The sequence below is a fragment of the Triturus cristatus genome, chromosome 5_1, assembly GCF_964204655.1.
Source record: "Triturus cristatus chromosome 5_1, aTriCri1.1, whole genome shotgun sequence".
Taxonomy (NCBI): Eukaryota; Metazoa; Chordata; class Amphibia; order Caudata; family Salamandridae; genus Triturus; species Triturus cristatus.
The window spans coordinates 590,534,134-590,678,312 of record NC_140587.1 but is presented as its reverse complement, the minus strand read 5'-3'; positions in this window follow the sequence as shown (position 1 = coordinate 590,678,312).

Genomic DNA, 144,179 nt, shown 5'->3' with positions numbered 1-144,179 from the left:
GAGGCCAATGGTTTTTTACATATGCGTGCACTAAGAATATAGGCCTGTATAAGGCTGGTTCTACTCTGTTTCCACTTTTAAAAATCAGAGCAATCACAGATTTTTGCCAGGATAAGAGATGTGACCTCATTCTGCCGTATTTAGATGTAGGGTAATTATGGGGGCCCAGAGGTGCACATAAGATTTATAAATTTCCCCAGGCCCAGGAGCTCCATCCGGGCCAGGAGCTTTCCCAGATGAGAGAGCCAATATAACTTCTTTCACCTCCTCCCAATTAAAATGAAGCTCTTTCCTCCTAACAGGGTATAAATGGGACAGAGAGGAACTTTCTATATGATAGATAGACTCACAATGGGCAACCTAGGCTTGAGCTGGGATTGTTTGAGCCATGTCTGACAAGCAAGGGACTGGTTCACCACCCTCCAAAAAGCATGCATATCCCTTAGCGAGCAAGTGGCGAATAACTGTTCCCATGCCTCCCTTTGCAGAGCCTTCTTTTGTGGCTAACAGGCAGCATAGTACAGGTTCCTGGCCTCCTTCACCACTTCTTTTATTCTGGGTTTCTGGTATAAAGCCGTCAACAAGACTTTATGAGCCTCAGAGCAATTCTTGTTCAACCATTGAAACCCAGTGCTATGGGAAGCCCGTCCCTTCCTAGTAATGGCTTCTTTTACTTCTGAACAAATGACATTGGGTGAATCCAGAATGTCTCAATCAGTGCTCACTGATTGTTAGCAGGATTCAAAATCAGTTTAGCAAGTTACCACCAGTCTTTTTAGAAAATCCCCTCCAATTAATTTTGTCCAACTTATCCTGCAGCCCTGCTCCTTGGTGGGAAGAGGATCCCTGTACAGGGCTGGAATCTTACACCACAAATCGCCCCAAGTAACGGATTACGGTCACTATGAGCCTTCCCAACTGTTTCAAAAGATAATAAATGAGGGAAATAAGCAAGCTGACACTAAAAGGAAGTCAATAGGTGTAGGCTATGTGGGCACAAGACTGACAGAGTTGAACTCTTCCCTAACCAATAAATTAAATTAATTAAATTAATTAAATTCAGAAAACAGATTATTTAAAAAATCCCACCGCATAGAGTATGTTTATTAACCTGATATTTCTTAGTGCTTTATTTTCAGACACCACAGCTCAGGAACAGAAAACAGCAAGCCTTGCTGACTGTTTCGGAGCAGTACCAAGCTAGGTGCCTAACAAAACAAGAAAGTGTTCAAGACTTTTCCAAAGACAGAGTGGCTTTAAATTTGATTAAGATGTAATGTAAAATTATTTAACATTTTTGGTTAATGCAAAACAGGTGAAGGAGTAGATGGCTGTATGATCAGTAGAATCTCAATGAGCTACTGTATGAAAAAGACTTGGTAAAGCAGGAAGATATGTGCCCATAGAGAGAGTTGGGCCAGGCATTATGGTCTTAATTTGGGCCCTCTTTAAATGCATGCAAATGCAGGCCCCTGTAAGCGTTCAAATCATGGTCAAATCAATGCAAACACGTAAAAGTCTTCACTGCAAAAATCTGGATAGTACTAGGTACAGACTGTTACAATAGTCAAGCCTCAGATAAGACTTGCCTTGCCTTGCCTTGGTCTGAAAGAGAATGAGCATCCCTCATCTGTGTGTAGGTACTGAAGGCACTGGGCTAGGTCTCCATCAAACACAACAAAGAATTGAAAGACCTCTACCACATCCAAACAGCCCTACATGGCCAGACTCAAGCTGTAATAAGGAAACTGCTGCTACTTTACCATCCAGCCAGACACTTTAGGTAGGCTTTGCCAAAGAGTTTCCTCTCCATCTATTGCAGAACGCGCTACACATGAGACTGCCTTTCTACCTTGAGGCTGGCATTGTCAAGTATGGCAAATATCTGAACAGCTACCTTTTCCGACGACCACATAACATGGATTTTCCCTAACATTCTTGACTACATGTGTAGCACACTACACATTTAAGGTAAGGGGTTGGAAGGGTGTTGTTTTTGTTTATATTCTATGTGGGAAGCTCCATGTCATTCATCATGACCACGAAGGTGGGGTTATTGGTTATCGTGTTTTGAGATGCAGCACTCAGCATTGTGATGTGTGAAGAAATGTGAGAGATAGGCACACAGTTAATGTTTTTTGGTAAACTGGCAGGTTTGATTAGCTCCAACCATTGTTATATGGTATTTTTTATGACCAAAATCCACTAAGTTGGTTATAGCACAAGGTGGTCCATTCTGGATGTTTATGCCATCCATCAAATACTTTATTTCAGCATACATGCCATAAACGTTTTCACATTCTCAGCACACATGCTCAATTGAATACTCAAATTTCACAGTTTTGACTTTAGATAAATAATTGAAAATAATTAAAAATAGGTATTCCGGGGGATTAAAGTGCATTACAAGATAAATGGTGCATGTGTACAAGAGTAGTACAGTCATATTGCCAAATATTCAAATAAAAGCCCCCTTGAAAACTTAAATTTTTATTCCAGTAACCAACCTCTCTGCTAAGTTAAAATATTCAGGTTGAGACAGTACTGCCTAATGCTCATTGAAAGGCTCCCAGTCATGTCCAAGTTATTTTACTTGTGGTGAGTGCAGGGTTATGACAGAGAAGCAATAAAACGGGGGTATGTGTGCAGGAATCAACTGTCACCCACCGTAGTCTCTCTTCTTTGGCCCTTTTCCTAATGCCCCACATATGGCTAAGGAACTTGGCGACTGAACAGGCAAACAGTGGACTTCTGTGTGATTTGAGAATTTGCATTGCCTCCCGGTACGTGTGTAAGCGAGACAGGCAAAGATAACATGAGCCACGGATTCCGTTGGTGCCTTGCAGCCAGGGGAGTTTCGTGATGTTGGAGCATTGCTGTGCCAACTGCCTAGAAAGTCATTCAAAGGGAGAGTGCCAACCCTGAACTGGTTATACAGCTTTCTATCCTTTGGTGTTTGTAGTAGGTCAAGGTGGGACTTCAGGGAACTGACCTGTTTGTGAAGCCTAAATTCTATTGTTAGCTTCCCCCAAGAAGACCTACAGCATTCTGCTTGTGTAACCCAGTCCCAATCCTGCCTCTTCACTAAGCTTTTTTGGAGCAAGGATGAATCAGGGTTTTCCCAGGCCCCCTGTAGACCTATCTCCGATGAAAGCCTTCTTATGTTGCAGAGCCAGACAATCTTGTTATAAAAGTCTAGGCGGATTACTTCCGCCATGGCATTGGCGTATGGAGACAGTTCTGGAGTCAACCTAATTCTGACCCAGAATAACAATGGGCGAAGCTTAGCTATATCAGTGATAGATCATCTTCCCATGTCTAACATTAAGGAGTAGAGTGGGATACTCTGGGGCAACATCACCAGACTTCTTAAGAATTTGTGCTCTGATCTAGTAAGCTCCTCTATTTTGTTGAAGACCCACAATTCAGACCCAAACAAAGCTGAACTACCTGCTTTTAAGTCATAAATTTGCAGGGCCGTGGCAACCGGTTTGCTTAAAGAGGAGCGGTTTTCGTTCCCTAAACCCCCAATTATCTGCTTATGTTTCAAGGTCTTCGTCTCCAGCACATTTTCTTGGATAATTTTACACCTAGATAGTCAAATGTACTTACTCTCTCCAGTGGTGCCCCTCCCGAGGTTAGCCTTCCCCTGTAGGATTTGTGAGGGCTTAGGGTCATAAATTTTGCTTTTGATGTGTTTATTTCTTAACCCCGCATATCACATACATTTTTTAATTGATTAAGGAGTAACTGTAGACCCCCCCCCCGCCTCCCCCCCGAGGTTTTTGAGACCAGCAAGGTGCTGTCTGTGAACAATAGGTTCTCAACCTTTTTCTCGCTAAGGTTGGTTCAACAGGAGGCTCTTGGGAGAGGAATCATACAACGTCACTCATTTACAGGGAGAAAAGCGTGGGCGCCAATACACATCCTTGGTGTACTCCCCTACTGACTGGAATTGGATCTGTAAGTTGCCCCTGCCAACCCCACCTCACCCAGGCAAAATTGGCTTTGTGAAGCCATATACCCAAATTGCGTAGTTTGATTGGAATCCCCATGTCTTTAAGGACTTGCCACAACTTCTTTCTGGGAACTTGATCAAAATCTGTCTTTAGATCCATGAAAGCTATATACAAGCTAAACCGACCAATGACCACAACTTTCCAGTATAGGAGAAGGAGGGGGAACACTGTCCCCGTCTTTTCTCTGAAGCCTGCTGTATGGTATTAAAATCGCTTTTTTATAAGCTCATGCCTGAATTTTTTGTATAAGAGCTCAGCAAAAGCCTTTTTGTATAGCTACTATTAAGCTAATGGGCCTAAATTTGCATGGTAGTTCTCTGTCCCCTTTTTTATATAAGGGGACCACTTCTGCCCCCCGCCAGCACCCTGGAACTGAATCCCCTCTTGCCATAGTGTTCGAGAGCAATACAAAGTAACAAGACCAACTGATATTATCATTTAGAAAGAGGTCGCTTGGTATACCATTGAGACCTGGGGCTTTTGCTTGAACTATTAGGCGATAGAGGCCTCAATATCGCTCAAGGAAAAAAGATCGCTAACAGAGGTTTAAGGTGTGCTTAGGGCACCCCAACAGAGGGAGATATATCAGCATCTGAATAGAGCATTTTGAAGAGTTCATACCAGACTGAGGCCAGGTTATAGGTGGTGGAGCCCCAGATGTGTCGCTCCATACAATTAGCAAATAGAACCTTTTTGAATCTCTGGCAGCACAAGCTTCTTTAATAGACTGCCAACGAGATTCGTCCCACTCTCTTTTTGCTTTTGTAGGGCTAGTTTGTAAATCTTCCTTGTAATTCTAATTTGTCCCCTGTCCTAAGATTGTATTGCCTTAGCTAATTGAGTTCTAGAGGTTCTGCACTCTTTGTTAAACCATGTTTCCGAATCCCTTTTTATATACCTGGGTTTTGTATGGTGCCCAGCTACGATGAAATAAGAGCCCAGTTGCTCGAAAGGGTGGGACTGGACATTGGTTACTTCGGCTAACTCTCCTGGTTTCTCGAGCAGTGACAGTCATTCTATCGAACTTACCAACAGATCCCAGTGCATACTGGAGAGCTTCATGTGTGATTATCTTACGCCACTTTAAGTGGTGGTTGTCATTAGATGGCTAAACTTCCTTCGTTAACTGTTGGACAGTGGTCTGTCTGATTAAACCTCCCCGAATTTGTGTCATGCTTAAGCAAAGCAGGTTGTGATCACTATCAATAGTTTCGCCCACGTCCGAATCGATAACACTCCGCCAGAGCCTCAGGTCTAGCATTGTAGTGTAGTTCCTATTTCCCTAATAGGCTCTGCGCATTGGAATAATATAACCTAGAGATTTGGCATAGGACTGAGGTCAGTATGCCCCTATTGAGTACATTAAACTTAATTACTTTGTGCCAGCTAACTCAGAGGCCACTAGAAACTTCTTGTAAACAAGCAGGGAGTAGGTTCTGGCAACCGCATAAACATGACAACTTTGTTTCCCTTTAGAATCGGAACACTCAGAATCGTGGATACAACAGATAACAGTTTCACTCAGCTAATCGTGCATGCTTAGTTTCTGCAGAGTTACACAGAAAGAATAGACAGGCGTTTCAATAAAAGGGTTTATTGAACAGTCTTGTTTCTCGTGTAAGAGATATGAGCTGTTACAATCGTAAGGCAGTATGCGAGATATATTATGTACAGCGTAAGCAGTAGAAAGAAATAATACTGCTCTAGCATTATCTTTTAGCTATGACACATATATTCATATACATAAATAGCAGAAGCTAAAAATGCGAGTACTCATAAGATGCTTCTCTAACTAGTTCTACCCCAGTGTACTTAATCTAAGTGTAGTACAAGGTAAGAAGTAGGTGATGGATTCTGTAGTATACTATTCTATAGTATGGTAGGCTATAGCATGGTATGCCAAGTCTGGTATGCCAAGAGTCCCTCTAGGTTCTAGTCAGCTCCATACCTTGACAATGAGAGAGGTGGGAATCTCTTTCCGGGTCTTGAACTCTAACACCACGCGAATGGAGTCAGAACACTGGTAGCTGGATTCTCTGCGAGCAGGGATGACACGTCTCTTGTCAGTGCATCAGGCCGGGACACGGGCTCCTCTAAAGTCGAGGTCTCCTCCTACTTGCTTGGGCACGGGAAGGTATATTTATACCTGGTAGGTGCCTTGGAATGTTAGCATTGACGTAAAGTCGGGCAGAGGAAGACGTCAGGAATGAACCCTTAAGGAATAGCGGTTCATGCATAATAAATGAGTTCTCGGAGAAATCAATAATCCTGTGCTAGGGGAACTCCCAAGAGCTAAGGGTCTGGTTTCTAAGAACTCATTGTGACGTTGGGGTGGACGGATGTAGGGGACCATGCCTGTATTAGGATAGCATGACTAATGCCTAAATAAGGACTGGGATCTTATGCCTATATAAGGGCAATGCGAATTGTGCCTATATAAGGACATGTTTCAGGAAAACCTATATACGGACTCCTAAAGCGGAATACAACACCCACTCCACTTTCGAATGAACAATAATACTAAATGCTAAACATTAAATGCTAAACATTAAACTGAGTACCACATGTTGCAAAAAAAAATTGTAAAAGCATTCTAAAATAAGTTTAAAAAAACTTTTGCTAAAACATGTAATGCAAAGATACTGTACACTTGAAATCACTGTTTCATTCTAAGCAATATGAATGAATAGAAATATATACATATGACGAAATGGTTGACAATTATTCAAAAAACTAAAGCCATATCATAACATGGTACTAAATGAAATAGTGGTAAATAAGGTGACAATGTGTCCCTGGAAATATTCAAAGAAGTCCGTTCTATATGAATAGTTCTACTGTAAGCAGATTCAATTGCCATGTATTTTCAAATTTAGAAAACAAAAGTAAATTTTAGGAAGAGTTCCAAGTTTTGTTCTGTTTTGAAAATATGCAGGCCAAATTCATAGCTTCCCTGTAACACTGTGAGCCAAATCAAAGTCAGTGTATGGGTCTGGTGAAAACATGAAATCATCTACTCCTGTAGACAAAAGATCATCTACCGATGTCAGTGACAGTTGGAACACCTCGTTTAGAAGGTTAACTGCACAGAGATGCGAACCATTGCCTTCAGCATTTGATGCCACAGCAATGTTCGCGTCCGTTGTTACCTGTGTGCCTGTTGATCCATCTCGTACCTCAGTAGCAGCAGGAAGCGTCTGTGAGATCTCAACGAATGCCGTCATCAGGATCGGTAGCCTCTGGGGACAACACAGAGCATGGGCCGTAGTCAGGTCCAGCAGAGTATCGATATCGGTTGGCATGACTGATGGGAGTGTTAGACTGCATCTTAGATTGTCTAGCATGCATTCTTCACCGCACAGCAGACAGCATAGAACAGGTAAGATGCTATCAGGCCAAATTGGTCTAAATGACAGAAACCATGTTGTATTAAGTTCCCATAGGCGAGGTATGCACAAAAGTTGCAATATGCCCTCACAGCACTTCCGTTCTAGGAGATCTTTCTCCAAGTTGCTGGGAGTGACGCCGGTGGATAGGCTTGCCATAGCGTAGCAGTAGGAATAGAAACAGGATTCCTGCAACGAGTGCTAGAATTAATGGCAGACCACCAAACACCGAATGCACGAAGTTTGGAATGATTCCGAGGACTGCCTGAAAAGGTGTTAACAGTTCTGAACATATGGTCTTAAATACATGTACAATCCCGCTAGTTTCAGGCATGTTTAAGATATATCCCATCATTTCTACGAAATGTATAGGGCAGTTTGTAAGTATTAGAGCCTGTATCTCAGCCAAAGTCCTTGCAATTTGTAGATCCTAGATTTCTTTGGCCGAGGTCAAAGGCACAGTCTGTTGCAAAAGCATGGCTTTCATTCTGCTTAAAGTATCAAAACGTATAAAAGAAACATTCAATGAAGGCTATAGAGGCGACTCCCTGACTGTGTCTATTTGGGGGAACAATACTTGCATACAACAAGTAACCCTGGAGCTAACCGTTACCAGATATGGGATCCCTGGCAACATGCCACAGCAACTTTGATCATTCAACATGAAGTAACTCCCATTGGAAAGTTGGCCAAACGTTGGATTAATCACAGCAGCTGGTGTACCCTGCAGGTGGCAGGACAAGTTTGCCACAGAACCATTACAAGCCCTGTGTAAAGAGTGAACCGCTCAGTGCATTTTCACAGTGTGTACCACTTAAAACACTTCACGACCCCCACTCCAATATCTGTATTCGTAAGGTAAATCCCAGGATATCTTAATGTATTCTTTACCCAACCTTTCATATTTGCCTGCTTGCATTTGTTTGAGGCAATAATGAAAATGAAAAGTAGTGACAGGCAGAGTTATTTTGCCATGGATAAGCCATTCTGAAGCTGGTTTTTCTGCTACCGTAAATGGTAATTTTTCCAGTTTTTCAATGCTCAGCACTGTATACTTTGCTCCCCTTTGTGCCAGTTCGATCTGTTTATCCGTGAGATTGTATTCTGAAAACAGAGATGACGTGTTGATAAAATGCCAAGGCCCATTGCCTGCATGCAAGGATTGCAGCGTCCAGCCTAATAACATAATAGAACCTAACTGAGATTGGCCTTGTTGTAACATGGCTAAATCTTGTTCCAGTATGTCAATAGCAGAGGATACAATGTTGTCCAGTGAATATATTCTGGATGACAAAGTTGTTAACCCATTGTCGACCACAGTGAGAGATTTCTCTAAGTTAATACGATCAAGTTCACGTATACTTTCTGTAGCCTCTGCCTGTGAAACCTTCCATATTTCATTATAAGCAGCATAAATGCCGGCATATATGAAACGTTTTTGATGCAGTTTTCTTGGTCCTAGCAAGAAATCCCTAAGGTCTGTATCTTCTTTAAGTAAAAATAAGTATTGTTTCACATCCTCGAGTGTAGATCTTTGTAACCAGTCGAGGCACAATTTTCCTACACTGTATGTTGTTACTACCCCTGGGTTCTGTCGTTGAACATACCGTGGGTCTGGCCTATGGATAGTAAAGCCCTGTAATCTATTCAGGAATCTTTCTTGACAGATGTTTGTGTCTGTGGGCCAGAGCAACCATTTTCCCAATCAGGATCTGATCTATTGTTTTGTAGTATTGTGTCTATTGTGACCGCTCCCTGTGTAGTGCTAGTACTAGCAGGAGTTGGTACAGAAGATGTGTTCATGTCTTTGATCTTGGCTAATCCAAGGCAAGACGTTTGTTGCACAGTGTCATTTAAAAAATATTATTTGCTGTGGGATGATACAGGCTCTAAACAAAGCTTCTGTCCCCTGCACTTGCCAATCTTTAGATCCCCATATAGATTTTGTGTCGATTGGGTCTTTCCAAAAGAAAAACCCTTGTCTAGACAGTTGGGCAATAAAGGCTGCAGAATAAATCTGTTTAAACATATTTTTCTGTCCTGTTTTGTTTACATTTCTATAGAAAAATGTTACTAGATCAGATGTATCGTACCCTGAAAAATATGGAAACTTATTTGCAAACGTTCTTGAACTACCCTTTGGTGGTGTAGGACAATGTTCCCATTGCCTAAACATAAACACATTTCTAGGTGTTGCAGATTTATGCAAGAAATGATGACCATAGTGGTTGTAACAATAAAGTTGTTCGTAGTCTGATGAACCCTCTAAGTTTTCATTGTTAGAGAACGCAGCAGACCTTTCTAGATCAAACATCATGTTATTAATAGCCTCAAAGTCCCAATCATCAGAATAGGTACTGGAGGTAATACAGTCACTTAATAAAATTTTAAATAAATGTGGAATCTTCAAAAGCTCTGTCGGGCCGAATATGTCGAAATCAGTTTTGTCCCAAACTATACCATCCTGTATAGGAACGGCTGTGATGTTCACTGCTTGTGTATACAAATGTGATTTGTATGCTATTGGTACTTTTTCACCCTCATTAAATGTTAAACAGGTGAATCCGCATTGACCCGAAATTATTCGGATCACTAAATTGTGTTTATTTATGCGTGTTTGTAAGTGATTTGTTGCTAACATGTTAGCTTGGAGTAAACGCAGGATGTCTGTGTGTTCCTGTGTCCAATGTTTTGTTGAAAACTCAGGTTTGATTAATTCATAGAGAGGTTTAACTCTTTCTGCGTAATTTAGAATGTAAGCTCTTCCAAAATTTAGGAAACCCAAGATTGATTGTAAATTCTTCAGCGTTTTTGGAGGCTGTAGCAGCGCACGCTTTTCTAAAAAGTTAGCTGCCAGACTTTTTCCTTCACTTGAAAGCTCATATCCTAGGAAAAGGACATTCTGGATTTTTTAAAGTTGAATTTGTAGCCCTCAGAAGTGATGCCCTGTATAATGGTATTCACCCTTTTCAAGTGCCTATCTAGGTCATCGTCTGTCAAATAGATGTCATCGACATATAACAATGCCTTGTCATCATAAATTTGTAGTAACTCAGTTACCCTGGCTGAGAATAACCCTGGGCTGTTTTTGAACCCTTGTGGGAGTCGACAAAATTGACCCCGGTCCCAATTATTGAGAAAGCTGTTAAGTACCTGCTTTCAGGTGCTATGTTTTGACAAAAGAAACCATTTGAAATGTCCAATGTGGTTTTATATTTTTTACGCACAATGTTATTCATTAATGCTGCACTATGCCCATTTTGCACTGCAAATGTTTTGGAACAAGTGTTCAAGTGTCTGTAATCCAAAACTAGACGATATGTATTGTCTGGTTTGGATACAGGAAACAAAGGATCATTCATTGAGGAGGTGCATGTTTCAATCACCCCTTGGCATTCAAGTTGATCTAAGATCTCCCTGACCTGTTTTTTAGCTTCTTGCTTTATTGGGTACTGCCTTTGTGCAGTAGGTTGATTTTTTAGCTGTATTTTGTGGTGTGGTGAGTCCTCATCCCATCCTACATGATTTTTGTATGTTGCTAGGGCCTGGTCAACTGCCCATTTCCTCTGCATAAGTATATTTTAGGTGAATTGGAATATGATTGGAGAAGGCTGGCATAATGATGTCCTCGCCATGTGGGCACTCCCTGACACATTTTGGTGGCCAGTCCTGTTCTCCCAAAAGAATGCTTTCACTTTTCTTGGTATGTCTCCCTCCATCCGGAGTGTTATTTCATATAACTTTTGTGGAGTACTAACCCTGGTGTCTACAGTCTCTACTGTGTGTACTTATTCAAGTCCACTATCTCCAGAAGTTCCTTCAGGTTCTGGCGAGCTATTGTTACTTCTGCTGCACTATCCAGCATTGTCTAAGCCCATTCTCCATTCTTGAGCTGTGTTCTCAGTATTTTTGGCATGTCTGATCTTCAGACCTGCTACCTTCTTTTTGGTGAATTGAGGTTTTGATTTATTTTTCTAAACGTGTTGACCGTCTTTGTACTTCACGCGTTCTTCTTTGTGATCTGACCGTCCTCTTCTTTCTGATGTCTGTGACAATATCTGAAAGGTACGAGAGTAACCTCATACCTGTCAGGTTTTCTTAAATTATCTCTATTCCTGAGGTTATACCTCCTTTCAGAGGGCTCCTTTTGAGGAGACCTACCTCGGGATTGAGAAAGGTTCTCTTTTGAATTCTGTTTATTAATTCCCCACTTCTTTTTAGAAGATGTTGGATTTTGCTTAATAGAGTCCTTCTCAGGATCTTCCGATAGTTTTGGCTTCAAAGGTTTTCCACCCGAACTGTCTCTACCTAATTCTGCATAAGATTTTTCTATTATTCTAGGTAGTTGATGTTGATGTTTTGTTACATCAAATTCCCTTAAGCATTGGCAGATCGCCACTGATGCTGCCTCTCCTTTAATATTAGATAATATTATTGATGAGACCTGGTCGAAGTTTTTCAGTAATTTCATACCTAAATTCAGAGCAGGCTCTGCCCCGTATTCGTTTTGAATTTGTTTGAGGACATCTGGTATTACTGCAATTGATGGAACACCATGTGTTTTAGTATAGATGGCAGCAAAACTGTGCCCCAAGTGGTGCAGTCTTCCAGATGTGGTGTGATCCCCATTGGTAAACAGATTGTTAGGATTCTGTGTTTCTCATAAGGGCTACTATTTGGAAATACTGCTTCGATTTGAGTAATTTTTTTAGCTATCCAAAATGGAATTTGTTCACATTTTGTGGGCATTTTACTCATGACTGCATTTAAAGTCTGTGGAGTAATTTTTAGTGTATACCCCTGATGATGGGTTTGATTTGGAATGGTCATTGGCGGTTGGACTGTGAAAGTCTGCATGACATATTGGACTAATTGTCTGTACATTTTTATTAACTCTTGTAGTTGAGTAAGTAATTCCTCGTCTGACATCTCTTCGATGTCAGGATGAGGTGTGGAGCCGACTAAAATCGGCCATGTTGCTCCTGGTCTACCTAGTGGACCGAGCCTGGTAATGTTTTTGTGATGTTTTAGGGCGCCTTTAAACCCGAGCCTATGCTCCTGGTATGTGAGTGGAATTTCAATATCCTCAAAAGGAATATATTCCTCAGGTGGTTCATCTTCTTTAAAGAAGTGAAATACTTTTGTTACTGGATTTGATTCTGGGAATACCATCCATACAAAGAATACTTCTGTCTGAAAGGATTCTTGTGCCTCTATCACGAAAACTGCTCTACCACCTCTTGGTGTTAGGCCGTGTTTTATACGTTTTAGAGTGATGGCTCTCCTTAAGTTTGGAGGGATGTTTATAACACCCTCATTGGTTTCATTTAGACCTGTAAAATTGAAAGCTGTTACGACTGGGTCAGCTGCAGCCACACCGTTCTTGGTATTAGTATCCCCGTTAAGGTACATTGTTTTTGAAAAATGTATAACAAGTTTCAAGGAAACAAAGATAAGGTACACAATATTTTGGAACACTGTATCCTTCAACGTTGAACAAACCAAACAGCTAATATATAGGATTTTTGTCCTATTCAGCTTTGGCGGATACTTAACCCTACCCACTCCAGATGTCTTATGGAGTATGTGAGTAGGGGTCTCTGAGAAAAGTACGAGCGTTAAATTAGTGCCTTACCAAACTTTGGGGCGCCATGTAGTGTAGTTCCTATTTCCCTTATAGGCTCTGCGCATTGGAATATTATACCCTATAGATTTGGCATAGGACTGAGGTCAGTATGCCCCTTTCGAGTACATTAAACTTAATTACTTTGTGCCAGCTAACTCAGAGGCCACTAGAAACTCCTTGTAAACAAGAAGGGAGTAGTTTCTGGCAACCGCATAAACATGACAACTTTGTTTCCCTTTAGAATCAAAACACTCTCAGAATCACGGAAACAACATGGGGAGAAGAGTTGGCCTAATGGCTAGGGCGCTCGATCTCAGACCTGGGGAACTGGGTTGAAGTCTCGGTAATGACGCTGAACATCCTGTGATTCTGGGCAAATCACTTAATCTCCCCGTGCCTAACAAAAAATGAATGTGTGTCCTCATGTAACGTAACTGGTGCTATGTAAAGCGCTCTGATACCCGATTGGATTCGGGTTAAGTTTGAGCTATATAAAACTCTGCAAAAAAAAACATATAATAGTTTCACTCAGCTAATCGTGCATGCTTAGTTTCTGCAGAGTTAAACAGAAAGAATAGACGGGCATTTCAATAAAAGGATTTATTGAACAGTCTTGTTTCTCGTATAGGAGATATGAGCTGTTACAATCGTAAAACAGTATGTGAGATATATCATGTACAGCGTAAGCAGTAGAAAGAAATAATACTGCGCTAGCATTATCTTTCAGCCATGACACATATATTCATATACATAAATAACATAAGCTAAAAATGTGAGTACTCATAAGATGCTTCTCTAACTAGTTATTCCCCAGTGTACCTAACCTAAGTGTAGTACAAGGTAAGAAGTAGGTGATGTATTCTGTAGTATACTATTCTATAGTATGGTAGGCTATAGTATGGTATGCCAAGTCTGGTATGCCAAGCGTCCCACTAGGTTCTAGTCAGCTCCATACCTTGAGAATGGGAGAGGTGGGAATCTCTTTCCGGGTCTCGAATTCTAACACCCCGTGAAGGGAGTCAGAACACTGGTAGCTGGATTCTCTGCGAGTAGGTATGACAGCGTCTCTTGTCAGTGAGCCAGGTCGGGGCTCCTCTAAAGTCGAGGTCTCCTCCTACTTGCTTGGGCATGGGAAGGTATATTTATACCTGGTAGGTGCCTTGGAATGTTAGCATTGATGTAAAGTCGGGTAGAGGAAGACGTCAGGAATGAACTCTTAAGGAATAGCGGTTCATGCATAATAAATGAGTTCTTGGAGAAATCAATAATCCTGCGCTACAGGAACTCCCAAGAGCATAAGGGTCTGGCTTCTAAGAACTCGTTGTGATTTTGGGGTGGACGAATGTAGGTGACCATGCCTGTATTTGGATAGCATGGCTAATGCCTAAATAAGGACTGGGATCTTATGCCTATATAAGGGCAATGCGAATTGTGACTTTATAAGGACATGTTTCAGGAAAACATATATACGGACTCCTAAAGCGGAATGCAACAGCATAATATTGTCAAAACGGCTCGGGCTACTTGCCCTGTTATAGGCTTTAGTGCAAGTTCTACATGATTTTGTTCTGCTATTTGCTGCCCTAGGCTGAATTCCATGCTCAGAGCTTTTACTTGGAGCATGGCCTGGGACCATTTCTTGACCGGAGGGAGATCTAATGGGGGAACAGACCCCTTGGCATCTTTCCCATTAGTCTCTGTCACATTGTTTCAATCTAGGGTTTCAAATGGGTCATTAACCCCTTCAGCGCGGCGGGAATTCCCCCGCGGTGCTGAAGGGTTCGAGCGCGGGCGGGGCCATGACGGAACGGTTCCGTCATGAGCACAGCGCAACCGATGCTCATGACGGAACCGTTCCGTCATGGGCATGGAAGGTGTTAAGATCACCTGCTATTATCAGCGCGATAGTGTCATTCTCTCATCCAACATCTCCTTGAGTTGTTGTATTGTAGCTGATAATCTACCCCCACTTGTTCATCTAGCATATATATTGTAGATATCCATGATTTGCCTGAGCAGCCCGTGAGACAGATCCCCAAAATGTCTTTGAGATATGAGGAAATTGATTTCAGAGAATGTTGACGCACTCATCGTAGTATGGAGTTTGGCCATGCGCTTCACATTCAGCTCGCAGGCCCTCTCTGGTCCAGTTCATTAAAAAAACGACCTACTGTTGACACCTGTTCTATTCAGCATTAGTCACTTCCACTCACCTATGTTTAAAAGGGAGTGGGCAGCTGAACTTCACATAATGAAATAATCTCTCTTATAGTTACTATCCTCGTTGCTCTCTGGATTGATTCCCACTGTGCATTGTTTTGCTTTGAGTACCCGTCTCTTTGAACAGTCAAATACTGTTTCATTCTTTGCAGTCAATACTGTTTGTTTCCTCTGACACCAATGATTTGATGTAAGATCATCTCAGGAGAGCAGAGCATCCTTTTGACCTTGTGTAATGTGTGCCCCTCAGTTCCTCCATGAAGCACCTTCACAGGGGTATGTAGCTTGCAGCGGGCTCCAACAACTCTGTTCCACCAAGAGGGGATGTGCAGGGCCACCTATAACTGTTGTCAGTAAAATCATAGCATTTTGGACTGGCCGCAAGATGACACGCAGTACTTTGACAAACTGCAAATAAACCAATAAATACATTATCATCAATGGTTTTATTAAAATTAAATATAAAAAAACGCAGTTCAAATATTTTCTGCCAATTTGGATCGCTGTTAATGAGCCTTGCAAACCATCTCAAATGGAACGTCTTAAAATGCGAATTTTTCCATCTGTTGGTGAATGGAGACAAACATGAACAGCAGGAGGAAAGATTGCCTCTCATCCTCTTGGTAATTAACACTTGGACGAAAACCACGAGACAACTCCGTCTCAGAAGAACATGCTATGATTGACCAGTTACACTCGGTGGGTTTTTTGGATACAATTCTTACGCAAGACATTTGGGCATCTTGTGATTCCAGATTGACATCAAAACACCCCTGAGCATCAGAAGAACGAAAAATGTTATCTTCGTAAATAAACATATTATGCACGTAATAAAGAACAGTAGCGCAAATGTGCGACCTAAATTTCATCTACGAATGGCACGCGTGTCACTTTCATTCACTGGAATGGACATGACATGCCTGGCCTAATATCACATCTCAAGTTAAAACCTTTTTCAAGTTCCTAAAACCGTACATTTTCTTTCTTGTAGGTCCACAACGTGGAACCTCGGAGAGAAAAACTGTATCTTGGAATAATGTGTAAAACTATACCATGGCCTGATGAGTTTCTCTAGCACTCGGTCCAATTTTCACAAGCGTAATGTAAAAGTTCTGTAATTTGAAATAGTAAACGTTATTAAATTAGTAGTGAACCACACCACATGGCGTGCAGTACTGCATTTTGAGCCAACATGCTGTTTTAATAAGATAAACTTTGTGTACCTATCACCCCTAACCAATGTAATGTTCTTTAAAATTGGGGGATTCCTTCTTGACTCTCGAACTTCTTGGGGTACAGTATTTTGTATATGCATTTGCTTAGATACACAGCTGAGTCAGCCATATAAAAATTAAATACATGGCAGGATAATACGAATTATCTAAATATTCAAAATACTATGTAAGCAATATATTGTTGTATCTGTGTGACCTGAGCCTAAAATGGCCGTTTTCAGAGGAACTTCCTTGGTCTCTACTTTTCAGACCATCTTTACACATCACTAGCTTGATTCATTCTAAAAGTCCTCTCATGATTTATTTATTTTATCATGGATAACCAATTATTTCTAGTTGCTTTATGTCCACTTATGTAGATTGCATTAGGTCAGGTGGCGCACACCAGAGTCCTAGCTCACAGAGGATGGGGAGGAATTTGCCTGCTCGGGTTTGCTCTTCAAGTCCTGCATCAAAGGGCATCTCCCTAGAGGATGGCTCGCTCAGCGAAGGAAGTGCGTATCATCTGGGCACTTTTGCACTTTATGATCAGTGTAACAGACTGTTCAAGACACGGAAGAATATTAGCAGCCCCATTCCAGGATAAGCTCCAAGATTGAATGTTGCATGTTTTCAGGTGGCTAGCTATATTTGTACATAATATGTCTGAGATGAGTGTAGCCAGTCAAGTCCTCCTGAGCTTTTAGTTGTCAGTTTTCTCTCTGAGTAGATAGATAAAGATACAGAATAAATAAAAAAATATATTTAATACAAAATGACTTCGGAACCCTTCTAACAAAGCGTTTTCTTCATAGGTTTACATTACAGACTTAAAAAAGAAAAGTATATCCAAAGGTTGTAAAGTGTTGCTATAAAATGCACCAAGCATCATTTCCCCTGGTACCATGACATACTTCCTGTTGAAGCCGATATGTGGCATTCCTAGCATTTGCAGCTGCAGAGCCTAGCAGGCTGAAAAAAAACTGTATTTGTTACTGCTTGAAGTCTATGAAATGCCATCCTTACATTAAGCAATTTCCAAGAAGGTGCTGAAACCTAACATGGTTACAAATGCTGCCCTAATTTACATTCCGTATTTGAACAGTAAGTACACATATTTTACGTTATAATTTTCAAAGCAAAACACAATACGAGAAATCAAATAATTACCATTGTAAAACAGGTGTGCAGACTGACCTACAGGTCACAACTTGGCTGGTAAGTGATTTAGCAAAGCACGCCCCTACGCATTCCCACAGAATACCCTCCTCATATGGATATGTCCAAAGGGCAGCAACTACGTAAAGGGTTGTATGTTGAAGGCAGCAGTTAATAACTGTGGCCATATTAAGCCGATCTATGTGGGTATATTGTTGCATCTAGCTGCTTAGGTAAGACATCTAGTCAGAACAGCAATTCTAGAGTAGGGTGGGGAAGGAAGAGATGGGAGGTGGGGAACATTGGCTATTTGAGCATGGGGCAGTAGAAGCATCTGGATGGACATTGCAGCTCCATTGGTCACAACAGGTGATAATTGCCGTAGGAGACTATGCTGGGCTAGTGCTATCCGGGTACAGTTGCGATGCTGCCAGTGGGGGATTCCCACTAACTGGGGAGCATCCTAGAAATAGCGGGAAGGCTGAGAGTCCCAGTGTAGGAAAGTGCCTCTTTTGACATGGTTAGCCCAAACTTTTTGCTTGATGCCTGATGTGATATCGAACTGTAAGTGCATTGGGTTCCTGCTAACCAGGTTCACAGTGCCAGATCTATTTCCCAAAACGGTACCACAATTGACACAATTTGAACCAAACCTGTAAGTCTCTAGTAAATGGTACCCCTGGTACCTAAGGCATGGGTAAAGAAGGGGGTTCACTGGGGCTGCAGCACAAATTGTGCCACCCCAAGGACCCCTCACCAAGACTATGCAAACTGCTATTGCATGCTACGTGTCTTGGTGCAGAGAAACCGAAGAGTCAACATGGCACCTCATACACTGCTTGAGGAATAGGTAAGTCACCCTTACTGAAGGCCATAAAGCCCTAAGGCAGGCTGCACTATATCCCATGTGTGGACATATCTGCATGAGCAGACATGAACCTGCAATATCAGAGCCATTCTTCGATATTGTAAGTGCACAAGGATGCCAAAGAGAGTACATTTTCTGGATAATTGTCATTACGAGGCTTCACTCTACCCTATGGTGTTTGGTACCAAACATCTTGTCTAAATAATTTCTCACTGATGCCAGAGTTGGATTTATTAATAAATGCACACAAGGGACCTTTTAGAGGGTCCCCTGAAAACCTACCAAACACTGATGGGGTCTCTGACTAGTCATAGCCAGCATGCCACCACCAGACATATTTTTGACATCATGGGGTGAGAGGTCGGGCTCTCAGAGGACTGAAACAAAGCCTGCTCTGGGTGGAGGTGCTTCACACCTTCTCCAGGCCGGAATGGCTTTCTAGAGCTGGAAGGTTCAGAGGGGGCCTTAATCTTTATGTATACATGCTCATTCAAGTGCAGCTCCACGCCTGGAGTTTAGAACCCTGTCTTCAGGAAGATGGTTCTATGTTATTCAGTTGGACTGTGGCTGACAAGCTGGCTGTGCATTGGTGGTGCCAGAAGACCAATAAAGGAGAAAAGCTAAACCCCTTGTTGGAGTTATCCTCTTAACACTGGCGATTGGGGACCAGCTGGCTGCACCACCAACTCCCCTGGAGATATCCTTGGATACTTATGCGTTAGATTTTACACGGAGGACCTCTTGAAACCCTGAGGATTTCATTAAACAATCTTCAAAGTGACTTTTATGGCACTGCCCTGCAAACGTGGCTGACTGAAGGGTAAGAGATTTTGGGCTTAACACTATTCCCTGCTTGCTAGAGCGCTTTCCATTACTGCTCGCAAGTCCTTGAGCCGTGGAGCTCCAGTGATGTGTGCTGCTCAGTGACTGCTATGTGTGGTCCACCTAGAGCCGGCGGGGTGAGTCCAATGACGTTTCCAACTTCTGGGGTGCTGGCTGGGCGTCAGCATCATCACGCACGATACGTAAGTCGTTACATCACACACAGGGTCGCCATCTTGTTTTTTTTGTTCTTCTCTTCAGTGTTTCCGATAGCATTGGTAACCGGGGCAACCAATGCATCGGCACCTGTGGTGACTGGCGCTACTATACTTTACCATTCCTCAGATTTCAAGCACATGTATAGCCAGGAAGTCACAATTGAACTTACCATATTACCAGTGAGATTTTTCTTTTTTTCATGTTTAAATGTTATGCTTAAGCTGAACTACGCTACACAGAGACTTACAACCTTTATAATGAACTATATTTTAATGTTTAAATTGCTACGCTTATACTGAACAATCGTTACACTGAGACTTACCTACTACTTTAATACGTAAACTTATCTTTGGAGTTTGTGCGTGTGACATCTCTTACAATGACAGCAACCACCATGTCACAACCCCCAACTTTCCTCTCTGAAAAGGGTGAACCAGCACTACCCTGAAAACAGTGGAAAAATATGATTGATTCATAGATTGTGGCAATTGGCGGAGAAAAATTCTCAGCACACAGGAAGCAAGCCATTCTTTCCATAATCTGGGCATTGAAGGGCGTAACATATACAAAAGCCCAGATGAATTACCTACTGGTGAGGGTGCTTGGGAACCAGCAGATGCATTTGAAATGTGCCTTCAAATGCTGGAACTTTACTTTGATTCTTGCATCAACTTAGTTTTGGAGAGACATAAATTCTTCATGAGAGCACAGGAACCCAACGATAGAGAAGGTAATTACATTGCTTCTTTAAAGGTGATGACTTGCACTTGTGAATTTGGTGAACTCGCGGACTCCTTAATTCATGATCAAATGGTAAGATGCGCTAATAGTAATAGAGTGCAAGAGAAACTCTTGGCTAAGAACCCGTCTCTTAAAGAAGCCATTGCCATTGTCGAGGGGCTTGAAAATGCATAGGGCTGCGCGAAGGAGATGGGGAGTCAAACTCTCACTCCCAATTCCGAGACAAATGTTGAGAAGAAACCAGCACAAAGCAGCATACATGAACTCGTTGACAGAGAGAAGCAGATGGAACTGGATAGTGTTTGTGGTGAAACCCAAACTCAAAACTCTTCCGGATAATGTTAAACCTAAGTGCTATAGATGTGAAAGCTTCACTCATATGGCTAACAGCCCAAATTGTAATACTAGACATTTGACTTGTCATAAGTGTGGTGTCAAAGGGCACTACACAAAAGTGTGTAGATCTTCAAAAGAAGTGCAGGTTGTTGAGAATGTTGATGTGATCACTGAAGGTTCACGCACTATAATACTAAACGTGAAAGATGGAGATGGTCATGTGGATGCGGGTATTGTGATCATGCCCACATGTACTGTAGAAATTGATGGTCAACAATTTGTGATGCTGGCAGATTCAGGTTTGCCATTCAGCATGATTGGGAACAAGTTGTGGGAGAGTAAATTTGCTGAGGAAGTGCTGCTTCCTCCGGATATCAATCCCGTCAGTTATGAGGGCTCATGTATTGATGTGCTTAGCTATGTGGTAAGAAAAATTGTGTTCAAAGGCAAGGAAACTACAGGCAAAGTGTATATAGCCAAAAGAGGTGATGTTGGTTGAGTATGGGAATGGGCAAACATTTTTTGACGAATTCCAAGCAGTTTTCAAAGATGAGTTGGGTTTCCTGAAAGGGTTCGAACATTGTTTGGTTTTGAAGGGTAATGCCAAGCCCAGTGTCCATAAAGTATGTAAGGTCCCTCACCTGATGCTTGAACCACACAAGGAGGAGTTGGATGGGTTACTTAAAGCTCTAATAATTGAGGAAATTGAAGCCTTGGAGTGGTTGGCGCCAGTTGTTTTAGCACCTAAAGATGGAGGCAAATCGATTAGGATGTGTGTGGAATTGAGAAGCCTCAACAGGTGTATCTGGGTGGATCGCCAACCACTCGCCAACATCTCTGAGTCCCTCACAATGCTGAAGGGAGCGGAGTATTTCTCTGTTCCCAATGTCTCTTCAGCCTATCACCAAGTTGTGCTTCATCATGATTCCAAGCAGTTAACATCATTCGTGACACCTTTAAGGGGCTTATTGTTTTGTCAGAATGCCATTTGGATCAGCCTCTGCGGCTGTCTACTTCTGAAGAATCATGAAACAGGTGCTTGGGAATATACCCAATTCTTGTTCTTTTATGATGACATTCTGGTGTTCGGTAAGAATGTAAGTGAGCATGACATGACATCGAGGAAGGTGTTGGGGAGATTAAATGAAAAGGGTTTGACAGCTACAAAATAAAAGTGCAAATTTGGAGTAACCTCTGTGACTTATTTGGGTCATGTTATATAAGGTGAAGGTATTCCACTCAAATTAGAGTTAGCAGAGAGCTTTGTAGCTGCCCCAGTTCCATTTGACAGAGAGCAAGTAAGGTCCTTTTTGGGAATCGCTGAATTCTATTCTAAATGTGTCAAGTTTCGCTAGCGTTGTAGAACCCATTAGAGCTTTACTTAAGAAGGGGGTTCACGTTGCATGGACGGATGAATGTCAATCAGCCTTTAACACCATTAAAATGGCTATCAGCAAAATGCCTACTCTAGGTCATTTTGACACCACGAGAAAAACTACCCTAACCATGGATGCAAATTTGAAAGGGTTAGGAGAAGTTTTCTCTCAAGTGGAGGAAGGAGAGGAACAGATAGTGGCAGTTGCATCCCAAGCTCTCAAAAAGTGTGAAAAACATTACTCATGCATTGAAAGAAGCATTAGCCATAGCATGGGAAGTGAAGCACTTCAATTATTACTTGTGGGGAATTCCCTTTCTAGTAAGAACAGACCACAAACCATTAGTCCAGGTATTTTCGTGTGGTCAAAGTGAAAAGCAACTCCGAGACTCAAAAGGTGGAGCGAAGGATTAGAAGAATTCAATTTCCAGGTCCAGTATCTAACAGGCCTAGTTAACAAGGCTGCAGACAGTTTATCACGCCTTCCATAGAAGAGTATTGAAGAACTTGAGGATGGGAGTATTTCTGAGTGTGTGAGTTGGGTGATCGAATCCTCCATTTCTAAAGAAGAGTGGTTGAAAAGCACGATGGAGGACGCATGGTTACCCATTGTAAAGGGTTATGTGGTGGGGGGTTGGCCTGCTCACAATTAACTCGAGCCTGAACTTAAATCTTTCTGGTCTGTAAAGGATGAGCTTAAAATCTGCCAAGACACTCTGATGAGAGGGGAAAGGGTTGTTCCTCCGATGAACATGAGGCAAGTGGTGATTAACCTTGGCCATGAGGGGCACCTGGGCAAAGGGCTAACTAAGGCCTGTGTCAGGGAAAGATACTGGTGGCCAGCCATGGATCACCAGGTAGAGCAAGTTGTGAAGGGATGTTGTTTGTGGGCTTCCAATGATAAGTCAAATAGTGTGAATAAGGCTCCTCTGTCTCCAGTGTCAGTACCTGACAAAGTCTTGGACAAAGTTGGGCCTAGATATCATTGGTCCTTTTGAGTTGCTACCATCAGCTGATCGTTATATGTTGGTGTTGGTTGATTTTATGTCTAAGTCGGTGTCTACTAGGTGTGTAAGTGTGGTTTCCAACAGGGTGGTGGTTGAGTTCTTGCAGGATGAATTTGCGAGCGAGGGTGTTCCTGAATATCTGGTCACTGATAATGGGGTGCAGTTTACCACGCAGGAAATGAGTGATTTCATCAAACAGTTTGGCATAATACACCATAGAAAACTGATTTATATTCACCGCAAGCGAATGGCCTTGCTGAGCGCATGAACAGGTTGGTGAAGGCCTGTGTGCAGACAGCAATTGAGTCAAGATTGCCTTTTAGAGGAATTCTGAGGGACATGTGGTGGGCGCATAGCACTACACCTAATTGCGTGACTCAAAAGTTGCCATTTGAATTTTTGAGGTGTAGAACTGCCACCTCCAAATTTAATCCACTGTGGCTGCCTGCTTGTGAGATGCCAAAGCTGAGTAACGGGGAGATTAGTGGGAGGGTGACTGACTACCAGAGGAAGTATAAATTGAGATATGATCTGAAAAATTCTGTGAATTAAAAGAAGTAGTGCGTTGGTGCCATTGTGTTGGTGAGGAAACCGAGATGGCAAAGGAAAGGTGTGACTGAATTTATGGGTCATTCACCATTACACATATTAGGAAAAATGTTGTGACGGTTCACAATGGATGCGAGTGGAGCATGTCCAGATTGGTGAGTCATTCTGGGGGTGCTCCGGGGGAGTCCAGTACCACCGGTGGAGGTGCTGGGAGCAATGTTGTTGGTGCTAGGAGACCCAAGGACCTTCCAAAGAGGCAAAGGAGGATTCCGTCTTGCTTTAGTGAATTTGGCAACGAGGTTGCTACACGGCTACACTCGAACCCGATGTGTGCAGCAACCTTCAAGCCGACACATTTATGCTGAGCTCCCTGGCCCAGCTTCAACTCGACCTCAGCCTTCGCCACTTCTACAAGGTGTCTCAAGCATCTGCCACTGCTGCTTTCCACATGTTGTTTCGATTCTCCATCGAGCACAGGCGTCCCATATCCTCTGCAGTCTCCAGTGGTTTTCGGCACTTCAGCCTGAGTTGCATTCATAGCGAAGTCTAAGGTCAGCTGTCCATATTTATTTGATGGTGCTTTTTTCAATTTCAACAGTGAGGATCCTGGGCAAGCATCCCAAGCAATACCTCGCGGCATCTTACGTGATGCATGTCCCTTCTGTCCTGTCTGACTTGTGCGCATGACGTCATTTGACGTTTGCCTGTCTTGTCTGCTGTGCCTGGGCCAATGCGTCCTACGTCTTTTCACCAGGGTTGCCAGCACGTTTTCTTGGCAACTGTTCCTCTTGTAACATCAACTGCTTAGTTAAGCGGATCGCGGTGATTCGCGTTACATTGGCAACTGTTTCTCTTGTGTCATCAGCTGCTTAATCAGGCGGATGATTTGCACACCATTGTATCTAGCTATTTATGTCATCGGATCATGCTGTTTCCTTACAGGTGATCTGTGAAGCAGATCGAGGTGATTCGCACACCATTATTTCTTGCCATCGCATCACACTGTTTTCATACAGTTGCTCACTTAAGTGGATTGCGATGATTCGTACACCATTAACTCTCGCTGTGGTTGTTATCGGATCACACTGCCTGCACATCATTGTTTTGTTTTCTTCACAGTGATCTGCACACTTTGTGGAAATCAAGTTGATCACAGTAAATTCGTCACGGTGATCCACACACCAGTTAGTGAACGTGTAGTTTCCTTACTTTTTGTTCTTGGAACAGTACACCACTTCAGTTTCTCCCATTGTTTTTTCTTGCCTCTGTTCTATTCCACGGATCAGTGATTTGCACACTGCTGTTCACATTTTCTGAAATTAATTGCCCCTGAAATCCTGCACTATTTTGGTGGCTCTGACCTACCATTTTAACTAGTGCTACCAGTGCTTATTGTTTTCTTGTTTCTTTGCTTTCTTCTGCACCATGTGCACCATGTGCTCCATGCAAGCTGTTACACCACCTCCTTCATTTTTGGACAATACCGGTGAGCCCCTTGTTAGATGGGAGATATGGTTTGATGCATTTGAAACTTATCTTGGGGCCAGCGGTGCATCAAGATACAATGCTGAACGCAAAAATGCTTATTGTTACATTCATTGTGATTTGAGGGGAGGTTCATATTCAAGCATCTACCTGAAGTAGCACACCAAGAAGGTGACATCATTGACGAATGTCAAGACATCATTGCGAAACAGAAGATCAAGTTTGACAAACAGCCAAGTGTCATGGTCCTTAGACATAAGATCTTTAAAAGAAAAAATGTGGAGAGTGAGGATGTTGATGCTTATACTTTGGTGTTAGGTAGGATGGCATTAGTGTGTCAATTCAAGATCTTCACCCATCAACTGATCAGAGATCAGTTTATCTGCCAGTATAAAGATAAGCAAATCAGGCAAAATGGTTATCGATGGGAAACCCATCGCTAGATGAAACTATTAAGGTGGCCAAAAGTATTGAAATGTCTCAAATTTCACTGAAGGAATTAGAGGATAAAGTTCTTGAGCCTGTTAATGCTGTGGTGGGTAGCGGGAAGTTGAGACCTAAAGACTGTTGCAGCGGGATGTCTACCAATGCCAAAAGCAAGATTCAAGCTGAGTACATTAATTTTAAAACAATGTGTTTCCTTTGTGGGAATTCGCCACATCCCAAGGTGATGAGGTATCCTGCAGCCAATGTGGCGTGCAATTATTGCAGGAAAATGGGACATTTTGCCAAAGTGGGCTTAAGGAAAAAGAACCAAAAGAAAATTGTGGCATGTTTGGTGGAGTCTGATGGTGATTCTGACTCAGAGATTCTGTTGATTGTGATGGATGTTCCGTGGGTTTATTATCTGAGGGATCCGAAACAATTGAGGGTGATCCTTCAAATTTTGTGGATCCCATTGTAGAGGTGTCTGTTGGGGGTAAAGTGCTTCATCCGTTGGTTGATTATGGTGCCAGAATTACAATGATTACCCAGAAACTATTCGAGGAAGCTTGGGAAAAAAGAACACTCTTGCCACCTGACCGTTCGCCAGTCTCGTATGAGATTGAACTCCTTGGATATATTGAGGATGTGCTCATATTCAAAGATAGGAGGATCAAAGGTAAAGTTTACATTGCCCTTGAAGGTTTCAACTTCTTAGGATGGTTCCATCAAAGGTTGTTCGGCATGGTTCTTAGGCCCGGTGCCAAGGAGCAGGTTTTAGTGGTCGATTGTGATGAGGTAGGACACAAGTGGAAGAAGAAATTTCCCTCGGGGTTTCAAACACAAAATTATTGTGAAAAATGCTGTCTCAATCGTGAAACATAAGATAAGGGATATTCCGTTCAGCGTGAGGGCAGATCTTGACAATGAGCTAAACTCTTTGTGTGATCAGGGGATTATTGAGCCCACTGAGTCAGTCGTCTTTGTGGTTTTCTCCCTTGGTGGTAGGGCACAAGAGGTATGGAAAGTTACGTGTGTGTGTTGATTTGAGATCCCTTAACAACGACTTGGCTTAAAGGCTTAAAAATCCCCTGGTCACACAACGACTTTAGCTAATTTTTCAGATCTTCCCTCACGCTGAATGGAACACCCCTTAGCTTATGTTTCACAGGTGAGACACCATCTTTCACAATAATTTTGTGTTTGAAACCCTGTATTTTCCCCAAACCTTTACCAAAAACTGAGGGAAATTTCTTCTTCCACTTGTGTCCTACCTCATCACAATCGACCACTAAAACCTGCTCCTTGGCACCGGGCCCAAGAACCATGCCGGACACCCTTGATGAAACCATCTTAAGATGCAACATAAACTTTACCTTTCATCCTCCTATCTCTGAATATGAGCACATCCTCAATATAACCAAGGAGTTCAATCATGCGACCTTCATACGAGACTGGCATATGGTCAGGTGGCACGAGTGTTTCATTTTCCAAAGTTTCCTCGAATAGTTTCTGGGTAATCATTGTAATTCTGGCACTAGAGTCAACCAACAGATGAAGTGCTTCACCCCCAACAGACCCCTCAACAATGGGATCCACACAATTTGAAGGATCACCCTCAATGGTTTCAGATCCCTCAGATACTAAACCCATCAGAACATCCGTCACAATCGACAGAATCTCTGAGTCAGAATCACCATCAGACTCCACCACACATGCCACAATTTTCTTTTGGTTCTTTTTCCTTAAGCCCACTTTGGCAACATGTTAAATTTTCCTGCAAAAATTGCACACTACATTGGCTGCGGGACACATCCCTCCCTTGGAATGTGGGGAATTCCCACAATGGAAACACATCAATTTAGAATTAATGTACTCAGCTTGACTCTTGCTTTTGACATTGGTAGACATCAAGTTTCAACTTTCCACTACCTACTACAGCATTAACAGGCTCAAGAACTTTATTGTCTAATTCCTTCAGTGAAATCTGAGAAATTTCAATACTTTTGGCCACCTTAATAGTTTCATCTAGCCATGGGTTTCCCATCAATAACAATTTTTGCCTGATTTGCTTATCTTTCCACTGGCAGACAAACTGATCTCTGATCAGTTGATCAGTGAATATCTTGAATTGACACACTGATGCCAGCCTACGTAGCACAGAAATACAAGCATCAACATCCGCACTCTCGTCTTGTTTTCTTTTAAAGAACTCATGTCTAAGGACCATGAAACTAAGTTGTATGTCAAACCTGGTCTTCAGTTTCATAATGGTGCCTTGACATTCTTCAATGATGTCTCCTTCTTGGTGTGTTACTTCAGGCAGATACTTGAATATGGGCCTCCCCTTAAAGCCCAATGAATATATCAATAAGCATTTTTTACATTCAGCATTGCATCTTGACGCACCAATGGCCCCAGATAAGTTTCAAATGCATCGAACCATATCTCCCATCTAACAAGGGGCTCCCTGGGATTGTCCGAAAATGAAGGAGGCGGGGTAACTGTTTACATGGTGCACATGGTAGAGAAGTTAGCAAAAAAAAAAGAAAACAGGAAGCACTGGCAGCACTAGTTAAAATGGTAGGTCTGAGCCACCAAAAAAGTACAGGATTTCAGGGGCATTAATTTAAGAAAATGTGAACAGGAGAGTGCGAATCACTGATCTGCGGAATGGAACAGAGGCAAGAAAAAACAGTGAGAGAAACTGTAGTGGTGTACTGTTCCATGAACAAAAAGTAAGGAAACTACACATTCACCAATTGATGTGCGGATCACCGTGAAGAATGTACTGTGATCCACTTGATTTCAACAAAGTGTGGGGGTCACTGTGAAGAAAACAAAACAATGGTGTGCAGGCAGAGTGATCTGATAACAACAACAGCAAGAGTTAATGGTGTGCGAATCACCACGATCCGCTTACCTGAGCAGCTGTAAGAAAACATTGTGATCCAATGGCAAGAAGTAATGGTGTGCGAATCACTGTGATTCGCTAAACAGAGCAGCTTCAAGGAAACAGCATGATCCAATGGCATAAATAGCTAGATACAATGGAGTGCAAATCACTGCGATCCGCCTGATTAAGAGCTGATGTCACAAGAGGAACAGTTGCCAAGGTAAAGAGAATCCCCGCGATCCACTTGACTAAGCAGCTGATGTCCGAAGAGGAAGAGTTGCCAAGGAAACGTGCTGGCAACACCGGTGAAAAGACGTAGGGCACATGGCCCAGGCATTTTGTCCATGGTTATTGAGCTTTATGTTTGGCACTGTGATTGATGCTAGGCACTGATCCTTTTAGTTTTCATTTCTTTTTTAGTTTTTTTTTTCTTTCTTTTGTAATTGAGATGTGTATGCATGCCTTTATCTTTATATACACATGCTCATTTAAGTGCACCTGCACGCTTGGAGTTTAGAACCCTGTCTTCAGGGAGATGGTTGTATGTTATTCAGTTGGACTGTGGCTGACAAGTTGGCTGTGCGTTGGTGGTGCCAGAAGACCAATAAAAGAGAAAAGCTAAACCCCTTGCTGGAGTCATCCTTGCAACACGGTGCAGCCTTTGAAGTGCAACCCAGGCTTCCTCAGGTATTGGGGACTACCAACGCCCATGTCCTGCTTCACATTTGGCGGGAGGACTAGCGCAAAAATTTGTTAGATGAGGTGGAGTGTCCACATTCAGCCAGCTAATGATAGCACGTTCCTGAATAGGAAAATGTCTTTCGTTTTGCACTCAATCTCAGAGATATGATCTCTTTTGTGAAATTAAACTCAGGTAAATCGGAATTTATTCAAGTGTAACTTGAGTTTATTAACCGTTGTTCAAAGTTAATGAAGTCAAAGAATTGTATTCATTCTTTATCAATGCATCATATATCCAACTGCCCAATGCATTTCGGGCTTTTTTTAAGCCCTTCTTCAGGGGCGGTACTAGTTGGTATGGTGATGTATAGGTTCTCCTGAACCCGGGAGAATCAAATTGGAAATGCTCCGGTCCAGCACCACCCCTAAGTTGTAGACACTACTTTTAAAAATCCTCCAACTTGAGATGGTGGGAAAATAACCAATCAGGGCTAAGGTAGTGCCCCTTCCCACAGGAAGTGGTCACTTAGAGGGTGTAGACACTCTAAAGGTAAGTAGCCCATTAGCCACTACCTGTCTCCTCCTTTAACACCCCTAAATGTAGTATTTAGGTGGCATCCCTGGACCTTGAACTTTAGATTCAATTGACATAGAGAAGAAATGGATCAAGAAGAGCTGCTGCTCGAGAAATGAAGCCCTGCTGCAGAGAAATTGGTGCTAAACCCTGCCTGCTGCCTGAAGGACTCGACAATCATGGTGTGCTGCCTCACCTTGCCACTGTGAGGACTCCAAGAACCCCAGTGCACCTCTAGTCTTAGACAAGTTGCCAAAGAACCTCCCTTGGAGCAGAGGCTCTGCTTCCCTGCGACAGCAAGCACCGAACCGCAGACTGCGTACTTGCTGTCTTACTGTTCATCGGTGACTCCAACACAGCACCTGGACCAAAAGTGGTATACCAGTTCCGAAGGGTCAGATCTGTCCCCCTAACAATTTTACGGACATCAGGACTTACCAGAGATGTGCCGCACTAATACCTGGGGTTCTAGACCTTCTGCTAGCTGTACTGAGACAAAGAGTCCTCCCCGAATTCCAACTGCCCAGGAAGCAAGCACCCATCGAGGTACATTGAGACCCTTGAGACCCGCATTGTGAGTGGTCCAGCTGTCCCGAAATTGCCTCTTGAAGTTGCCTGCTCCTGACAATGAGGACATCTTGACGCATGCTGCCCAGCTCTGCACCTGGCCTTACCGGCCCTGGTAAAGATGATCCAGCTGTGCTACTGTGTTCCTGAGGCCCTTGAGCCCTGCTCCCTTAAGTGGGACCCCTCGAACTTACCCTTTGTGCAGTGTGTTTTCAAGTGGCCCCCACTCCTGTAGCACACCAGCTACCAACCACCTCAGCATCCTGCCCCCCGGCAGAATATGGGACACCCCTGAGAATCCACTGGTGGAACATTAGACCTGGCTTTGCTAACCACCAAAAGAGGTAAACCATGAAAGTCGACTGTATGACTTTACATGCATTTTTTGTCTTTTTCCCTATTGATTTTAATGGTGCGTAACTGCACACAAATGTGATTGATTTTCTGAACTCTAAAAATTCATACCTTTAAAAGTACTTACTGTAGAATGACATTCTTGGTCTGAAAAATTATATAAAAATTGATAGTTTTTTTTGCAATTTGGCCTTAGATTTATTCTTGAGTGTGTGTCTCATTTATTGCCTCTGTGAGTACAGAAAATGCTTAGCCCTACCTTCTGATAAGCCTAACTGCTCGCTCACACTACCACAAATAGAGCAATAATATTATCTAATTTTACTTCTGTAAAGACTCTCTGCACAGTGTACTTTATTTTCATACACTATAGAGAGAGCCAGCTTCCTACATTGGTGGACCAGGGGAAGAGTCTATGACTTTGTGTTTGGTGATAGCATTCTGCCAATAAGTGACCACATGAATAAATCCAAACATTTCCTTCATCCAGATGTATTTTTCAAATGGCCTATATTTCTGAATTTAAAAATTAACTGGCTATAAAAACATACATTTGAGGATAGCCACTTCAGAGTGCCGCTGATATAGTAGGGTGCTCCGTATAAAGGAGCTGCCTAAATTTGGGAATTAGGCAGAGTTCCCTGCTTTCCTTTTTTGCATGTTTTATGTAGCACTCTAATCCTCAAAGGGTATTGTCTTGCCATTTACTAGATGCCCTCTTGTGTCTGTACAAAGCTGTGCCACACTGAAGATCTCTAACTAGAGAGAAACAAATGTGTCAGAGGTTGCTTTTATTCATTTACAGGTTTACTTTTTTGGCATTTTACCAATCCAAATGGGTAATACTGTGCCTGGAGAGATGAAAGGCTGTTGTCGTTTTTAGCTCAGCGTGGATGGCACTCTGCTAATCCTATACTTAAGACTTTGCTATAAAAATGGCAAAAGGTTTTGTCACTTTCAAGCATGTCCTGGATGGCACTGTGCTAAACCTATGCTTACAAACTCTGCTATGAAAACAAACATTTGAGGAAAGCAGATTCAGAGTGTTTCTGGTGTTGTAGGGTACTCCACATAAGGGAGCTACTCTTAGCTTTTAGGCTAAACTTGGGAACTCCCCAGAGTTCCCTGCTTCCCTTTGTGTGTATATATATATATATATCCACCTTTTAAACTTTAGCCAGTTGCCGCCGTGCTCCTGGTCAAAGGGTGTGTTGTCTTTGAGGATTCAGCAACGTCTGCACAGTTCTGCCCCCAGTGCTTCATTGACAAAAAAACAAGGAGGTCAAAGCTTTCCAGAAAGTTGCAGTAGCGAGGCACCTCGCTAACAGTGAGCAAGGCTGTGATTCAGTCGAAACACATTAGGGTAGCATGAGCTCGTTTTATTGGAGATGAGGTCCTGGAGGTATATATATATATATATATATATATATATATATATATATATATATATATATATATATATATATATATATATATATATATACACAGTTTTCATTGCCAGGTAACACTTGTACACCGAAAAGGATGATGAAAGCAGACCCAAATTTGGCGCAATTTTCAATTTATTTAGTGGACGCTCTGCACCACCACCATGACGCGTTTCGGGCAATACAATGCCCTTGATCACATGACACGCATGTGGAGTGCTCTGAAATATTTAATGTGAAAGTGCATGCACGTGATATCTTACAAAGCAAGGCATTAGCATTGTAGACATAGAAGAAATTTGCAATCAGTTCGCTTAAAAACAACATTGCAATCCCTTAAAATGCATATATAAATAGAGATAAATAAATGTTATCTTCCTATAAACAGAATTCAAAGCAATACACATTGTAAAAACATTTAAAACTAATATTGTATGTTTCAAATATTGTAAAACCAGATTGATATATGCCAAAGATTTTTTTAAAGTTAAATAAAGAGCCTTGCTAAAAAACGATCTCTACACACAGTTTGATTAGTGATATTCATGAACATGGTATAATAAAAATCAATTGTTCATTCCTAAAACTTTGCACTGGTATTAAACCGTCAGGTATGTTACAGACCATACATAAGTTTCACTCCATGTCTGAACGTACCAATGTGCAAATAGCAAAACGGAAGTGCAAATACATTGTCTTAAGTCAAGTCCTGCCCAAGTGGGCCTTAATTGCAAACATTTCCATGGTTGAATTTGCCTAAAGAGCATGTGCAAAAAATAGTGCTAATATTCACCTATAGTAATCACAGCCGTGACTTACTGAAGTGCAAACGTGCAAAATTGAAAGCTAAAAAAACAATTATCATAAAGGCAGCAGCTAAATGGATCTAAGATCTTACTTAAAATCTCATTTAAAAGCAAATGGAATCAATCACAGACATGTATAAAAATCCTCACTCGAATTTAAACCCAGGGGTATCTTGCTGTCCAATTCTAAAATCTACCTTGTCTTCTGAGCATGGCTTTAAGGTTGCCGCCTCGCTTCTGTGGAAGGATCGTATCTACGACAAAGTATTTCAAGTTATCTAACTTACTGTCATGATACTCTTTAAAATGTCGGGCAACTGGGTAAGTGGCATCAATATTTATGACTGCTTTTAGGTGCTGGAGCACTCGTTTATGCACCTGCAACTTAGTGCTCCCTACATATTGCAGGTTACACAAGCACTCAAGCACGTAAACAGCGTATTCTGTTTTGCAATTGAGACTTTTACTGATCGGTACAGGATTAGGTTTGAAAGGTGTTGTATAGCTTGTTCTATTAACCCCATATTTACACGCTTTACATGTATTACAACGTGTAAAGACATTTCTGGGACTCAACCAATTTTTGGCCATCACCACTTCCGGGCTACTTTTTACTAAGGAATTGCTCAAAGACTGAGCCTTCCTAAAGGGAATTTAGTGGTCTGGCTACTCAAAACGGAGTCACTTCTTACCAAAGCCCAGTTCTTATTAATGATTTTTCGCAGGGCTTTGTGCTGTAGGTTATATGTAAGGATCAGTCTCGTGGATAGCTCATTTTGTGTATTATCTGGTTTGTTACGTTTTGTAAGTGCTTGGAGTTGGTCAAGATGGGCAGTCTTTTTCATGGCAATATCAGGCATTTTTTCAGGATAGTCCCTGTCCAGTAACCTATCCTTACTCTGCAACTGTGCCATCTTGGACTCACTATCAGTACTACATACTCTACGAATGCGAAGCATCTCCCCATAGGGGATGTTATTAATCAGGTGGGCAGGGTGATGACTTGCGGCATGTAAAATCGTTTTACCAGCAGTTAGTTTCCTATGCAAAACACATGTTTTCTCTACTCATCTGTGCTGTAAAACTGAGATTCAGATTGTTACAATTAATGCATTCTACAAATTTCTGGGCACTCTCATTGGTCCCCCTCCAGATCATAAAAACGTCATCGATAAATCTATACCAACATAAAACCTGGTTTACCAAAATTTCTTCATATTCAATCCTCAGGTCCTGCTCCTCCCAGAGCCCCATATGCAGGCATGCATAACTGGGAGAAAAGCAGGGCCCCATGGCTACACCTCTGATCTGATTAAAAATATGGTTATTGAATAAAAAGAAATTATTTTCGAGACAGGTTAAAATCATGGTAGATAACATTTTGTTGTGCATGTGCATAACATCAGGTCTGGTATTCAGATAGTATTCTGCTGCTTTAATACCGTCACGATGATTGATACTCGTGTATAATGTTGAAACATCGAGAGATATCAATAAGCAGTCCTCTTCCCATTTAACTCCACTCAATTTTCTCAAAAAGTCTCCCATGTCCTGTATGTAAGAGGGGAGTCTTTTGACATGGCTTTGCATGTAGAAATCTACGTACCGTGACGTTTTCTCCAGTAAACCCCCACAGGCCGATATAATAGGCCTTCCAGGGGATTTTGATGTACATTTGTGAACTTTCTGGATAAAATAGATTGCTGAAATTTTTGGATGGTCATTCTTTAAAAATTTAAATTCATCATTCGAAAGTAAACCTGCTGATTTCCATGCCACCAGTTTATTATAGAATTCATTGCGTGCTGTAGTTACCAATTGCATATTACTTCGTTGGTAACAGTCCCTATTGTTCAATTGATTGAGTGCTTCCTCCATATACATTTCATGAGGCCATAATAGGATATTGCCCCCTTTATCAGACTGGCGAATGATGATCTTTTTTTGCGCTTGGAGTTTTTTCACCAGTCTGTAGTAATCATTGTTTTGTTTGTTGTATTTCCTTGCTGAGTGCGATGTTTTGTAATAGAGAGATTTTAACTCCCTTGTAACCTTCTCATTAAACAAATCCAAATTGTATCTCAGCATAATAGGGGGCGAAAGTCGATATAGGCTTAAATGGGGTACACACAGATGTTCTTATCTCTGGTTCGCCATAGAGGGGTATTTGTGTAATCACGCTACTTTCAGCATGTAATTCCTCTAGATCCCCGAGTAAAATTGCCTCCTGTGTTGACAATTCATTTGAGTCATCTGTGGCTGATGGTTGTGTGTCAGCTTGTTCTTCTTTCGAAGCCCCTCGCATTGCATGGTACTTGCGCAGCTTTAATTTGCGCACAAACTTGTATAAGTCAATCCTTGTGTTAGCATAGTCGAAGTTAGCCTGTGGACTAAAAGACAATCCCAGCGATAATGTTCTCATTTCTTCATCGCTCAATTTCATGTCCGTTAAGTTGACTATTGTATTTGATTTAGCATTATTAGCCCCCATCTGCTTTGCCATTTTTTGTTGGTTTTCTTCTTGTTGTTTGGCTTGGCGTTTAATGCGACATCGGCGCCTTGCTCTACGCTTCTGGTTCCTGTTTTTGGCATCTTTGCACTTTGCGCATTTGATCTGCGAGTCTGACGTCTGTCCTGGCGCTGTAATCGACTTTCTGTGCTATATATTATTCAAAACAGGATCGCTCCCACAGACTGAAGCACGCAGCAGGTTTTTAGCAATTCTATTATTCAGATGCGTCATGCTTTTCTGAACAAATCGAACTACTAAAAACTTGCTGCATCATTTGTAGAGCAAACGTGGCTGGTTGATGGGTACTATGCAGCCTGTATCCATTGTGGGAATAAACAATAATTGATAAACACTGGGCTGGTACTCATTATGGGGCTAACGGATATTATCGGGCAAGTAAAGGATGAGTATACATGTAGTGATGGCGGCGTCATGAATAATTTAAAAGGCTGACAGCGTGTAGTCTTTTCACACTGGCTATAATGTGTCCACCAATGAGAGTGAGGCAAGACCATTTTAAAGAAGTGTATTCAAACATCGATGTCAGTAGCATTTCATAAAGGCACTAAAGCACTAAAGCCGAAATGCGTCATGGTTGTCAGAAAAATTGGACTTCTAAAAACCTGCTACATGCTACATGCTCCAGTCTGTTCTTAAGGGGAGTGATCCTGTTTTGGCTATATATATGTGGCCACTTGCATGTTTGAGCACCTGTCCTAAAGCAGTTTGGTGGTATTAGCACCTCTGGGATTCTTCAAGTTATTGAAAACGGCCGACCCGCAGGAGCTGAGCTGGAATTAGTACCTGCTGACACGAGTCGGATCATAACTTCATGGAATGACTCTGGTTACTTAAATTGTGATGTCAGGTACATATCATTTGGAGGGCAAACGGATCTGGATGTTGGGTGTATAGAGGCTGGTTTTAAAGACAAGACATTTGTAGTAATTAACTACTCCGACGCTGATGATGCTGAATGTAATTTATTCAGATACAGCTACACAGCAGCCCGGGGCACGGTGAAAGGCTGGCTCCTCCACCAACAGCTCCGCAAACGATTCAAATGAACACTAACAATGGGTTACTAAGCAACCATAACATTCTATGACACGGTAAACTAGGGAAGAGAGATATAACATATCCTCTCTCCACCCAACAAACTAAACAAAAAACAATCAAAACAATAAAAAAACTAGAACAAAACTAACACTTGATATAGGAAAGAAAAATAAATGGTCACCTTTCAATCACAGTGACTATAAAAGACATATGTCCACATTCTCAATTACGATATCTGTAATGTACATTTCTCGATCTATTGCTTCTTCTTAGAGAACCCTCCACAATTTTTGGATCTTGAGCAACATGAGAGGTTGAAGGTGAACATGGTAAATCCACAACCTCCTTTACCTTTACAATTTTGTTAGCATTCCACCATTTTCCTGCATCGACTTGTACAGCATTCCTTCCCACCTTAATAACCTGTACAGGACAACCAAACTTAGATTCACCTTTGTTTACATGTAAAGGAGTTCTAATGCGGACAAAATCACCTACAACAACATGTACAGATTTGACCCCACGTTTGTTATAAAACCACATTTTTTGTTTACGTTGGGAGTTGGAAACATTTTCACGCACCAATGTCATAAGACTATCAACATCAGGAACAGAATTAAGTAATCTATTCATCCATGCAGGTTTGAAACTTGTATTGGCTCTTCTACCTCTCAGAAGTTGAAACGAAGAGACTTTGGTTGTGGAGTGTGGGGTAGTTCTACAGAACCACAACATGCTATCAATTGAGCTAAGAACATCAGCATTCCGAGATCTAGCCCACTTAATGCAATCACCCACCACCCTGTTCATGCGCTCGACAAGACCATTAGATTGAGGGTGATAAAGCGAACTTTTTACATGCTTGATATGACATGAGCGCAAAAAACATTCAAATTCTGAACTAATAAATTGTGTCCCATTGTCTGTAACGACTGTATCAGGAAACCCTTCTCTCATGAAAATCTCCTTTAGGAAAGAGATCACAGAACGAGATGGAGAGTCCTTCACAACTTTAAGTTCAGGCCATTTGGAGGAATAATCAATCATGACAAAAATAAAACGACACCCCCCTGGCAATATTTCCAGTGGTCCCATTATGTCCAAACCAACCTTAGACCATGGTTCTGAAGGACATTGTATGGGGAGAAGAGGAGGAGTTGTCACCTTCAAACCCTTATCAGCTGAACGACAAATCACACAGCAGTCAATAAGTTGATTGATATCACTATCCATAGCTGGCCACCAGAAAGACTGACGAACCCTTCGCTTAGTAAGCCTAGTACCCAGATGACCCTCATGTGCTTTAGAAATAATACTCCTTCTGAGGCTATGAGGGGCAATAAGCTTATCACCACGCAAAAGTACTCCATCCTCCACTGAAATTTCAGACTCTACTTTCCAAAAAGGTTGTAAAGGTTGTGGTAGCACACGTTCTTTTGGCCACCCAGATTTAACTAATTCACACACAAGTTGCAAAACTTGATCCTCACTGAGGGCTTTTACCCATTCATCAACTGAGTCAAAACCATGCTCATAAAGATCCACAGAGGCTACAAAACAATCCTCAGAGTCATCATCGCCAACCTCACAACCTTCCAACTTCCAATTGTCAAGTGGAAAACGCGACAAATAATCCGCTCTAAGGTTTCTACCTCCCGAGATGTGCTGTACATCAAACTGATACTGCATAAGGCGAGAAACCTTACGAAGTATCCGTGGAGAACATGATTTACCAGTACACGAACTTAATATACTAACTAGGGGTTTATGATCAGTTTTTAATGTAAAACGTTTTCCCCAAATGTATGGTCGGAACTTTTCAACAGCCCACAAACATGAAAGTAGTTCCTTCTCAATCACAGAGTATTGTAACTCCGCATCTCTCAAAACTCTGGATGCAAACTCAACAGTATTTTCCCCAAAAGGAGAATCTTGGGTTAAAACAGCTCCCAACCCAACTTGGCTTGCATCAACTATGATACATGAGGCGAGCGTAGGATCATAAGGTTTAAGTGCCCCACTCTTAACAAGTGACGATTTCACATATTGTAAAGCCAATTCACACTCATCAGTCCACGCAAAAATCATTCCCTTGCATAAAACTGAACTGATAGGACGAACCATTGTAGCATAGTTCGGGACAAACTTGGAATAGTATTCCAGCAAACCAAGAAGTGATTTTACTCCTGCCTTGTCAGAAGGTGTTGGAGCATGAGTGATTGTGTCAAGTAAACCTTGCCTAGGCCTGATACCATCGCTGGAAATCAAATGACCCAGCTATTCAATTTCATCACAAAGAAATTTGCATTTCTCTGATTTAACTACCACACCCTGATTCTTTAACACATCAAAAACTTTCTTGAGCAGTAAATTGTGTGAAGGAATATCTTTTGAGTGAATTAAAATATCATCCTGAAAGACCAGAACTCCACTAATCCCACCTAAAATGTTTTGCATCACCCTCTGAAACACTGATGCCGCAGAGACAAGCCCAAATGGCATCCTTTTAAACTGAAATGTGCCAAGAGGTGAAATAAATGCAGTAAGATGACGAGAGGAGGGGTCTAATTCAATCTGATGATAGGCACTTGCGAGATCTAGTTTTGAAAAATATCTAGACCCCTTGACACTTGATAAGAGATCAGAGATTTTAGGTAACAGGTGGGAATCGACCCAGATCTCCTTATTGAGAGACCTCAAGTCCACACAGATGCGAAGTTTACCACACCTTTTCCGGGCAACTACCAAGGGAGAAAGCCAAAGCCAAAGTGAGTGGCTCAATGATTCCCTGCTCGCATAACATTTTAAGTTCTTTGTCCAAATCATCCCTCACACTAAAAGGAACACCTCTCAATTTGTGTTTGACTGGAAGAGCACCTTCGTTTACTATGATTTTATGTCGAAAGCCCTTAATCGTACCCAAACTTTCCCCAAAGACAGAAGGGTATCGTTCCTTCCAACTGCCCAATTGTTGATCTTCCGTAATTACCAAGACCTGTTCACTAGTACCTGGTCTGAGTACCATTCCGAACAATCCTTGATGGTACCAACCAAGAATATTAAGGCCCTTAACAGCAACATAAATCTCACCACAAATTCTCCTGTCTTTGAAAACAAGTTTGTCTTAAAAAAAAAACAAAAGGTCAATTTTCCGTCCCTCGTACGAGACTGGGGAGCGATCAGGAGGTTGAAGTTGTTTTTCACCCCATGTATCATAAAACAATGCATAATTGTTTGCCATAGACATAGACAAAAGATTTTACCATGATGTAGATGTTTTCAACATGCTTATTCTTATCATAGTTGCTTATTGTAGTTGTAAAATACATTACTAGACTTGTTTCTCATGGCTCATGATTTATACAATATAATATAATATGATATGAGAATTGAGCTGTTGGCTCATATGTCACACAGTGCAATTGTGAATGTATAAATACATAAATAAACCGCACATATAAAATCAGTGCAATACAAGTGATAAAAACATGTTAAAACAAATTTGTTGAAAAATTTTTGTAAGCAATTGCTAGCAGCATGGTATTTTTCTGACTGTGCAAAAACGGCAAGTAAAGTGCAAAGTTGTGCAAAATAGTGCTATAGTATCACCTGTGCAGGTTCAAATTGTTTTCCAAATTTCCTCTATAAATCATGGTTTATAAGAATGGAATGTAGGTCAAGGGAAAAGATAAAAACGGGGGAAGAAGAGAGAGAGAGGTAACGGAAGGAAAATTGAAAACATATATATAAATATATATTGTTTACAGATAAAATTGTCTTTTAGTGGAGAGCCTTGGGAAAATAAATCTATATCTTAAATTTCTTGTTAGGGGATATAGGTTTACTCAGTTAGATATAGATTTCATAAAGCCACGTATAGAGGTCTTCCGTGGTGTTGAGCCCATGTGGGCTTTTGCTGTCCAATTCAAGTATATATTTGGTCTCCAATTTTCTAAGGAGAGCCTCACGATCACCGCCTCTTCTGAGAGCAGGAATACAATCAATTGCAAAATATTTGAGGAATTGTATGTTACTTTCATGACAATCCCTAAAGTGCCGGGCCACCGGATGTGAAGTGTCTATGTTGGTGATTGCACGTAGGTGTTGGAGAATTCTCTTGTGGACCTGCAGCTTTGTGGATCCCACATACTGCAGTCCACAAGAGCACTCCAACACGTAAATTGCAAATTCCGTTTTGCAAGTCATGCTTTTTGTGATCGTGTGTGGTTTCTCCTCAAAAGGAGTAATGAATGATGTCTTGTTTGTTGCATGTCTACAAGCCTTACAGGTAGAGCACTTAAAAAAGCCTCTACGTTTAGTTAGCCAGTTTGTTACTGATTTGATTTCTGGGCTACTGTTAACTAAAAAGTCACTGGTAGATGGTGCCCTTCTGAAAGTAATATATATATATATATATATATGTATATATATATATATATTCACTGAAAAAACCATAGGTTTCACACACGTTATAGTTAGGAATTAGCATTTAAAAAACCTTAGAAATTCAGTGAAAAAACCATAGGTTTCACACATGTTATAGTTAGCTGGACATTTTACTCGTAAAAAACCAATGAAATTGCCCCGTTATAGTTAGTTCAGCTAACTATAACTCGCGCGCCCGCAATGCACTGCTGATGACGTCACATATTACATCACTCATGACATGGTCAGTGACATCACTCATGACATCACTGATGACATCTCAAATGACATCACTGATGACATCACTGATGACATCATCCAGTGAATGTGTGTTTTTCTGAAAATTAAATATGTTTTATATATGTATATCTCAAGGTCGATGGAAGAATAAATGGGTATATAAGTGTCTAAATGGATGATTTGTTTTTGAAAAATTGATTGTGTAACTGACTGATTAAGTGTATCTCTCACTTTGTGTATAAGTGGCTGCATGGGTTGGTGAGTAGCTACATGGGTGTCTATATAGGTTATTAGTTGTTTTTTTGAGTATCAGTCTGAGTGTCTGTATGGTTCGGTGGGGGGTATTACGTAGTGCATAGGTGCATGAATGAGTGACTCACTGTTTGTATGTGTTGAAGACAGCATGTGTGCAGGACTGTATGGGTGGATGAGTGTGTGTATGGGTGTGTTAGTGAGTGAATGACTGTCCCAATAGTGTCTTCAGGAGTAACTACATATGTTTTAAACTAGTATATGTGACTATTGGTGTATATATGTGAGTATATGTGAGAGGGAGAGATTGAAAGAGTTCCTGTATGAATAAGTATGTGTTTCTATAAGTGATTGTCTAAAAGACTAAGTATGTGTAAGTTTCCGTAGAAGTAAGTGTGGTGGTGTGTGTATAACTGTATATGCAGGTGAATGTATGTTTGATTCTTTATTAGCATGAGTGACTATGTGTGTGAGTAACTCTATGGATGAGTGGCATTATGTAACAGGATGTATAGGTGTATGAGTACATATGATGAGTGAGTACATGTATGAGTGACTGTATAGGACTGTTGGTGAATGAGTGGATGTGTATGTGGATCTTAGAATTACTGAAGAGGTTGTTGTAACTGGTATTGGTATGTCCATTGTTTTGAAATTTTTAGTCTCTATTTTTGAATGTGTGTATCAAAGCTTATATTAAGGTGAGAGGAGGTCTGCCACTCTATCACAAGGATGATGTCATCAGTGATGTCATCAGTGATGTCATTTGAGATGTCATCAGTGATGTCATGAGTGATGTCACTGACCATGTCATGAGTGATGTAATATGTGACGTCATCAGCAGTGCATTGCGGGTGCGCGAGTTATAGTTAGCTGAACTAACTATAACGGGGCAATTTCATTGGTTTTTTACGAGTAAAATGTCCAGCTAACTATAACATGTGTGAAACCTATGGTTTTTTCACTGAATTTCTAAGGTTTTTTAAATGCTAATTCCTAACTATAACGTGTGTGAAACCTATGTTTTTTTCAGTGAATTTCTAAGGTTTTTTAAATGCTAATTCCTAACTATAACGTGTGTGAAACCCATGGTTTTTTCAGTGAATTTGCAAGGTTTTTTAAATGCTAATTCCTAACTATAACGTGTGTGAAACCCATGGTTTTTTCAGTGAATTTGCAAGGTTTTTTAAATGCTATTTTTTTTTTTTATTCTTCATTTTTTTCAAACATATTTTTAATTTAATTTTCTTACCTTTTATAAAGACTATGCTTAAATTTTTAAAATCCTTAAATATTTTTTTTATATATATTTTTTAAAATAAACGTAAAATTTATTTCCAGATTTTTTTTTTTTTTTTTTATAGTACGCGTACCGTAAGCTCACGGTAAGCGTACGGTTTACGCAACGTCCGTAATCTATCTACGCTGCTTGCGTATAGTTACGTACTTTGCGTAGCCGCGCGTACTGCGCGTGGGTCGCGTGCGCGCTTACGCCACACGCGCACGTTACGCGGAAGTGCCGGGGAGTGACTGTTATGCGCATGCGCGCAAGCGCGTGTCTTTTTTACGCGCATGCGTACTTTTTGCCGTAAGCGTACCGTAAGCGTACCGTAAGCGTACGGTAGGTCATGTGATCTTGAAACACAACTTTTGATTGGTTGAAAGTACTTTCAGTTCTAGAACTCTCCTACACCACACCCATTCCCCTCATTTCTGCTTGTGATCCCTTGGGAGAAGGAGCTGGTTTGTCTTTGGGATACGATGGCAGAACAGCAGAGCTCTTCTGAGAGTGAGGCTAGCACCAGCCGCACTGTCTTGAGGCAGAGAGCGAGGAAAGTAAAGCCTTCTTATGTTTGGGATTATTTTACTTTTCCAGAAGGCCAGCAAAAGGTGAATGCACCCTTAGTTACTTGCAAGCTGTGTAAGCGTGTACTTTCTAGAGGTAATCCTAACAGGAAGTATTCCTTTGGGAATCACACCATGAAGAGGCACCTCCAGGATGTACACAGAAGGACACATGGTCATCTTTTTGGAGGTAACTCTTCAGAAAGACGAGCCAGTACATCCACAGCAGCTCAGCCTGGACCATCATCTGCAGAGCTTACTCCTTCTTCTGCAGGTCAGGTGAGCCCTTCATCTGTGGGGGGAGAATCTCCTTTTGCTGGCCCTCTGGAAATGAACCTTCGATTTCGGAAGGTTGATATTCATTGCACATTTTGTAAAGGTCTAATTTGTCATAGGGAGACCAGTGTTTCCCTAGTGAACAACAAAATAGATCAGCACATTTGTAGCTTTGAATGATTTTCCCATGCTTCCTTTCCTCTGTCCCTGCATGAACACAACGGTTCTTTTAAGAGCCAACCTTATCTTTCATCTTTTTTTTACATGTTTTTAAAAACTTTTTTTTATTTTTTTTTTACCGTACGCGTACGGTAAGCGTACCTTTTTTTTTATTTTTAAAAAAAAACACTAAAAATCATTTATCACATTACAAGGTCCTTGAGAGACTACAATTATTATTATTGACTTACCATACTCACTCAAAAAAATATTTATTCATTTGTTTTTTTAAAAAATAGTTTTTAAAATGGTTGTAGTTTCCGAAAATTTTCTATATCGATCTGAAAATAAAGAAAAAAGTATTAATATTTGTAAACCATTTTATAATACAGTACACATATTTACATTTTTTACCAAAAAATATTTTTGCCTTATTTTTGCTGTTTTCAGAATATATTGCATTTCACTATAAATTGTGAAAGCAATTGCATTCATCATTTTACAGCGGGCAAAAAAAATTAACAATCACAAAGATTGTATTAAAAAAGCCCAGAATCTCTTCTCACTTAAACTTATCATTACAGAAATGCATATTATTCTAAAAAAATATCATCTAAAAACAATACTTTTTTCTTTAAAATACCGTCTGATATGTTTGTTTGAGAAGTATAATCACAATATTATATCTCAAATAACTCCAAAATACATCTGATTTTATTTCCTTTAGGCCAAATAGTATTTTTTTTTTTTCCTGGAATAAATTTCCAAGGGAAATCCATTAAAATTCTAAAGTTTAATCTGTCCAGATCTCACCGATTCTCTGAAACATTTTGGTTCACGAAAATTTTTTGAATAATTTATTTAGTCCACAATAGAATTGCTTACTTTTCCACATGGCCAAATAGTAATTTTTAAAATCATTTTTGAAAAAATTTCCAATGGCAGTTCAATAGCATTCCAAAATTTAAAATGTGCAGAAGTTACCGATTATCTCTAAATTATTGGTTTTTCAAAATTGCATTAAAAATTAAAAAAGTCCACATTACAATTGGTTATCTTTCCTTTAGGCCAAATGATAATTTTAAAAATATTTTTTCTACAAAATTGCAATGGTAATCCAGTAAAATGGTAAAATTATTTTGTCCAGATCTTGCCAAGTCTCTCTAAAATTTAGGTTTCAGGAAGATTAGATAGGAATTTGCTAAATCAAAAGGCAAACGTTGTTTGAAAATCAATTGGGAATCATTACACAGTGTCCAGCCTTTTTCACATTTTAGATAAACTGTGTAATGTCCAGAAGTAACAGTAGGTCCATCATGGAAAATTATTGCAACAGTTACAAAAGTTTTTCCTGAAATTGATAATTGCTGTCCTGTAAACTTCTTTATTAAAGTATCCAATTTTGATCCATCAGCTCTACATCGTTGCATCATTAAAATTACATACTGTCCGTATTCCCTTAAAATTAATGTTGATAACATGTCAGAATTACACTCACCACATTTCATGCTATGATTAGCATCTTTAACTAATTTTGCAAAAGTGACTGTTTTACTCTCTGGCAATGTCAAATAAATAAACCTTTCATTATCAACAATAGAGCCACATATATTATAACAATTATCACAACTATGTTCCCATTTATAAGAGAGACCAAAAAAAATGTCAATGGGAACTCCTTCTTCTTCCACTACCTGAAGAAAATACATCAAAAATTCGTGTGCATCTTGCTGTTCATTTTGAGAAAACTGTGTTCGTCCTGAACATACATCTAAAAGTTTTCTAATGTCAGTAGCACTTTCTATTTGAGTTTTATCTTTACTCAGCTTTTGAAAAAGGAGACTCAGCTCTGAACAGAATCTTTTTCCCTGATTTACTATTATCTGCTCTTGCAAACTTTCCAGATAAAATGCAACATTCAGCACTACATTTGCATAGCAGTTGACACCAGAGCTATTTTCAAAATGACATCCTACAACCTGTTCTTCATTTTCCTTTTTCTTTTTGCTTGCAATTACATCACTCCTCTTTTTTTTCCTCTTCTCTATATCTTCATTACAGATATTCTCATTTCTCCTTTTACGAGAAACTACACGTTTCTCCAACACAGGATACTGACCTAAATGAGGAGCATAGCTTGTTCTTAATCTATTATACTCCTTTACACAGTTTGTATCAGCACTAACTTTTGAGTCATCAAAGTCTATCATGAATAAACCTGAGAATGTTTTGACTCGTGACAAAGCTACATATGCCATACCTTCTTTGAACACAGTTGAACCAATGTTCACAAATGCACAATCTACAGTCAATCCTTGAGACTTGTGGATAGTTACAGCATATGCTAGTGAAAACGGAAACTGCTTCCTACGTACATATAAGTCTTTCACAAGCATAAAACGAACTGTACAACGACAAATATCTTTAACTTCTTCTATCTGATCAAATTTTATTTTTAAACATTCAATTCCTTCTTTTTTCTGATAATTAATAAAACCCACAACTCTTCCCATTGCTCCATTCACTAAGCCTTTCTCAACATCCAAATTTCTCCTTAAAAACACTCTACAGTTCATGCAAACATATAGATTTTTTTCTAATCCTGCTGTTTTGGAGATGTTCTTCTCTAGTGAGTCCAATTTATTTTTCAGTTTGCCTGTTACTGTGACAGTAATTCTTCCATCCTCAATTTTGTCCACTGCTTCCAATTTCCTGATGTCTTCCTTTTCCAATTTCAAAAGCTCCTCATTAAATATTGAGCATTCACGTAGAGTTGGCATTAAGCAGATGACACTTTTGTTTTCTGCAATATTCTTGTATATTTTCTCTGCAACTATTTCTTCCTTTGGAAATAAATTATGTAGCAGCCGACTCTGTAATGCTTTTTTCCCAACTTCTGTGAGTATTCCAATCCTGATATCTTTCAGAATACTTCCATATTCTTCATCGTTTGCTTGCCTCATATTAGTTGTAAGTTCCTTGTACTCAAAGAAGGACCAAATATTTGTATTTCCAATGCTTCCCAATGACTTCTTCGTGTCTTCATGTGTCACAGTATTAAACACTGGTTGTCCTTTAACTGGAGTAAGTTGCAAAAGATCCCCAAAAACTATGACGTGTTTTCCACCAAATAACACGTCATAGTCTGTCTTCAAAATTTGCTGCATTCTTAAATGCACAAAGGCAAGCATTAAGTTTGATACCATGCTCACCTCATCAATAATGAGAACTTGCATCTTCTTCAATACTCTTGAAACTTCCAAGGATGCTTCTCCAGTTAGCTTGTTGAATTGTATTTTGTTCTCATGCTCCACTGGTAACATTAGCAAACGATGTAAGGTGATTCCTTTTATGTTATATGCTGCTAACCCAGTTGGAGCAGTAACCACACAAGACAAAGTAGAATCCGTTTTTTGCTTTAGGTAGCTTCTGATGACTTTAATTAGGAAACTTTTTCCAGTGCCAGCTTGTCCGCTTACATACATCCTGATTGGATGAAATGATGTGCATGAGCACTCTTTTTTGATATGTAGAAATCCGTGATCAATTTTGTTTTTGATCTCTTCATAAATTTGTTGCTGCTCTTGATTCAGTTGTCTTTCCAAATTTTCTAAGTCTATAAATTCTTCTTGACCTTGATTCATAGCCGTTTCCACTTCATTCATGGCTATTGATGCTTCATTTTCAACGATTGGTTGTCCTAGGGGATCTTGACTGTATGTTCCTGAACTTTGGCTGTCCTGAGAACTGTCTCTAGCTATTTCTGCTGCAATTGTAGTTTCCTGTTCAATTTCTTCATTTAACATTTGCAGATAAGTTGAGAATGTACTGCATTGTATGCTGTCTTTACAAGCATTAAAAGAATCTTCATAGCTCTGGAATTCTCCCAGTAGTTCATCCTCTGTACGCCATGGTTTAAACAACTGTAAAAGAGCCAAGTAGTAAAATTCTTTCTTGTCGGTAGTGTCGCAACTCAGCTTCCGGTGATTTATCAAACTTCCTTTGGTTTGCTTCACCAAACATCCTTCTTCACCAACAACTTTATATTTTCCACTGTTGATGTCTTCTGCAGCTTTCCGTGAATAAATGTAGTTCTGTAACACTTCATAGAGACACATGTTCTCCAGATGATGACTTCTCTTGGGATAATATGTGTCCAACATGTTTGTTTTCAATATATCTGTACTTTCTGGGTCATTCTCAGCCAAATATTCAATTTCTCCAACAGATTTCAGTACCCGATTTCTCATTGCTGCAAGGCCTAAACTTGCCCAAATTATTCTTCTTGACTTCGAGTAGAGACTTGCAGAAGATAACCTATCTGAACATTCGTAGGATCCAATTTCTCGATGCGATAACATCTTCAAACTGAAACTGTACAGCTTCTTACTGACAGTCTTCTCGTGAGAAATCTCTTCCCACATTTCCTTCAATTCTGTTTTTTCTGATTTCGTAATGTAAGACGTTACATATCGAGCAACAGCAATGGAATTGTCAGCAACATACTGTATATCCATGTTAGCGTTCCACATGGATAAAATGACTGGGTTGTAGTCATTTATATTTTTAGATTCTTCTTTTCTTTTAAGGTTGTAGGTATTCTTAGGTGATTTTCTTGTGATAGTATGTCTCACAGCTGACATAAAACTGTTGACTCTTCCATTTGAAAGAACAGGTCTAGGAAATCCAAATCGACATTTAGTGTAGTATTTTTCTTTGCTCTTGTATTTCCGTCGACAGTATTTTCCACACCGATGACTTTGGAAACGTAGAACTTGCTCCTTTAACTTGTTCTCTTCTGTGCTTTTTGGTATAGCACATGTTGCATATTCTTCAATGTAAGATAACACTGCTTCATCAGTATCTGTTCCAAACTTTGGGGCATCCTTGATCCACAGCAGCATATGAATATGAGGAGCACCTCTTGCCTGGTACTCTTTTCTCCAAAAGAAATCCACTACTTCTCCAAGGGGTGGATTTTTTTTATTGCAGATGAAGGACATCATAGCCTCAAATCTATGATTGAAATATCTGCAAACATTAACCGGATCCAATGAGCACAGTTCTCCTGCTGTCTTGTATTCGATGTTTTTAATGTTTGAATTGGCCTCTCGTAGAAAATCCAGTAAATCATCCCAAGCGTACTCGGCACAGCTTAGGGTAAGGAACCATGTTGGTGTTCCTAAATTGCGTAACATGCATTTTAGTTCACCATGGCGTCGGTACCAATATTCATTTGTCCCACGCTGACAAGCCATCAGATTGATCAGTTGTGTTTCCAAATGATCATCTCGGTGCTGCACTTTCTCCATAAAATCCTTAGCAGACACATTTTGTAAATGTACTCCACTTTTTAAAATGTGATTTACTGCATAAGACAGTGCAGACAAGTCGCTTTCAAATAAAAGATGGAACAAATAAGGAATACTTTGTCGAAATCTGGGATCTTCAGCATATAGTCTTGTAGTTCGATACTCTGAAGCTGGAATCTGTTCTGGACGTTCATCGTATCGTCCTCCTTTTCCTTTAGGAAACAGCTGGGGAAAACATCGAGCTTCCAAGCTCTCCTCCCATACACTCACGGGATTTCCTTTTGCTTTCTTCATCTGAAAGAGATCAATATTGTCTCCCATAACTTCTTTCGAATGGAGAGGATGTATGCTAAAATGTTCATAAATTTCTTCTTCCTTTGACTTGTCCACTTTTTCAATTTGTCCAGTTGGTGTTTCTGTGTCTCCTTGTAAATCTTCTTCTTCTTCTTCTTCTTCTATATAAATTGATTCATACCATTTGTTATTTTTTTTCAAATACAAATTTGCTCTTTGTACTTTCCGCACATCTACCAGCTCCTGCCAAATCTTCTTATTCTTTGTAGGTACACCATTAACCAGAATAATTAATGGTTCAGTTTCCAAAGTATCCGCATCAATAGTTTCCATATTTTTTTTCAAATCCAAGGGCAAATACACCACTCTACCTTTTAAACCTCTCAGTAAATCTGAAGGAGGTAATTTACCAGTTTTGGGCTCCATACGTACTATGGTCTGGAACGGATGAACACATTGAATGAGTATAGACTCATATGTATTTAATTCAGAAAGTTCAGCAGGAATAGCATCCAATTCTAAATTATTATGTACAGCTCTGGTCGGCATTCTATTTTCCTCTAACTTGTTATAACAGTATTTACAAATACGCTGATCTTCACCCAATTCAAAACAATTTTCTAGAAATATATATGTGGCAAAATCCTTCCACTTATAATTATCTTCATTTTCACTCTTTCTGTAGAGATCAACATTCCTAGTTTGTTTTCTATAATGAGTTCTGCGGCAACAAATACAAGTAAAATTTGGTCTTTCATTAGAGACTATTGCAAATTTTGTTATATGATCATTAAATGTGTTACTTACAGAGGGTTCTACATTGTCTTCCACTTCTGCCTCATTTACTGTGTCCTTCTCTGCACTGTTTTGTTCAGGACCAAAGTAACAAAACTGAATTTCATCAACAACCTTCTCTACATCTGATACCGTTCCTCGGAACAGAGCCCTATTCAATTCATTTAACTTTATTGCTGGACTTTTGGCAAAATACAACCGTCTCACAAACTTTCTCATTTCAGTATGATGAACAGCCAGCATCCTAAAATGATGGAAAACACTATTGCACACTTTTCTAGATAGACAAGCAAGAGAATGACCCTGCAAACCAGTATTCTCTCTCACTCTGCATGGATCCAGACTTTGAAGCACCTTAATCTTTTGTTTTACACTTTTTTTACTATATTCTCTTAGAAACTCTCGAAATCTGTCAATAGATTCCTGACGCACAGTGCAAATACTACTACAATTCCAAGTGTACACTGGGGCTTTAGGACGTCTCCCCATTGCCTCATCTGCCATCACTTGTACCTCATCTCTTGGAACCATTATCTCCTTCTCCATTATGCAACCATTTTTTACTTCGTATGAACGACCTCTGGTGTCAACTGCATGCAGCAAACTATTACTTTGAAAATAGCTCTCTTCATTAAAAAAAGGTTCACTACTTGAACTATGCATCCACTTTCCTAAAAACACTTTACAAAAGTTTGTTCTGTTCACTACTCTTTTGCTTTTGCTTTGTGATTTCAGTACATTAACCATTTTATCTAATGTACGCATCCTATTCAAAATTAATATGAATAGTTTCCTTTTTAATTCTAATGCTTTTGCTGCAATGGCTTCAATTTCTTTTTTTCTCTTGTAACATTTAGCCTTTTGCTTATATTTCTTTATATCCTTTATCAAATTGGACATAACTCTTCTCTGAAACATTTTTCTACGTATCTCTTTAAATGCTGTTTTTCTGTTTATGTTAAACTTTTCAATTGCAGAAGGTATATTTGCATTAACTAAATTCTCAATTTTTTGCTGTTCTCTATGTTTTGTTACATTTTTCCGAGAACAGACATTTTGTACATTTTTCTTTGTTTTAAATATTTTGTTTAGGAATTGTTTTTTTTGCTTACCAGAAGATTTTTTCTTTTTCCCAACATCAGCATCTTCTACTAACTTTGGTCCTCCAGTTGTCTTCAAATATAGTTTTTTTTTTAGCGTTTTTTGAACTCGAGATTTTGTAGGCATCTTAAATTTTGTTCACTGTTCTTCAGCAATACCTGAAAAAAACTAAAAAAAAAATCTGTTATTGTATTTAAATATATTACTACATTTCTTTTCACAATAGTCACAAAACGAAATTTCTTTGCCAATTTGAATGCACACAAACTGCTCTTTTTTTTGGGCAAGTGAAAATCTCTTTTACAAACTGTCACATTATGAAACCACTTTTCAGATTTTTTAAAAAGCCCATGTCCACAGTGCTACACTCCACCAAGGGCAACCAGCCTTAGTGATGCTGAATGTATTTGCATTACAGACTTAAACCTGAAAACCCCACTGGCTTGTAAATACTGTGCATGACTATACACGGCAAGGACATGGGTGTGTGCTAAGCCTCTGCTTCTTCCCCCAATAATTCGCACCCCCTTTCCATCTAATGCAACTGTGAAATCACCAGAGCAAGACGCAATAAATCTCTGCCTATAATTCTTCTATGCACACAGAGTCATGTTTTCACATTAGTGCCAAAACGAAATTTCTTTGCCAATTTCAAAGCACACTTACTGCTCTTTCTTTTTCGGGCCAAGTGAAAATCTCTTTTTACAATTTGAAATCACTTTTACAGACTGACACATTATGAAACCACTATTTTTGATTTATTTAATTGCACGTGTCCAAGCTGTTTTTTTTTCAGACCACCACCATGTGCATTCTCTGTGACTGCCTACACTCCACCAAGGGCAACCAGCCTTAGTGATGCTGAATGTATTTGCATTACAGACTTAAACCTGAAAACCCCACTGGCTTGTAAATACTGTGCATGACTATACACGGCAAGGACATGGGTGTGTGCTAAGCCTCTGCTTCTTCCCCCAAAAATTCGCTCCCCCTTTCCATCTAATGCAACTGTGAAATCACCAGAGCAAGACGCAATAAATCTCTGCCTATAATTCTTCTATGCACACAGAGTCATGTTTTCACATTAGTCCCAAAACGAAATTTCTTTGCCAATTTGAAAGCACACTTACTGCTCTTTTTTTTTCGGGCCAAGTGAAAATCTCTTTTTACAATTTGAAATCACTTTTAAAGACTGACACATTATGAAACCACTATTTTTGATTTATTTAATTGCACGTGTCCAAGCTGTTTTTTTTTCAGACCACCACCATGTGCATTCTCTGTGACTGCCTACACTCCAGCAAGGGCAACCAGCCTTAGTGATGCTGAATGTATTTGCATTACAGACTTAAACCTGAAAACCCCACTGGCTTGTAAATACTGTGCATGACTATACACGGCAAGGACATGGGTGTGTGCTAAGCCTCTGCTTCTTCCCCCAATAATTCGCTCCCCCTTTCCATCTAATGCAACTGTGAAATCACCAGAGCAAGACGCAATAAATCTCTGCCTATAATTCTTCTATGCACACAGAGTCATGTTTTCACATTAGTGCCAAAACGAAATTTCTTTGCCAATTTCAAAGCACACTTACTGCTCTTTTTTTTTCGGGCCAAGTGAAAATCTCTTTTTACAATTTGAAATCACTTTTACAGACTGACACATTATGAAACCACTATTTTTGATTTATTTAATTGGACGTGTCCAAGCTGTTTTTTTTTCAGACCAACACCATGTGCATTCTCTGTGACTGCCTACACTCCACCAAGGGCAACCAGCCTTAGTGATGCTGAATGTATTTGCATTACAGACTTAAACCTGAAAACCCCACTGGCTTGTAAATACTGTGCATGACTATACACGGCAAGGACATGGGTGTGTGCTAAGCCTCTGCTTCTTCCCCCAATAATTCGCTCCCCCTTTCCATCTAATGCAACTGTGAAATCACCAGAGCAAGACGCAATAAATCTCTGCCTATAATTCTTCTATGCACACAGAGTCATGTTTTCACATTAGTGCCAAAACGAAATTTCTTTGCCAATTTGAAAGCACACTTACTGCTCTTTTTTTTTCGGGCCAAGTGAAAATCTCTTTTTACAATTTGAAATCACTTTTACAGACTGACACATTATGAAACCACTATTTTTGATTTATTTAATTGCACGTGTCCAAGCTGTTTTTTTTTCAGACCACCACCATGTGCATTCTCTGTGACTGCCTACACTCCACCAAGGGCAACCAGCCTTAGTGATGCTGAATGTATTTGCATTACAGACTTAAACCTGAAAACCCCACTGGCTTGTAAATACTGTGCATGACTATACACGGCAAGGACATGGGTGTGTGCTAAGCCTCTGCTTCTTCCCCCAATAATTCACTCCCCCTTTCCATCTAATGCAACTGTGAAATCACCAGAGCAAGACGCAATAAATCTCTGCCTATAATTCTTCTATGCACACAGAGTCATGTTTTCACATTAGTGCCAAAACGAAATTTCTTTGCCAATTTCAAAGCACACTTACTGCTCTTTCTTTTTCGGGCCAAGTGAAAATCTCTTTTTACAATTTGAAATCACTTTTACAGACTGACACATTATGAAACCACTATTTTTGATTTATTTAATTGCACGTGTCCAAGCTGTTTTTTTTTCAGACCACCACAATGTGCATTCTCTGTGACTGCCTACACTCCAGCAAGGGCAACCAGCCTTAGTGATGCTGAATGTATTTGCATTACAGACTTAAACCTGAAAACCCCACTGGCTTGTAAATACTGTGCATGACTATACACGGCAAGGACATGGGTGTGTGCTAAGCCTCTGCTTCTTCCCCCAATAATTCGCTCCCCCTTTCCATCTAATGCAACTGTGAAATCACCAGAGCAAGACGCAATAAATCTCTGCCTATAATTCTTCTATGCACACAGAGTCATGTTGAGTCATGTTTTCACATTAGTGCCAAAACGAAATTTCTTTGCCAATTTGAAAGCACACTTACTGCTCTTTTTTTTTCGGGCCAAGTGAAAATCTCTTTTTACAATTTGAAATCACTTTTACAGACTGACACATTATGAAACCACTATTTTTGATTTATTTAATTGGACGTGTCCAAGCTGTTTTTTTTTCAGACCAACACCATGTGCATTCTCTGTGACTGCCTACACTCCAGCAAGGGCAACCAGCCTTAGTGATGCTGAATGTATTTGCATTACAGACTTAAACCTGAAAACCCCACTGGCTTGTAAATACTGTGCATGACTATACACGGCAAGGACATGGGTGTGTGCTAAGCCTCTGCTTCCTCCCCCAATAATTCGCTCCCCCTTTCCATCTAATGCAACTGTGAAATCACCAGAGCAAGACGCAATAAATCTCTGCCTATAATTCTTCTATGCACACAGAGTCATGTTTTCACATTAGTCCCACAACGAAATTTCTTTGCCAATTTGAAAGCACACTTACTGCTCTTTTTTTTTTCGGGCCAAGTGAAAATCTCTTTTTACAATTTGAAATCACTTTTACAGACTGACACATTATGAAACCACTATTTTTGATTTATTTAATTGCACGTGTCCAAGCTGTTTTTTTTTCAGACCACCACCATGTGCATTCTCTGTGACTGCCTACACTCCAGCAAGGGCAACCAGCCTTAGTGATGCTGAATGTATTTGCATTACAGACTTAAACCTGAAAACCCCACTGGCTTGTAAATACTGTGCATGACTATACACGGCAAGGACATGGGTGTGTGCTAAGCCTCTGCTTCTTCCCCCAATAATTCGCTCCCCCTTTCCATCTAATGCAACTGTGAAATCACCAGAGCAAGACGCAATAAATCTCTGCCTATAATTCTTCTATGCACACAGAGTCATGTTTTCACATTAGTGCCAAAACGAAATTTCTTTGCCAATTTCAAAGCACACTTACTGCTCTTTTTTTTTCGGGCCAAGTGAAAATCTCTTTTTACAATTTGAAATCACTTTTACAGACTGACACATTATGAAACCACTATTTTTGATTTATTTAATTGGACGTGTCCAAGCTGTTTTTTTTTCAGACCAACACCATGTGCATTCTCTGTGACTGCCTACACTCCAGCAAGGGCAACCAGCCTTAGTGATGCTGAATGTATTTGCATTACAGACTTAAACCTGAAAACCCCACTGGCTTGTAAATACTGTGCATGACTATACACGGCAAGGACATGGGTGTGTGCTAAGCCTCTGCTTCTTCCCCCAATAATTCGCTCCCCCTTTCCATCTAATGCAACTGTGAAATCACCAGAGCAAGACGCAATAAATCTCTGCCTATAATTCTTCTATGCACACAGAGTCATGTTTTCACATTAGTCCCACAACGAAATTTCTTTGCCAATTTGAAAGCACACTTACTGCTCTTTTTTTTTTCGGGCCAAGTGAAAATCTCTTTTTACAATTTGAAATCACTTTTACAGACTGACACATTATGAAACCACTATTTTTGATTTATTTAATTGCACGTGTCCAAGCTGTTTTTTTTTCAGACCACCACCATGTGCATTCTCTGTGACTGCCTACACTCCACCAAGGGCAACCAGCCTTAGTGATGCTGAATGTATTTGCATTACAGACTTAAACCTGAAAACCCCACTGGCTTGTAAATACTGTGCATGACTATACACGGCAAGGACATGGGTGTGTGCTAAGCCTCTGCTTCTTCCCCCAATAATTCGCTCCCCCTTTCCATCTAATGCAACTGTGAAATCACCAGAGCAAGACGCAATAAATCTATGCCTATAATTCTTCTATGCACACAGAGTCATGTTTTCACATTAGTGCCAAAACGAAATTTCTTTGCCAATTTCAAAGCACACTTACTGCTCTTTTTTTTTCGGGCCAAGTGAAAATCTCTTTTTACAATTTGAAATCACTTTTACAGACTGACACATTATGAAACCACTATTTTTGATTTATTTAATTGCACGTGTCCAAGCTGTTTTTTTTTCAGACCACCACCATGTGCATTCTCTGTGACTGCCTACACTCCAGCAAGGGCAACCAGCCTTAGTGATGCTGAATGTATTTGCATTACAGACTTAAACCTGAAAACCCCACTGGCTTGTAAATACTGTGCATGACTATACACGGCAAGGACATGGGTGTGTGCTAAGCCTCTGCTTCTTCCCCCAATAATTCGCTCCCCCTTTCCATCTAATGCAACTGTGAAATCACCAGAGCAAGACGCAATAAATCTCTGCCTATAATTCTTCTATGCACACAGAGTCATGTTTTCACATTAGTGCCAAAACGAAATTTCTTTGCCAATTTCAAAGCACACTTACTGCTCTTTCTTTTTCGGGCCAAGTGAAAATCTCTTTTTACAATTTGAAATCACTTTTACAGACTGACACATTATGAAACCACTATTTTTGATTTATTTAATTGGACGTGTCCAAGCTGTTTTTTTTTCAGACCAACACCATGTGCATTCTCTGTGACTGCCTACACTCCAGCAAGGGCAACCAGCCTTAGTGATGCTGAATGTATTTGCATTACAGACTTAAACCTGAAAACCCCACTGGCTTGTAAATACTGTGCATGACTATACACGGCAAGGACATGGGTGTGTGCTAAGCCTCTGCTTCTTCCCCCAATAATTCGCTCCCCCTTTCCATCTAATGCAACTGTGAAATCACCAGAGCAAGACGCAATAAATCTCTGCCTATAATTCTTCTATGCACACAGAGTCATGTTTTCACATTAGTCCCACAACGAAATTTCTTTGCCAATTTGAAAGCACACTTACTGCTCTTTTTTTTTTCGGGCCAAGTGAAAATCTCTTTTTACAATTTGAAATCACTTTTACAGACTGACACATTATGAAACCACTATTTTTGATTTATTTAATTGCACGTGTCCAAGCTGTTTTTTTTTCAGACCACCACCATGTGCATTCTCTGTGACTGCCTACACTCCACCAAGGGCAACCAGCCTTAGTGATGCTGAATGTATTTGCATTACAGACTTAAACCTGAAAACCCCACTGGCTTGTAAATACTGTGCATGACTATACACGGCAAGGACATGGGTGTGTGCTAAGCCTCTGCTTCTTCCCCCAATAATTCGCTCCCCCTTTCCATCTAATGCAACTGTGAAATCACCAGAGCAAGACGCAATAAATCTATGCCTATAATTCTTCTATGCACACAGAGTCATGTTTTCACATTAGTGCCAAAACGAAATTTCTTTGCCAATTTCAAAGCACACTTACTGCTCTTTTTTTTTCGGGCCAAGTGAAAATCTCTTTTTACAATTTGAAATCACTTTTACAGACTGACACATTATGAAACCACTATTTTTGATTTATTTAATTGCACGTGTCCAAGCTGTTTTTTTTTCAGACCACCACCATGTGCATTCTCTGTGACTGCCTACACTCCAGCAAGGGCAACCAGCCTTAGTGATGCTGAATGTATTTGCATTACAGACTTAAACCTGAAAACCCCACTGGCTTGTAAATACTGTGCATGACTATACACGGCAAGGACATGGGTGTGTGCTAAGCCTCTGCTTCTTCCCCCAATAATTCGCTCCCCCTTTCCATCTAATGCAACTGTGAAATCACCAGAGCAAGACGCAATAAATCTCTGCCTATAATTCTTCTATGCACACAGAGTCATGTTTTCACATTAGTCCCAAAACGAAATTTCTTTGCCAATTTGAAAGCACACTTACTGCTCTTTTTTTTTTTCGGGGCAAGTGTAAATCACTTTTACACACTGACACATTATGAAACCACCATGTGTAACTACAACAAAAACAATTCCCATTTCTATTATTCATTTCTTAAGTTACCACACACATCCCCTCTCAAACTGTAAACTCACCTTTAAAATTAGTTAGTTGTGAAAGAAATGTGACACTCAAACAGCAGATTATCAGAGCCAGGATCTCTGTTGTGTTCACCTCTCTCCTCTCAGCAGAACCAGATAATGGCAAACTTTCCCTCTATTTTTCCACACATATACATGTAAGTTTCAAATCTCAGTGCTTCCCCCTTTTTTTCACATGTATTCACACATTTCTATTGGTTGAAAACGAACCCTTTTCCAAAAGTACCCTTCCCCCAACTTGACTTCTGCCTAGTACCCTTCCCCCAACTTGACTTCTGCCTGCTACCATAGCAACAGCTCATGGAACACTGCTGTGTGCAGTTAGGTCAGAAGTTCGACACACAATGTTTCAATTCCACAGAGCAAGAGTGCTTGACTTTTCAAACCTAACAGCAAATCCATAGTACTGTTCTTTGGTTACACATTTTTTTGTACCAATACAAAACATGCTTCTATTAATTTTCACATACAGCCTAGTTTTTATTCTGGAATGGTATGAAACAGCCAATCAGTTCTTTTTGTTTTAAAAAAATATGTATGCCTCCATTTCCAAACTGTCTTTCTTTTCATATTGCCATTCTACTGAAAGACACCTCCTGAGTGCATCCAGTTCTCCTTTGAAGATGTTCACAGTGTGGATTGTAGGGCACAGCTATGTCTTCTGGAGTGAAAAGTTTGCAGAGAAAACAGATATGGTGAGAGACCTTGCTTTGCCAAATGTAGACATTAAATGGATTGGTCAGAGAGGGTTAAAGTGGCACCAATTGATGCCATTGGTGAAATCCTTCATTCAAATCCAACACCCTGACCTCATAATAGTGCACTGTGGTGGCAATGACCTAGGCACTTTGACTGGGGTAGGTCTGGAAATGCTTATGAAGGACACCTTTGCACAACTGTTTACACTTTTCCCTAAAACTGCCTTTGTGTTTTCCAACATATGCCAAAGGCAAAAATGGAACTGGTCCAATCATTTCTGTCCACAGATTGACAAAGCAAGAAAGCACGTCAACAAATCTGTTTCTGCTTTCCTCCGTGACTATGGTATGGGTGCCATTTACCACAACAACTTGCGTTATGACATGCAAGACATTTATAGAGGAGATGGTGTGCACTTCAATGATGAAGGGAACAGAGTCTTCCTCTTGAACCTTAGACTCTGCATCGGTACTTACTTGTAGGTACCACTAAAAAAATGACTTCATAAACACAACAGCTCTTTTTAGAGCTCCCTAATTTCTAAACTCTTAAATCTGCTTTTCATTTATTTATTTTTATTTTTTTTACCGTACGCTTACCGTAAGCTTACCGTACGCGTACCCCGTGATTTTTTTTAAAATCAATAAATGTTTTTTTTGTACTTTTCTGTCCTTCTTTGACCCCCTTACAATTGTTAGGGGGTCTGTAACTCTCCTCATTGCCCCCTTTCCTTGTTTTCACTCTTTTTTTTCAGAGTGAAATACACAAAATGGCGGCCGCCGCTTCCTGGTTTCGGCCGATTCGAATGTTTACTAAGATCTAACAGCCAATCAGAATCGCGCTCGCGCACGCCGCCGTACGCTTACCGTAAGCGTACGGTAAGCGTACCGTAAGCGGGCTCAGATATATATATTGATTTAAAGGCTATTTTCTCAGAATCTACTGAACAGATTTACACCAAACCTACAAAAGGCACTTCCTTGACCTAGGGACTACCTCTCTGCCAAATTTTGAGTAATTCTGTTCAGCCGTTCGGGCTGTAGCTCGTTCTAAAGGTCCTATGGAAAAATGCATGGGAAAAACGCGTTTTGGGACCCCCCTTTTATCTCAGCCCCCGCTTGACGGATCCCCCCAAGACTTTCAGGGTAGGAGCGGAGCGTAGCGCCCCACCTATTTTGAGAAATTCGCGAGGATTCGTTGACCGGCGCCAAAGTTATTCAAAATAGAATGTTGAGGTTTTCCTATGGAAACGTGGTCCTAACTATAACTACCTACTGGCGACCGCCAGTAGGTAATATATGTATATATATATATATATATATATATATATATATATAATAACCAACAAACACCACTGCGCTTGAGAGGTCACTCTACGGTGCTCTGTTACCTTCCGGTTTTGTTAGCCTTCTTGCAGCCTGCAATCTTTGATTCCCACGTTACACCATGCCCGACGCGTTTCAAGGCAACACACGCCTCTTAATCATGGGCTTACATCGGCAAAGACCAGCTCACCTGTTTCACCATTCCTTTTTATTTTGAATGTGAGCCGCCCTCAGTGGGCGTGGCTATTACAGTTCTGCCAATAGCATTATGGTTAATATAGTCCAACAGGTAAGTTTATAATCCTTAAGTAGGTGCCAAGCCCCTGTATATATTTGCAGCTTTAATTATACTCCTATAGTAGGACAGAATGCTCGGAATACAGGCTTTCATTCGCACAGAACATCGTGCCGATCCGGGAAGTGATCGCCACTCCCCCCAGCCTTCTTAGAGTTGAAGAATGGTGCTCCTCTCCCATGGCTCTGGCCACCGTGCATTCAATTAACCAACAAACACCACTGCGCTTGAGAGGTCACTTGACGGTGCTCTGTTACCTTCCGGTTTTGTTAGCCGTCTTGCAGCCTGCTATCTTTGATTCCCACGTTACACCATGCCCGACGAGTTTCAAGGCAACACACGCCTCTTAATCATGGGCTTACAAAGGCAAAGACGAGCTCACCTGTTTCACCATTCCTTTATATTTTGAATGTGAGCCGCCCTCAGTGGGCGTGGCTATTACAGTTCTGCCCATAGCATTATGGTTAATATAGTCCAAAAGGTAAGTTTATAATCCTTAAGTAGGTGCCAAGCCACTGTATATATTTGCAGCTTTAATTATACTCCTATAGTAGGACGGAATGCTCAGAATGCAGGCTTTCATTCGCACAGAACATCGTGCCGATCGGGGAAGTGATCGTCACTCCCCCCAGCCTTCTTAGAGTTGAAGAATGGTGCTCCTCTCCCACGGCCCTGGCCACCGTGCATTCAATTAACCAACAAACACCACTGCGCTTGAGAGGTCACTCGACGGTGCTCTGTTACCTTCCGGTTTTGTTAGCCTTCTTGCAGCCTGCTATCTTTGATTCCCACGTTACACCATGCCAGACGCGTTTCAAGGCAACACAAGCCTCTTAATCATGGGCTTACAAAGGCAAAGACGAGCTCACCTGTTTCACCATTCCTTTTTATTTTGAATGTGAGCCGCCCTCAGTGGGCGTGGCTATTACAGTTCTGCCCATAGCATTATGGTTAATATAGTCCAACAGGTAAGTTTAAATCCTTAAGTAGGTGCCAAGCCCCTGTATATATTTGCAGCTTTAATTATACTCCTATAGTAGGACAGAATGCTCAGAATGCAGGCTTTCATTCGCACAGAACATCGTGCCGATCCGGGAAGTGATCGCCACTCCCCCCAGCCTTCTTAGAGTTGAAGAATGGTGCTCCTCTCCCATGGCTCTGGCCACCGTGCATTCAATTAACCAACAAACACCACTGCGCTTGAGAGGTCACTTGACGGTGCTCTGTTACCTTCCGGTTTTGTTAGCCGTCTTGCAGCCTGCTATCTTTGATTCCCACGTTACACCATGCCCGACGAGTGTCAAGGCAACACACGCCTCTTAATCATGGGCTTACAAAGGCAAAGACGAGCTCACCTGTTTCACCATTCCTTTATATTTTGAATGTGAGCCGCCCTCAGTGGGCGTGGCTATTACAGTTCTGCCCATAGCATTATGGTTAATATAGTCCAAAAGGTAAGTTTATAATCCTTAAGTAGGTGCCAAGCCACTGTATATATTTGCAGCTTTAATTATACTCCTATAGTAGGACGGAATGCTCAGAATGCAGGCTTTCATTCGCACAGAACATCGTGCCGATCGGGGAAGTGATCGTCACTCCCCCCAGCCTTCTTAGGGTTGAAGAATGGTGCTCCTCTCCCACGGCCCTGGCCACCGTGCATTCAATTAACCAACAAACACCACTGCGCTTGAGAGGTCACTCGACGGTGCTCTGTTACCTTCCGGTTTTGTTAGCCTTCTTGCAGCCTGCTATCTTTGATTCCCACGTTACACCATGCCCGACGCGTTTCAAGGCAACACAAGCCTCTTAATCATGGGCTTACAAAGGCAAAGACGAGCTCACCTGTTTCACCATTCCTTTTTATTTTGAATGTGAGCCGCCCTCAGTGGGCGTGGCTATTATAGTTCTGTCCATAGCATTATGGTTAATATAGTCCAACAGGTAAGTTTATAATCCTTAAGTAGGTGCCAAGCCCCTGTATATATTTGCAGCTTTAATTATACTCCTATAGTAGGACGGAATGCTCGGAATGCAGGCTTTCATTCGTACAGAACATCGTGCCGATCTGGGAAGTGATCGTCACTCCCCCCAGCCTTCTTAGAGTTGAAGAATGGTGCTCCTCTCCCACGGCTCTGGCCACCGTACATTCAATTAACCAACAAACACCACTGCGCTTGAGAGGTCACTCGACGGTGCTCTGTTACCTTCCAGTTTTGTTAGCCTTCTTGCAGCCTGCTATCATTGATTCCCACGTTACACCATGCCGACGCGTTTCAAGGCAACACACGACAATTGAATGCACGGTGGCCAGAGCCGTGGGAGAGGAGCACCATTCTTAGTAATTAAAAGTGTCTCACTTAATACATGGATTAGTAACTAAACTATGTGAATGTATGCATCACTGTCTCTGTTGCTGTATAACATGCTGCATCAGTTTGTCGCTAACTACATGAGTGTTGTTGGACCCGGCCTCGTAGAAAGGCCCTCCGTGCCCCCGCACCACCGAAACCTGGAGCCTGCCGCCCAAGCACGCGGCCCAGCCGACCTTTCCCACCAGGACACCTGCACCAACCCCGGACATCCCCGTCCATGGCCTCCCTCCTTTCGGCCACCCCGGGCCCGCGTGCCCACTCCCTGCAACAAGATGGCCGCCCGGCCCCAGCGCGACCCGGGCCTCGAGGCGCCACTCCGGCTGGAGGACATCACGCTTCCAGGGGATGAGAGAGGGAGGAGCAGTTTCTATCGCACCTCTGAACTCCCCTGGGACGATGGGTTTCGATCGGCCCTCCGGCCTCCCTGCGGGCTGGCTCCGTGCCTGCTGGGTGTCTGGGACTCCTCCCGACCCGGCCCTGAAAGGATCAAAAGACAATAGCAGGAAACCCCGACAAGCGGCCCCCAGGTGACAAGACCCCTGCCTGCGCAGACTCCGGACATCAAAGCGGGGTCGACCTATAACAAGGGGTGCTCTGAGACTGTCCGGCAGATTCGACGCTGGAACAACGAGAGCCTGCTGACGTGGTCGCGGCTCCTGGAACTGAAACCTACCTGAGCCCTGCTGAGTGACTCGCGGCTCCCTGAAGATCGTAAGACCTCCGAACTTGTACCTGAGCCCTGCTGAGTGACTCGCGGCTCCCTGAAGATCGTAAGACCTCCGAACTTGTACCTGAGCCCTGCTGAGTGACTCGCGGCTCCCTGAAGATCGTAAGACCTCCGAACTTGTACCTGAGCCCTGCTGAGTGACTCGCGGCTCCCTGAAGATCGTAAGACCTCCGAACTTGTACCTGAGCCCTGCTGAGTGACTCGCGGCTCCCCCAGACTCTCACGGTCCCGCCGGACCCCGACTCCGACCACGTATCCCCCAGCTCGAGGATTGTGAGCTGTGCGCCGGATACGTCCCTGCTTTGAACCGTTACCAGAGACTGTCCCGCTACCCCCTACCTTTCCGAGACTCTTGAGCCCGTGCTCACCTTGTACATATTTGCAGTGATACCTATTTGATAAAGCTTGTTTCTGAGAATACCCAGTGTGGTCTCTCTGTGTCGTGTGGTGCCAGAAGTACGATCCTAGTTACGAGATTCCTCCCCCTGGGGAATCTCTCGCCAGTGCCCGGCTACAATACTACACGGGTGGGACTCAGGGAAGTCAGGACCCCCTTTCCGGGCTCCTCTGAGGTCGCCGTCTAACATTGGTGGCAAGCGACGGGATTCGGGCCCATCACCTAGAGATCGTACAGTGAACAACGGACGCACGACCAACAGAGATGGCAGAAGGAAGCGCCATGAGCTCCGCAGAAACCAACGCCAACAGAGTGTTCCAGGTGGAGCATCTGGAAGAATACACACACAAAGAGCTAAAACAATTTTGCAAAGAACTTAAAATAGCTACCACTGGCCTCAACACTAAGGAAGACTTGCAGAAAGCACTGAAAAATTGGGTGGAGACCGGGGCATCCCGCCCGGAAGGCACGGGGGAGCGCCCCGACGAAGCCGAACCCCCTCCAAGTGAAAGCAGCGACAATCAGGTGCAAGGCAGTGTACCAGACGGGGGCCTATCCCCGGGAGAACTCGCGGACAGAGAGAGACGCCGCAGTCATGAACTCGAGTTAGCTAAACTCAAAATCGAGGGCGAATTGAAGTTAGCGGAGAAAAAGCTAGCGGTAGAGCAAATGCGCGTACAAGGCGAACTGGAAGAAAAGAAGCTCCAACGGGAGCACGAAGGAAGAAAGCTCCAACTAGAGCACGAACGCAGCTTAAAAGAACTTGAGCTCAAGGCCCGAAATGAGGACGGGAGGCCCTCGGGGAACCGAGAGACGGCCCCCCCAGCGGAACAGAAGGTCCACATCCCCAAGGATGTGGTCAAAGAATACTATAAAAACGATGACATTCAGCAATGGTTTCGGGCCTACAAGGTCGCCATGACCTCCCATCGGATTCCACAGAAGGACTGGGGGGCGGGGTTGTGGGGGCGGTTCCTGAGCGAAGGAAGGGACACCCTGCTCGACCTACCCCTCTCCCTGCAGACCTCCTACAGCCACATGAAAGAGGCTCTCCTCACAAGATACGGCCTCACCCCAGAAATGTACCGCCAACGGTTCCGGGACTGCCGGAAGATCCCGGGCACCACCTGGGTGGAGTATGTAAACTTTTTTAGTCGGGCCTTCGATGGGTGGGTCAAGGGCAGCAAGGTCACCACCCTTGCCGAACTCACTGACCTCATGTTATGGGAACATCTGGCTGCGAACTGCTTCGTAGAGCTTCGTCAACATCTGCTGGATAGCAAGCTCACAGATCCCCGGAAGCTGGCTGTGGAGGCCGACCGCTGGACCAACACCCGGGTCTCCCGGGGCATGGTAGGAGAGTACCCCCGAACCAGTCAGGGACCACCCCGCCAGAGAGGGGGAGGGAACCAGGGAGGGCCGAGAGAGTCCCAGCCTAGCCCCCCGAAGACACCACCTCCACCTTTCCCGGCGCCCCCCCCACCAGTAACAGGGCCCCCTGGGAGACGAGGACACCGGGTGACCGTTACATGTTTTCGTTGCCAGAAACCCGGGCACTACGCCAATGACCCAGAGTGCCCCATGGCCACCCAAGTCACCCCTGCGAGACAGATAGCCAACGTAGCCCTGGGGGAGGAGGTTGAGGAAGCCGAGGAGTGGGAACCCGCCGCTATGGCCCTAGTATCCCTGGGAGATAGGGAAATGATCCCTGGTAGCCTCCTACCGTCCAACACACAGAAATATGGGCAGCTCGTCAAGATCAATGGCCATCAGGTAGAGGCCCTGCGGGACACCGGGGCCAGTATCACCGGTGTCCTCAGGCACCTAGTTCCCGAGGAGCAGATCCTCCCCAATGTCTTTTGCCCCGTAATCTCTGCAGACAATAGGGAAAGTATGTGTCAGGTAGCCCTGGTGCCATTTGAGTGGGGAGGGGTGGTAGGTAAACTCAAGGTGGCCGTAAGAACCTCCCAGCCGGTCGACTGCCTCTTAGGGAACGACCTGGAGAGTTCTCCCTGGAAGCACGTAGAGCGCAAGGCCCACCTAGGAATGATGGGACTCCCCGAGTGGGTGTGTGCCACCACCCGATCTATGACCGCCCGACTCACTCCCCGGAGAGAAGTCGAGAGCACCCCGGTCGAAGAAGCCCGTACCGTCCCCGCCGAGGGTCCTCCCGTTCCCCCATCAGAAGGGTCCGTCGCCAGCGACGAACCCGCACCATCCGACCCCGCCCCGGTCCCCGAGTTGGGGGATCTACCCGAGTTGGCCCATTGGCGCCACGAGGGCGGGCCCACCCGGGAAGAATTTTGCCGGGAGCAAGCCACCTGTCCTTCCCTGGTCGGGCTGCGGCGCCAGGCCGAGGGCCAAGCCGCAGGTGACCAGACCGGAACGCACCGAATCTATTGGGAAAATAACATCCTGTATAGTGAGCAGAAATCAGTGGAGCTGGGATCCGGACGGGTACTGGTGGTACCCCTCCGCTTCCGGGATTTCCTCCTGGGCTTAGCCCACGATGTCCCCCTCGCCGGTCACCTGGGTCAGGACAAGACCTACAGCCGTCTCGTGACCCATTTTTATTGGCCTAAGATGAAAGCAGCGGTAGAGGCACACTGCAAGTCCTGCCCCACGTGCCAAGCCAGTGGGAAGAGTGGGGGGAAGCGCAAGGCTCCCCTCCAACCCTTCCCGATCGTCAGTACCCCCTTCGAGCGAGTCGGAATCGACATCGTGGGGCCACTGGACCCCCCCACCTCCCAAGGTCACCGTTTCATCTTGGTCCTAGTAGACCACGCCACCCGCTATCCAGAGGCTATTCCCCTGCGCACCATTACGGCCCCCGTGGTGGGCCGGGCCCTGATGGGGATCTTTTCCAGGGTGGGTTTCCCCCGCGAGGTCGTGAACGATCGCGGCACTAATTTTATATCAAGGTATATGACGTCCCTGTGGCAACAATGTGGGGTGTCCTATAAGTTCACCACCCCGTACCATCCCCAAGGGAACGGCCTAGTAGAGAGGTTTAATAGGACTTTGAAAGGGATGATCGCTGGCCTAGAAGAGCCCCTCCGGCGTAAGTGGGACGTCCTGCTCCCCTGCCTCTTGTTCGCTTACCGGGAGGTCCCCCAGAAGTCCCTAGGGTTCAGCCCGTTCGAATTACTCTATGGGCACCCTGTCCGAGGTCCCCTCAGTTTGGTTAAGGAAGGGTGGGAGGCAGCACCCCAGACCACCCCCCGAGATGTGTTCCAATATGTCCTGGCCCTCCGGAACCAGACCAGGAGGTTCCGAGAACTGGCCGAAGCCAACCTGGAGGCGAGTCAAGAAGAAATGAAGCGCTGGTACGACCAGAATGCTACTCTGGTCGAGTTCCAGCCGGGCCAGCAGGTGTGGGTCATGGCCCCCGTGAAGCCTGGCGCTCTCCAGGACCGATGGACTGGGCCCTACAAAGTGGTTGAGAGGAAGAGCCAAGTCACCTACTTGGTGGACGTCCAGTTGCCTCGGGATCCCCTCCGTGTCCTGCACGTGAACCGCCTCAAGCCTCACTTCGTGCGGACAGAACTGAGCCTCCTGCTGGCCACCGATGACGGGGCCGAAGATGAGTCGGATCCCCTCCCGGACCTCCTGTGTGTCAAGGAGCGGATGGCTCCGTGGAGGGAGTGAACCTCTCCCCAGCCCTCACTGCCCAGCAACAAGCGGACTGCCGCCAACTCCTCAGACAATTTTCTGACCTCTTCTCCCTGACCCCCCGGGTCACCAACTGGTGTGTTCACGATGTGGACACCGGGGACAGCCCGCCGGTGAGACACCGAGCCTACCGGGTTCCTGACCGGGTCCGGTCCTGTATTCAAGCCGAAGTCTCGAAGATGTTGACCCTGGGGGTGATCGAGCCCTCTGACAGTCCCTGGGCCAGCCCCGTAGTCCTGGTTCCGAAGGCAGCAGCCCCCGGTGTCGCCCCCGAGCTCCGGTTCTGCGTGGATTACCGGGGGCTCAATGACGTTACCCGAGCCGATGCCCACCCCATTCCACGAGCCGACGAGCTCATTGACCGACTAGGGGCCGCCCGGTTCCTCAGCACTTTCGACCTCACCTGCGGCTACTGGCAGATTGCGCTCACCGAAGGGGCCAAGGAGAGGTCTGCTTTCTCCACCCCCGATGGGCACTACCGCTTCCGCGTGATGCCCTTCGGGATGAAAAATGCCCCGGCCACTTTCCAGAGACTGGTAAATAGGGTCCTGGCCGGGCTAGAACAGTTCAGCGCGGCCTATCTGGACGACATCGCTGTCTTCAGTTCAGAGTGGAGTGAGCACCTCCAGCACCTCCGGAGAGTGCTAACCGCCCTGCGCCAGGCAGGCCTCACCATAAAAGCCAGCAAGTGCCAGATCGGGCAAGGATCCGTAGTCTACCTGGGGCACCAAGTCGGGAGTGGCCAGGTCGCTCCTCTACAGCCGAAGATCGACGCCATCCTGGCCTGGGACCCACCCATCACCCAAACGGAAGTCCGAGCCTTTCTGGGACTCACGGGATACTACCGCCGATTCATTCAGGGGTATGGCAGCCTGGTCGGCCCTCTCACGGAACTCACGTCTAAAAAACAGCCAAAGAAGGTGCAATGGACGGCTGCCTGCCAGGAAGCTTTCGATGCTCTAAAAAAGGCCATGTGCACGGCCCCCGTCCTCCAGGCTCCCGACTACACCAAGGAGTTCATAGTCCAGACCGATGCCTCCGAGCATGGCATTGGGGCCGTCCTGTCCCAAGTGAATGATCAAGGCCTAGACCAGCCCGTCGCCTTCCTCAGTCGGCGGCTGCTACCCCGAGAACAGAAGTGGAGCACCATAGAGCGCGAAGCCTTTGCCGTGGTCTGGGCACTCAAAAAACTACGACCCTACCTGTTCGGCACTCATTTCAGGGTCCAAACTGACCATCGGCCCTTGCGATGGCTCATGCAGATGCGAGGAGAAAACCCCAAGCTACTGCGGTGGTCAATCTCCCTCCAGGGAATGGACTTCACCGTAGAACACCGCCCTGGTACGGACCACGCCAACGCTGACGGCCTCTCCCGGTTCTTCCGCCTCAGCGAAGAGAACCCCCCAAGTTGATGGGCAGTTCTCTCCGGCTTTCAGCTGGGGGGGACGCGTGTTGGACCCGGCCTCGTAGAAAGGCCCTCCGTGCCCCCGCACCACCGAAACCTGGAGCCTGCCGCCCAAGCACGCGGCCCAGCCGACCTTTCCCACCAGGACACCTGCACCAACCCCGGACATCCCCGTCCATGGCCTCCCTCCTTTCGGCCACCCCGGGCCCGCGTGCCCACTCCCTGCAACAAGATGGCCACCCGGCCCCAGCGCGACCCGGGCCTCGAGGCGCCACTCCGGCTGGAGGACATCACGCTTCCAGGGGATGAGAGAGGGAGGAGCAGTTTCTATCGCACCTCTGAACTCCCCTGGGACGATGGGTTTCGATCGGCCCTCCGGCCTCCCTGCGGGCTGGCTCCGTGCCTGCTGGGTGTCTGGGACTCCTCCCGACCCGGCCCTGAAAGGATCAAAAGACAATAGCAGGAAACCCCGACAAGCGGCCCCCAGGTGACAAGACCCCTGCCTGCGCAGACTCCGGACATCAAAGCGGGGTCGACCTATAACAAGGGGTGCTCTGAGACTGTCCGGCAGATTCGACGCTGGAACAACGAGAGCCTGCTGACGTGGTCGCGGCTCCTGGAACTGAAACCTACCTGAGCCCTGCTGAGTGACTCGCGGCTCCCTGAAGATCGTAAGACCTCCGAACTTGTACCTGAGCCCTGCTGAGTGACTCGCGGCTCCCTGAAGATCGTAAGACCTCCGAACTTGTACCTGAGCCCTGCTGAGTGACTCGCGGCTCCCTGAAGATCGTAAGACCTCCGAACTTGTACCTGAGCCCTGCTGAGTGACTCGCGGCTCCCTGAAGATCGTAAGACCTCCGAACTTGTACCTGAGCCCTGCTGAGTGACTCGCGGCTCCCCCAGACTCTCACGGTCCCGCCGGACCCCGACTCCGACCACGTATCCCCCAGCTCGAGGATTGTGAGCTGTGCGCCGGATACGTCCCTGCTTTGAACCGTTACCAGAGACTGTCCCGCTACCCCCTACCTTTCCGAGACTCTTGAGCCCGTGCTCACCTTGTACATATTTGCAGTGATACCTATTTGATAAAGCTTGTTTCTGAGAATACCCAGTGTGGTCTCTCTGTGTCGTGTGGTGCCAGAAGTACGATCCTAGTTACGAGATTCCTCCCCCTGGGGAATCTCTCGCCAGTGCCCGGCTACAATACTACACGGGTGGGACTCAGGGAAGTCAGGACCCCCTTTCCGGGCTCCTCTGAGGTCGCCGTCTAACAAGTGTGTATATTAGTTATTGATTAGTTGGGTGAGTATTTGTATGGGACACTGAGTTTGTGTGTGGTTGGATGGGGTGTGTGTAACTCTATGCATAGATGTGTGAATGGTTGATTGACTAGGTGTATAGGTTTAAGAGTGCATGTGGAAACAGTTGTTTGGGTGACTGAGTGTATTTATTTGTGTGTTGGTGAGCGAATATATGTATGAACAAAGTAAAAAAATAATAGGCATTGTATGTGAGAGTTGGTAAATATAAATAAGTATATATAAGAATCAGTAATTGTGAGAGTAACTATATGAATGAGTGTATACCTGTAATGGTGATTTTTTAACATATTAACTATGAGTTACTATGTGTTTGAATAAATGAGGTGGTGTGTGTATAATTGTGTAAGTGAGTAAATGTAAGTGTGATTAATTTTTTTCATGAGTGAGTAGGATGACTGCATAACCGACTAAGATGACTGCTGATGTGTCAATGTCTATATATGTGTATAAGTGCATTTGATAGTGTTCTATTAATTAATGACTGCATGTATAAGTGATTCTGTTGTTTTAATGGGTAGTTGTATGTGTAGACTTAGGAATCAGTGAGTGGGTATATAGTAACTGGTGTTGGTGTGTCAATGGTTTCAAATATGGTACTCTGTATTTTACAGTGAGGGATGAAAGGTTATACTAGTGTATGATGAGGTGTATTAGATTGTCACATGGATGATGTCATCAGTGATGTCATCAGTGATGTCATTTGAGATGTCATCAGTGATGTCATCAGTGATGTCACTGACCATGTCATGAATGATGTAATATGTGACATCATAAGCAGTGCATTGTGGGCGCGCGAGTTATAGTTAGCAGAACTAACTATAACGGAAGAATTTCTATGGTTTTGTACGAGTGAAATGTTCAGCTAACTATAACACCCCTGAAACTTATGGTTTTTTCAGTGAATTTCTAAGGTTTTTTAAATGCTAATTTCTAACTATAATGTTTCTGAAACCTATGGTTTTTTCAGTGGATTTCAAGGCTTTTTTAAATGCTAATTTTTAACTATAATGTCTCTGAAACCTATGGTTTTTTCAGTGAATTTCAAAGGTTTTTTAAATTATAATTTTTAAGTGTAATAGTAGTTATACCTATTTTTGTACTGATTTTCTACAGTTTTTTAACTGTTTATTTATAAATATTTTATTCATTAAATAATATTAGATATTTTTCTGAAAATTGCAACAAATTTTTTTTTTACAAAATTAAAACTAAAATATTTTTTTGTTTTATTTTTTTATTTTAATATATTTATATTATTTTCTTTAAAAAAAAAATTACGGAGTCGCGCACCCAAAGCATACACATCATGGTGGTGCGCGGATTCTAGCTGCCATTTTAGAAACGTTGGGAAGGATCCACGTACGGTGTGCGACGGCTGCGTGTTTTTCAGTTACTTCATATACATTTAATATTACGTGATGTGCGCGATTGGTATGCGACCAGTCCTCGACTCCTCCTCCCATGCATTCGCGACACATGCGCATTACGGTACGTGATGCTTGCGCAGTGGCAGGTCCCACGTGGCATCATATACATGCTGGGGTGTGCTGGGTGCGCGACTCCCGCATATTTGTTTTATGTTCTATAATGATATGTATGTGTGTTTAATATACATATTAGGGCAAGAGACTATCTAAGATATTCCTTAAAATAATATATTTGTACTTATAATAAACTTATATTATTTTTAAATATATTTTCGCGACGTCGCGCCGGGTACGTGCTTCATGAGCGCAGAGTGCGCAGATCCCATGTGACCTCAAAAAAAAAGATTTCATTGGTTCATAACATTTCCCACTGTAACTATTGAAGGACCCCACCCATTTTAATCATTCTTGTTGGAGTATCTTTAGAGAGACATCTCTTTTCCTACAAGAACCCTTTTAGCTTGTTTTTTTTTTTGGTGTTTTTCAAAAAATATCAAACAAAATGGCATCTGGACAGCAGCAGCAGCAGCAGCAGGAGGAAGTATCTTCTGAAGAAGAATTCTTGCAGGAGGCACCACGTCCACAGAGGCCGGAATCTGTCGTGTGGAAATTCTTCACTTTTCCACCTGGAGAGAAGAAAGTAAATGCGAGAAAGGTAACGTGCAAAATTTGTGACCGAGTCCTGTCAAGAGGCAGTGAACAAAAAAATCTCTTGTGGCACTGCTTCTATGTACAAGCATCTCCGGACCACACATCCTCTCAATCTTGCTCGGGAGGAAATGAGGCAAGCTGCTTTGAACCCCTCACCTGCTGTGGCAAGTACATCTGGAGCGTCCTCAGGAACACCTGCAATGGACATTAGGCCAGAATTCGCCTTTTTCGAGCAACACTGCGTGAAGTGTAAGAAACTTATATGCTTCGGTGAGCAGTCAGTGGATGCAGTTTGTGCTGCACAATGCAACCATTGTTAATAATTTTTTTGTTTTTTTGTTTTTGGAATGATAAGTAATTCCAAATGTTTCCTGTTTTATTCGTTCTTTTTGTTTGTTCATTTTTTGAAAAAACACCAAAAAAATACAAAATTGTTAAAAATATTAAAGAAAAATATGACACAAAAAAGAAAAAGAAAGTTCTTATCAGAACTACCTTATCTGGTTAAAGAAATAACTATAATTGCAAGGTAATGTGTGAAAGTTTGGTTGAATATATGTATACAGCATGATTGACTGAAAGAATGCATTAGTAGTGTATGGTGAATTTATAGGGGAAGATTTATGAGGAAGTAGTGCAGCCTGACACTGCAAGCTCTTTAGCTGCACTGCACTGTGGTACTTCCGAAGCCCAGGGATGTGACATATGTACATGAATATGTTGCAACTCTGTGCTTCCCTCTGCACTGCTGCACAAACTGCAGCCATGCGGTGATACAGGCACCCTTGCACCATGGTTCAAAGATGTCTGTGTCGTGTGGAGATTGTTTTTGTGCAGGAAGGGACACCTACATGCACAAAAACTAGCAGTAAAGGCATTTTTCTCTTTCAATGTATGCTGTGGAATGCAGCATGCATTAAAAGAGGAAAAAACGAGGAGAAATGAAAACAATTCTCCTCGTTGCTCCTTGCTACACCAACTCTAGGATGGCACAGCATTCACACACATCTCCAGATTTACGATTTCTCATCAATCTGGAGATGTGTCTCGTTCTATGGGTGTTGCGTGGGAACTCCCACAGCAACACCTATGGGACGCCCCTTCAATGCAAAGTTCTGTGTATGAAGGGGTCGTATTTACAAGGAGAGGAAAAACCACGCAGGGTGGCTTTTCCTCTCCTTGTAAATATGGAGTGCCTGGCTCCATCACTACGTTACAAAAAGTGACGTACTGGTGGCGCAGGGTGCTTGTAAATCTGCCCCATAAGTGCTTAGGTATTGGCAGACTGATACAATGAGAACATAGTGCTGGATGGGTGATTGAAGAATTGCATGAGACTGACAGGAGGTATCCTACGCTGCATGGGTACTACTTCAGTATTTAATGGAGTGGACCAATAGTATGTATCTGCTTAGAGATTTGTAGGGATTATGCACAGAATATTTTATGTGCACTTGTGTCGGTGCCTAGGTCATTTTATAAGAATACTACAAGTAACTGGAATGATGACAGTGCTGCAAACAGAGTGAACACTTAATTTATAAGTGCTTACGTATTGGTGGAGTGATAGGATAAGTAGATAAGTAAATAAAGAAGTGCATGGGACAGACTGGACGATTTCTACACTGCATGAGTACTAACTGGGTATTTAGAAGAGTGTATCAATAGTATGTAGCTAGTTAGAGGTCTGCTTGGATAGTGCAAAAAATATTATAGATGTACTTGTGTTAGTAGCTAGGCCATTCCATAAGTTCATGACTAGTAACTAGAATAATTACAGTATTACAAACAGAGTGTATAGTGAATTTATAAGTGCTTAGGTATTGGTGGAGAAATAGGATAAGGAGATAGTGCTGGATGGGGGATTGGAGAAATGCATGGGACAGACAGGAGGATTCCTACACTGCATAGGTACTAACTGGGTATTTAGAAGAGCGTATCAATAGTTTGTAGCTGGTTAGAGGTGTGCATGCATAGTGTACAAAATATTGTACCTGCACTTGTGTTTTTGACTACGCCATTCCTTAAGTATACGACTAATAACTGAAGTAATTTCAGTGTTGCAAAGAAAGTGCGTGCTGAATTTATAAGTGCTTAGGCAATGGTGGAGTGATAGGATACATAGATAGTGCTGGATGGGTGAATGGAGAAGTGCATGGGACAGACAGATGGATTCCTAGACTGCATAGGTAATAACTGGGTATTGAGAAGAGTGTATCAATAGTATGTAGCGGGATTGAGGTCTGCATGCACAGTGTATAAAATATTGTACCTGCACTTGTGTTAGTGGCTAGGCCATTCCTTAAGTATATGACTAATAACTGGAGTAATTTCAGTGCTGCAAAGAGAGTGCATGCTAAATTTATTAGTGCTTAGGTATAGGCAGAGTGATAGGATATGTAGATAGTGCTGGATGGCTGAATGGAGAAGTGCATGGGACAGAAAGAAGGATTCCTAGACTGCAAAGGTACTAACTGAGTATTTAAAAGACTGTATCAAAGCTATGTAGCTGATTAGAGGTCTGCATGCATAGTGCACAGAATATTGTAGCTGTACTAGTATTCGTGTGTCTATGGTTTCGAGAATGGTAGTCTGTATTTTAGGGTGTGAGGAGGTGCATCAGATGATCACGTAGATGATGTCATCAGTGATGTCATTTGAGATTCCTCAGTGATGTCATGAGTGATGTAATATGTGATGTCATCAGCAGCGCATTACTTTTATCCAAAAAGCTGGCGGCCATATTGGCCTGGTCACGATGTGAAAATTCAGGAATTGATACAATAAAGAAAAGAAAACAAGTGTTAATATGCACACAATGCCATTTCAGCATATCTTGCCCCGTGACCGCCATAACTGTATGTTCGTCAACGTGACTTATTCATAATAAAGATACTTAGAATTTCAAACATCAACATAAACAATGGACTACACATTACTTTAAAGTGAAAGGCTATCAGCCATATTAATCTGGGCACGTTGCGTATTATAATGGTTCTTACACGAAAGAAAAGGAAAAAAAAGGGGTGTTAATAAACACACACTATCCCTAAATAAAGTTCTAGCGATTATAGTTCCATTCTATTCACAGCTCATTTGAGATGTCATGAGTGATGTCATGAGTGATGTAACTGACCATGTCATGAATGATGAAATGTCTGAGGTCATTAGCAGTACATTGCGGGGGCGTAAGTTATAGTTGGCTCAGGTAACTATAACTGCTGAATTTCACTGGTTGTGTATGAGTGAAATCTGAGTCTAACAGTACCGTCCCTGTAATCTTTGTTTTTTTCAGCAAATTTCTAGTTTTTTTTTTAATGTAAAGTTAGATGCATACCACAATGGATGGTGGGGGGTTGGACGCAGGGCCTGGCATTGTGCTGCCCCCACCCAATCTATCTGCTTCTGCCTTCCCTCCTCCTAGCCATCCATTATCCAAGTCCATGTCCCTGCTCCCTTATTACAGCCATGTGTGGCTGTTGTTCTGCCACTGGCCTTCCCGCCTTCTCTGAACAGTTAGCTTGCTGCCCCATCCACCTCCTCCCTATCCTTTGTTGTCTGAATCCATGGACTAGCCTCCTCCCTCCTGCCATGCATGGTCTGATGTGCTGCCACTGCCCTCCATTTAGCATGATGTACCAGTCCACTTCTCCTGCCCTCCATTGCCCAATTCTATGCCCCATCATTGACCTCCTGCTTAGCCTCTGTGCTTAGCTTGCTGCCCCTATTCTACTTCCCCCTGCCCTCCGATGTCTTTGTGCATGCCCCTGCTCCATCCTTTTTGCCCACCATGTTCCATGGACCTGCCATTCCTATCTACTCTGAGTGTTCTGTTGAGCTGCCACTCCCCTCCCACCTGCCTAGCATTGTCAGATGACTGTAACCTGTCCCTGCCACCTCCACCCTGTCTGTCCACATTCCATGCCCCTATCCCCTTCCTCCTGTCCTCCATGGCCAATTTTACTGCCACACCCTTCTGCCCTCCCTTGTCTGTTGTGCTGCAACTGCTCCTCCTGCCTGCCCCGCGTGGTCTGTTGTCAGGCCCCTTCCCCTGAACTCTCTTGTCTGTGCCCAGGTCCTGACCCTCCCTTCTATCCTCCATGGTGCTTTGTGCATGCCCCTGCACCCTCCTTCTTGCCCATCATAGCCATTGTGCTGCCACTAACCCTCCCGCTTGCCATGCATGGTCTTCTGTGCTGCCACGGCCCCTCCCACCTTCCCTGTGTGGTCAGCTAGCTACCCCTGACCCCCTCCCACCTTTCCTCCATGGTCTGTGTGTATGCCATCATAGTCTCACTGTTGCTCTCCATGGTATGTCTTGCTTCTAGTGCCCATCCTGCCTGACCTCCATGGTCAATTTCATTTCAATAAGCTCTATTCGCTTGCTACATAAGACAATCATAAAAGCACATAGAAACACACAACAATACTTAATTTGTAACATTAAAAATATCATACCAATATAAAAAACACCTCCTTTCATAGCCTAAAATAATATAAATATAATTTCAGTAAATACATTATAGGATTAAAAACGTGATTAACCCCTTCCCCGCTCATGACGGAACCGCTCCGTCATGAGCCACGGTTGCCGTGTGCTCATGACGGAGCGGTTCCGTCATGCCACGACCGTTGGCAGCTGCTCCGCTCACCCGGCGCTGTTTCCCCGCCTGTGTGGGGGGACAACGCAACTGGGCAGAGTCATGACGGAACCGCTCCGTCATGAGCACAGCTCAACCGTGGCTCATGACGGAGTGGCTCCGTCATGAGCACAGCGCCACCGCGCTGCCCCCCCCGCACCCCCCAGCGCTGCGGCGGAATTCCCGCCGCAGCGAAGGGGTTAAACTCACGTGTGCTGTATCCAAAGAAGGGATTAAGTAAACAAACAGTTCCTGTGTCTCAACACTTGCTTCAAATAAATTACTATTCTAAAAGTAATGTGCGCATTATCAAGCTGTTGTAATGCAAGTAAAGCAGGTCGACATTGGCGAAGCCCAAACATTTTTAAAACTGGTACCAAATACAATTTCCTCAAGTGGATATAAAATTTACAAAATAACATTACGTGGATCATAGATTGATTAGAGTTATTATCACAAGGGGAAGGAGGGAGATGTTGAGACCAATCATTCTTTTTAGGCAAGGTAACTAGTCTATAAAATATTCCCAGCCTGAATCTAGTTAATACAAATCTATCATAAACTCCAGGTACATAGATTAAATAGGGCTGAATGTTAAAAGTAGTTAAAACCATCTGGTTGTGAAGTACAGTAGGTTTTAAAATTTCAGACAAAACTCTGTTAGAATCCAACAGCAAAAGACCCTCTTTTCTCAAATTGTTCCTTGTTATTTGTCGAATAGATAGAGGGTTCTTAAATACTCTAAGTGGCCAAGATCTTTTAGAGTGTTACGGACATATTTTATCCATGGGATTTTCAATACCCCTTCCAATTTTAACACATCTAATAGAATATCCCTGTTTAACTAGGCCTCTTCTTTAGTCCATAGCCTATGCCAAAGAAGAAGAGGCTCTAGCTTTATTAAATCAGAAATGAAAGAGAGCCCCAACTCCGCATGGCATATATATGATGAAGTGCTATTCGGAACTGATAAAATATATCTTAAAAAAGAATTTTCTATGCGTTGGATTGCGAGCGAATCGCTAAACCCCCAGACTCCTGCCCCATATAAAACAGATGAGACACACTTTGCCTTGTAGATCTTGATAAGCTCCTCGGTTGGTCTCTTTCCCAGCTTTCTAGCAAAGGTAGTTAGGGCTGCTGTTGTGCGTAGGAGTACCAGCTTTTTTGCTTAGACTGCTTGTCCCCAGGTATCGTTGTGTGCAAAAAGAATTCCCAAGTATGGGAACTCTTTAGTTGCCCCAATCTTCTGCCCTGCAACAAACATGTCTTTGGGTTTCTTAATGCTAGGGCCACAACGCATAATGAATGTCTTAGAGGAGTTTTTCTGATGCCAAGATTTTTCATAAAAAGAGAGAAGCTCTCTAACACTCTCTGAAGGCCAACCTGTGTGTGGGACATCGACATTGGTCATCTTGCTGCTCCTGCCCTGCCCCCTTGCCCCCAGCCCTCTGTTTCCATGTGCAGACCCCCTATCCCCTCCCTCCTGGCTTGTCTGTTCTATTGTAATGCCCCTGATCCGTCCCTCCTGCCCTTTATGGTCTGTTATGCTGCAGCTTTCTCTTCTGTCTGTCCATTATGGTCAGCTAGCTACCATTGCCTCTTTCCCCTTTGTTCTCTGTTGTCCAAGTGCATGGTCCTGTCCCCTCCCTATTGCTTTCTAGGGATTGTTGTGCTGCACTCCCATCCCACATGCCCTGTGTGGTGTATTGTGCTGCTGCAAACCCTGATGCCTGCCCTGTAGAGTCGGTTTGGTGCACCTCTCCATGTCCCTCCTGTCCTCTGTTATCCGAGTCCATGTCCCTACCCCAAATCCTCCTGCCTTCCATGATCCAATGTACCATACTTGCTAACATTTTGAACTTGGTAAGAGGGAGATTTTGAAAACAAAATGGGGTATTGATTTTCCCCTTTGATTTACATTGAAAAAGAGGAGATTGTAGACAGGAGACAGATCAAATAAAGCCCATTTGGGCTTAAAACATTGGACGTTTCCTGGCTGAATCGGGTCTGTTGGACTGTATGGTTGTACTTCCACTGTCTCTTTCTTCTGCCCACAATGCTCTGTTATATTGCCACAGCCTCTCTTGCCAGTCCTGTATTGTTGGTTTATTGCCCCTGCCCCCCTTTCCACTGCCCTCCATAGTCTGTTGTGCTGCCACTGCCCTTCCTGCCTGCCCAGTGTGGTCAAAATGTTGCCTCTGCACCCTCCTACCTGCCTTCAATTTTCCTCAACAGTATCCTAATGAACAACTAGATTGCTAACATTCTATATTTATTACAAAAGTGTGGAACGCCTGACGTCATCTTGATATAATCAAAACTGTAATAGCTAGAGCATTTCCTTTAGAAATTACATATATGAGAGGGTCTTATTTGCTTCACAATTATGGTTAGTGCTCTAAAAAACTAAAATGAGGACATGTTTTCTGAGTTTTCAAATAGCAACAAAGCACTTTTAAATTATTTGTTATCTTTATGTTTTTTTATCCTGTTGACCACTTGATTAAATGTTGCACCTAGGGGAGAGGATGTGGTGTTACTTCCAGAGCTGCAGACTTTGCAACTGGGGAACCAGTTGGAGTTTCTGCTTCAGCTCGAAATTCTGTGATTCTGGTCAAATCACTTAATCTCCCCATGTCTACAACCAAAACAAATTTATTCTTGTGTGATGTAACCAATGCTCATGTAAAGCACTCCAATACCTGACAAGTCTGCACCATATAAAACTGCAAAAACACAAAAAATATAAAGTGTTTTGCACACTTCTGTCATTGGGCTACATGTGGGCTACATCTGGGTGATATTTGTGCTACATTTGGGCTCTTTTGTCTCTGGTGGCCATCTTGGGAGATTTATTTGTTATGAAGTTTCCTAATTTCCTCATTTACTGCAGTCTCCTCAGTAGGAAATACTTTCAGTTTTTTACTTTGATTCCATCAAGTAGGTTTTCAGATGTGTCACACATTTGCCATAATTTCTGAATGTTAGCACTCTAGTTGCTTATTAGATCACTGTAGTAAACCTACTGCTCACCAGGAAAGTCTGCTGCTGGTATTCAAAGTGCATGTTTCAGTCTGCATGTCAGAATTTTTTAATGAAATAGAAGAGGATTTGAGAAGTCAAAATGTGGCCTAATTTTTCTTTCTGCAGCACTAATCATAATTTCTATGGCAAAATGAACCCCTCATTTTGTTCCTTTGCAAATTAAATGTTTTAAGTGTTACCACTTTATTCCAATCAAGATGGCTTCAGGTGTGCCATACCTTTGTCATAAGTAAGACTGTTAGCGCTCTAGTTGTTCTTAGAACACTCTGAGACATTCTGTCATAGGGCTATACTTGGGCTACATCTGGGTGATATTTGTGCTACATTTCTGCTCTTTTGTCTCTGGTGGCCATCTTGGGAGACTTATTTGTTATGAAGTTTCCTAATTTCCTCATTTACTACAGTCTCTTCAGTAGGAAATACTTTCAGTTTTTTACTTTGATTCCATCAAGAAGACATTCAGATGTGTCACACATTTGCCATAAATTCAGAATGTTAGCACTCTAGTTGCTCATTAGATCACTGTAGTAAAGCTACTGCTCATCAGGGAAGTCTGCTGCTGGTATTGAAAGTGCATGTTTCAGTCTGCATGTCAGAATTTTTTAATGAAATAGAAGAGGATTTGAGAAGTCACTCAAAATGTGCCCTAATTTTTCTTTCTGCAGCACTAATCATACTTTTTACGGCAAAATGAACCCCCTCATTTTGTTCCTTTTTGAATTAAATGTTTTAAGAGTTACCACTTTATTCCAATCAAGATGGCTTCAGGTGTGCAATACGTTTGTCATAAGTAGGACTGTTAGCGCTCTAGTTGTTCTTTAGAACACTCTGGGAAGCTGCAGTAGAACAGAAAGGAATCAACTGACAGTCTCTGCCCTTGTTGGATGTACATGTTTTACTGAGAATGTCAGACTTCATTCTCACATGACTGAGAAAGATAATGTGAATTTACAGAAAATATGCTCTCGGTTTAGCTTATAGATCACCTTCCAAACCTCTGTGGGAAAAGCATGAGAAAATAGTTTTCTCTCAAACATGATTCATGATATCCCAGAAGAAGGCTTTTTCACATGGTAAAATCACCTTAGAACACACCACAATTCCTAAAGTGAGTATGGTAGCATCAACAAATGATTTATAATGTAACTAAAGTCTTAAAACCTTCTATTAACTGCAATGCTTTTTAATGAGGTGCTATCATGTATATTGGTCCCAAGATGGCTGCCAACACTTCTTGGATGAAGTGCTGACAGCCAATCAGATCTCACGATGAGATGAGTGGTTTGGCTCCGCAAAGATATATATATTTCTTTTTCCATTAATATTTTGAAAACTACTGAACGGATTTACTTCATTTAACTAAAAGGCATGGCTCTGAACCAAGGGCTACCTTTTTGCCAAATTTGGTGTAATTCCGTTCAGCAGTTTGGGCTGTAGCTGCGACTAAAAGGTTCCTATGGAAAATTGCATGGGGAAAACACGTTTTGAGACCCCCCTTTTTTCTCAGTCCCCACTTGACGAATCTCCCTGAGACTTTCAGGATAGGAGCAGACCGGAGCTGGCCAAAAGTTATGAAAATTTCGCGAAGATTCGTCAACCGGCGCCAAAGTTATTGGGAATAGAATGTTGCGGATTTCCTATGGAAAATAGGTCCTAACTATAACAGCCTACTGGCGACCGCCAGTATGGAATATATATATACAGCCTGTGGTGCGCCCAAAGGGACCCTTCCTGAAAATGAGGTCGTGGAAAACACTGGCGTGTTGAAACTTCGTGTGGAAACTAGTTGTGTCCGAGGTATCGGATATCCACGACACCCTACTCACCTGAGGTTACCGATCGCTGCTGCGGAATGCAGTCTAACACTGTGTGGAGAGGCGCATTCATTCAGTTGTGTCTCCAGCCTTGGTGCCGCTTCGTGAGAAAGGTGGGAAGTAGGGGACCCAAGGACGATAATTCCCCCAGCAAATCCGTTCAAGATTCCTACCGCAGCTCGTAACATTCCAGCCAGGTGTTTGATGGGATCAGTAGTCCGTGGCAAGGGAGTACTGGGCGTCAACACAGTAACGAACTGCAGCTGGGCCCTTGCTATTTAGGTGGGAGGAGCTCAATGGATCATCACTAAGGACTCTGTGTAATGGACTGAGGCATTTGAAAAAGGCTGTAAGCCGAAACCGGTCATGCCGACTTCTTTGAATAAAGCGTCCTGACGAGCCCCGCTGTGTCCCTGTCTTCTGTCCAGGTGGGAGAAGTTATCTTCATATTTCGCGCACAGCCTGTGGTGCGCCCAAAGGGACCCTTCCTGAAAATGAGGTTGTGGAAAACACTGGCGTGTTGAAACTTCGTGTGGAAACTAGTTGTGTCCGAGGTATCGGATATCCACGACACCCTACTCACCTGAGGTTACCGATCGCTGCTGCGGAATGCAGTCTAACACTGTGTGGAGAGGCGCATTCATTCAGTTGTGTCTCCAGCCTTGGTGCCGCTTCGTGAGAAAGGTGGGAAGTAGGGGACCCAAGGACGATAATTCCCCCAGCAAATCCGTTCAAGATTCCTACCGCAGCTCGTAACATTCCAGCCAGGTGTTTGATGGGATCAGTAGTCCGTGGCAAGGGAGTACTGGGCGTCAACACAGTAACGAACTGCAGCTGGGCCCTTGCTATTTAGGTGGGAGGAGCTCAATGGATCATCACTAAGGACTCTGTGTAATGGACTGAGGCATTTGAAAAAGGCTGTAAGCCGAAACCGGTCATGCCGACTTCTTTGAATAAAGCGTCCTGACGAGCCCCGCTGTGTCCCTGTCTTCTGTCCAGGTGGGAGAAGTTATCTTCATATTTCGCGCACAGCCTGTGGTGCGCCCAAAGGGACCCTTCCTGAAAATGAGGTCGTGGAAAACACTGGCGTGTTGAAACTTCGTGTGGAAACTAGTTGTGTCCGAGGTATCGGATATCCACGACACCCTACTCACCTGAGGTTACCGATCGCTGCTGCGGAATGCAGTCTAACACTGTGTGGAGAGGCGCATTCATTCAGTTGTGTCTCCAGCCTTGGTGCCGCTTCGTGAGAAAGGTGGGAAATAGGGGACCCAAGGACGATAATTCCCCCAGCAAATCCGTTCAAGATTCCTACCGCAGCTCGTAACATTCCAGCCAGGTGTTTGATGGGATCAGTAGTCCGTGGCAAGGGAGTACTGGGCGTCAACACAGTAACGAACTGCAGCTGGGCCCTTGCTATTTAGGTGGGAGGAGCTCAATGGATCATCACTAAGGACTCTGTGTAATGGACTGAGGCATTTGAAAAAGGCTGTAAGCCGAAACCGGTCATGCCGACTTCTTTGAATAAAGCGTCCTGACGAGCCCCGCTGTGTCCCTGTCTTCTGTCCAGGTGGGAGAAGTTATCTTCATATTTCGCGCACAGCCTGTGGTGCGCCCAAAGGGACCCTTCCTGAAAATGAGGTCGTGGAAAACACTGGCGTGTTGAAACTTCGTGTGGAAACTAGTTGTGTCCGAGGTATCGGATATCCACGACACCCTACTCACCTGAGGTTACCGATCGCTGCTGCGGAATGCAGTCTAACACTGTGTGGAGAGGCGCATTCATTCAGTTGTGTCTCCAGCCTTGGTGCCGCTTCGTGAGAAAGGTGGGAAGTAGGGGACCCAAGGACGATAATTCCCCCAGCAAATCCGTTCAAGATTCCTACCGCAGCTCGTAACATTCCAGCCAGGTGTTTGATGGGATCAGTAGTCCGTGGCAAGGGAGTACTGGGCGTCAACACAGTAACGAACTGCAGCTGGGCCCTTGCTATTTAGGTGGGAGGAGCTCAATGGATCATCACTAAGGACTCTGTGTAATGGACTGAGGCATTTGAAAAAGGCTGTAAGCCGAAACCGGTCATGCCGACTTCTTTGAATAAAGCGTCCTGACGAGCCCCGCTGTGTCCCTGTCTTCTGTCCAGGTGGGAGAAGTTATCTTCATATTTCGCGCACAGCCTGTGGTGCGCCCAAAGGGACCCTTCCTGAAAATGAGGTCGTGGAAAACACTGGCGTGTTGAAACTTCGTGTGGAAACTAGTTGTGTCCGAGGTATCGGATATCCACGACACCCTACTCACCTGAGGTTACCGATCGCTGCTGCGGAATGCAGTCTAACACTGTGTGGAGAGGCGCATTCATTCAGTTGTGTCTCCAGCCTTGGTGCCGCTTCGTGAGAAAGGTGGGAAGTAGGGGACCCAAGGACGATAATTCCCCCAGCAAATCCGTTCAAGATTCCTACCGCAGCTCGTAACATTCCAGCCAGGTGTTTGATGGGATCAGTAGTCCGTGGCAAGGGAGTACTGGGCGTCAACACAGTAACGAACTGCAGCTGGGCCCTTGCTATTTAGGTGGGAGGAGCTCAATGGATCATCACTAAGGACTCTGTGTAATGGACTGAGGCATTTGAAAAAGGCTGTAAGCCGAAACCGGTCATGCCGACTTCTTTGAATAAAGCGTCCTGACGAGCCCCGCTGTGTCCCTGTCTTCTGTCCAGGTGGGAGAAGTTATCTTCATATATATATATATATATATATATATATATATATATATATATATATATATATATATATATATATATATATATACATATATGTGTGAATACATATATATGATATATATATTCATATATATGTGTGTGTGTCTGTGTGTGTGCGTGTGCGTAAAGGGTAAACAAACGTTATAGTCAGGTGACAATGTCAGTCAAAATATACGGTTTTAAACAAACAAAACCACTGCAATGCACCAGTTATGGGTATCTCAAGTAACTGTAACTCAAGTTTTGAATTAACTATAACTTGTGCACTCGTTCAAACTGCATTTTGGAACCTCCCATTTTTCTCAGCTGCCGCTTAATGGACCACCGCAAAACTTTCTAGGGAGAACTTTGTTTTTGGAAAGTTTTGTAAAAATTAATCAAACAGCACCAGAGTTATAAGCAAACAAAAAAAAATCCATCTCCTACTGGGAACTCTGAGTAGTTGCAACGTTTATGAGGAGAGCAACTCCTGTACAGAGTACCCTACAACACCAGTGACAATCTGAATCTGCTCACATCAAGTGTGTGTTTTTCTAGCAAATATTTTAAACACAGGATTAGCACTGTGCCATCCACATCGAGCTGGGAAGGGACAAAGGCTTTTGCCATTTCTACAGCAAAGTCTTGGTAGGATGCACATTACTGTGAAAATTCACTTTCAAAAACAGCAAATAAAAGTTTGGTTTTCTCAAGGACACCAGGGGCCTGATTTACAGCTTGGTGGACTGAATACTCTGTCACAAATGGCATTATATCCTACTGTACTTGTCTTAAGGTGGATGGGAACCCCGCAACATTTGTGATTGAGTAACCCGTCTGCCAAACTCTAAATCAGCCCCTTATACACATAACTCCTGTAATGGTGTCGACCCAATTTGATACGAAAAGATAGCTGGGACATTTTACAGAAACATTCCAACTACGCATAAAGACAGGGCAAATCCATTGATAATTTATCTACTTAATATGAAAAAAAAGTTTGCAAAAGGAACTAGTGCAGCTTTATTGTGCTCAATACCAACAAACTAAGGCCCTCATTTACGAGATTTTGGTGTAGGGCAGAGAAGCAAGCTACCTTGTTGCACTGCCCTACACCGAAGTGAATGGGCAGGAATGCACTGTATTTATGCAATACAGTGCATTCCTGTCCTTTCGCCAATGCGCTGGTGCCATTTTGGCTGCCCAGCGCCAACGCAGGCACCCTTGTACCATGGTGCAAAGGTACCTCTGTTGCATGCAGGATTATTTTTTTTCAGGAAAAGGCACCTCCCTGATCAGAAACAATCTTAAGAGATGTTTTCCTCTTTCTATGTGTGCTGCAAAATGCCGCACACATAGACAGAGCGAAAAATGAGGAGAAATAATGATATTTCTACTAGTTTTGCCTCACCTCGGGAGGCGTAAGGATTTGGAGCTTCCCCATGTTTACATGATTTTGTAAATCTGGGGCAGCAGAAAAATCCATGGGTGTTGCTTGGGAAAACCCACCACAATGCCCATGGAACGCCTCCTAATGACAGAGTAAGGTGATGCAGTGATTTGAGCTGCGTTGCCTTACTCAAGATTTATGAAGCGACTCAAAGCTATGCAGGATGACTTTGTGTGTCTTCATAAATCTGATTGAGAGCCTTCCGTGGTGCAAAAGACCCAGTGATCTAACAAATAAGTCCCTAAATCTTCATAATGGAGTGAAATGAGTTTGGTCTTTTTTGCACTAATCCCAAGTTTCTGTACTAGACTCCCATGCACACAATGGCCCCAGTTGTGGTCAAGACAATAGATTGTGTTATGTGAGGTAACTTTTTTTAAGTTTAAGAAGAATTTTATTTGATTCAAAAGAAAATGTTATACAGTATGATGTAAAACATTTAACATAGGAGAAATAAGTATGCAAACCGGTAAGGTAATATAGGAGAAAAAGGAAAAAAGAGAAAAGAGGAAGGGCGGTCAATTGTCAATATATCATAGCTGCTAAATAAACGTGAACAAAATTGCATAATAAAACATAAGGGGGTATAAGAAATCTGGGCAGAAACGGCAAATAGAAAAAATGATAAGAGAAATATATACAGTTACATAGGATATTACTCATGGAGGTTTGGAGACTTCTTCAATTTGAGGGTCATGAGGTGGCACCTAGCATGCAGATGCATCCAGAAAATGAGTAACAGGCAACCATAGGAGGTCTCTTTTTATTTTTTATTGCAAGGAAGATAGGGTGAACATATGCTCTGTCTAACCTATGGTTATAGTAAACCCCATACCACCAAGCACGATAGGAAAGAGTGGAAGTATCTTTCCATGCCCTGGTAATTTGTTGAAAGGCAACTGCAAGAAGTAGGTCAATGATATGAAAGTTGTGAGGATGTGAATGCCAAAGCTACCTAGAAATATGTTAACAAGAGAGAAAGGGATATGGGTACGGAATATGAGATTAATCTGCATCCAGACTTGCTTCCAAAAACTGTGGACATGAGGACATAGGAAAAGCATATGTTTTAAGTCTGCTGGAGTTACATCGCAGGACCAGCAGGAGGGGGAAAGAGTAGCATTCATTTTGTGTAATGAAATGGGAGTAAAGAAAAGTCTGTTGTAAATGTAAAACAAAGTTTGAGTGGTATTAGCGGCTCTGGAAGATTTTCCGAGTTTAGTCCAAATCTTAATCCACGTTGGGACAGGAAAGGAGGATTGACGATCAGTTTCCCAGAGTATTTTCACTTCGGTTTTATCTCAGATAGGTGAAAAAGGTACTAAAGATTGGTATAGTTGTGATGCTGAAGGGGAAAGGGACAAGATGGATAAAACATGTGGGTGTGAAGCAGAAGGATTATTTAGAAGTATTATAGTGTGGTAAATTGCCTAGAGTAAAGAAAGTAAGGAGGTGTATTTAGATGAATATGATGAAGGAAAAGAGAAATGTGTTTGGGCAGAGGCAAAGGACATTCAGGAGTCCTCGTGACGAAGTTGATGAACCCAATGAAGTACTTTAAGATACCAATCTTTCCAAAATAGAACGTTGTTATTTAGTTTAATATCCTTATTGTATAAGATTGAAGATTGTAAGAATTTGTCTGAAGAAGAGAGATGGTTAGTGAGTAAAGGTTTAAGAATTTTGCAAGAGTTATTAAGAATAGAAAGAGAAAAAGAAGTAGGGCGATGAGAAAAAGACATGAGTTTTTGAAAGGAGAAAGGGTGAAAAAAAGATTTTTCAACGTCAGTCCATAATGGTAGAGACAGGGTATCATCATTTTCTACTAGAGTAACAAAGTCTGTTTAAGAGAGAAAGCAGAATGATAGATCTGGAAATCTGGAGAGTTAACACCTCCTAAACATTTGGGGCATTTCAGTTTATGTACAGAGATGCAAGGCACTTTGTTATACCATACAAATTTAGATAATATGGAAGATATAGTTTTAAAATGGGAATTAGCAATATTAATGGGGATATTGGAAATATAAAAAAGAATAATAGGGACTAACATCAGTTTAATCGTGTCAAGACAGCCCCACCAAGATAAAAACAAAGGACTCCATTTAGACGTAGTGGATCATAAAAGGGAGTGAAGTTCTTTTAAATTAATTAAAATTGAATCTTTAATAGAGGATTTAAACCACAGGCCCAGATATTTAATTTTATCAGCGTTCCATTTGAAACCAGATAAAGTGTAGTCTGCAGAAAAAGATAGTGCATTCAATGGGAGGATTTCACATTTATCAGTGTGTAATTTTTAATCGGATACAGATGCTAAAGATTCCACTTCCGATAAAAAGGCCAGAAGAGAGGATTGTGGATGAGATAAAAAGAGTAAAATATTGTCTGCATAAACAGACACTTTTAATTGGTTAGAACCATATTTAAAGCCAGTGATTTGGGAGTTTGAGCAAATTCTTATCAAGAAAGGTTCAAGGGTAAGTATAAAGAGAAGTGGGGAAAGAAAGCAATCTTGTCGTACTCCGCGGTGTAGTTGGAAGGTTGGTGAAAGAAGACCATTTGAGAGCACAGAGGAGACTGGAGAGGAGTAGAGTAAAGAAACATAATTTATAAAAATAAGACCAAAGCCAAACCAGGATAAAGTAGAGAAAATAAAGCGCCAACCTACTCTGTCAAAAGCTTTCTCAGCATCTAACGAGATGGCGGCTAATGAATCTTTATAGGATCTAGCTTTAGTAAGGACATTGAAAAAGAGTCTAGTATTATCAGAAAGGTGTATGCCTTTAATAAAGCCACACTGTTGACGGGCAATTAAAAAGGGTAGAAATTTCTCTAAACGAAGTGCTGAGATTTTAGCAAAAATCTTATAGTCTAAGTTCATTAAAGAGATAGGCCGAAATTTTTTACAGAGAGTATGATCTTTGCCGTCTCTAGGTATTAAGAATATTAAGGCTTCTTGAAAAGATCCACCAGATTTTTTAGAAGAAATAAAGAACTGAAATAATTGATACAATTTGGGAATAAGGAGACGAGAAAAATGGGAATAAAATTTGATGGTGAAACCATTAGATCCTGGAGCCTTACCCCGTTTAATAGTACGAATAGCATTACTGATATCTGAGGTGTTAATGTCATCATTTAACACCGAAAAGTCCAGGTCTGGAGAGGAAAGAGGGGTAATAGAGGAAAGATACGAAGAGATTTCATCTGAAGAGACAGAGGACTCAGGAGTATAAAGAGATTGAAAGAAATGAGTAAACGCCAATAAAATATCTTCATTTTTATAAAGCAAGCAGTTATTAGAGTCAAGGATGGAACTAATTTTAGTACGGTCTTTCTTAATTTTTAAATAATTGGCTAGAAGATGCCCAGCCTTATTTTGACCCCCATAATACTTGGCGGATGATTTAAGTAGAAATGAGTTGGCACTGTCTGTAGAAAGTTTGCTGAACTCAAATTTGGCTTAAACAAGTTCATCTAAACAAGATATAGAACCAGTATCAAAAAAGGAAAGTTCCAAGCGCTTAATGCGTGCCATAAGGTGTTGTAGTTTAGAAAGGGAAGATACAAAAGAAATAATAAAATCTCTGGAAGGCGCTTTAAAAGAGTCCCAAATGATTTGTGGTGATATAGACGGGGTCTAGTTTTCATTGAAGAAAGTAGTGGCAAACGATACGAATTTTGGGGTAAAATTAGGATCTAGAAGAAGAGAGTTGTTAAATCGCCATCGCCTGATGCCTTGTATAGGAAAAGAGATGTCTAAGCTTAATCATCATCTGCATGATCAGAAATTAGGATAGAGCCAATGCCAGAATGTATAATATGTTGGGTGAGTGATTGTGAGGTGAAAAGGTAATCAATATGAGATTGAGAAGAGGATGGTGTGGAAAAGAAAGTGTATTCTAAAAGAGAGGGGTTACATAAGCGCCATGCATCTACCCAAGATTGTTGTTGAATAGTGGAGGTAAACTGGGAGTACATAGTAGAAGGGAGAAATTTAGTAGTAGATTTACGATCAACGATCGGGTCGATAACCATATTACAATCGCCACCGACCAATAAAAAATCATCTTGAAAGGACATTAGTTTGGATAAAACAGTGGTCCAAAAAGTGGTGTCTGGAGCAGTAGGAGCATAGAGATTGAAAAGGGTAATGGGAATATTGTTAAGTAATAGTGAGACAGAGACCCATCTACCTGGAGTATCTGATTCTTGAGTGACAATCTGTAAGTCAAGACGTTTATGGCATAAAATCACAACACCATTACGATGACCTGTGCCTGGGGAAGCAAAAACATTTCCTACCCATAGTCTTTTAAGTTTGGGAATTTCCTTATCTACAACATGAGTTCCCTGTAATAAAGCGATATCACATTTTAAATGAGATAAATGGGATAAAACCCTCTGAAGTTTGATCGGGGAACTAAACCTTTAACGTTCCATGAAACAACCTTTAACGCCATTTATAAGAAGCAAAATGATATAAACATTGCATAACAGTAATTATAACAATTTACAAGTGCAGAACAGAGACAAATATGAATGAATAATACAGTAAATATGTAGCCATACCAATAAAAATAAGTAACAGGAGAGTAAATAATCGCATTTCTGAAGAGGGAGATAAAAATGAAAGAAAAGAGAAAGGTAGAAGAGAGAAAAAGAGGAAAAGAGAAAAGAGGAGAAGGGAAGAGAGAGGGGAAAACAAAGGAGGGAGAGAAGGAAAAAGGAGAGTGCATCGATGAAAAACAAGAAGATTTAGAAAGAGGAAAAAGAGAATGAAGAAAGTACAATGAAGAAAGAAAAATAAGTACATTAAAGAAATTAAGCAAGATAGAAGATTCAAAAACATACTGACTCACTACAAATAACATAAAAGAATGAGGGTGGTGAAGCCACATAAGGAAGATGGCACAACTAACCGGGTGACTCAGGAAGGAGGACATCATCCAGAACAGACCAGGGATGACATAAAATATATACGTAAAATAACTGCACCTGGAGGACAAAGAAAGAAAAAATATGACACGTAAGAGTTACAAAAAAGGTATGTTAAAAAACATGAGATGAGATGAGAGATAAAACAACAACAAAACATTGTGGAATGAAAAAGTACAAAACGATATTATAAAGACAAAAGTTAAACAGGAGCAGGTCGAGATAGGATCATCTCATCTTCGTGGCATTGATCCAGGTATGTTAGAAAACCTGAAACAGGATGAGAAACAGAACAGCAAAGTATTCTATATTGGAATAACACAAAAAGCTATGATGAGGCCCAGATTTAAACAGGTGCTAAGCGAGATATGTCCATCTCTTCTTCAAGGCATTGATCCTGAGATTTCTGAAGCAAAACAGGGTCCTCGTAAGTTGGAGTTTTATTTTGATATGTAACTTTGAAAAGGCAAGGGTGGAACAGGCCAAATCTAGCATTAAGAGCCTGAAGAGTTGGTCACATGGCAAGAAATTTCTTTCTACGATCTGCTGTTGCTTTGGCATAATCCTGAGCAAAAAAGAGGGTGGAGCTTTGCCAAGTAACACGGTCTTTAGTTTTAGCAGATTACTGGACCCGCAGTAAGTCTGTATATTCTAAAAAATAGACAATGACTCCTCTGGGTTTAGATGAAGAGGACAATGAAGTTGGATTCTGACCCAAACGATGGGCCCGTTGGATATTCAAACAGGAGACGCAGGAATATGGAGGACCTGTGGAAGAAATTATTTAAAGAAAGAGATACGATCGGAACCTTCCAAGCCTTCCCTCAGGCCATAAGTGCGTAAATTGTTGCGTCGATTACGATTTTTCAAATTTTCCTCTTGTTTTTGGAGAGATAGAATATCAATCTGCATGGAAGGGACTTGGTGCACCACCTCTTGGACGAAGACTGCTTGCTGCTTCACCAGCATGATCCTATTTTCCATAGTAGCCCATTTGTCATCTAAGGATTGAAGGCGTTTATTTGCTTCTTCCATATAAGGATGAAGAGAGCATATTTCCTCAAGTAGTAGATCCATAGTATCTGGTGGAGGAAACGCAGCAGGTGAAGGAGGATTCGTTCTCCCCATACAACTGCAAATAATAATGCAACACTAGCCGTCTGTAACAGGTAATGTCACTTCAGAAAAACAGCAATGCCCATAGGAGCTAAAGTAAAAATATTGAGAAACAAGTACCTTGATAGGCAGGTAGAAGAAAATTTGTCAAGGATGTGTAGCACTAAGCAGCATTATCCTGTTAAATGTGGTAATAGTGCTGAAAAATCGACCATAAAATAAAGATTGTTGCCAAAATCTATAATGTAGGTAAAGAAAAGTCAGTCATAGGAGAAAAGCCAGGAAATGCCATAATTTGAGCGAAAGCGTAATCAAACTTGCTCATTTGAAGAGATTCCTCGGTGCCAGGCGTTGAAAGCGTCGAGCGTTAAGAAACAAAATGACGGGCGTGAGTTCCGTGAGGAAAACGTGCCGGCCGCATTTGAGATGAAAGGAGAGCTCACTGAAGGCGTTCAAGGAGGCAAATCTGTGCCTGAACTGCTCGCATGGCAGGTAGTGCCCTCCAGGAGCAGCAACGAGAGGAAGGTCAGCCGGAGAGCCTGCACCTCTGCCAAGCCGCTACAGAGCCTCCTCAAGCAGCGGCCATACTCGGTTAGCGTCAAGCCACGCCCCATGTGAGGTAACTTTAATTGAGTGATAAGCACTGCATACTCTGCATCCATTTTGGCAGGTAAAACCTGCCTAAATTTAGCAGGGGTGAAAATGCCCAAGAAATTCCAGGACATGCAAATTTTGCTGAAATTAGGCAACAAAATATGCAAGTTAATCCACATTTCCACGGCAGTAATTGTAACTGGGTGGTATTTATTACACCCAGTAAATTGCGATGCCTGCAGGGTTGGAATATATGGAGTGCAATAAATATCAAACCCTTTTCTTACCCGACCATAAAAAGGACCAGTGCAAAAACCTCTTTGCTCTTTGGGATGCTCAGTATGGAAAAAGTCTAAATGAACCAATTTTTTTGTATCGTTTGTAAACAGTTTTTATTATATACATTATATGCATTATGTCGTTGAAACAATTTCCTCGTATTTCTTGGTGATGTCAGATAAAATTGCTCCTTGTTAGAATTACATGACACTTTCCAACATCCGTATATCTTTAGGATTTTGTGGGCCCTGTGACAAACGTATTTTGGGGCCCCCCTGTTCGGAACAGCTTTGAATGTATGATCCAGTTTCACCTCTTTCATGCCCTCTTTGGCCAGGAACACTCATTCAAATTCTAAATGTGTTCCCCTCTAATATTCAGAGATAGTGATGCGTGTTTTCAATATTGTAACACTGCGACAGGTCCCTACTATCACCGCAAATACTCTCTGTGTCACCATCTCATTTCTCAATGTGTGGTCCTGTTTTGATCTAAAAATAACTTTTTTAAGGATGTTGCATGAAACGTAAACGACATTTCTCTGCATAACGTCACCCACATTAAACATAAATGACAGGAAAAAGGTATATAAAAAAATCTGTTTAAGAATTATTCAAAGTCATCAGGCAAGACTGTCTGCAGCACAGGGGCCCCCTGAAAGGCTGGGGCCCTGGGCCACAACCCACTTTGCCCATGCCTGTTTGATGTTTAGCCACAGAAGCACCTTCAGTTCTCGCGAGGCTGGCTCAGCCATTGTCAATACATTGGCCGCTTTATGACTGCCCAACGAGTGCGCCTCATTCCTTCACACCTCCCCCTGCAAGTCTGAAAGGATGAATCGACCTTGTCGGAGTTTGAACTTGAAATCCTAAAACCCGCACTGAAATTGCCCCTGAAACTGCGCAAACCGAGGAAATATGACGAAGAAAGCGAGAGAGACATAAAAGACGATTTAATTTGAAGATAAAGCAGCGACGGGCGGATGTGCGTATTGCCTGCTTTAAATACCGAAGATAAAAATGCATTTTGCTGTTTAGTTTGATCTAGACTGCGAAGCATCTAATTAAAACTGATGCGCTTGTTTAGTTTTCAATTCATCACAGGTGGGCTCATATTAATGTGAAAATGAATGTAAATCACCGGCATTTGGAAATCTCGCCAAGTGTCATTCTCATTATTAGACCCTGCCTGGTGACGGCGTTCGAAAGGCTGCTTCGGGAGCAGCGTTCTCCTATAAAGTATTATAAAAGCGTGGCGCTTGTCAACTCTCAACGGAAAGACCAACGAGGCAGCATTAGAGATGTCTCTCTTACTAGTAACTGATCGGGCCTAGGCTGACCACCGGGCATAAAGGCAAAATCTGCACAGGACTGTAAAATATTCAAGGCAAGGGGTCAAAATTCAGGACAGAAATTCAGTAGAAAGGGTCAAAGTTCAGGACAAAAGGTCAATTTTACGGACACATCCAAGGAGAGGTCACAGCCCAGGATTTCATCAGTGCATTTATCTCCTATCAGGGCCGGCTTTAGCGCTGGTGGAGCCCTGTGTGACAATTTTTGGCATCCCCCTCCTTCCTTGGCATCCTCTTCGGATTCCCTCACTACCACAGGGCAAACGTGCCCCTCATCTCTCCACACCCCTCTCTCACATACATTTCATTTCTTTGAAAGCACCCAAACGAAACCTTTTTAGCAACATTAGATGTAGATGATGAAAGACTGAAGGAAAACACAGAAAGTCCTAACCAATGTTATGCAGTTTGCATGCAGCTCTTTGGTATCATAACAGTCACTGTTTTAGCTGTCAGCATAAAATACAGATATGTGATCTGCCCCTACGCGTTTTTTGCAGCAGGCATATGAACCCTCTGTACTACCTTATGGTGAGTCAAAGCAGCCACTGGACAAAACTCCAATCTCTCTCTCTCTATCAGAAACATTAATCACAAGAGTTACCTTGTCAGGTTTATTGCTGCCTGAAAGCTGGACACACAAAGAACCCTGCAGCAGGTTGTAGTGATAGCATAACGTTGCTCCACATAGTCCTATGTTACTGTTCATGCTTTATCTATGTTCCCCTTTACATTATGTGCCTCACAACAGCGTCTCTTGTTCTGTTTGCATTTGTAAATGTTAACTATTGATTTAAGCAAATGCACCGCATTCCTTCTCAATTGCATTCAACCGCTGCTGAGCCAGTTGGGGTTTGGATTCCCTGGAGGCTGGATCTGCGGGACGTGGGCTTCTGCATTTATGATAAGAAACTTCCACTTCTTGTGAATCGGATGCCTCCTGGTGCTTCCTTTACACCTCTACACAGGTGTTTTCAAATCGTAAGTTATTGCTAAACACAAGCCCCCCTAAGGTCAGTGCCCCCTCCCCTGGTCAGCGTCCGGTGCTGTCGTCTCTACTATTCTCTACATAGCACTATTAATTCACTATGGTCTTTATGTGATTGTCTCTAGGTATGCTGCATTCATATGGCACATTATGTTCTTGTTCAGTTGGAAATAGCATCCACCCTTCCTAAATGTACTCAATCTTTCTTGGAGAGAAAGAAACAGCAACATTTTGGTCATGTTTCTAAACATTTTAAAAACTATGGCAGTTTAGTAAATATTTAGGTAATTCACCGTCTACTAGTTTAGACAAGTTGAACAGAAACATCTGGTTCATCTAAACCTTCTAAAATGATTTAATGAGGCAGAGCAGATGGTGTGGGTGACAGTCTCACACCTAATGTTAGGATGTGAGATACCCAGAACTTGTCTGTAGTCTCAAAGCACTAGTGTGCGTCCTGGAGGACCCTACATTTATCTCAAAACTGGAAACCCGATCTACCATCAAAAAGAATTAAAGAGCAGGATGAAATCGAGATCAGAAGGGAGATCCACAGCAACTAATTCAAAGGAATGTTGCTAAAAAATGGACAAATAAGGAAGAAAAGTACAAGGTGGCACAATTCCTAAAATCAGACAAGATGGGTCCACCATGAGGATCGGAAAGTATTGCCTACCTGGGGTGTTGTCTCAGCAGAAAGAAGGGAAACAGTAGAGGCACTGTCAAGTGGTTAAACAAGCAGCACCCATCCACCCAGCCAAACTATGTTGGTTCAATAGTCCGCTGGCCATGCTTGTGAAGGGTGAGCAGGGGCCAGATCCTTTAGAAGGTTGTGCCCCGGGCAATTGCCCACTCTGTCCATGTCTTAAAATGGTTCTGCAGTTGAGTCAAGGCTGAACCAGTGATCTGGCTCATTCCTAAGTGCCAAAGTACATGTAGAATCTTCAAAATATTTGGGATGTACATTACACAAGCAAAATGTAAGAACATGATATAGATTTTAAAATGTAAGAAGTATTTAACATATGTTAGTGTTTTCCCCTTTTTATACAATTAGTCCCCAGATTGAACTGGGAATCAGTTACCTTTTCAATACCTGGGGATTAATATCTACTATTGCCTCACTGATTTGCTGAATTGGAATCTGGGCAAAGCGGCTCGGTCCCTCCGAGACCAGTTTGCTTTTTCATCTTGTCTCCCTCTTTTAGTAATGCGCTGCCTGGCACTAGTGAAGATGGTGGTGCTACCCCCGTTATTGTATTATTTCACAAACCTTACCCTGCTCATCCCTCATTCCTTCTTCAGACACATCCCACGTCTGACTTGGGGGTCAGGGTGGCGATGGTTAGCTCTTTTCACTCTAAGGCTACCTGTGACTGGATTAGCTCTTCCTGACTTAGAACACTATTATTTAGCTGCACAGCTCCAATGAATGCCTCAATGGCTGTTTGACCATATCCCCCAGCATGAGACTGGGTTTACCCGTAAAGTCTTTCAAGAAGGCTTACTGCACTACTAATTGTTTCCTACTGACTAATCTACCCAATACCACCTTGTGTTATTCCGCACGGCCTTCTCTTGCCTTAATAGAACCAGTAAACTCAATAACACAAAGAAACCCTACACTCCTACACTACCATTGCTAGGCCTCCCACTCACTCAACTCTATCAGTGACAAGCTTCAGACCTCTCGAAATTGGAGATTGATTTTGTTGACTACGAGCTATTGGATTTTCAAACCCTTATGGCATACTACTGTCTTCATCTGCGTCAATTTCTTACTTACAAACACAAATAATAATTAAATGCCGTATTTCATGTCTGCCATATAGCACCAACCCCACATAAGGTGTGCCAGATGCTCTACACCATAGGTACTGGCAGCAAACTGATGAGATGGATGTTCAGAGCTTTCTTGCAACATGGGGTCCACCTCTGGTCTAAGATCTGCTCTCTCCCGGGCAGCTCCGCTGTGCCTTGCCCCGCCACTGACCCCTGCCTCCTCCTGCCTGGCGTTCAAGACAACTGAGACCTGTCAGCTCGCTCCTGTCGGTCAGTGCCCCTTATTGTATCCTGCGCTGTTGCTGACTCCCTTTTCCATAAATGTACTATCCTCATTGTAAGGTGGTTAATTTCCTGTTAATTCCCTGTGCCAATATTTTTTTTTGTAAATCCCTGTATTGTCAGCCGTCCTAACGTGCCCGCCGCCGCTGCTTCCCTTGCAGCCCCTCCCCTGCTGACACCCATTCCCACCTCCCAGCTGCTCGTCTCTCCCCCTCTCCTACTTAATGGCGGCCGCTGCACAGTCGTGCCACTGGCATTCAAAAGGCCCAACAAAGGCAAGCCCGTCTGTGCCCGTCAGTGACCCGACCCCGACCAGTGCCAGGGACCCTGTATCTCGACCCACCCACCGCTACAGCACATCCGCTCTCCACGCAATCAACCCCGGAAGACTCAGAGACTGCCAACAGGCCACACCAAACACGACCCACAGCCAGTTCTCCTGCCTTCACTGCCGCCAGACCTTCACCACCAACCCAGCCTTCAACACCGCTGAAGCCAATACCTGCGACACCCTAAGATGCATCCTCCTCAACGTGTGCTCCGTGCACAAACACACCGTGGAGATCTGGAACCTACTTGACTCTCTCTCGCCCGGCATCACCTTCTTCACAGAGACCTGGACCAACGCCTCCTCCGTCCCCGACATCAACACCGCCATCCCGGACGGATATGAGATCCAGAGGAAAGACTGCCCCAACCACCTGGGAGGGGGCCTCGCCATAGCCTACAAGAACACCCTCCACCTCACCACCTCCAGTAAAACCTCCCCCCCTGTCGAGCACCTGCACTTCCAGATCCAGACCAGCCCCAACACTACACTCCGCGGAACCCTCGTCTATAGACCCCCTGGCCCCCTTTGCCGCCACCATCACCGACCTCATAGCACCCCACGCCATCGCCTCAATGAACTACATACTCATGGGAGACCTGAACTTCCACCTCGACAACCCCTGCAACCCCAATTCCACCACCCTTTGAGACAACCTCGCCAACATTGGACGATAACAACTCGTCACCACACCGACCCACAGGGCAGGACACACCCTCGACCCCATCTTCGCAGCAGGAAACAGCATTCACTTCAGTCACACAACGCACCGACCATGAACCAACCACCACTGTGTACACTTCACCGTCGACAAACCCAAGGCACCCAAACCAGCCCCACACCCACTATGAAGGAACTGGAGCAAGGTCACCGACGAGCAATTCAACTCCACCCTCACCCGAGACAATAACACCCCGGCATCCAACGCCAACGTCACAGCCAGAGAACTCCACACCTGGATCTCCAACTGCGCAGACGAGCTTGCCCCGCTATGCAACCCCGACAAACAGCACCCCAGGAAAGCCGCCAGATTCACCACCAATCTCCCAGAAGTCAGACGCACCTGCAGACGCCTGGAGAAGAACTGGAGAAACACTAAGACACCCGAAGACCACACCGCCTACAAAGACGCCATGACGGACTACCACAACCGAATCAGACCCACCAAGAGGACTTTCATCCACAACAAAATCCTTCAAGGTTTCAGTGTTTTCAGTGATGGGCTTTCATTAGCGGCAGGGGACGTTCTCACTATTTACACCTTTGACAAAGGCTAACGCCGAAACGCGTCGTCCTTCACATAGTGCACAATAAACTATTGTGCTTTCTACTGGTGTGTTGTCTCTTCTGTTCTCGCCAATTGGGGCGTCTACTTGGACATTTTGTGAAAATTTGAAGCGGCTGCTGCTGCCGCTGGCAGGCACCAACGCAGAAGGCAGGGAACCGCTAACTTCAGCATCAGGTGAAAGTTATATATATATATATATATATATATATATATATATATATATATATATATGCAATGTGAATAGAGTAATTTACGCACTCTCAGAGGTCTCCTTGCTTAAACCAAAAGCTTTATGCCTTAACCGCTATGCGTTTCGACACACAATGTGTCTTGATCACACGATTAAACAGCTTCACAAGGATATGCATATATTAACATCAAACATGGAAGAGGGACTCGTTTCTTATATAGCTCGCATTACACAGTCACTGTGGTGGCCATTTTGTAACATGTAGGAAAGTATTTACAATTTATACTTTGCGCTTCTCAATACATTACAGTCGATAAACAATGTTAATAAATGGTATGCTATGAGTATTAGGTCGTACCGTGATATCATAGAAGGCTTGTCCCACCATTGCCTGAGAACTCAGTGCAGGTCGGCGAGGTATTAAGCAGAACACGGACTAGTGCCGCAATCCCCATGTACCGAAAAGTATTTACAATTTATACTTTGCATTTCTCAATACCTTTCAGTTGGTAAAAAATATTTATAAACAGTACTAAATAACATTCAAAATAACAATTAGACCTCTGAGAGTGCGTAAATTACTCTTTTCACATTGGATATTGCCAACCGGTTTGGGTTTACCGGCACCACGCACCACCTGACTATGGGACTGATCCCGGAAGGACCCAACTTGGATTGTGTCAAATTACGGAGGGATCATATGCCGGCCACAGATCACTGCAGGAGGATCGATAAATAAACTGGATTTCGTTGAGGACGCTAGCCACGAAGCACAGAGGTAAGTTTGGCCCCTGGCGGCGCTGCTTGGGAGGGGGGCGTGCGTGCAATTGTGCTCGGGCAGGCACCCTCGCATCGGCAATACCGGGAGGTCAGGTACTTACGTCTCTGTGTTAGGGCTAAATGGTGGAACGAACACTTGAGTATTGAACTCTTAAGTGGCAGCTGCCATATACATATGTAAGTCTGCTCGTCTGCACAAACCTCACTGGAACTGAAATATAGAAAGTGGCATCAGGAACCGCCTACACACAGGTGGGGAGTTCGTAAGCTACCATAAGTGCTTCGAGGGAAGCGGTTCTTCAAACACCGCATAAGTTTCCTCAAAACCGAGACATGCATGCACAAAGTTCATAAATACAGAACTACCTGAACGCAGTTAATACTATGGAAGATGAAAGTGAAAGGCATAGGGTGGCACAAACCCTTTTTGCTCGAACTCCAGGAAATGGGGTATCAGCGGGACCATCGCTCAGGAAAGCTAATGAGAACTCACTAAATACCAAACTTAGAAGGTATGAGAAACTTAAAAAACAAGAATCATCCAAATGGTGGGAGGCTATCTCCCTCCAAGATTATGTTGACAAATGTATGGTTCCACGAGGACTGAGAATTTACTTTACTCCATAGCATGAATCCCCCAACCCCCGCATGCTGGAAGAATGGGCGGCAAACTCAGCGTCAAGCTCTAATAACATGTTGTGCATACTTATCAAATATGCGTGGGAGGATTGAGAGAAAATATTAAAAGAATTGGATGAAATTGAAAAAGAATTCAAAAAATGCACTGAACAAGATAACATTCAAAAATTCAAGGAAGAACTTAAAGAAAGATTAAGGAAACATGAGGAGGACATTTAGCTCCAAAAACAGAGGAAGCTACATAGGGATTGTATTGACTACGAGAAAGGTCGTATTTTAACTTACAGTCATAAATATGACCATCTGTACAAGCAACATACGGGACAGGATGACACACCAGAAGGATCTGCAACTACAGAAGAGCTGCCACAAACTACACCTGCCAGTGACTCTGATACCGATATCTCAGTGCACACAGCTAGCACTTCCTTTTAGATGAATTTCGTGTGCTAAGAACAAGACGACAAATGGAGAAAACAACACCAGCATCGACAACACCCCGCAGAGGATGAGGTCAAAGTCGAGGAAGAGGAAGAGGCAGGGGCACTCCAAACAAAACAAAAACGACTCAGATATAAACAAAGGAGAAAAAAGCAGAGAGCTAATGGGAACCAGAAAAGGTGGCTTCAAGAAAACACAGTATCCATGGATAGTACAACGGTAAACAAAACCATTGTTAACCTCTCATCACGATCATTATCCCAACTCGAAAAAACAACACTGTGTTTAGGTTTAACATTTTGTCCTACAGAATTATTTAACTATGCTAACACACGGGTGGATATCTTTCAATTTATAAGGAAGCTGAAGCTCAAGAAGTGGCACACTTTGAAGAACAACAGATCCACTGATATTAATGCTTTATCTGCTGAGGGCATAACCCAACCTGACTTGATTGTAGGGAATGCCAATGTTTTACAAACTGTGTATGCACTAGAAGGTGCAATAACAGATAATGGTGTGGAGATGCCGCTAGACGACCATAATGAGATTACCACTGACAGAGCAGCATGCACCAGATTCAAACCTAAATCTATCATTTTTCCCGTCCTTCCACATGACTCATTTGATACATTCCATGAAGTAGTCACTAAGGAACTGACCAAACAGAAACATAACAAAGCCATAAGAAACAATATGAATTTTAATTTGTCAGTACAATAGCGAGAACTCATCCTATCCCTGCCCCAGGATAAAAATGTTATAATAAGACCATCTGACAAAGGTGGAAACATTGTGTTGTGGGGTAGACAAATGGATATTGATGAAGCTCATAAACAACTGAATGATGCCAATTTTTATTGCAGATGCAATACCGCAGTTTATAATATGAGTATCACCACAACTTGGGACAAACTTTCAGAGTGGCAGGGGTTAGGATTAATTACATGGCATGAATACTGTTTTTGAAAAAAAGACTATCCAAAACTTCCCATAATGTACCTCCTCCCTAAAATACACAAAGATCCCTTAATGTCTCCAGGGAGGCCAATAGTATCATCAGTAGCGATTGTGAATGATAACATATCAAAATATGTAGATAATTTTCTTAGGGAATATGTTGTCCATCTACCATCTCATATAAGAGACACAAAGGACTTCTTGAATAAAATAGAGGGCATTACATGGGAAAAGGAATACACTTTGATTTCCCTGGATGTGAACTCACTGTATACCATCATTGATCACGTGCAGGGTATAGACGCTTGCATGCACTTCCTCAAGGAGAGAGACATATGTTACCTAGAACATGTTAGCTGACATGATGAGGATGTGTCTCACTAATAACATCTTTATGTTTGATGGCGACCTCTACAGGCAGGTGCGAGGCACGGTGATGGGTACGTGCTTCGCACCGAGCTTTGCGAACCTCTTCCTGGGTAAATGGGAGGAGGAAATTCGTAAGGAAGAAACTCTCCAAACAAATTTTGAGCAAGTGAAAATATGGATGAGGTACTTCGACGATCTTTTTATTGTATGGAAAGGGAGCGAAAGAGAACCTATTAATTTCATTAAGAAACTCAATACCTACATATACAATATTGAGCTTACATACAACATTAACAAAGAAAGCATAGAAATCATAGACACTCGAATAACAGTGCAGGGAGGTGCGATAGTTATGAGGCTACATCGTAAAGAGACTGCGGGAAACAGTCTTCTCCATGCCCTCAGTGCTCATCCTGAAGTTCAGAAATTGAGCATCCATTATTGAGAACTACTGAGGGCACGAAGGAATTGCAGCACTGAGGACACATGCATTCAAGAACAAGAAATAATGCTAAAAAGATTCAGAGAGCGAGGGTATCCGGAGTGGGTACTCAAGAAAGCTATGAATAAAATAAAGGAAACTAGTAGGTCAAAATCCTTAGAATGTACTAAAAAAGAAGGCACTGATGAAGCGATCACTAGGGTGATTACCACATTCAATCACCAATCCAAACAAGTCCATAAAATCCTAACTGACAACTGTAAGATTCTCAAAACAGACAATCTCATAGGTCCCAGCATAAGCGACAGACCAATGGTGGCCTATAGGAGAAGCAGAAGTCTTAAAGACATTTTAGTAAAAAGTAATATCACAGAAACCCGCAACAGTAACATACATAACCTCAAAGGTTTCTACCCTTGCGGGCATTGTAAAGCATGCAAATCCAGTCACATGATTAAGGAATTTGACGTACCAGGATCCAAGAAAAATAGGGTTATTACACAGTTCCTAACATGCAATACTAATTATGTCATCTATGTCCTTGAGTGTCAATGTGGACTCAGATACGTAGGAAGTACAACCTTCATGGTTAAGAAACGTATCCAAGAACATCTAAGGGCTATTAACAATGTTAACTTACACTACCCTATCACCCAACACTTTCAAGAGAAACATCAATCAAAAAACTCCCTTCTACGATTTTTTGCCATTGAGCAAGTTAATCTAGGTAATAGGGGAGGTAAAAGGGAGCTAGCACTTAGGAAAAAAGAGTCCAAGTGGATAATTGAACTAGAAACTAGATTCCCTGGGGGCCACAACCTTGACGAGGAGCTGGCAACTCATTTACATGACCAAAATGTTTTTAACTTCTATGAATTTAACTGTGATATTATACTTCTCATAGAGAACTGACAGTAGTAATGTATATTTGATTACTTGTCTAAGTTGTATACTGTTTTTAATTATTTCTCTTGTCTTGTTTTTCTCACAGGAGGAAAGGAAGGGACCCATCACCTTTCAGTCACGTCACGGGTTCCAATCCCTTTTCTTCACCAGGGCCGGTTTCTGCACTAATCACACGATAAGAGACATTTTAACAGCACTTTACCACATTAGGTTCTACATTATGTAGTTTTGTTTTGTTGTCACTTTTTTAGAACATTTGCAAGAAGAGAGTACTTGTCTGATCTATTGCCACTTGGCTCATGTTAATTCCCACATTTTGCAGTCTCATGACTGTCACAGAAGAACGCAAGGTGGCCAATACGTCTCTAACCAAGTTCTGATTTATAGGCACATAGGCACTAGTCCGCCTTCACTTGCTATCTTGCAAATAGAATTGAAATGCAAACCTTGAGTTATTATTCAATAGTACAGGTCTTCAGAGCACAGATGTTTTGCATGAACTCGGTAGCTTTGATTTCAGAGCATGATAATTGTGGCACCAGTCAGCGTATATCTAATTACAGCAAATCCATGCAATATGTTATTTAGTATGTTATTTAGTACTGTTTATAAATATCTTTTACCAACTGAAAGGTATTGAGAAATGCAAAGTATAAATTGTAAATACTTTTCGGTACATGGCGACTGTGGCATTAGTCCGCGTTTTGCTTAATGCCTCGCCGACCTGCACTGAGTTCTCAGGCAATGGTGGGACAAGCCTTCTATGGTACCATGGTACGACCCAATAGTCATAGCATACCATTTATTAACATTGTTTATCAAATGTAATGTATTGAGAAGCGCAAAGTATAAATTGTAAATACTTTCCTACATGTTACAAAATGCCCACCACAGTGACTGTGTAATGCGAACTATAGAAGAAACGAGTCCCTCTTCCATGTTTGATGTTAATATATGCACGTCCTTGTGAAGCTGTCTTATCGTGTGGTCAAGACACATTGTGTGTCGAAACGCGTAGCGGTTAAGGAATAAAGCTTTTGGTTTAAGCAAGCAGACCTCTGAGAGTACGTAAATTACTCTTTTCACATTGGATATTGACAACCGGTTTGGGTTTACCGGCACCACGCACCACCTGACTAAGGGACTGATCCCGGAAGGACACAACTTGGATTGTGATACATATTATCTACTGGCGGTCGCCAGTAGATAGTTATAGTTACAACCTAGTTTCCATAGGAAATCTCAAAATTCTATTTTGAATAACTTTGGCGCTGGTTGACGAATCCTCGCGAAATTTTCAAAACTAATGAGGCGCTCCGTTCAGCTCCTACCCTGAAAGTCTCGGGGTGATTCGTGTAGCGGGGGCTGAGAAAAAAGGGGGGTCCCAAAACTCGTTTTCCCCATGCATTTTTCCATAGGACCTTTAGACACAGCTACAGCCCGAACGGCTGAACAGAATTACTTGAAATTTGGCAGAGAGGTAGCCATAAGGTCAAGGAAGTGCCTTTTGCAGGTCTGGTGTAAATCTGTTCAGTATTTCCTGAGAAAATAGCATTTAAAAGCATATATATATGTGGGCGGAGCATAACCACACATCTCATCCTGAGATCTGATTGGCTGTCAGCACTTCATCCAAGAAGTGTTGGCAGCCATCTTGGGACCAATATACATGATAGCACCTCATTAAAAAGCATTGCAGTTAATAGAAGGTTTTAAGACTTTAGTTACATTATAAATCATTTGTTGATGGTACCATACTCATTTTAGGAATTGCGGTATGTTCTAAGGTGATTTCACCATGTGAAAAAGCCTTCTGCTGGGATATCATGATTGAGAGAAAAATATTTTCTCATGCTTTTACCACAGAGGTTTGGAAGGTGATCTATAAGCTAAACTGAGAACTTATTTTCTGTAAATTCACATTATCTTTCTCAGTCATGTGAGAATGAAGTCTGACATTCTCAGTAAAACATGTACATCCAACAAGAGCAGAGACTGTCAGTTGATTCCTTTGTGTTCTACTGCAGCTTCCCAGAGTGTTCCAAAGAACTACTAGAGCGCTAACAGTCCTACTTATGATAAACGTATGGCACACCTGAAGCCATCTTGCTTGGATTAAAGTGGTAACTCTTAAAACATTTAATTTAAAAAGGAACAAAATGAGGGGGTTCATTTTTCCATAAAAAGTATGATTAGTGCTGCAGAAAGGAAAATTAGGGCACATTTTGAGTGACTTCTCAAATCCTCTTCTATTTCATTAAAAAATTCTGAGATGCAGACTGAAACATGCACTTTCAATACCAGCAGCAGTTTTCCCTGGTGAGCAGTAGCTTTACTACAGTGATCTAATGAGCAAAAAGAGTGCTAACATTCTGAATTTATGGCAAATGTGTGACACATCTGAATGCCTTCTTGATGGAATCAAAGTAAAAAACGGAAAGTATTTCCTACTGAGGAGACTGCAGTAAATGAGGAAATTAGGAAACTTCATAACAAATAAGTCTCCCAAGATGGCCACCAGAGACAAAAGAGCCCAAATGTAGCCCAAATATCACCCAGATGTAGCCCAAGTATAGCCCAATGACAGAATGTCCCAGAATGTTCTTAAAAACAACTAGAGCGCTTACTGTCTTCATTATGACAAAAGTATGGCACACCTGAAGCCATCTTGATTGGAATAAACTGGTAACACTTAAAATATTTAATTTAAAAAGGAACACAATGAGGGGGTTCATTTTGCCATAGAAATTATGATTAATGCTGAAGAAAGAAAATGAGGGCACATTTTGAGTGACTTCTCAAATCCTCTTCTATTTCATTAAAAAATTCTGACATGCAGACTGAAACATGCACTTTTAATACCAGGAGCAGACTTCCATGGTGAACAGTAGTTTTACTACAGTGATCTAATGAGCAACTAGAGTGCTAACATTCAGAATTTATGGCAAATGTGTGACATATCTGAATACCTTCATGATGGAATCAAAGTAAAAAACTGAAAGCATTTCCTACTGAGGAGACTGCAGTACATGAGGAAATTAGGAAACTTCATAACAAATAAATCTCCCAAGATGGCCACCGGAGACAAAAGAGCCCAAATGTAGCCCAAAATCACCCAGATGTAGCCCAAATATAGCCCAATGACAGAAGTGTGCAAAACACTTATTATTTTGTGTTTTTGCAGTGTTATATAGTGCAGACTTGTCAAGTATTGGAGTGCTTTACATGAGCATTGGTTACATCACACAAGAACAAATTCATTTTGGTTGTAGACATGGGGAGACTAAGTGATTTGACCAGAATCACAGAATGTCGAGCTGAAGCAGAAACTTCAACCTGGTTCCCCAGTTGCAAAGTCTGCAGTTCTGGAAGTAACACCACATCCTCTCCCCTAAGTGCAACATTTAATCAAGTGGTCAACTGGATAAAAAAACATAAAGATAACAAATAATTTAAAAGTGCTTTGTCGCTATTTGAAAACTCAGAAAATATGTCCTTATTTTAGTCTTTTAGAGCACTAACCATAATGTTGATGCCAATAAGACCCTCTCATATATGTAATTTCTAAAGGAAATGCTCTAGGTATTACAGTTTTGATTACATCAAGATGATGTCAGGTGTTCCACACTTTTGTAATAAATATAGAATGTTAGCAATCTAGTTGTTCATTAGGATACTGTTGAGAGGCAGAGGCCAGGGGCACGGACTCTGAAAATTGAAGGCAGGTAGGAGGGTGCAAAGGCAACAATTTAACCACACTGAGCAGGCAGGAAGGGCCGTGGCAGCACAACAGACTATGGAGGGCAGTGGAAAGGGGGGCAGGGGCAACAAACCAACAATACAGGACTTGCAAGAGAGGCTGTGGCAATGTAATAGACCATTGTGGGCAGAAGGAAGAGGCAATGGTAGTACAACCATACATGCCAACAGACCCCAGGAAACGACCAATGTTTTTAAGCTCAAATGGGCTTTATTTGATCTGTCTCCTGTCTACAATATCCTCTTTTTCAATGTAACTCAAAGGGGAAAATCAATACCCCAGTTTTTTTTCAAAATCTCCCTCTTACCAAGTTCAAAATGTTCGCAAGTATGGTACATTGGATCATGGAAGGAAATGGGATAGGGACATGGACTTGGATAACAGAGGACAGGAGGGACATGGAGAGGTGCACCAAACTGACCCTGCAGGGCAGGCATCAGGGTTTGCAGCAGCACAATACACCACACAGGGCATGCAGGACGGGAGTGCAGCACAACAATCCATAGAAAGCAAGAGGGAGGGGACAGGACCATGCACATGGACAACAGAGAACAGAGGGGCAAGAGGCAATGGTAGCTAGCTGACCATAATGGACAGACAGGAGAGAAAGCTGCAGCATAACAGACCATAAAGGGTAGGAGGGACGGATCAGGGGCATTACAATGGAACAGACAAGCCAGGAGGGAGGGAGTAGGGGTCTGCACATGTAAACAGAGGGCTGGGGGCAAGGGGGCAGGGCAGGAGCAGCAAGATAGCAATGGAGGTCAGGCAGGATGGGCACTAGAAGCAAGACACACCATGAAGAGCAACAGTGAGACTGTGATGGCATACACACAGACCATGGAGGGAAGGTGGGAGGGGGTCAGGGGCAGCTAACTAACCACACAGGGAAGGTGGGAGGGGCCATGGCAGCACAGAAGACCATGCATGGCAAGTGGGAGGGTTAGTGGCAGCACAATGGCTATGATGGGCAAGAAGGAGGGTGCAGGGGCATGCATAAAGGACGATGGAGGATAGAAGGGAGGGTCAGGACCTGTGCACAGACAAGAAAGTTCAGGGGAAGGGGCCTCACAACAGACCACATGGCGGGGCAGGCAGGAGGAGCAGTTGCAGCACAACAGGCCAGGGAGGGCAGAAGGGTGCGGCAGTACAATGGACCATGTAGGACAGGAGGAAGAGGATAGGGGCATTGCATGTGGACAGGCAGGGTGGAGGTGTCAGGGACAGGTTACAGTCATCTGACAATGCTAGGCAGGTGGGAGGGGAGTGGCAGCTCAACAGAACACTCAGAGTAGATAGGAGTGGCAGGTCCATGGGACATGGTGGGCAAAAAGGATGGAGCAGGGGCATCCACAAAGACATCGGAGGGCAGGGGGAAGGAGAATAGGGGCAGCAAGCTAAGCACAGAGTTTAAGCAGGAGGTCAATGATGGGGCATAGAATTGGGCAATGGAGGGCAGGAGGAGTGGACTGGTACATCACACTAAATTGAGGGCAGTGGCAGCACATCAGACCATGCATGGCAGGAGGGAGGAGGCTAGTCCATGGATTCACACAACAGAGGATAGGGAGTAGGGGGATGGGGCAGCAAGCTAACTGTTCAGAGAAGGCGGGTATTAGGAACTTTATTGTTTTTAAAACATTGTGTCTGTGCGAACCACTTAAAATATGAACAAGTATGCAGCATAATCTCACTTTTATTCAGGAAGAAGAGGATGTTTGTGACTGTGACTCCGGGCTCACTTGGCAGAAACACCCCCTGACCCTCCACCCCCTATCGCAAAATGTAATGCCCGTGAAAAGGGTAGGTGAACACAGTGTTATATAGAACATAGTCCTGAGAGCACGATTGAAAATGAAAACTAGATATAGTGTATGGTATAAACTATGCACCAAAAAGTGTGATATAAGATGAACCGGGCGTGAAATATAATATGCAATACATTGTGCGCAATGACAGATTCATTGGAGAGTGCGAGATAGCAGAGGCACTAGCGCGTGCTATGCGATATGCGCCTTGGAGTGTAATATGCACAGGGCAGTGTTGTGTAACCTAACTAGTCTCTAAAGTTGTAATATAAAATATTTGCTGGGGAGTGTAACATTGCATATGCACTGTGACAAGGATATGGATCCCAGATTGTAATATGTATGGCATAGCACTGTGCGTTATAACATAGGCATCGAGGAAGGCACGTTAGATGGGGCAATATAACCTGTGCGAAGACAAGTGTGGCATGACATATTCACGGGGTGGTGTTACAGTGCACATGGGCTAGAGAGTGTCATAGCAATTGCACTAGCTAGTGGAATACAACACAGAGGTGTGTGGCACTCGGCAGGCAATGGTGGGTGTAACACAGCATTGGGCTCTGTCAGGAGCGCGCTGTGACTCTCAAGTGATGTTCGTCCCCTTTCCGGAGAGTAAAATAAAAAGTATTACACATCCGGCAGTGGATGTGTGTTTTATTAACCGTGAGGGGGGTTTATTGCATAGTTTTGGTCGAATTTTTGTCGAATCCCCTTTGAATGGCTTGGTGTGCATGTGTATTAAATGTGCCCGTCAATAGCTACCCATGTTTGTATAAATAAACGACAAGGGTGTCTACCGGGATTAGGCACGGTAGGGCATCAGACATGTCAGAGCTTCACTAGTGGTGTAAATACATTCCACGTGGATTCATTGCATGCATAGTCGCCTTTTAATGAATATCACGCAAATCGTCATGGTGATAGGTACGTACGGTTTGTCCAGCATGTCCTAGGTGTGTCTATAAATATATATTTTTTAAAAATAATAAAAAACAGTGGCCGGCCCTGGGGATTGGGGTAAAAAAAATATAAATAGGAGACAGGCCCTGGGGGATGGGGTCATCAGGGCCAATAAATTAGAATAAGAAGGGGAACCACACAGCCCCCCTTCTTAAAAAATTCAAATAAATAAAAGACTGGCATCGTGCCGGAGGCCATGCCCCCTCCGTGCAGCACTCTGCAAACGCGCCCCCAACAGGCATCTCCAGTATGCGCCAGGGAGCTGCGCTGCAGACAGGTGTTCTGAGGCCAAGCCCCTTTTTACACCTCTCTGCAACGCAGCTCTGTGGCGCTTACTGGAGGTACCTAGTGGTCTAGTTTGACCCTAGGGACCCTTAGGATTCAAGGGGACTTAATCTCTCAACTTAGAACAGCCACAGGGCGCGTTTACACAGTGGTGAAGGGAGGGGACGGGGCCTGAGGTGACGTGTGCAAACACGCACTATGGCACGTTTTAAATTGGGGATATAATTTCCCTTCAATACTGAGGGCCCCTGGGGGCTAACTAGCCCACCAAGTGCTTCCAGTAAGCGCCACTGAGCTGCATTGCAGAGAGGTGGTCCAGGCCGTGCCACTTTTTACACCTCTCTGCAACGCAGCTCTGTGGCACTTACTGGAGGTACCTAGTGGGCTAGTTGGACCCTAGGGACCCTCAGGATTCAAATGAACTTAATCTCCCAACTAAAAACGGACACAGGGCGTGTTTACACAGTGGTGAAGGGAGGGGACGGGGCCTGAGTTAACGTGTGCAAAAACGCCCTGTGGCCTGTTTTAAGAGGTAGTTTTAATCCCATGCCCTATTATATACTAGGGGCTTACAGAGGAGGTCATGCTAATCACAGGGGGACCCCAACGCATAATGTTCCCTAGTGTATGTAGGTGTTTTCACTGTATTCTAAGTGTCTTTTAACATAGCACTGGCTCTAGGACTGGTTAGTCAGACTCAGTTACCACCAGTATCCGTCTGAAAAAGTTGAGGGTACAGGATGATTTTGCAACAAGGCTTCTTTCTGCTCTTCTTTTTGTTCTTTCTGCACGTTATCCTTCTTCCTGCACTTATCTTCGTATTTGAGGACTTCTGTTGCTTCTTTCTGCACTTCTTTTGTTTCTTTCTGTGCATTTTTTCTTCTTTCTTCACATGTCCTATCTCTGTAGGCATAGTTAGAAATTAGCATTTAAAAAACCTTTGAAATTAACAGAAAAAACCATAGGTTTCAGGCACGTTATAGTTAGGAATTAGCATTTAAAAAACCTCAGAAATTCACTGAAAAAACCATAGGTTTCAGGGGTGTTATAGTTAGCTGGACTTTTCACTTGTACAAAACCATTGAAATTCCCCCGTTATAGTTAGTTCAGCTAACTATAACTCGCGCGCCCGCAATGCACTGCTGATGACGTCACATATTACATCACTCATGACATGGTCAGTGACATCACTCATGACATCACTGATGACATCTCAAATGACATCACTGATGACATCATCCTTGTGATAGAGTGGCAGACCTCCTCTCACCCTAATATAACCTTTGATACACACATTCAAAAATAGAGACTAAAATTTTCAAAACAATGGACATACCAATACCAGTTACAACAACCTCTTCAGTAATTCTAAGATCCACATACACATCCACTCATTCACCAACAGTCCTATACAGTCACTCATACATGTACTCACTCATCATATGTACTCATACACCTATACATCCTGTTACAGAATGCCACTCATCCATAGAGTTACTCACACACATAGTCACTCATGCTAATAAAGAATCAAACATACATTTACTTACATATACAGTTATACACACACCACCACACTTACTTCTACGGAAACTTACACATACTTAGTCTTTTAAACAATCACTTATAGAAACACATACTTATTCATACAGGAACTCTTTCAATCTCTCACTCTCACATATACTCACATATATACACCAATAGTCACATATACTAGTTTAAAACATATGTAGTTACTCATAAAGACACTATTGAGACAGTCATTCACTCACTAACACACCCATACACACACTCATCCACCCATACAGTCCTGCACACATTCTGTGTTCAACACATACAAACAGTGAGTCACTCATTCATGCACCTATGCACTACGTAATACCCCCCCACCGAACCATGCAGACACTCAGACTGATACTCAAAAAACCAACTAATAACCTATATAGACACCCATGTAGCTACTCACCAACCGATGCAGCCACTTATACACAAAGTGAGAGACTGATACAGATATTTACATATTTAAACATTACTCACTAAGCCATGTATTCACTATGATACACTTAATCAGTCAGTTACACAATCAATTTTTCAAAAACAAATCATCCATTTAGACACTTATATACCCATTTATTCTTCCATCGACCTTGAGATATACATATATAAAACATATTTAATTTTCAGAAAAACACACATTCACTGGATGATGTCATCAGTGATGTCATCAGTGATGTCATGAGGGATGTCACTGACCATGTCATGAGTGATGTAATATGTGACGTCATCAGCAGTGCATTGCGGGCGCGCGAGTTATAGTTAGCTGAACTAACTATAACGGGGGAATTTCAATGGTTTTGTACAAGTGAAAGGTCCAGCTAACTATAACACCCCTGAAACCTATGTTTTTTTCAGTGAATATATATATATATATCTATATATATATCTATGTATATATATAGATATATATATATAAATTCACTGAAAATGCCATAGGTTTCAGGCCTGATATAGTTAGGAATTAGCATTTAAAAAACCGTAGAAATTCACTGAAAAAACAATAGGTTTTAGGGGTGTTATAGTTAGCTGGACATTTCACTCGAACAAAACCATTGAAATTCCTCCAATATAGTTAGTTGTACTAACTACATCTCGCGCGCCCGCAATCCACTGCTGATGATGTCACATATTACATCATTCATGACATGGTCAGTGACATCACTGATTACATCTCAAATGACATCACTGATGACATCACTGATGACATCATCCAGTAAATGTGGTTTGGTTTGTTATTTAAATATGTATTATATACATATAGCAATTTGCATTGAAGAATGAGTGGATATATAAATATAAATATCTGGATGGAGGATTTAGTAGCAGTGTGATTGACTGTTTACTTGACTAATTTATAGTGTCTCACTAAATATATTGGATAGCGACTAAACTGTGTGAATATCTGTATCACTTTGTCAGTTGTTGTGTAAACTGCTGCACCAGTTGGTTACTAGCTACGTGAAAATCTATATTAGTTATAGATTAGTTAACTGAGTATTTGTATGTTAGAGTGAATGTATGTGTGGTTCGGTGGGGGGGTGTGACAGCCCAAAGATGTGTAAATAGTTGATTCAGTAGGTATATGAAGTTAAAACTACATGTTATAACAGTTGTTTTGGTGAGTGAATATCTTTATGGGTGTGGTGATGAGCCAATATATGTCTCAATGGTACATGTCCAACAAACTAGAAAAATAAAAGCCAGTGTATGTGTCAGTTGTTGTATAGAAATAAGTATACAGAAGACTCAGTGATTGTTTGAGTGACTGTATGGATAACTGTATACTTGTAATAGTGTTTTTATAACACACCAAGTATGAGTAATTATCTATATGAATAGATGAAGTGTTGTTTTTAAAAGTGTATAGCTAAGTAAAAGTAAGTATGATCCATTGTTTGCATAAGTGAGTAGGGTGACTTCATAAGTGATTAGGATGTGTGCTGGTGTGTAATGTCGATATAGGTGTATAAGTATATTTGATAGTGTTCTATTGATCATTGACAGCATGTATGAGTGAATCTATAGGTAAGTGATGAGATGTGTGTATAGATCTAGGAATGTCTGAGTGGGTGTTTAAAAACGTGTATTGGTGTGTCAATGGTTTTAAATCTGTCACTCTGTATTTTACAGTGAGTGATGAAAGGTTATACTAGTGTATGATGAGGTGTATCTGATTGTCACGTGGATGATGTCATCAGTGATGTCATCAGTGATGTCATTTGAGATATCATCAGTGATGTCACTGACCATGTCATGAATGCTGTAATACGTGACATCACCAATGTTATCCTATGGCAGAAAATTCACTTAGCAGGTAAGTAGTGTAATCGTTACTTTTTCTTACTCAGTGGTGGATCCTGGATCCAGCACTGGTGAATCTCCTGTAAACAGTTGAAAGAATGTGTTTAAGTCATACAGACGATTTTTTAGGAATATTCTTAGTTTGTGAAAATGGACACTTAGAAACTTTTCTGCTAAAAATCACACAATGGATTCCTATGGAAGGAAATACAAGTTACTGGTAAGTACGCTTTGAATTACTTTTCAGGGTCAGTGCTGGGCTAAAAGATGCAGCCCTGGGTTCTCTCCTGATAACAGGTGAGTAAATTGGAATTCGTAGTTCGGCTGATTTTAGAGGAATATTAGTACGTTTCAAAAATGGACACTTAGAAACTTTTCTGCTGAAAACCACGGATGTATGACGTTACAACGCACACTTTTACAACGCATGCACTTACAACGCATTTTTTACAACGCATAATCCATTACAACGCATGACATTACAACGCAGGACACTACAACGCATTTTTAAAAAATACCTTTACAACGCATTACCATTACAACGCATACTACCTTTACAACGCATACCATTACAACGCATAATATTAAATTACATTTAAGGTAAGTATTAGATAGTATAGGGGTAAAAATTACTATTCTAACTCCAGGGGGTGCAACAGTAGGGTAAGTGTTGGATAGTGTAGGGGTAAAAATTACTATTCTAACTCCAGGGGGTGCAACAGTAGGGTAAGTGTTGGATAGTATAGGGGTAAAAATTACTATTCTAACTCCAGGGGGTGCAACAGTAGGGTAAGTGTTGGATAGTGTAGGGGTAAAAATTACTATTCTAACTCCAGGGGGTGCATCAGTAGGGTAAGTGTTGGATAGTATAGGGGTAAAAATTACTATTCTAACTCCAGGGGGTGCATCAGTAGGGTAAGTGTTGGATAGTATAGGGGTAAAAATTACTATTCTAACTCCAGGGGGTGCATCAGTAGGGTAAGTGTTGGATAGTATAGGGGTAAAAATTACTATTCTAACTCCAGGGGGTGCATCAGTAGGGTAAGTGTTGGATAGTATAGGGGTAAAAATTACTATTCTAACTCCAGGGGGTGCATCAGTAGGGTAAGTGTTGGATAGTATAGGGGTAAAAATTACTATTCTAACTCCAGGGGGTGCATCAGTAGGGTAAGTGATGGATAGTATAGGGGTAAAAATTACTATTCTAACTCCAGGGGGTGCATCAGTAGGGTAAGTGTTGGATAGTATAGGGGTAAAAATTACTATTCTAACTCCAGGGGGTGCATCAGTAGGGTAAGTGTTGGATAGTATAGGGGTAAAAATTACTATTCTGACTCCAGGGGGTGCAACAGTAGGGTAAATGTTGGATAGTGTAGGGGTAAAAATTACTATTCTAACTCCAGGGGGTGCATCAGTAGGGTAAGTGTTGGATAGTATAGTGTAATATTATGCGTTGTAATGGTATGCGTTGTAATGGTAGTATGCGTTGTAATGGAATGCGTTATAAAGGTAGTTTTTAAAAATGCGTTGTAGTGTCATGCGTTGTAATGTCATGCGTTGTAATGGATTATGCGTTGTAAAAAATGCGTTGTAATGGTAGTGCGTTGTAAAAGTTGCGTTGTAAAGGTTGTTCCCCGAAAACCACACAATGGATCCCTATGGAAGGAAATACAAGTTACTGGTAAGTACGCTTAGAATTACTTTTCAGGGTCAGTGCTGGGCTAAAAGATGCAGCACTGGGTTCTCTCCTGATAACAGGTGAGTAAATCGGAATTCATAGTTCGGCTGATTTTAGAGGAATATTTATAGAATGGTGAAGGAAGGGGGTGGGGCCTGAGGTGACGTGTGCAAACACGCCCTGTGGCGCGTTTTAAGTTGGGGAATTAATTCCTCTTCAATCCTGCGGTCCCCTGGGGGCCAACTAGCCCACCAGGTTACCTCCAGTATGTGCCATGGAGCTGCGTTGCAGTATGTGCCAGGGAGCTGCGTTTTTACAACACTCTGCAACGCAGCTCCGTGGCACTTAGTGGAGGTACCTGGTGGGTTAGTTGGCCCCTAGGGGACCTCTGGATTGAAGAGGAATGAATTCCCCAACCTAAAACGCGCCACAGGGCGTGTTTGCACACATATCACCTCAGGCCCCGCCCCCTACCTTCACCACTGTGCAATCGTGCCCCGTGGCACGTTTTAAATTGGGGGATTAAGTCCCCTTGAATCCTGAGGTCCCCTGGCGAGCAACTAGGCCACCAGGTACCTCCAGTAAGCGCCACGGAGCTGCGTTGCAGAGAGGTGTAAAAAGGGGTGTGGCCTCATTATACCTCTCTGCAACGCAGCCCCCTGGCGCATACTGGAGGTTCCTGGTGGGCTAGTTGGCCCCCAGGGACCCCCGGTATTCAAGGGGAATTAGTCTCCTCTCTGCAAACACGCCAGGGGGTGCATTTGCAGAGTGGTGTAAGGAGGGGGCGTGGCCTCTGGCCCAATCCCGTTTTTTTCTCGTTTTTTTTTAGAAGGGGGGCTATGTAGCCCCCCTTCTTTTTCTAATTTATTGGCCATGGGGACCCCAACCCCCAGGGCCTGCCCCCAATTTGTTTTTTTTTGTTTTTTTAAAATCGGGAAGGAGGCCGAGTGGCCCCCCTCCCGAGGCCATAATTTGACCCAGGGACCCCATCCCCCGGGGAATGGCCAACTTTTAAAATCTTTTTATGGAGGGGGCTGCATAGCCTCCCTCCGCTGGCCACTTATGGCCCCGGGGACCCCATCCCCCGGGGCCTGGCTCTCGTTGGGGACCATGGGTGGTCCCAATCCCCCCACGGTCCCAGCCAGCTCCCCGCCTCCTGCGGGAGCCGGCATTGCTTTTCCACATGGGGAGCAGCTAACATGCAGCTCCCCGTGTGCAAAAGCAATCTGCTTTGCTTCATTGAAGCAAAGCAGTTTGCAATGGCAGGGTGGGAGCCGTGAGGCTCCCGCCCTGCCATTGCAAACAGCAGTGTCCCGGGGGTGGGCACCCAGGACACCGCAGGAGCCGGCCCTAGGGGGTGGGGGTCCCCAGGGCCTGTACAAGGCTCCAGGAGGTGGACGTGTGCCCCCCCCTCCCACATGTTAAAGTTGCCCCAGGGGGTGGCGGTCCCCAAAGCTGGGGGGTCTGAGAGACCCCCCACCCATTTTAAACAAGCCCCAGGGGTGACGGTCCCCGGGACTGGGGGGGCCTGAGAGCCCCCCTGCCTATCTTAAAGTTGCCCCGGGGGTGGTGGTCCCCGGGGCTGGGGGGCCTGAGAGCCCCCCCACCCATTTTTAAGAAGCCCCGGAGGGTGGCGGTCCCCGGGGATGCGGGGGGCCAGGGGCCCTGCCTATTTTATGTGAGTGCCCCGGGGGTGGTGGTCCCCGGGGCAGTGTGGGGGGGATTGGGACCCCCCACACTTAATTTTTAAATATGCCCCCGGGATTTGGCCCCCCAGGGGGCAAATTACCATGTGTAGCGCGGGAGCCCATGCTGATTTTTCTTGGGATCTTCAGGATGCGCGCATCCAGCGCGCATCCTCCCGTTTAAAAAATATATATTTTTTTTTTTGGGCCTTGGGGGTCCTTGTGGGACCCCCTGAGCAGGCCCAGGGGTCAGGGTGGTTCTACCCTGCCCCCTTTTCGCGTTTTGCGCCTTCTTTTTGTTTTTCTTGTGCCTCGGTTCTACCGAGGCACACGATGGCTGCCAACACTTCCTGATTCAGAGTGTTGGCAGCCAATTAAAATTCAGCTCGTGATCGGAAGGGTGCGCGGATCCTCCGAGGCCATAGATTTATATGTACTTTTAACTCTAATTTTCTCAGGAACTACTGAACAGATTTACACCATTTAAGCAAAAGGCACGAGTCTGAACTGAGGATTACCTCTTTGCCAAATTTGGTGTAATTCCATTCAGCAGTTCGGGCTGTAGCTGCGGCTAAAGGTCCTATGGGAAAATGCATGGGGAAAACACGTTTTGGGACCCCCTTTTTTTCTCGGCCCCCGCTTGTCGAATCACCGTGAAACTTTCAGGATAGGAGTTGACCGGAGCTGGCCAAAAATTTGGAACATTTCGCAAAGATTTGTCAATCGGCACCAAAGTTATTCCAAATAGAATGTTGCGGATTTCCTATGGAAAATAGGTCCTAACTATATATATATATATATATATATATATATATATATATATATATATGTATATATATATATATATATATATATATATATATATATATATATTCACTTAAAAAACCATAGGTTTCAGGTATGTTATAGTTAGGAATTAGCATTTAAAAAACCTTTGAAATTCACTGAATAAACCATAGGTTTCAGGCACGTTATAGTTAGGAATTAGCATTTAAAAAACCCTAGAAATTCACAGAAAAAACCATACGTTTCAGGGGCGTTATAGTTAGCTGGACATTTCCCTCGTACAAAACCATAGAAATTCCCCCGTTATAGTTAGTTCAGCTAACTATAACTCGCGCCCCCGCAATGCTCTGCTGATAACGTCACATATTCCATCACTCATGACATGGTCAGTGACATCACTGATGACATCACTGATGACATCTCAAATGACATCACTGATGACATCACTGATGACATCATCCAGTGTCTGGGGTTTCTTTAAACTTTAAATATGTTTATTATATATAGGGAAAGGCATATTGAAGAATGAGTGAGTGTATAAGTGTGTGAATGGATGATTTTGTAGGTGCGTGACTGACTCCATAAGTGAGTCATTAAACGTATCTTACTGAATGCATGGGTTAATGACTAAACTGTATGAATGTCTGTATGCATCTGTCTGTTGGTGTGTAAGCAGACGCATGGTTTTGTGAATAGGTACATGAATGTCTATATAAATTATTGATTGGTTGTCTGAGTGTCTGAGTATCTGTGTGGGTGCCTGAGTGTTTGTGTGGGTGGGATGTGTGTGACTCTGCATAGATGTGTCAGTGGGTGATTCACTTGGTGCATGGTTTAAACACTAGGTCTATAATGGACTGTATGGGTGGGTGAATATGTGTATGGTTGTGTTAGTGTGTGAATATATATTTCATTAGTACATGTGTAATTTACTACATATGTGAACGGCAGTATATATGTATGTTGGAGTACAGAAATGACTATAACTGAGAGTGTGTGATAGTGTGAGTGGCTGTATGGATGAGTGTGTGCTTGTATCATTGATTGTATAAGACCATAAGAATGTGCTAGTATTTGTATGAGAAATTGAGCTTGTGTGTGTATAACTGTATCGGTGAGTAAATGGCAGTGTGATTAATTATTTGCATGAATGAGTATGTGTGTGAGTAACTCTATGGATGAGTAGCGGTGTGGGAGTGTCTATATAGGTATATGAGTGCATATGATAGTCCTGTACTGAGTGATCATAAGTATGAATGACTGTACGGGTGAGTGAGTGGATGGGTGTTTAGACCTAAGACTCTGTTATGTGGTATGTACTTATTGGTATTGGAGTGTCTATGGTTTTGAGAGTGGCAGTATGTAATTTAGAGTGGGTGTATCAAAGGTTATATTAGGGTGTGACAAGATGCATCAAATGATCACATGAATGACGTCATCAGTGATGTCATCAGTGATGTCATTTGAGATGTCATGAGTGATGTCATCAGTGATGTCACTGACCATGTCATGAGTGATGTAATATGTGAAGTCATCAGCAGTGCATTGCGGGGCGCGAGTTATAGTTAGCTGAACTAACTATAACGGGGGAATTTCAACAGTTTTGTACGAGGGAAATGTCCAGCTAACTATAACGTCCCTGAAACCTATGGTTTTTTCAGTGAATTTCTAAGGTTTTTTAAATGCTAATTCCCAACTATAACGTGCCTTTAATTATGTTTTTTATATTGTTTTTCACCATTTTTTAAAGTTTTTTTTCACTTAATTCTTTTAAAAATTAAAAAATATTATTTGTTTTTAATGAATTTTGTTAAAAAACATATTTGTAAATTTTGTAAACTACTTTTTATATATTTTTAAATATTTTTTAAACTATATTTTTAATACTTTGTTATTATATTTTCTTACAAGTTTTTTTTGGATTCGCGCACCCTATGCACACCTTTCTCGATCCCTGCGTGGAACATAGTTGCCATTTTACGATTGTAGTGTAGGATCCGTGTACGGTATGCGTTGGGTACGTATAAGCTTGATGTTTATCTCCCAAAAATGTCAGGTTTTTTTCCTTGGAGTCGCGCAGCCAATGCGTTAGGAACCGCGCACCCTACGCGATAGAAATCGTGCACTCGACGCATTAGGATGAACAACTTCTAAAAATAGCCCCTATCACTCATTTTTATTATCCCCGTGGACCCCATCCCCCAGGGCTTCTAAAAAACATTGGGGACCGTGGGGGAGCCCCAACGCCCCCACGGTCCCAGCCGGCTCCCCGCGTCCTTTGGGAGCCGGCATTGCTTTTCCACATGGGGAGCTGCTGACATGCAGCTCCCCGTGTGGAAAAGCAATATGGTTCGGATTTTGAAAGAGAGAGCAGGTTTCCCTGCTCTCGCTTTCAAAATCCAAACGAAGTTTGCTATGGGAGGGCGGGAGACTCCCGCCCTCTCATAGCAAACAACAGTGTCCTGGGGGTGGGCACCCCAGGACACTGTAGGAGCTGGCCCTGGGAGTGGCAGTCCCCAGGGCCCTTGAAGGCTCCAGGAGGGGGGCCACGCAGCCCCCCCTCCATCAATAAATAAAGCCCCGGGGGTGATGGTCCCCGGGACTTGGGGGAGCCGTTCAGCCTCCCCACCCTATTTTTTTTCTAGCCCCGGGGGGTCTGAACTGAGGACTACCTTTTTGACAAATTTGGTGTAATTCCGTTCAGCAGTTCAGGCTGTAGCTGCGTCTAAAGGTCCTATGGGAAAATGCATGGGGAAAATGTGTTTTGGGACCTCCCTTTTTTCTCGCCCCCCGCTTGACGAATCACCCCGAAACTTTCAGGATTGGAGCGGACAAAGTTTGGAAAAATTTGCGGAGATTCGTCAACTGGTGCCAGACTTATTGGGAATAGAATGTTGCGGATTTCCTATGGAAAATAGGTCCTAACTATAACTACCTACTGGCAACCGTTATGATTGCCTGTGGTGGAAATGTGGTGGGAGCTCTTTGCACCCACCACCCCTGTGGAACGATTCCCCCAGGCATCCTAATGTGGCGGGGGAAATGGGAGTCAGATGGTGGAGGGACCGCAACCACGGGCCGGCGGTACAGCCCCTCCACCATCGTAATGGGCCCCTTTGTTCTGGTCAGGCTCTAGCACTTAGACAAAACACACAAATGCAGCTGTTGTTTGTGAACACATACTCTTTGTCATGTAGGTATGCACAGACATTCAATAACACACTTTGAGAAAACCTTTCATAGACGAGATTGCGACTACACCTGAGATGAAGAACTTTCACCTGTGTATGGGGTCCACTGCAACCCCCAGAGATCTTCTGATTTATAATCACCTTGCTTCCGTAAATGGGGATGGGGGGTTAGTTTATCCTGTCTAATACCTTGACAGTTCCTTTTATGATTTATGGATTACTTATTTTGCTGACGGTATTTGGGTTAGGCATCTTCCTGCTTATTGTGGCATGTATACTGCATATTAGAGCACAATAGTTAAAATAAATATTTCAAAGATTTCTTGTGTCTCTACCAGATCTTATGTGGACAAGTACAAGTGTGAGAGTGAAAAGTTGTGTCCTGTCACCATGATTCATGAGAGTGTCGGGAGTGTTGTATTCTGGGGTGTCTAATCACTTTTTCTCTGTGAGTGAGTAGGAAGGCAAGTGAGACACTATAGTTAGTCTGTCCTGGGCTCATGTGTAAAAAGGTGGTAGGGTAACTTCCCTGCTAACTAGGATTCTATGGTCTGTTATTCCACAGAATCCCTGCAGCATGGCGCCGCCAATGTTTGGTCTAGTACTTATTTGCGGTACCACTGAGTAGCGCCTTTGCTTGTCGAGAATACCCTTGCGCCTTTTTCCAGAGACATCCGTGGTGCTAGGGCTTTGCTTCTACAGTTTGTAGGAACTTCCTATTGCTGTAGGTTTTTCAAGCTTGAATTTTAAAAGGTTAGTACCCACTACTGTGCTATCGTTTGAATCAATTTCTTTTCCCTATGGCTCAGCCCTTTGCGGTTCCTGCTTATTGCCACACAGCTTTAACTCAACAATTATTACAGCTTTGAGTCTCCAATAAAGGGATGCCTGTTATTTTTGTGGTCGAAGCGGAACTTGTGTTATATACAATCAGAAAATGGTATAAAGGAATTGATACACACAATATTTTTGAGTAGAGCACATTTAATTACTCCCTCTCTAATTATTACTCTAGATAGATTATATCAAAACATTTTTACACTCTACATAGATAATGGCATCTAATCAAGAAGAAAACAACACTACATGTATACACAAAAAATGTACATACACCGTAACATGACATAAATCAACACATACAAAGAGACATCAATATATAATACACTAACCCCAAAGCAAAAATTATTTCCACTAGTGTCCTCCTTACAACTCTGGATTAGATGCCATTATCTATGTAGAGTGTAAAAATGTTTTGATATAATCTATCTAGAGTAATAATTAGAGAGGGAGTAATTAACTGTGCTCTACTCAAAAATATTGTGTGTATCAATTCCTTTATACCATTTTCTGATTGTATATAACTACGTCCCTTACCCAGGTTTATAAAGGGTTAATTGGGTATACCCCTGTTGTTTGCTTGAAGCGGAACTTGTGGGCCACGTCAAAGTTTTTTACCCCTGGGTTATGTTTCCCACCGTTGCTGCCAATGATGATACTTTTCATACATATACTGTGGCCAATGTTTCTGCGGCTTATCACCCATATGCGATCATTGAACTTCCTCTTTCGGCCTGGGAGCACCAAATTTGGTTCCCATCCCCATACTCTTGCTTCTGTTTGGATGGGTCCTTAAGTATTGATGGGGCCACTTTGCACGTGTTGCCCAGTTTTACTCCATATCCCCATTATGCCACCGCTACTGTGGTAGATGTGCGCTTGTTGCACACTCCAGTAGTCCATTTGTATCGACGCTTGATTCAGTTTGTTGCCCGTGCCTTTCTGGCAGCTTCACTTCTGGCTGCGCCTCTGGTGCAGGTTCCACATGGTGGAGGGCTTGTTATTAGCCCAGGTATTATTAACTCTGTTATGGGCAAACGTCCCCTCAACCAAGAAGATTTCCCATTTTGGATTGCTCATAAAATTGATCAGCTTGATGCTGTTTTTCCGCTTAGAGGTCCTCTGGAAAAGCATAGGATCCTTAGCATGTGTATGCCTAGTGGTCTGGTACCCAACTTGACTGACTGCAACACCTGGGTAATGGTATTCACTGCAGTGTACACACTATGTTATGGCACCCCCTCTATGAACGTTCTTCTGAACATTCTCAAACATATACAGAACGAGCATGGGGCAGGTCCTGCGCTAGATTAGGGAATGAAGCTACTTGGTAATTTTCCTGTAGTCTCCAAAATCATTTTTTCTAATGTTAAAGGTGAAGCAGCATCCTTGATTATACACCAATGACTTTCCGCAGTGGCCGCTGTCAACCGTGTGCGTGAGTTGCCTGACTTTTATCTCTGATGTGTATTTATCTTTGGGTCGTAATAGTTTTGGGTCCAGGCCATTTGTGCAGTCTCTGGGCAAACAACCTCCTGAAATGGAGGGTTTTCCGTTTTTTCCTAAAAGTCTTGGGGGGACAAATCTAAACAACAAACACAGAACCCTAGGTCTCATGGCGGTTTACCACCGCCGGACACTTCTGAACGTCTATATGATTTGCCTGATAGCACAAAAATTAAGACCCCGGAGTGTTTTCAGGATCCTTATCTTGTTCTCCTCGTACCTTTCAGGAATCATCTGATCAACAGTACGATAGAGGCAGGCAACAAGATCACAGGCAAGGCGAGGCTGCACAGACCAAGTGGGACATGCAACATTCTTTTGATGTAAAAGTCAAGAGGGAGGAACCAGCACCGTATAGAGCGCCCTTCCAAAAGGAGAAGGTTGCTACTTTGACAGTGAAATATGCCCCAGATGGTAAGAACCCTTCTCCTGGACAGGAGTTGGATGGTGACTCTCCTCGACAGTGCAACAGAGGTCACAGTAGTGCACCAGACTCTCCGCCAGTTTCTGGAGGCGAGATCAACTGACACCTTTATTACGGGTGAGACTGGGATACCTGCGTTGCCCCCGATCAACTCTATCATTTAGACATTCAGATTGAAGGTGATGTTAAACGTACCATTAGTGCTATGATGTGATTCTCCCTTCTTTCTCAAATCTTGTCCCAGATGAGATGAAGCATGCTGATTCTTCTGAGTGGGCCTTATCTTTGGCCCCTGCCTTATACCATAACCAGGCTGGTTGGGTTAAGGATTGTCTGCTACATGTTATTTCAATACGTTCCACCCCTCAGCCTCAGCCTCAGCCTCAATAGCCAATTAAACATGATGCTAAAGCATCCGTTAAAGACATCCTTGCTCAGCTAGAGTATCAGGGTGTAATTGAACCCTGTGTTTCTTCTAATCCTCTTTTTCCGGTTTTAAACCTGACAGCTTTTATGCATTGTCTTGGATTACAGACATTTGAATAGTCATACACACTCTTTTGCGGTGCAGAACACATACAACTACACTTGATATTTCAAAAGTTTTTTTAGTAACAACCTGGCTCCGCAGAGCCATGATTGGTCTGCGCTTACCATCTTCGTTGCCTAGAGGCAATACTTGTGTTTACCTATGGGATATAAGAATAGCCCCGGTGTCTTGCTGCATTCATTGTGTCCATTTTACATGATATTGGTCCTAAAGCTTTGTCCTATGTTGATGACATAACCTTACTGATTATGAACTTAATCCTCATTTAGCGAGAGTGGGTCGCATTATTACGCGATTCGCTGAACTTGGTTGCTGGTTATATTTTGAAAAGTCGCACATTGCATTTCTTGCTGTGTTTTTTCTTGGTTGTGAGTTGACCGATGTGGGTAGGGATTGGCTCCCTATTTTTTTGAGAAATGTGCACACAGTTGCAACCTCCTTTGAACCCTAAAAAAATTGCAGTATCTGCTTGTTTAAAATTTTGGCAGAATTTATGTTCCTGATTATGCTCAGTGAATAAAACCTCTTTTTGCTTCAATACACCCTAATTTGTCCGCTTCCTCCTGGCTTCCGGAACATACTGCTGTCTTACGTGATTTGCAGTCTGATCTACCTGCTACGCCATTCTTACAGACCAGGTTTGATATGATACATTTGGCTATCCGGATTTTGCCGGGTGCTATTGGGTTTACTTATATCATGTTTAATGAGTGTGACAATGTTCCCATTGCTTACAAATCACATCTGTGCACTTCTGCTAAAATGCGTTTTTCTTCTACTGAAATCATTCTAACTGTGGTGCAGACGGCCATCCTTAAAGAACAGCCTCTCGCTCAAGGTAAACACATCTTTGTCGTTTCAGCTGTGCCTGCCTTGGAGGCGGTCACAAAGGCCAGCATTCCTAATTCTAAAGCCCTTCACCTACTTTGGATTGTATGGGCTACGTCTTTAACATCTGTTGATGTTTCCTTGGTTTTTGACCCTTCATTACAAACAAAAGAGTTTCTACAATCTAAACATGTTCATCCTCTGCCTTCTATGCTTCTTCCTCTTGATCAATATAAATGTATCATTTATACTGATAGTTCAGCACAATCTAAGCAGACTTATTCTGCAGCTTGCGCTATTGTTGTAGGCACTGTGACCAATGGAGTTATCCACTCTACCTTGATTTATACTCAGTCCCTTGGTGACTGTATGGCGCAATTTGCTGAGCTGAGAACTTTACTTTTAGCTCTTGAGCATTCCGATCTAGAGTCGTTCACCCTTGTGGTGTGTGATTCCTATTACTGTGTACAATCCTTTATTGACAATTTGCATTATTGGACACAAAATGACTTTCGGGATTCTAAAGGTAGCACAATGAAGCATAAAACACTTTGGGTTCAGGTGGTCGCTCTTAAGGATCACCTACCACTTACACATGTTGTACATAAATTGGGCAGCAACGTGCGGGAGCGCATGCTGTTTAAAATTCGATGACTGATGAAGCAGCCAAATCTGAAGTAGCAACTTCTAAAGTAGCTGCGGTAATGCGTTCTATGAGTAAAATTGATGATGACATTCTAGCTGCCATCATCGCATCTCGGGATGGTGCGTCCTTTCCTCAAGGATTTCCTTCTGAATATACTTATCAATTGACTGCTGACAAAGTTCCTTTTGTGACCATACGAGGAGTGGGTGATCATCTGATACCCAAAGTTGACCACAGACACTCTTTCGTAGTGGCAGCTCATGAGGGTATAGCTTCTTCGCATGCAGGAGTCGCTGCCACTGTTTCACTCTTACAACAACGTTATTGGTGGAGAGGCTCAATGCTCACCATTATGCCCTATGTTGTGATGTTTGTCAACAAATTAAGGGCCCAATTAAGATGGCGGCACCCTATCAGAAACGGTTCTGCCATAGGGATTACGATGTGAATGCCTGCAAGGCAGTCGCACCCGGTATTCTTTGCATATGGTGCAGGGATGTGTAGGGGGCACTATAGGTGCCCCTAAAAACCAAAACTGAGGCCCAGAGAAGCAAGAGGGGCCCGCTACAGGCACCCAAGGTCCCTTTCTGCCTGCCTTTTCATGGCGGGCTCACCGCCATGAAAGGGCCAGCAGTAAAGAATATCGTAATGCCTATGGCGGTGCCTGGCAGGCACCGCCACCATTGTTGGCATTACTCTGCCTCTGCCACACCGGCAGGCTCAAGGAGTCCATCTGATGTGTGGCAGTCGGTTTTGCCGACCGCCAAAATCCCTCCCGCCATCCTAATGTGGCGGGCAGAAATCTTGCTTAGGATGGCAGTGAGACCGCCATCAAAGGGCTCTCAGTGGCAGTCTCACTGCCATCTTAATCAGCCTCTAAGTGTTCTACTGTGCCCCATCCTCTTGAGATACCTCTATAGATTTCACATCAGCTGTTCGGATGCATTTGTCTTGATCATTGCGGTCCCCTTATTTTCAACAATGCATTCAAATATATTTTGGTTGCAGTGGAACCTTGCTCTAGGTTCTTCTGATCTGGCCACAGCACTCAGCTGATGCTCACACTGTTAATAAGGACTTGCAGGTCTTAGTCGGAACTTATTCCTGTGGTGCTTTCCATTCAGACCAGGGCCAGGCTTTCGCCTCTACGGCATACCGCAACTTAGTGACATCCATGGGGTGCAAGTGCATTTTTCATCTCCACATAGGCCCAAAGACAATTCTGTTGGGGAGTGGGGGAGCCGTGAATTAAACCAGTCTTTAACAGTGAGGGTATTAGGTAATGGACGAGCGCTTAATAACCATCCTAAAAGATCTCTGGGTGGGCGGGTCCCGAATGAAATGCTTTTTGGCATCAAAATGTATGTTCCAAACCTTGATGGTCTAGACGCTGTGGCGCAGATGCAAGCTTTGATGTAGATAACTAGAGAAAGCACAACGGGAGAGCACAGCCATCCTGGGGACTACTAATCCTGGCACCACCTGCGGCAGCACACTGCCATCTACGCCGCAATTTCCTGTTTGCTACCGGAGTTGCATAAGAGGGCCATAGTACTCCTGCAGCAATGGCGAGCCGGCACCACCTGTGGCAGCACACTGCCAACAACACCGCAACTTCCTGTTTGCGCCCAGAGGTGCATAAGAGGGCCCAAGAGCTCCCGCAGTGCTGGAGAGCACAGCCATACGAGGGGACTACAAATTCCTGCACCACCTGCGGCAGCAATCCGATAAAAGGAATATGTTGAAGGTTCAGTTGATACGGCGATTGCTCTGAAGAGGAAACTATCTTGGTTATAAACAGAATGAAGATACTGGACAAAATAATGTTGTCTATGATGAAACAGAGCCAAATGAAACCACTTGTTAATAGAAATAACTTTTGCTAAGTTTTTAGTGGTGAATGAATACATACTTTGAGTACTGAGCCTTTCGTTAATGAAGAAGGCTACTTGCAAGACAACACATTAGTGCATGCAGTTGTTGGATCTGGATGATGTTATGAGATGAAAGATGGAACTCCGTTTCTAAAAGAAGTAAAGGTACCCAGAAATGTTGAGGAAGTAATTGCTGAAGAGGTGCAAGGAATGCGTAGACAAGCCCCTGTGTACAAATGGAACTGTAGTAGTGTTTGCAGTATTCAACAAGAATAAATTGATATATTGAGAAATTTCCTCCGTATGTTTCCTTGTAGAAGATTAAAACAGAGAATACGGTCTTTGCAAGGATTAGATCCGTGCAAAGTAGGAAAGCATACTAATTTACAAGGGCACTCACTAGCTTGTCTAACAAAAACAGTGTGTCAAAGCAGCTTTCATCTTTTCAGAATGTTAGGAGTACACCACTCAAGAATGAGAACTTTTGTTAAAAGGCTTTACTATGTAAATACTCCTTTTAGGACAAAATAATAGAGCTCTTTTGCATGGTAGTGTTGTAGAAGTAGAAAAGGTTTGTGATGATGTGCAATTCCGTTTCTTTAGACTGGAGCAGGAATGTAGGGAAAAAGAAGTATTGGTAACAACAGGAATTGCAGATCACAACATAGGTATTAGTGTTGGTAATTTTGAGAAAACGTTGAGAGCAACCAAACTGTGTTTGTATATGTTGTTGATGCATTCACTACAAAATTCAGAATCATAATGTTGATTTGCACATTAGAAGTGAAAAATAGAATAATGATAAGTGGCGTGAATTTGCTGTTTACTTTTTTGTAGAGGAGCGATTTGACTTGTCCACCCAACAAGTTATATGTAAGTACTGCTATAATAAGTTAGAGGAAAACAAGATGCCTGCTAGATCAGTACACAACAAATTAGAAATAGTACCTGTTCCAGAAGAACTTAAAGATTTGAGGGTTTATGAATCCATATTAATACAGTCTATACATCTAGTTCAAGCTATAGTTTGCATGGAGCCAAAAACAGGGAAATTACCTCCAACTGAGCTCTAGAAAGGTCTCAAAGGTAGAGTTGTGTACTTGTCATTAGATTTTAAGGAAAATAGTGAAACTATAGTGGTACAGAGAAATTTGGAAGAGGGACTTGTAATTCTAGTAAATGGTGTCCCAATCAAGAGTAAAAAGATGTTGCAAGAGTTAGCAGATGTTAGTGAAGTTAAAAAGGCAAGTTCACATCTGGTATAAGATAACATGTTATAAAAATGCTGAAATTCTTTAAGATATCACACATCATGAAGACAATACATCACCATTGACAGGTCAAATAGAAAAAGTGGATCGATCCAGAGTAGAAGAAATTTATGAACATTATAGCAACCATCCCCTCCATTCTACAGAAATTGTTGGTGATGCTATTGATCTAATAAAGTTTAGAAGCTCGTTGTTTTCCCAATCTCTTTCCTACTGGAGTAGGTAGTAGGTACGATGATCGGCCTGTATAAATACCAGAGGCCCAGTACAGATCTACTAGACTTTATTCAGAGGACCCTAGATTTTGTCAATGTATCCCTTAAATATTTCATCTACTATTTGAATGTGATATGTCTGCATTGTCTTATGCCATAAATCACAGTTTGAAAATTGGAATAAATCTGCAAAATCTATCTGCAAGAGAATTTGTTGAGAAAATTCATGGAAAAGATAAACAGCTGGAATACAACTTGATTAATCTATTAGCATGTCAACTTTGTACTAATGAATATGTAATGCATGCAAGAAAGTGAGGAGCACCTACCTAGTTTCTAACACTAAGGGGCCAATTCCAATGTCGGACGGACCTGAGTCTGTCCGACATCGGTCAGGAACCATGACCGACCGACCTACTGTCATCGGTTAGAGCCCTGTAAGTACGATGCGACCGAACCCTGTTCGGTCGCACTCGTATGTTTCACAATGGGAGCATGCATTCCGAGCAGAATGCATGACCGCATTGTTAAATGGAGGGGTGCAGTTCATCCCTGCACCCTCTGGCCGGCACCCCAAGGTGCCTGCCACTGGGTGCAGGGATCAACAGAGGGGCATTATAGGTGCCCCCAGGCACCATTCGACAGCCTCGCACCCATGGGGGCCCTAATGGGGGCCTCCAAAGACAGTTTCTGACTGCTTTTTCATGCCGAAAACCCCGGAGGTAAAGGCAATGGAAAACTGCCATCGTACTCCCTCGGTCGTAAAGGGGCGGCTGGGGGAGTACTGAAGGATTTCTGGACGGTGGACGGGCTCTCCGAGCTCATCGTAAGCCATCCGGAAATCCTAGTTGGATTCCTTTCTGACGGAGCCCATCAGAATGGCTCGGTCAGAAAGGAATCCCGCCAGCACGTTCCAATGCTGGCAGAAGGGCTCCGACCATCGTTTGGAGCTCTTCCGTCCGAAATCAGAATCTGGCCCTTAGTTGTGCTGAGTATGCATGGGATGACCTGCTTCAATTCTTAAAAGAGGCAAATTCAAATATAAACAACCTAAATCTGAAGATACCATGAGAACTCTGCTCATTGGACCCTGCAAATGTTTGCAGATATTTTAGCCACAGTTTTCAAGCAATGATGGCTTTTATTGGAAACAAGAGTAGTCCTCCTCTTTTTCTTTTGACACAAGGACTACCAAGCTAGAGGTGCTCCACATATTCAAATGCTGCTATGGGTAAAGGATGCCCCAATGTTTGGAACAGATAGTGATGAATCTGTGTTTTCTTTCATAGAGCAGTGTGTAACTTGTACAATCCCGAAAGATACTGGTGACAAGATCTTAAGACAGCCAGTTCTACGATTCCAAAATCATAGGTGTGAAAAATACTGTCGTCAAAAATACAGATCCAAAGGGAAATTTTACACAAGATGTCGCTTTGGATTCCCACGGCCTGTCACCCCACAATGAAGAGTCAACAACTTCTTGTCTCCAGTCAGATACACACTTACATGGAAATCACCAAAATATACATACAACCTAAGAAGAACAGAGGCCTCCAAGTACATTAGTGACTAGAACCCTGTAATTCGGAAGATGTGGAATGCAAACATGGATCTACTATTTGTTGCAGACAACTCTATTGCTGTTACTCGTTACATCACTTCATATATAACAAAGTCAGAGAAGACAAAGATGAAAGAGATTTGGGAGGAGATTTCAGCTGAAAACATTCGTACAAAGAAATTGCACGGTTTTAGTTTGAAAATGCTTTCCCATGGAGCAACAGGTTCATATGAATGCTCAGACAGGCTAAGCTCGCTAGTTTATTCTCTAAGTCAAGAGGAATTGTGTGGGTAAGCCTAGGCCTTGCAAACAGGCAAAATAGAGTTTTTAAGTCTTTCTCAGAAATACACTATCTCACTGAATTTGAACCTCGAAAGTGCAGACATTTTGAAAACTATCTTGCAGGATACATAGTACCCAAGAAGAAGTAGACCTCTTGAAAACATATGCCTATATGAAATACTTCAGTATTTTACATATAAAAGTAATATTACAGAAAACATAGAAGAAGGAAGATATGCACTACTTGGATGAGGTGGTTGTTGAGTAAAACAAAAAAAGGTAATCCAATCAACCACAGAAAGCTGAGTTTTCAAACAGCAGAGAAAAAAAAATCTACTTGGCATTGTTGGAGTTGTTCAGGCCATGGCATGTAGAATCAGAACTGCTTGGACAGTATGACTGTTATGAAGATTCGTTCAATGTTATCAAAGATACCATAGATGAGGTTGAACAGGAGGAACTAATTGTGGCTGAAATAGCCAAGGACAGTTCTCAGAGTAGCCAAAAATCAGCACCATGAAGTCAAGATCCAATTGAGAAGCAATTATTCAAAATGAAGCAGCTGTAGCTATGAATGAAGTGGAAATTCAAGACAGCTTTTAAAAGCTGAAACTGGAGACTTAGGGGCTGACTGTGATGCCATTGTTTCGTATTTGGGACTGCCCGCCTAGATGGCGGTGGTCCCACAGGGCAAATTATGATGCGAACGCCATCGTGGCGGTCGCATGGCCAAGGTTTTGTATTGCAGCGGGTCCTGCACTCTGCAGCACCTGCCGCAAGACAAAACAGACACCCCACACATGCGTGGCACCATGCGGTGCCTACCACATGGTGTAGGGATATATGGGTGGGCCTATGTCACTGGCCCAGGTGGTTAGGGGGACCCACTACGGGCCCCCAAATCCGTTTCTGCCTGCCATTTTGCTGATGGTTAATCACCGGAGAAAGGGATATTGTAATCCCTACAGCAGTGTCTGACAGGCACCACAGCCAGTCAGGGAATACAGGGAGGTCTGACAGGCAGTTGGATAAAGACTGCCTTTCGGGACTGTGGCGGTCGGCGTTTCCGACCGCCACACGTCAAAATACCATAGTAATATGGCAGATGGAAATCCCTGGTAGGAGGGCCGAAGGACCTCCACTGACAGCCTGTTGGTAGCGGTCATTCGGCCATCGTAATGAGGCCCTAAGTTACTATTAGTTAACAGTTACTGTAGCAACTGAGTAAAGAACAGAAAGATATTGTTACTGAAGTAAAAGATGAAATAGAGCATGTATACCTCCATGAGAAGAAAGAGTGTCAGTGTTCTTCATCTAAACCCATTATACTATGTATAAGTGGTCAAGTTGGTACTGGAAAATGGTTTTAATTAAAGTATTCACCAGATACTTACATAAGACTACAGATTCTAATTTGTCATGTGTAGTAACTGCACCAACAAGATTAAAGGAAGTACTCTTCATCGACTACTATTAGTACCTGTGGAACATGACAACAAGCTGGAATATCAAAAATCATCAGGTGACGCTTTTCATGAAGTAGCAAGAGTATTGAAAAAAATTGAAGCTTCTCATTATTGATGGAGTGAGCTTGGTGTTGAATCTAATGCTTGCTTTTATGCATTTTAGAATGTAGCAGATGCTAAAAAAAAACTATGACAAACTATTTGGTGGAAAACATTTAATTGTGTTTTGTGACCTACTACAACTGACACCACTAAATGGACAAACTGTTTCCAAGACACTTCTACATGATGAAACAAGAAATTCTCTTGAAGTATTGGCAAGATGGCGGCCGCAGCAGTGGCTGGTTAAGCTGGTGCTCCTCATCTCCCTACCTCTGCGGGTTTACTGTCGTGTTGGAGTTAATGGCGATTTAAGGCGGTTAAAGCGGCTCACGAATATCGAGTATGGCTGAAAGATATCTCCGGTGCTGCCCTTTCTGCTCCCTTTTGTACGCTATCCTGCCATCCCGCTATTCTGCTAACCTGCTTCTTTGTGGTCTTCTGCCGGCGTTGCTCTCACCTGGTTTGAATCGGAGGATTGGCGGCGTTAACAGCTTTTCTCTGGGCTTCCTAACGCGTACGGCATTCTCTTTGTTAGAGTTGTGTGTGTTGGGCAAATGGCGGGGAAGAACCTGCATCAGCGGTCAGGACGGAACAGAGGCAACGCCCAAGGGACAGGCACTCCCCCGAGAACACGGCAGATGGCGGCCGGTGGGAGACCGGTGGAGAGAGCAGAGAGGGTGGGAGACGGACTCGCCGATCCCTCAGACAAGCAGCAGGAGGTAAATGGTGCAGCCAATTTGCCTAATGTGGCTACGGTGGTGGTCGAGGTGGCGGGTGAGAGTACAGCATCACAGCATATCCCCGCAATGTTTAAATTCAAAAATGTGCCTCGTAAGGAGCAAGGTTTGATTAAGGATCCTACCCCAGTAGTGGTTGGAACACAGAAGAGTACAGATATTCAGGAATCTCAGAAAATTATTAAAGCGATACCGGCAACTCTGACTTTAGATAATTCAGGGAGTAGGATTCTGGGAGATGGAGTCCTGGAGTCCTGGAGAGTGCTGACCAATTATCAGCTCATTCGAAGGAGGGGGATGTGGATGCGGTGAAGCAATCTACCCGGCATGTCGACAAGGGGTTGTTGAAAGAGCCGTCTGACTTGCCCGATAAGAATTCAATTACGGAAGATTTTTTTTCATTATCAGATAGGTCCTCGAATGAGAGTGCAGTACAGGACTGGCTCGACGGCTTGAGTCAGTTTGATGGCTGAGGAAGAGGTCCTTGAGGATTCTGCTGAGCTCCTGGTGCGACCTGATGGTGAGCTTAGATCTGAGACCACGAGAGGCTCAGAGGCTTCGTCTACTTGGGATGAACGGAGCTCGCCTTACTTTGCTGGGACTGCTATATTGGGCGAAGTCCCCTTTCAGGAAGGGGCTCAAGCAACAGAAGAAAAACCAGCATCTGGAGAGATCACATTAGCAACAATATATGATCTTATAATGACGCACAGGGCAGAGACTCAGGCTGGTCTAACCTGTACTCAGGATGCCTGTAAGCGCTTACAGAATGCTGTGAGAAGAGTTGCCAGATCTTGTTCAGATATGGGCATAAGGATGAACGAGGCGGAGACTAGGATCTCCACGGTGGAGGACGAGCTAGGGGCCCAAAAGAAAATGGTTGAATCCTTCAAAGCAGATAGGGATGATGTTCAATGGAAAGTTATTGACCTTGAAAATAGGCTTAGACGCAATAATTTGAGAATACTGGGTGTGCCGGAGAAGAAAGAGGGATCGGATCCATTGGAATTTGTGATTGAACTGCTAACAGAAGCCTTTCCGGATCTTGGACATTGGGAGTGGCGGAAGGAAGTTCAAAGGGCTCATAGATTCCCTTTTGTGCAGAAGAAAGCACAAACCACAGACTACCCTAGGGCTATTTTGATTTCCTTGAATAACTTTCGCGCAAGAGAAGAACTGTATGATCTGGCACGACCAAATAAACGGAGAAAGGCTAAAGGGTGCGAATTTTTTGTTCGGCCGGATTTTTGCCAGCCTACAGTTGAGCAACGCTGGAGGCTCAGACAGCTTATCCCGATGTTTCAGTCCAAAGGGTGTCAGGTGTTCCTCCAAAACCCGGCTAAACTGAAGGTGGTCAGGGGTGGCCACAGTCAGTTTTTCACATCTGAAGTCAAGGCTAAAGAATATTTTCAGTCTATTTAAGTACCTTCTCCTCTGATATTGGGCTTCACTTTGCTTCACTTTGTTTTGAACCAATAAGCATGCCGATACATGGACATTAATTGACTTTAGTGTGCCTTTACTGTGATTTCTGGTTTTTTTGGGGGGGGGTCAACATATGTCAAGTTCTGGTTTTCTTTTCGTTTATGTTGATATGTTATCGCAGCTGTAACCCGCAGAGGAGGAAGCTGGGCATCAAGCTTACCATCATTAGGGAACAGGTTTTCCCAATGCCTCATGAGGAGGGTAAGGGGTGGAAGGGGAGGGTGGTAGGAAGGGTAAGGGGTGGGTTCAGGGTAGTTGGGAGGGTTAGGGGGGTTTTGGTGGTGGAATGGGTGTAAAGGATTCTGCGAGGAGGAAAGATTCTATGTTTAATGTTAATTTGGTCTATTGCAAAAAAGGAGGCATACAGAATAGGCTGGATTTAGGTGCTGGACCACAGCAATTGTATTGCGACATAATGGGTTTTTTGATAGGAATTACTTGGTTTACGAAATTTTATTATATAAAAATGGTTTTTGAGATGGAAATGTTAAGGATTCCAGATGAGGAAATTAATATGTTGTACTTTAAATATCTGTGGGCTGAACAATTTCAGGAAAAGACGGGTGTTAGCCAGGATTATATGTTCTTGTTCCTGGGACTTGTTATTCCTACAGGAAACTCATATAGCTTGGTCCAATAGGGCTTGGCTGGGCTCGCTTGGACTCGATTTAATAGCTTGCACATCCCAATCTGTTAACATAAAGGGAGTGGCAATACTGGCTAAGAAAGGATTGATGGAGGTAAGGAAGCAAAAGGTAGATAGGCTGGGACGATGGGTTATGATTGAGGTAGTTATATCTCAGCAAGTTATCACACTTTGTTCAATATATGGGCCAAATTTGGATGCTCCTGATATTTTTCAGGAGATTAATTCAGAACTCTCACTGTACTCACAGCCTATGATAGTATGTGGCGACTTAAATATCCACCTCCCGTCAGGTTTTAATTTGAGATCAGCCGAACCTTATATGGGAAGGAAGCCGAGAGGGTTTAGGGGTTTGCAAGCGTTTGTCTATGACCAAGGGCTTTATGATGCCTGGGTTGAGCTCAATCCAGGCCAAGACGGTTACACATTTTTTTCTGCTCCACACCGAAAGATGGCGCGATTGGATTATTTTCTGGTTTCTGACATTATTTTATTAAAGTCATCTATAAAGATTTTACCTAAAATAATATCGGATCATAACCCGGTGGTATTGGAATTTGAGTGTACTGGCTTAATGTCTACGACAAGGAAATGGACGTTCGACAGAAGGCTTCTTCTTAATGAAGATTATTGTAGCTGGATGAAGAAATGGATTCTTGAATTTCTTCAGACGAATATAGGTTCAGCAAGGGCTGACGTTGTCTGGGACACATTAAAGGCGGGGGTGAGAGGGGAGACACTTAGGTTTGCCGCAAGGAAACGTAAAAATGACCGTTTGAAGTTTTTAAAGGACTTGGTGGCTCTATCTCAGGTGGAGCAGAGATTGGCTCAAGAAATAAACGTTGGGGGTAGGATCGAGGAGGTACAGGCGGAAGTTGCCGCTACTCGGGCGAAAATATATCAAGAATTTGCAGATGTGGCGGCAGCCAAATACCAGGTACATAGGAATCAGTGTTATGAATATGGAGAGAGGGTCGGGAGAGTTCTTGCTAATAGACTACGCCAAAAAAAGGCATATTCCAGGATAGTTAAAATTAAAGATATGGATGTAAAACTGGTAGAGACTCCATCTCTGGTTCAGGATGCCTTTAAAAAATATTATGAAACATTATATATGGCCGAACCAGTCTTGAGCCCTGAGAGCTATCTTCATAAAATGCCCTGTGGGGGTTTAGAGGATACGGATAAGGAATTTTTGTCAGACTCCCTTTCTTGGGAGGAGATTAAAACTGCAATGCTTTCATTAGTTCTGGGGAAGGCGATGGGACCAGATATGATTCCTCTGGAGTTCTATGTTAAGTTTAGAGAGCCTTTAGAGGAGATAATGATGTTAGTATTTCAAGGGGCTTTTGAAGGGGTACCCCCAGCATCCTGGTCTCAAACAGTAATTGTGGTTTTTCAAAAAAAGGGAAAGGATCCTCTTGATCTATCCTCGTATCGACCAATATCTTTAATTAATGCGGATAACAAAATCTATTCAAAATGTCTGGCCAAAAGATTGGGGGTAGTCATCCCTTCATTAGTTTCATTACGTCAGCATGGATTTATTGCAGGGAGGGGGACCACGGACCATGTTAGACGGGTTATCTCTATATTTGACTGGGCCCAGGCGATGAGTCTACCTGTCGGCGTGGCCCTTTTGGACGCTGAAAAAGCGTTCAATAGGGTCTCTTGGGAGTTTCTCTGGGCGGTGATGAGGTGGAAATCATTTCCGGATGGCTATATACGGGCGATACGCTCAATGTATTTTGCTCCAGGGGCAACAATACGGCTGACCGGAGAGGAGTCACAGAGGTTTTCGATAAACAGGGGCACCCGACAGGGCTGTCCCTGTTCTCCACTTTTATTTGCTTTATTTATTGACCCTCTCATTTCCAGTCTGGAGGCGGACCCGGAAATTAGACCAGTAATGGCGCACTCGTACTCTGTTAAAGTCCTGGCATACGCCGATGATCTGGCTGTTTTGTCCAGTGATATGAATAAGGCACTGCAAAGAATTGAGGTTATTACAAAAATGTTTGGGGCAGTGTCTGGCTACAAATTAAATCTGGGGAAAACCCAGGTGCTACATACAGAAGTTGGACTAGTATCTGGGATGGAGGTAGTTACGGAGGCCATCTATTTAGGCATAACTATTTCACCTCAAATCCAAACTATCCCAGAAAGAAATGTGGAGCCGATGATTGCCTCCGTTAGTAAAACTCTGGAACGGTTAGATCGGCTCCACCTATCACTGTATGGAAGAGGTAATGTCTTGAAAATGTCTATTTTCCCAAAATTTCTGTACCTCTTCCGGGCTATTCCAATTCTTTTTTCCAGATTGCTGTTCACTAAAATAGAACGAATGTGCACAAGTTTTTTATGGGGATACCATCGATCTAGAAGAGCATTTAAATTCCTCTATCTCCCAACGGAACGGGGAGGCTTGGCTCTCCCAAATTTTTATTTATATTACTGTGCAACATTACTTCAATTTATGGGCGTTTTGGTTTGTGGCCCGATAGCGATTCTGGATGCTGCTTTTTCACCTTCAATATATGAATGGTGTCTTGGTGATTCAGCACAAGGCTTATTGTTGAAAATTTTGGAGCCAAGCTATTACAAAAAAACTAGGTTTAAAATTATTCAGGCAGCTTACTCAGTCTGGAAGGGGTTGCGTAAGCAGCTGCATATTCCGAGTATGTTATGGGATACACCATTAGATTCTATCGGTATCTTACCTGAGATATTTCATGACGTGGTCATGCGGAGGTGGGCCCATTATGGTATTAAAAGAATTGGGGATCTGTTGGTGCAGGGAGAGATGATCTCGTTCGTAGCTTTGCAGGGCAGATTTAGTGTCAGTAATGCTGATTTTTTTAAATATCTGCAGTTGAGAAGCTTTCTTCAGGGTGCAGTCACGGGGGGTAGATGTCAGATTCGACAGATTCGTCTTTTGGATTTAATACAACAGAACTCTAAAATACGTCAGATTTATATGGAGATTATTCGTATGCAACGGGATGATATGCCTAGGCAGGAAGCAATATGGAAGGAGAAACTTTCAGTTAGTAATTTAGACTTAAAGTTGGTAACCCAAATTGCTGGTTCCATTTTGCTGTCTGGTGGTCTCAAGAGCCAGTCATATATGGCTCTGTTCAATTTGTATTATACCCCGGCAAAGATAGCAAAATGGAAGGGAGGGAGGGGTGATAAATGCGCAAGATGTGATCTCTATGCAGCAGACTCAATTCATATGTTTTTTTCCTGCCCTGCCCTGCCCTGCCCTTCAGCCTCTGTTACTAGAGATAGAGGGGCTTATGATGCAATATCTGGGGATACAGATAACTATTACAGCAAGACTGGTATTGTTTGGAATGGAACCTGAATCTATCTCAGATCCGATTGGATTACTGGTGCCCTACAGAGGATTTAAGTTTATGTCTATGTCGGTTTTGAGGTTATGCATAACGTCACAGTGGCTTGATCCGGACCCCCCCTCCTTCTGTGGTTGGAGGGCCAAGATAATCTCAATATATAACACCGAATGAGCCCTGTATAAATTAAAAGGTCTCTCAAAGAAAAAGCTAGGGGCTCAGATATGGGAGCCAATGAGAAAATGGATACAAGAATGATGGTTATTATATGTTTATATGCTTTTATGTATGCATTACCTTGCTTCTTTTGTGTTGTGTACAGGAGAGATATCTGTATATTTTTGTTTTATTATGTAATGCTTCCTCGCTGAATCAATAAAAAAAAATGAAAAATAAAAAAATTAAAAAAATGAAGTATTGGCAATGTGAATCTTTGGGAATGCATTGACCACAAATAATTTGCAAAAAATATGTGCCAAGCAACATATATGGAGTATGGAGATATGCTAAAGTACGAGAAGTCCTAATGAAAGAAGCAAACCCTACTTTGAATAGTCGTCTTATCAGCAAATTGTTTCCAACAAATATAACACCAGTACAACTAATGAATAATTTCATTAAAGAAAACAAGTCTATAGTTTTTTCAATGCCAACCTTACAAGAGTGCTCAAACTGTAATGAGGAATTACTCCAACTGGAGAAAGAAGATATTTTGAAAAATACAGCTACTGATAAAATGGAAAATCAGGGAGTAACAAAAGTACTGACAGATAAACTACAAGCTAAGTAGGATTCTGTGGAAAAGTCTTTATCAAAAACTGCAGGATTAGAGAAGTAGTTACATCTCTGTAAAAACTGTAGTGTCATTTTAGTTCAGAATTTAAATGTTGAAGAAGGGATAGAAAATAGTGCAATGGGATAAGTTATCAAGTTTTGTTAATCATGCAAACAGAGATGAAGTAAAATACTTGGTTAGAAAATTTGATCAGGGTGACCGTGTCAAGCAGATTGGTCAATGCGTTGTACGTTTTTTGTTAGTAAAATACTTATATGTGCAGCAAAAACAATTTCTGGTGTCACTAGCATATGCTGTAACAATCCATCAATCACAAGGGTTTAGCGTATGCAGCTTTTGTAAATATTGGAAGTACTGTTTTAAAGAAGTAATGTCATATGTAGTATTATCACGAAGTAGAACATTGTCTGGTTTGTTTTTGATTGACTTTGATGAGAAAAAAATGTGTGCTGATGCTAGCTGCGAAATGAAGTACAATCGGTTAAGGAGTGTATATGCCCCTCATTTAGGCCAGTATCCAATTTATGAGAAACGAGTAATCTGTCCAAAGCGGAAGATTACATAACGGAATACAGATGATAAACAAACAAAAGTACAAAAGGAAACTCCTCAAAGATTTCAGTTGAACTTTATTGAAAAAGCGTGGATCTCCGAATTTGTATAGATAAGCATGTTCGGCTCCATCTGGGTCTTGCAACATTTCCCTAAACATCCTTCCTATATCTGAGAGATTGGGCTTGTTCATAAGCATTTTGCCTGCCTTCATTAGGAAGACCCATGCACAAATAATTATATCAGGCGCACTTAGCCCTCCCTTGTTCTTCCTTCTCCTAAGTTTCTTCCAGGAGATTCTAGTACCCTTAGAGGCCCATATAAATGAATTCATTTTTGACTGGATTTTCCTCAAGCTTTCTTCTTTAAAGGCTAGTGGTATATTTTGAAATACAAAGATCAGTTTAGGTAAAAGCATCATTTTTATTAGATTAACCCTTCCTATTAGTGTTAAGGGTAAATATGCCCAGCTTTTTAGAGAATCTGAGATTTCTTTATCAATTTTGTGTAGATTTGTGTTGGGTATATCATTGATATCCTGAGTGATTTTTATTCCTAGATATCTAATTTCTCTTTTCAGTTGAAAGGAACAGGCTGTGGAATTCCAGTCCATGCACTAGTTTTTGACTGATTAATCTCATACCCTGAGATGTTACCAAATTGTTGGGCAAGGCTATATATGATGGGAATGGTTTTCTCAAGATCTGACGTATATACCATGATATCATCGGCACATAATGAGACTTTTTTTACCCAATTACCAAATCTGAACGGGAGTATGTCCTCATGTCTCCTGATACTTTCTGCAAAAGACTCTATATATAAATTAAAGAGCATTGGCCAGAGGGGGCATCCCTGCCTTGTCCCTCTTTGCACTTGTATAGAAGGGGAGAGATTACCATTTATCAACATTCTAACTGTCGGAGCTTGGTAGATTGACGAGATTACCCTACAAAGTTTTTCCCCCAAGTTGCATTTCTCCAATACCTTAGTTAAATAAGCCCAATTGACCCGATCGAACGCTTTCGTAGCATCCAGCGTAATAATGGCCAATGGTAGTTTATATGATGTTGCAAGATCAATAGCGCCAATCAAATTATAAGTTAGCTCTTAGATACCTCTCCCTCTAACAAAGCCCTTTTGGTCCTGATGTAATAAACCACTCATAATACCATTCAACCTCTCTGCTAAAACCTTAACAAAGATCTTATAATCAAGGTAAAGCAGAGAGATTGGTCTATACGAATCACACTGATTCGCAGGCTTGGATGGTTTTAGAATCAAGGCTACCGTGGCCTCATCCCATGAGGGAGGCATATTCCCGTCTTTTTCAAAAATATGAGAAAACAATTTATCCATTACTGGAATCAAAACTTCAGCTAAAGATTGATATAGCTCAGCCGAGAGACCATCTGGTCCTGGCGCCTTGCCTTTCTTGCCTGATTCTATTGCCTTCTTAATCTCAGACTGAGATATAGATTTGTTAAAATTACTTGAGACCTCATCACTAACTTTTTTAGAGGGAAAACACTGAAGCCAAGATTCTATTATATTTTCCTGTGGGGTGAGTTCTTCTTTTTAAACTTTCTCAAAGTGTTTTCGGAAAGCTTCTTCGATGTCTGTGGGAGTCTGACACACTTTTCCGGTAGCATTACATACTACTTCCCTTATATTGCTTCTTGCTAGTTCTTGTTTAGTGCCCAGGCAAGGAGCTTGCCGGAGCCTTTCCCGTATTCAAAGTGCGCCATCTTACTGGACTCCCACCTCTTTTGCAGCCTCGCATCCAGTACCCCTGCCAAATCCATTCTAAGAGATAATAATGTATCAGTGATGTTCTCTTGTGTTCTATCTCCTTGAACAATGAGGTCATGCTCTAACTCCTGAATTTTATCCTCTATTTCCTTTATCTCTGTTTTATGTTTCTTCTGTCTAACAATCTGGATGGAAGTTATCCAGCCTCTTAAGAAAGCTTTATAGACATCCCATACTATTTCTATAGGCGCGCTATCAAGGTTAGTTGAGAAATAGATCTTAGTTTCTACTACTAATCTTTCTATTATTTCTTCCTCAGACAAGATAACTCGATCTAACGTCCATCTTGTATTTGTTGGTTTACTAGGAAGTATCAACGTTAATGTTACAGCCACATGGTCAGATAAATGACCCCCAAGATGTTTTGTTTCTGTCACCCAACCCCTCAGCATCACACTGATTAGAAAAAAATCTAGCCTGGACCTGTGATCTTGCTTTTTGTTATGAAACGTATATCCTCTTCTACCACCCTCTCTTTCTCTTCATATGCCCGTCCAGCCTAGTTGTTTCATCGTATTTTTCAGTAGGGATCTCATTTTGCAATTCTGTAGTGTTTTACTATTCAGAGATCTATCCATCACAGGGTCCAGGACTAAGTTAAAGTCACCTGCCAATATTAAAGGATCTTGAAATGGCAATAACTCAGCACATAGACCCTTTAAAGGAGCTGGATCGTCTAAATTGGGACCATAATATCCCGCTACAGTGAATTTATGAGAGTAAAACTTTATATTTGCTATGGCCCATCTTCCCATCTTATCCACTTTAAACCCTTCCACTGATAGAGCAGGATGTTTCTTTAAAATTATTGCTACCCCCTTGTTATTTGTTGTGTAGTGCAGATAACCTCCTTGACCCAACTTTTGGTTTTGCACAGACTCCTCACCTCTTTCTCAACTAGATGTGTTTCTTGGAGGATTAGGATTTGTTCTGAAACATCTTTTAAATACTGAAATATCCTTTCCATCCTGTGTTTTACCCTCAACCCATTTAGGTTCCATGTCAACGCCCTCAGATATATAGCATGATCAGCTGAGGCCTGTGTCATCACTCATTAAAATAAATGGTAAACTTTTTATAAGATTTTGCATGGCGAGTTGGACATTTTTTACGTTTTGTTTCCTATGCTCCCCACCCAGTGATCTACCCTGCTCTCCCCCTCCTCCCACCCTTGTGCTCCCCTGGAGAACCCCCATTATTTCTCTTATGGCCCTACCCTGGCCTTTGAGGCTACCCTCTCTTTGGTCGGGACGGTTGTTACTTTCTTAAGCTCCTTAAATAGCTGCTAACCTATATTTATCAAATGTTAATTTAAAGATGAGCTTCCAGATTTTCTGCTGGAGTTGCACTAAAAACTCGAAATGAAAGCAACTAAGTTTTCCTTTTTTTTTTTCCTTTCTCGAGCCATCAGTTCACTGTTCTTCACTGTGATATGGTGCAAAAACGTTTCTGCCTCTTCCACCCGTCTGAATGTAGGCATTTATTTTTTAAACATCACTTTTAGTGTGGCTGGAAATTTGAGTAGAGCCGTTGCGCCTGACTGTCTAAATGGTTCTAGTAGCTTTCCTAGCTCCCACTGTTTGGATGCAGTTATGGAGGAGACATCAGACCAGATTTGAAAAGTAAACTCTTCTGCACTTAGTGTATTTAATTTTAAAGCTTTGTTTAATATTT